The 128,023-nt window shown below is 47.5% G+C and overlaps 2 protein-coding genes and 1 long non-coding RNA gene across 4 annotated transcripts in view; all 3 read right to left on the bottom strand.

The window, feature by feature from the left end:
* Positions 1–15,352: 15,352 nt before the first annotated feature.
* On the bottom strand, positions 15,353–29,939 carry LOC140396172 (uncharacterized). The gene is made up of 3 exons (XR_011936472.1): positions 29,849–29,939; positions 27,989–28,037; positions 15,353–17,730 (listed from the first exon to the last, which is right to left on the bottom strand). It is a non-coding gene; the product is annotated as an uncharacterized lncRNA (long non-coding RNA).
* A 1,083-nt stretch (positions 29,940–31,022) lies between these two features.
* LOC140395959 (cadherin-related family member 3-like) lies at positions 31,023–111,339 on the bottom strand. The gene is made up of 15 exons (XM_072483986.1): positions 111,198–111,339; positions 99,630–99,829; positions 91,986–92,151; positions 73,755–73,849; positions 70,642–70,739; positions 70,443–70,547; positions 68,785–68,933; positions 61,750–61,939; positions 57,957–58,122; positions 56,738–56,840; positions 48,511–48,609; positions 38,252–38,490; positions 35,508–35,679; positions 32,680–32,927; positions 31,023–31,202 (listed from the first exon to the last, which is right to left on the bottom strand). The coding sequence occupies exons 1-15, from the start codon at positions 111,265–111,267 to the stop codon at positions 31,023–31,025; spliced, it is 2,280 nt and encodes a 759-aa protein (XP_072340087.1). The 5' UTR covers positions 111,268–111,339.
* A 12,805-nt stretch (positions 111,340–124,144) lies between these two features.
* LOC140396173 (uncharacterized) overlaps positions 124,145–128,023 on the bottom strand; it is an 11,150-nt gene continuing 7,271 nt past the window's right edge. For both annotated transcript variants that reach the window (XM_072484427.1, XM_072484426.1), the window contains exon 2: positions 124,145–127,263. In XM_072484427.1, coding sequence (XP_072340528.1) covers positions 125,193–126,926 — 1,734 coding nt within the window. In that variant the 5' untranslated portion in view covers positions 126,927–127,263 and the 3' untranslated portion in view covers positions 124,145–125,192. The remainder of the gene's footprint in view (positions 127,264–128,023) is intronic.

Genomic DNA, 128,023 nt, shown 5'->3' on the forward strand with positions numbered 1-128,023 from the left:
CAAACTTTGAAACATGGCAAGTGTGAGAAAACATATCCAGTATTGTTCCTAAGACTGTGCACTCAGACGCTAAGCTAGTTTTGATAGGCACCAGTCAATCTTAAGTAATGTCCAATGTTTGATTAACAAGTTATCCTCTCAGTAACAGACATTCATTTGAACAAACCAGGAGGTCTCAGCTGAAGCCAATGAAAGTAAATGAGGGGTTAAACCAGAGATAAGAATTCCCTTAAAAATAGAACCTCGTGGTCGAGGTTCTTTGTCCCTAAATTCTTGAATCATCTATCTGTTTGTTGTGTATAGTGATTTCTTTTGTGCTTATGATTTTTGCCACGTGCTTGACTTTTTTATATGTTGTTTACTATTTCATTTCTAAGTTTTATACACTTATTCAAGTGTATAACAGTGAGTAATTAATAATAAAGTCATATTTTTGACACCTCCCACCAACCGGACTAGTGATTCTTATTAGAAGAGGAATATAAGAGTCCCAACATGTGCCACTGTCCCCACACCCGCAGGGTCGCTACCACCACAGGGCTCGTGGAGTACTTGGCTGACGGGAATGGCAGAGACACCACCAACAATGCTCCTAAACTCGTTTCCCTGCAAGAGGCCGCCTCCATCTGCCCCCACACCAACCCCCATCCCCCCTCCCCCCCCCACTACCCACTTCCTCACCATAGCAATGTTCGCTGCCCAATAATAATTCATTACGTTTGGCAAGGCCAGCCCCCATCACCCCCTCCCCCCCCTCCTTCCAACTGCGCCTTCATAACCCGTGGTGTTTTCCCCGCCCACACAAACCCCGAGGTCAAACTATTGACTGTCTTGAAGAATGATTTTAGAACGAAGGGAGGTTGTGAAAGACAAATAAGAGCCTCGGCAGCACCGTCATTTTCACTGTCTGCACCCCGCCCCGGCAACAACAGTGGCAGCACATCCCACCTCTTAAAATCCCCCTTCATTTGTTCCACCAACCGCACCAGGTTCAACTTGTGTAGTTGTTCCCATCCCCAAATATCTGATGCTCGCCCCCACCATCTTGAATGGGAGCTCACCCAACCTCCTCGCCTGCCCGCTGGCCTCGATCGGGAAGAACTCACTGTCCCCCATGTTTAGCTTAATACTCATAATTCCCCCGATGCCTCCCAGTTGGTCCGCGATATAACGAAACAGGTTGCAGGTTGTCCGCATATAGCGAGACACTATGCTCGACCCCCCCCCCCCCCTCTGGACAATCCCTCGCCAATCCCCAACACTCTAAGTGCAATTCCCAATGGCTCTATTGTCAAGGCAAAAAGCAACAGGGATAGTGGGCACCCGTGCCTTGTCTCACAGTGCAGCCTGAATTACCCCGAGCTCACCCGATTCATTCACATGCTCACTACCGACGCCCTATACAACAATCGGACCCAGTCTACAAACCCCTGCCCAAACCTGAACCATCCCTAACACTTCCCATTCCACCCGATCAAAAGCCTTCTCTGCATTCATTGCCACTGCCACCTCTACGTCCCGTCTCTCCGGGGGCATCATTATCACGTTTAGTAATCTCCCAACATTCGTCAACAGTTGCCTCCCCTTTACAAACCCCATCTGATCTTCCCTTATCCTACAGTCCGACATTCACGAGGCCAGGATCTTTTCCAGCAGTTTGTTGTCCAAGTTTATTAACAATATCGGTCGATAGGACACAAACTGCTCTGGATCTTTATCCTTTTTTAGTATTAGGAATGTGGACGCTTGCGATAATGTAGGGGGGAGCTCCCCCTTTTCCCTTGCCTCATTATATGCCCTCACCAGCAGGGGACCCAGGTCACCCCCAAACATCTTATACAATTCTACAGGAAACCCACCCGGCCCAGGGCCTTCCCTGCCTGCATTGCCCCCCCTATATTCCCGTAACAGCCTCCCCGAACAGGCGCTGGAATGTGGCGACTAGGGGCTTTTCACAGTAACTTCATTGAAGCCTACTTGTGACAATAAGCGATTTTCATTTCATTTCATTTCATATCCTCCATGTCCACCAGTCCAATGGGGGCCCCTAGCCCCTCCACCAGGGCCTCCTCCACTTTGGGGAACTCAAACCCATCCAGGAACTGCCGCATTCCCTCCTCCCCTGGCTGGGGGCTCCACTTTGTAGAGTCTCCTGTAAACCTCCTCGAACACCCCATTCACCCCCACCAGGTCCAGTACCACTCTTCCCCTCCCGTCCTTCACCCTTCCAATCTCCCTCGCCGCCCCCTGCCTCCTGAATTGGTGGGCCAGCATCCTACTAGCCTTCTCCCCATACTCATACACTGCCCCTCTGGCCCTCCTCAACTGCCCTACTTGCCAGCCCAAACTCCACCTGGAGCTTCTGCCTCGCCTTCAACAATCCCGCCTCCGGGGCCTCAGAGTACCTCCTATCCACCCGCAGAATCTCATCTCTCAACCTTGTCAACTCTGCTCGTTCCACCTCTTTCCAATTACCCTGGATTGATATGAACTCCCCCCTAATCACAGCCTTGGGCACTTCCCATGGTATGGTGGCCGAGATCTCACCCGTGTCGTTCAGTTCCACATACCTCCGAATGGCGGCCCTCACTCGCTCACACACCTCCTCATCCACTAAAAACCCTACATCCAGTCTCCACTGTGGGCACTGCTCACGCCCTCCCTGTCCACTTGCAAGTCCACCCAGTGCGGCGCATGTTCTGAAACCACGATCGCCGAGTACTGTGATTCGACGACCCTCACCAGCAGCGCCTTGTCCTCCATGAAAAAATCAGTCCGCGAGTACACCCTGTGCACATGGAGAGAACTCCTTCGCCCTCGGCCTCCCAAACCCCCACGGATCCACCTCGCACCACACCCCACCCCATGCGCTCCATGAACCCCTTCAGCTCCTTCGCCACCCTCCCCAATCTCGGGTTCGACCGGTCCAAACCTGGTTCAATGGCCATGTTAAAGTCCCCCCCCATTAACAATCAGTGCGAATCCAGGTCTGGGATCTTCTCCAGCACCCGCCTCATGAACTCCACAACGTCCCTGTTTGGGGCATAGATATTGACCAAAACCACCGGCATCCCCCCCAACGTCCCACTCACCATCACGAACCTCCCTCCCGAATCTGCCACATTATTTCCCACCACAAAAGCCACCCGTTTGTTATCAGCACCACCACCCTCGTGTCTTCATATCTAGTCCTGAATGAAAGACTTGCCCTACCCACCCTTGAGATGTACTGTAGTTTCTTTCTAACTATAATCATGAGCTTATTTTATATTGTTACAACCAGGTTAACAGCAGTGAACTATTTGGCTTACTTCTAAGTTGGTTATAAGGAAGTTTGAATTTAAAAGGGAGATGATATTGACAATTTAATATTTATACAAAATATTTAACTGTGTACAGCTCAGTGAAAGGAATAAGTCTGCCAGGTTTCTTAAGTTAGCAAGTAAAGAATGAGTTTAATTGCTCAAACCCGCATGCAGAATGATGCAGAAATGATAACAAAAGTTTTAAAATGGACAAATATGCGTAACTACACACTAATGCAAAACAATCGCACACACACAAATCACCCTGAACCTGATATCTCGGAACGGCCGAAAACACACCCGCAGGAGAACAGAAATTGCAAGTCCTGCAGTCGAGGGTGAGCCTGGAAATTTACACCCTCATCGAGGACGGGGACGTCTTCGATGCAGCAATGGAGCTGCAAAAAGGACATTATATTCGCCCGGTAAACCAGGTCTACGCCTGACATCTGCTAGCAACGAGGCAACAAATCCCTGGGGAATCGCTGGAAGAATTCTACGGTGTGCTCCTGGTGTTGGGGAGAAACTGCAGCTGCCAACAAGTTTCGGCGAGCGACCACACAGAACTCTTGATCCGGGACGCTTTCGTGGCAGGTATGCTGTCCTCCCAAATACGCCAGCAATTGCTGGAAAAAGACACCCTCGGCCTCCACATGCTCCCAGGCTTCCCGTAACAGCCTCCCCGAACAGGCGCCGGAATGTGGCGACTAGAGGCTTTTCACAGTAACTTCATTTGAAGCCTACTTGTGACAATAAGCAATTTTCATTTCATTTCATTTCATGTGGCCTCCTGAAACGCCCTCGCTTATGTTCCCGACCGCGCGGCAGCCCCCTGGGCAGCGTGGATCCCCTCCACAGGCGACCCCGACACATCTCCCATCCCCCCACAAGCTTGTGCTGCAAGGCGGCCTGGCAACCCCGGGGGGCCCCGCTGCTACTTTTGCGGGCAGGCCAAGCACCCCCGGCAGCGCTGCCCGGCCCGCGCATCCACCTGCAAGGGATGCGGTAAAAATGGTCACTTCATGGTGGTATGCCAGGCCCGTGAGGTCACCGCAGTCTCCGGTGGTGAATGCGGATCGCCACCACAAACCTCTCCACGGTCCCCGTGCGGCCAAGTGGGCGCCGCCATCTTGTCCCGCGGACACCACGTTCGATGGATGGGCGCCACCATTTTGTGCACCCCCAGCCATGTGTGACCAATGGGAGCCACCAATCGGTGCGACCAATGGGACGCATACCCTCTCCCCCGCGTATCTGACCTGGTAAACAGGATTGCGCATTACAAGGTCTTCTCCCCGGTGGATCTTAGGTCTGCCTAACACCAGCTCCCCATCCGCACTAATGATCGCAAATACACTGCCTGCGAGGCAGATGGGCGGCTCTATTACTTCTTAAAGGTTCACTTCGGTGTCACCAACGGGGTCTCGGTCTTCCAGTGTGAGATGGACCGAATGGTTGACCGGTACGGTTTACGGGCCACATTCCCGTATCTCGATAATGTCACCATCTACAGCCACGACCAGCAGGACCACGACACCAACCTCCGAAAATTCCTCCAGACCGCAAAGATCCTCAACCTTACATATAACAAGGATAAATGCGTGATTAGCACCGACCGCCTAGCCATCCTCGGCTACGTAGTGCGAAATGGAGTTATAGGCCCCGACCCAGAACGCAATCGTCCCCTTATGGACTTCCCCCTCCCTCACTGCTCCAAGGCCCTGAAGCGCTGCCTCGGGTTTTTCTCTTACTATGCCCAATGGGTCCCCAACTATGCGGACAAGGCCAATCCACAGTTTTTCCCCTGTAGATAGAGGCCCGCCAGGTCTTCAGCTGCATCAAAGCAGACATTGCAAAGGCCACGATGCACGCCATCGACGAGTCCCTCCCCTCCCAGATCGAGAGCGACGCGTCTGACGTAGCTCTGGCGGCCACCCTCAACCAAACGGGCAGACCCGTGGCCTTGTTTTCACGTACCCCCCATGATTCCGAAATCCGCCACTCCTCAGTCGAAAAGGAGGCCCAGGCCATAGTAGAAGCTGAGCGACACTGGAGGCATTACCTGGCCGGCAGGAGATTCACTCTCCTCACTGACCAACGGTCGGTTGATTTCATGTTCGATAATGCACAGCGGGGCAAGATAAAAAACGATAAGATCTTGCGGTGGAGAATCGAACTCTCCACCTACAACTACGAGATTTTGTATCGTCCCGGGAAGCTAAACGAGCTTCCTGATGCCCTGTCCCGCAGCACAACTGCCAACGCACAAGTGGACTGCCTCCGAGCCTTCTATGAGGACCTCTGCCACCCGGGGGGCACTCGCTTTTTCCACTATATCAAGACCCGCAACCTGCCCTACTCCATCGAGGAGGTCAGGACAGCCACCAGGGACTGCCAAATCTGCGCGGAGTGCAAACCACACTTCTACCGGCCAGAGAAAGTGCACCTGATAAAGGCTTCCCTCCCTTTAAACGCCTCAGCATGGACTTCAAAGGCCCTCTCCCCTCCACCGACCGCAACACGTACTTCCTGAACGTGATTGACCAGTACTCCCGGTTCCCATTCGCCATCCCCTGCCCAGACATGACCACAACCACCGTCATGAAGGCCCTCCATAGCATCTTTACACTGTTCGCTTTCCCCGCTTACATACACAGTGATAGGGGGTCCTCCTTTATGAGCGACGAACTGCGTCAATTCCTGTTCAGCAAGGGCATCGCCTCGAGCAGGACGACCAGTTACAACCCGCGGGGAAACGGGTAGGTAGAGAGGGAGAACGGAACGGTCTGGAAGACCCTCCTACTGGCCCTATGGTACAGGAATCTCCCAGTCTCCCACTGGCAGGATGTCCTCCCGGATGCCCTCTACTCCATCCGGTTGCTGCTTTGTACCAGGACCAACCAAACACCTCATGAACGTCTCCTTGTCTTCCCCAGGAAGTCCTCCTCTGGGACCTCGCTCCCGACCTGGCTGGCAGCTCCCGGACCCATCCTGCTCCGAAAACACGTGCGGGCGCACAAGTCGGACCCGTTGGTCGAGAGGGTTCATCTTCTCCATGCTAACCCCTAGTACGCCTCGTACCCCGGCGGCCGACAAGATACAGTCTCCTTACGAGACCTGGCGCCCGCCAGATCCCCACGCACACCCCAGCCACCAGTCCCACCCTCCCTCCCACCAGTGCATCTTACAGGAGGATCGGTCCTTCCGCCGGCCCCGTCTCGGCCACCCCACCCACCGACGCACCCCGCAGACGCTCCCTTCCCAGGTCAACCGTTTTCCCTACCAGCGCTGTCTGGGGGTGTTGAAGCTGCCACAGAAATCGAGGCCACGCTCCCGGAGTCACAGACGCCCGAGACTCCACCGGAGTCACCACCGAAGCTTCGACGATCACAGAGGACGACCGATCGACTGATTGCTTCATTTTAAAGTGTATAGTTAATTGTGAATCTGCAAATAGTTACAAAACGCTGTACGGAGGTATTACGGTACCTCCATAACTATAATCTCTACATGTTACCATGTTGTAATATCAAGCCACCACCCCTGCCTGACTCTTTTTTTTAACAGGGGTGAATGTGGTAGTCTGTGTAGAGGTATTACAGTACCTGGTAATGTTGGAACACCATTGGTAGATATTGTATGTGTCCTATTGGTCAAGCTGTATGGTAGCTCCGCCCTCAAAGTGGGGTATAAGAGCCTGTGCCACCGCAGCAGCCTTCTTTCTGTACCTGAGCTGCTGGGGAAACATCTAGCTTATTAAAGCCTTCAGTTGGACTACAACCTCACTTTAGTGGTCATTGATCGTGCATCATCCAGTAAGGTTTAAACATGCCCCATTATTGAAGTCTTTTTGTCCCTCACTCTTCCACTCCCTTTCCTTTCTACATTCACTTGCGTCTGGGGGTATTCAGGTACGATTAATTCCACCTCACATGGGAGCCACCATGGCTGCCACCGGAAATCTCGAATGGGTTAATAGTTATGGTAATGAGATGGTGATGTGTATCATGATGTAACAGTGACATCAGCAGCCATGTGCAGGAGACAGAGAAGAGGGAATTGTACAAGAGACAGATGTACTTGCCTCAAAGCATACAATGTACTATGGTGTAAATAAAGGCGATTGTGAAGAAACGATAAAGACCCTGGAGGCCTTAGAAGGTGAGTTAGCGCGGAGTTTTACTTTGGTTCAAGGAAACAGCGGCTAGGGCAGCATATAACACAATAGGTCCCGTTCAGGACTAACGAGAGCGCCGGTCCCATTCTGGGCCGGCTTTTAAAGTGTAAGGTAATGAGCCCCAACTGGGAGGTCCTCCGCCTACTAGCGGGGAAGCTCATATTCCAGCAGTCGAACAGGAAGATCGATCAGTGCACCCCCATGGGCCTTGTAGGGTTTAATAGAGCAACCGATTAGTATTAGTCCGTAGTCACTCAGAACAAGGAGGGAGCAAACTTCCCAAACCAGAAAAGGCCACAAGTTACCTGAAGAGAGATCCAAATAGTGATGCTGTTGAAAATGGATTTTATTTTCTCAAGTAATAAGGGCAAGCATCCTGTGACATCCTTTGTTTAAAAATCCCCATGGGGTTGCAACTTATTCAAAAAAGCTGCTTCAAATACAACCTGCAATGAAGTGAAGAACTCAAAGCATTTATAGCTTCTATTGAAGATTATTTATCATACATAAAGCTGAGCTTACCTCCTCCTCCAGCAGTTATAAAATTGTGTATCATTTCAAAGGATGAACCTCTCTATGTGCGTTTGCACTCGAGAAAGCCAGCTGCCAGTTTGTGGGGTTCGTCTTTGTTTGAGGTGAAGCACCTCAGACTCATCAATGCAATTGCTTCAAAATCAAATCTGAGATTATTGCGTTTCTCATATCTTTAATTCGCACCTGTGAAAGATGCTAACTGGTTAGCTTTTTAAATCGGTGCAGGTTGTGATTTGTCGATGGTCTCTAATGTTTCAACAACTTGGTGTTCTTCACAAAAATGTCCAAGCAAGGATTGAACACCATGGCTGATCGCATGGACAGTTACTTCTGAGAGCACAGTAAATCTGGATATTTAAAAAGTACATAAATCGAGCTATAATGTAACTTGTTTAATTTTACAAACAAACAGTGCAGATATACACCAGATACAGAAATCTGTGTGAGGTTAAACATTAGGAAGCACCAAAAAGGAGATCAGGTTCTGTGCACAAACATGGGTGTACATGCATATTTAATAATAGCTTTCATAGATTATCATAGAATTTACAGTGCAGAAGGAGGCCATTCGGCCCATCGAGTCTGCACCGGCTCTTGGAAAGAGCACCCTACCCAAGGTCAACACCTCCACCCCATCCCCATAACCCAGTAACCCCATCCAACACTAAGGGCAATTTTGGACACTAAGGGCAATTTATCATGGACAATTCACCTAACCTGCACATCTTTGGACTGTGGGAGGAAACCGGAGCACCCGGAGGAAACCCACGCACACACGGGGAGGATGTGCAGACTCCGCACATACAGTGACCCAAGCCGGAATCGAACCTGGTGCCCTGGAGCTGTGAAGCAATTGTGCTTGGATTTGGTGGCCAGTAGAAAAGGGATGGCATTCATTTCTGACCTTAAAGAATGCAGCCCACAGAGATCTAATGATTTCTATGGTGTGGAATCACTTTTCTTGACGTTAATTTCATTCCAGTGTCAGCTGATGGGGATCTCTGGCGTCCATGCCCCGACATATCCCCCTGTGGGTGAAGCCGTACAATGGCCCATAACGTAACACGATACAGCAGTAACATGATATCACAGTGCACTGGTGAATTAACAGTAGTTCCATTCACCACAAATGGGACCGATTATCTTCTGATGTTTTGTTTACAGGGCAGGTCCAGACTTGCCCCGGCTGTCTGTCCAGTCTATTCGAGCTTGGCTAGTCAAATTCCCCTCAGGCCTGTCTGTGGTTTTAAATTAAAGTGTCCAATTCTTAAGTTAAAGTGTGCAATTGTATGTCGTGCCTAAAATTCAGGCCATTGGCCATTTTACCACAGCACCCTAAAGTTAATCAACCATTTGACAAATTTCAGCTGCAATCCAAAAGTGCTTTCCTAAGTTTGTCACAGTTAATTTAGCATTCTGGGTCACTTTGTGGGTCACTGAAACATAGTTAGGCATGGACTTTGCATATAATGCCATCAGGTTTCTTGGAAATGAAGACATTTTTTTATTCTTGCAAAATAAAATTTGCGAAACATAGCTGTGGTGTCATAATGCATTTTGACGTGCTATTCAGGAAAAACGTTTCCTTTCCCAGAAAGTCTGTGCCAAAACAGCTCCTCTCATAGGGAAGCAGCCAAGGAAATTTGAAGTCTGCTCTTGCTCCTGACTGACTCTATAGTGGCAGCAGCAAGGTCCTCAGATGATGTTATTTGCTTGTTCTCTTACACAAACAATAGACATGGCAAACCAATGAAGGGGGAACTAAATATCAATGATCAAACAGTAGCAAAGCACATTTTCATCATTATTGAAAAAAATAGGCCCAGATTGCAGTTGAAATAACAGTCTTCATTGTCATTACAACTTTATCTGCACGTGCACAGATAGACCCAGAACCTGCTGTCAGTGATATCCCAATCTCCAGGGTATATTGTTGGAGTCCCTGCAAATTGAATGGATGTAAACTGCCGCTTTTTATGTTAATAGTCACACTGTAAAAACCTTTGAGAAAACTCATTGAATTAGATATCTGGGGCTTTGTAATGAAATACTACGTTCATGATTATTGCTGAACAATCTCTTAGGCTCTGAAGAAAGTGTCAAATTTCGGCATTAAAATTATTCTTTCATTCTTAAAATGTTTTAAACTTTAAAAATTCATGATAGTTCAGCTACTATTTTAAACCCGGGTGTGTGTCCCAATCTTAATCTAACTCTGTGTATAAGTGACTGAAGAGTGAGGAATGATTTTTACTTCCAGCTTTGAGGTCTGTGAGAATTCTTCGATCTGATTGGGTGCTTAACCCGTATGTTGTCATCTCTGCTTCTGGACGCCAGAGATCCCCATCAGCTGACACTGGAATGAAATTAACGTCAAGAAAAGTGATTCCACACCATAGAAATCATTAGATCTCTGTGGGCTGCATTCTTTGAGGTCAGAAATGAATGCCATCCCTTTACTACTGGCCACCAAATCCAAGCACAATTGCTTCACAGCTCCAGGGCACCAGGTTCGATTCCGGCTTGGGTCACTGTATGTGCGGAGTCTGCACATCGTCCCCGTGTGTGCGTGGGTTTCCTCCGGGTGCTCCAGTTTCCTCCCACAGTCCAAAGATGTGCAGGTTAGGTGAATTGGCCATGATAAATTGCCCTTAGTGTCCAAAATTGCCCTTAGTGTTGGGTGGGGTTACTGGGTTATGGGGATGGGGTGGAGGTGTTGACCTTGGGTAGGGTGCTCTTTCCAAGAGCCGGTGCAGACTCGATGGGCCGAATGGCCTCCTTCTGCACTGTAAATTCTATGATAATCTATGAAAGCTATTATTAAATATGCATGTACACCCATATTTGTGCACAGAACCTGATCTCCTTTTTGGTGCTTCCTAATGTTTAACCTCACACAGATTTCTGTATCTGGTGTATATCTGCACTGTTTGTTTGTAAAATTAAACAAGTTACATTATAGCTCGATTTATGCACTTTTTAAATATCCAGATTTACTGTGCTCTCAGAAGTAACTGTCCATGCGATCAGCCATGGTGTTCAATCCTTGCTTGGACATTTTTGTGAAGAACACCAAGTTGTTGAAACATTAGAGACCATCGACAAATCACAACCTGCACCGATTTAAAAAGCTAACCAGTTAGCATCTTTCACAGGTGCGAATTAAAGATATGAGAAACGTAATAATCTCAGATTTGATTTTGAAGCAATTGCATTGATGAGTCTGAGGTGCTTCACCTCAAACAAAGACGTACCCCACAAACTGGCAGCTGGCTTTCTCGAGTGCAAACGCACATAGAGAGGTTCATCCTTTGAAATGATACACAATTTTATAACTGCTGGAGGAGGAGGTAAGCTCAGCTTTATGTATGATAAATAATCTTCAATAGAAGCTATAAATGCTTTGAGTTCTTCACTTCATTGCAGATTGTATTTGAAGCAGCTTTTTTGAATAAGTTGCAACCCCATGGGGATTTTTTAACAAAGGATGTCATAGGATACTTGCCCTTATTACTTGAGAAAATAAAATCCATTTTCAACAGCATCACTATTTGGATCTCTCTTCAGGTAACTTGTGGCCTTTTCTGGTTTGGGAAGTTTGCTCCCTCCTTGTTCTGAGTGACTACGGACTAATACTAATCGGTTGCTCTATTAAACCCTACAAGGCCCATGGGGGTGCACTGGCCAGGTCTAAAAACTCGAACGCACAGACCCGATCCACAGACCCGCAGGCCCGCAGACTCCTCAAAGTGGCAGTGTGTCTGCCGACTCTGCCTCCGCACAACACGTGCAACTCATGGGGGCCGCCACCTTGGCCATCTGCCCCACGCAGCTGGCCACGTGCGATCCATGGGGGCCGCCATCTTTGCCGCCATCTGCTACACCGCCCGAGATGTACGAACAACATGGACAGCAGCCATCGCGGGGCCGCCAGTTACCCCCAGCTCAGCGCGGTCACCCTGGACCAGTCGCGACCGAAGTACCTCCAGAGCTCCATGATGGCCGTCCGGGTAAACTGGTACGAAACACCTTGCCTTTTCGACTCCGGGAGCACAGAGAGCTTCATTCACCCGGACATGGTCAGACGTTGTTCGCTCCCAATATTCCCGACGGGACAAACTATCTCCCTCGCCTCTGGGTCGCACTCGGTGCAAATCCAAGGGTGCACTACTGCAACCCTAGCGATCCAGGGCACTGAGTACGCTAACTTTAAACAATATGTGCTCCCAGACCTCTGCGCTCCTCTTCTCTTAGGACTCGATTTTCAGTGCAACCTCAAGAGCCTAACTCTTAAGTTCGGGGGGCCCCTGCCCCCACTCACCATATGCAGCCTCGCAACCCTAAAAATCGACCCTCCCCCCCTCTTTGCGAACCTCACCGCCGATTGTAAGCCAATAGCCACCAGAAGCAGGCGGTATAGTATGCAGGACAGGACGTTCATTAGGTCCGAGGTCCAGCGTCTCTTGCGGGAAGGGGTCATAGAAGCCAGCAATAGCCCCTGGAGAGCTCAGGTTGTCAAGACCGGGGAAAAGTTCCGGATGGTGGTTGATTACAGCCAGACCATTAACCGCTTTACGCAACTCAATGCGTACCCACTTCCCCGGATTGCAGACATGGTAAATCAGATTGCGCACTACCGCGTGTTCTCTACGGTAGATCTGAAGTCTGCATACCACCAGCTCCCAATCCGCCCGGAGGACCGCCACTACACGGCGTTTGAGGCAGATGGCCGCCTTTTCCATTTCCTCCGGGTCCCCTTTGGCGTCACAAACGGGGTTTCGGTATTCCAACGAGCAATGGACCGAATGGTGGACCAGTACGGGCTGCGGGCCACGTTTCCGTACTTGGACAATGTAACCATCTGCGGCCATGATCAGCAGGACCACGATGCCAACCTCCACCGATTTCTTCAAACCGCCCAAAAACTCAACCTCACCTACAACAAGGAGAAATGCGTTTTCCACACAACCAGGCTAGCCATCCTCGGCTACGTCGTGGAAAACGGGGTCCTAGGGCCCGACCCTGACCGTATGCGCCCCCTCCTCCAATTCCCTCTCCCTCACTGCCCCAAGGTCCTGAAGAGGTGCCTTGGATTTTTCTCCTATTACGCCCAGTGGGTCCCCCAGTATGCGGACAAAGCTCGCCCACTATTTAAGGCCACCATTTATCCACAGGCAGCCGAGGCTCGCCAGGCCTTCAACTGCATCAAGGCGGACATCGCCAAAGCTGCAATGTGTGCGGTGGACGAGTCCGCTGCCTTCCAGGTAAAGAGCGACGCCTCAGAGGTCGCTCTCGCCGCCACCCTCAACCAAGCAGGCAGACCGGTAGCGTTCTTTTCCCGCACCATCACCACCTCTGAAATTCGACAATCCTCAGTCGAAAAAGAAGCCCAAGCCATCGTGGAAGCCGTACGGCACTAGAGGCACTACCTCGCTGGTAGGAGGTTTACCCTCATCACCGACCAACGATCGGTTGCTTTTATGTTTGACAATACGCAGCGGGGCAAGATCAAGAATGACAAGATCTTGAGGTGGAGGATCGAACTCTCCACCTATAACCCCAGGGGAAACGGGCAGGTGGAGAGGGAGAACGCGACGGTCTGGAAGACCGTCCTACTGACCCTGCGATCCAGGAATCTCCCGGTTTCTCACTGGCAGGAGGTCCTCCCCGATGTGCTCGACTCTATTAGGTCCCTCCTTTGCACGGCCACAAACCAGACCCCTTATGACCGCTTGTTTGTTTTCCCTAAGGGAGCTACCTCAGGGGCCTCGCTTCAGCCCTGGCTGATGACACCGGGTCCAGTCCTCCTCCAAAAACATGTTCGGAGCCATAAGACCGACCCCCTGGTAGAGAGAGTCCAGCTCCTGCACTCCAACCCACACTATGCGTATATCAGACACCCCGATGGCCGGCAGGATACTGTCTCCCTCTGGGACCTGGCACCCGCAGGCTCCGACACCACGACCACGACTGCATCCCCCACACTAGCATCCAACCTCCCATGTTCAGCGCCCCACCCCTATCCAACCTCCCATGTTCAGCGCCCCTACCCTGATATGGTTCTCGTGCTCCCTCCCACCCGCCGCACCGGTCCACAGGAATGAAGCTCCGGAAGAGCAGCTCCAGGAGTCCACGCCTGTGCCTGCTCCGGGCCCAGCTCCACAGCCACCCGAAACGGCTGCAACACCAGTGCTTCGGCGGTCGCAACGTACGATCCGGGCACCAGACCGACTGACTCTGTAAACCCGTCACCCCCGCCGGACTTCATTTTTTAAACAGGGGGTGAATGTGGTGAATGGAACTATTGTTAATTCACCAGTGCACTGTGGTATCATGTTACTGCTGTATCATGTTACGTTATGTGTTTAACCCTGTGGGCTCCACCTATGGGCCATTGTACGGCTTCACCCACAGAGGGATATGTCGGAGCATGTACGGGCTCGCCCATGGCTCCACCCCTTACAGGAAGTATAATGGCAGCTGACCTGCGGGGCCGCATTCATTGTTGTACCGGTCACAGGCAGGCTCAGTTGTAAGCTGATTAAAACCACGGTTTACTTCTCAACGTGTCTCTCAGTGAATTGATGGTCGCATCACTACTCAAAGGGATCAATTGCTGTGGATTGCCCAGGTGAAGCCCGACTTTCTGACACCTCGATTTCCCTCCTTTTCCATATATGAAATAAAGTTACATGCAGACAATACACCTGAAGATGGACCCCTGGGTGGGAGGGGAGTGGGGGGGTGGGGGGAGTTCCTAGTCTCCTGCAGAGTTGCAATTGCCAACTCCATTGGGTGCTGCGACCCCCGCCCCGAGACAATGGTCTGAGGGCCAGAGAAACTTTTAGAAGGGCGCAAAGAGGGAGATAAGAATCGGACACCCTCCCCAGCCAGGACTTGATGCAGAGGCAGCGGAGAAGTGTCAACAAAAAGACTCAGAGGATTGTACCCGCAGCTCGATCCAATTCATCGGCATGGGCAGTGTTAAGAAACTTAGGCATATTACAGTAATAATTTTGAGGGGAGGGTAACTGTTTTATGGTGTTTGAAAATAAACTTGGATTGAATTGTGAACTTGTGTCTGTCTTTTGTTCATCTCGTAAATACATTGCTCCTGGGTGAAACGTTTTAATAATAAACTGGTCGAAGTGTCAGAATTTTACAGACAACAGTGGTGCCTTGAAAAACAAATGAGGGACCTTTGGCACAGTACCCATGGTGAATGATAAAACAGCAGCTGTAAATAATGTCAGAAAATGAAACAATTAAACAGGGCGTTCCTGCAGAAAGCCACAATGTCTTAATATGTCTAGTGAATATGATTCATGCGTCATGAAACTTGAGAGTTTCTCAATTTTATTCATGCTAAATTGTTGCAGATAATATTCTGTTCAATTTCTGAAGAGCATATCCGGACACATCAAAGTATTTACAATAATCAGTAATGTTTTGTTGAAATGTTTTAAACTCTGACCATCAGCCTGGAGTTAATGTGAAATTCAGTTTCACTTTCAACCACTTGCACTTCCTAAGTGAAGCAGGTCTCCCTTATCACTGGTCTGTTGTTGATACAAAATGGATGCCACCATTGTTCACTTGCCAGCCAATAATTAGCCCTTGAGTTGTCTTTTATTGTCCCCGCTCCAGATGGATCTTTAGTCCTTTCGTTCATCATAAAATGCAGGCTCTGCCTCAAAATCTAAGCCAACATTTGAAAGGATAAATAGGAGTGTTCGGGCCATCCTATGGTGGATATATTACATGACAGTCCAGCAATGTTTAAATTTAAGTTACCAGAGGAAACAATACTGCAGTAATCGTTTGAAAGTTAAGTCTGAGATTAAAAATTGCTCAGGATCTTTAAAAAAAATGCAACTGCAACTTCAGGGGAGATTGTGAAGTTAAAATTTCTATTATCGCTTATCTGATTACTGATCACACTCACTGTGCCTACTTTCGATTGGGTGTGGAAGTTTCAATTCATCCACAGGTATATGACTAACCTTAACAAGCACAAAAGAAATGAGTAATATGTCAATTTATTGATACTGAGAATATAAGTAATATAATACAAAAATGAGAGTCGCCCTATTAGATTAGGTTGATGCAGATGGAGGATATTCAGTTACAGATGTGACATTGAGATTTTCATCTGATAACCATTGATATCTTAAACTGTGGCTGTTCATTGAATGCAGTTTCATGAAAGCTTCTCAGAAAGGCCAGACCACATTCACCCGCCACAGGAACGGGAGCAACACGGTAGCATTGTGGATAGCACAATTGCTTCACAGCTCCAGGGTCCCAGGTTCGATTCCAGCTTGGGTCACTGTCTGTGCGGAGTCTGCACATCCTCCCCGTGTGTGCGTGGGTTTCCTCCGGGTGCTCCGGTTTCCTCCCACAGTCCAAAGATGTGCAGGTTAGGTGGATTGGCCATGATAAATTGCCCTTAGTGTCCAAAATTGCCTTTAGTGTTGTGTGGGGTTACTTGGTTATGGGGATAGGGTGGAGGTGTTGACCTTGGGTAGGGTGCTCTTTCCAAGAGCCGGTGCAGACTCGATGGGCTGAATGGCCTCCTTCTGCACTTTAAATTCTATGAAACACAAAACCACCCAGATAGTATTTACGACACAGGTTCAGTTTGTCTTCAATAATTTACTGCTAAAAGATGTGGATAATCAGTGAGGGTACTTTTGTGATAATAAACAGAACGGATTGACATGCTGTCAAGGCACTGAAGTATTGCGAGTTGACGTGAACCCACCACGATTTTGGCATCAAGACCCATTCTCCGCCCAATCGTGTGTTTTGCACCTCCTGTGTCAGCCGATGGAGAATCCCACCCACTATATAAATGCGAGTTGTTGTTGTTTGCTATTATTGTTTTTGTAAAAATGTAGAGCGCCTAATTCTTTTTTTCCAAATTAAGGAGCAATTTAGTGTGGCCAATCCACCTACCCTGCACACCCTTGTGGGGTGAGACCCTCGCAGACACGGGAAGAATGTGAAAAGTCCACACGGACAGTGACTTGGGGCCGGGATCGAGCCTGGGTCCTCAGTGCCGTGAGGCAGCAGTGCTAACCACCGCGCCACCGTGCCGCCCATGTTTGCTAAAACCTGTTACTATATACTTCAACATAAGAGAAGGAACGGTGCTCCTTAGTTTGAACGTCCTTTCAATTTCTAACTTCTGACCTATTTCTAACTCTGTTTCTGCAAAATCAAAACCAAGCTTGCTAAAACCACTGGCAACGTCTGACGACAGACTGCGGAAGCTTTCAGTCCGTTTTATCACTTTACTCGATAACCTTTTCGAAGCTGCGAGCCATTCAAGTCTACAGGAAACGCTCTGCAACGCAACAATTCTAATTCATTATCTGCCGTTCACGTTACCCTCCCCTCATGCATTGGTGAAAGTATTTAGAGTTTGAGGTGCTTCTGGAAGTTGTGGTGCAATTTTATTCTGCTTTGCCAGCTTTGGAGGGAGTTTTGAAGAAGGTTGGTCATTGCTGGCCTTCTGCATTGCATTCTGGTCTGGATGAACATCCTGGGTGCTGCTGTTTTGTGTAAGATTTGTCTTGTTGGTTTTGTTGATATCTGATGCAAAGTTAGGAACTGTAGCTGGAGAATCTCGATAATCCTTCAAAGGTAACTTAATATCCTTCCAACGTCTAGCTCCAGAATTTGTGTTATATTGATACACATTGCCTGTGACTGAAACATTAAATAGTCATTCAACATTAGCATATTTCCTTACGTGCAAAAATGTTACTGAGAGAATACATTATTTCTTGTGGGCTGTGCATCAAAGCCAAATAATTCCTGAAACTTTCATCTGATTCTAATTTACCTGTTTTGAGAATAAATATTATGTCAATTTTATTTTATCTAATCTTGACATAGCCGTCGCTGGAATTTATTCCCCATCCCAGTTGCCAGGGAGGTGGTAGTGAGCTGCCTTCATGAAGCTTAATATGGCAAAGTGGTTTGCAAGACCCATTCAGAGGAATATAGGAGGGGTATAGGCCATTCAGCCCATCGGACCGGCTCTGCATACCATCATGGCTGATCATCCACTTTACTGCCTTTTCCTCACACTATCCCTGAGATCCCTTTAGGTTATTAGCATTGTTGAAGTCTGTCATTCTCTGATTTAAACACACTCAATGACTGAGCTTCCACTCTGGGATGGAGAATTCCAAAGATTCGCAACCCTCAGAAATCCCCTCATCTCGATCGAGTGGTTTCCCCCTTATTTTGAAATTGTTTCCTCTGGTTCTAGCCTCCCTAACCAGGGTAAACATCTTAACTGCATCTACCCGGTCTATCCCTTTAAATATTTTGTAGGTTTCAACGTGGTCACCTCTCATTCTTTGAAACGCAAGAGAAATAATAATAATCACTTATTGTCACAAGTAGGCTTCGATGAAAAGCCCCTAGTCGCCACATTCTGGCGCCGGTTTGGGGGAGGCCAGTACAGGAATTGAACCCACGCTGCTGGTATTGTTCTGCATTGCAAGCCAGCTGTTCAGCCCACTGTGCTAAATGCAAGGAACTATAGACCAGTGAGTCTAAAATCAGTACTGTTAAATACCTTTCTGAATGTCCTACACCCCCCCCCCCATTCCAACCCCCGCCCCATGGACTCCGTGGCCTGTCAATTCCAATCAGACCTTTAAACCTACCTGCTTTACAGCAGCTAGCGCTGTCAAAAAGAGGGAGTGGGGGGGGTTATCCTCCTTCACTCCAACTCTCTTCGACTTTGATTCTGGGCTTCAGAGACAGCTGTGTTGCTTGGCCCCCCCCCCCCAACCGGCTTGAGACAGAAGGTTGAGAAAGATGGGCACGGATGAAGGTTGAGAAAGACGGGCACGGATGAAATTTGGCTCAGGTAGGTGGACATGGAGTGGCAATCCGGCGGTGATAGCTGCTCCAAGCAAGTTACCCCTCATCCAATATAATAGATTCCCGCATTTTCACAATGTAAGGCTAACAGGTCTGTCGTTCCCCATTTTATCTCTCACTCCCTTCTTAAATAGTGGAGTGCAGTTAGCAGTCAACCAGGTTGATGTGGGACTTGTTCCAGAAACAAAAACAATTCTTCCCTGAACAGGTAATTCAGGCACACAAGTCGGGGTTAAATCCTTTTTAGGAAAGGTGGTAAAGTAGGTCTCCAGCTTTTACACAGTAATATCAAAACACAAACCGCCTGCTGAAATAAGCCTGGAATTTGTACTTTTCTGGGTATTGATTCTTCCTGGACAATAAGAGTATCCATTTAAAATGTTATATTTTCAAATTATAATGTAATTTCAATGTATTTAAACCTGGAATAAGGATCATGGCTCGCAGGAAGCTTAAATATAATGATCATAAGACCACAACAAGGAATAGGAGCAGAAGTAGGCCATTCAACCCTTCAGATCTGACATGATAATCCTCAACTCCACTTTCCCGCCTTGACCTCCATTACCCTCAATTCCCTTACTGATTAAAAATCTGTCTATCTCAGCCTTGAACATACTTAAGGACCCAACCTACAGCTCTCTGTGGTGAAGAATTCCACAGATTCACTACCCTCTGAGAGAAGAAATTCCACCTCATCTCTGTCTGAAATGGGTGACCCCTTACTCTGAGAGTATGCCCTCTGTTCCTAGACTCTCCCACAAGGACAAACAACTTCTCAGCATCTACCCTGTCAAGCCCCCTGAGAATCCTATATGTCTCAATAAGGTCACCTCTCATTCTTCTAAACTCTAATGAGTACAGGCCCAACCTACTCAACTTCTCTTCATAAGAAAATCTCTCCATACTGAGGATCAAGCTAGTGAACATTCTCTGGACTATTTCCACCTCCTGGATATCGTTCCTTGAATAAGGAGACCAAAACTGTTCACATTATTCCAGGTGTGTTCTAACTAATGTCTTGAATAGTTTTAGCAAGACTTCCCTATTTTTATATTCTTATCCCATTGAAATATAGGCTAACATTCCTATTACCTGCTGAACCATGCTCTCATTTTGTGATTCATGCATGAGGATCCCCAAGTCCCCCTGTGCTTGAGCTTACTTCAGCCTTTCTCCATTTACATAATAGTCAGCTCATTTATTCTTCCTTCCAAAGTGCATAACCGGACATTTTCCTACATTATTTACCACCTGCCAAGTTTTGCCCACTCACTTAACCTATCTATATCCCTCTGTAGATCTTTGTGTCATACTCACCACTTGCCTTCCCAACTATTTAAGATGTGGAAGCTGAATTTGGATGAAGTTAATTTTACAAAGTCTAAAATTCATCTTTCTGGCAAAATATGTCAAGTTACTTCATTCTGTGATAAATGATTGTTCAATGTTATTATTTTATTCACTGTGCATCTTTTCAAGTCAAATTTTTGGAATTCTTCCGCCCCGCCCGCCACAAGAACGCCACGGGGTAGAGACGGACAATGAAGAAGTCCATTGACCTTGTGCGGGATTCTGCTGTCATCAGGCGGACGCTGCTGGAGAATCCCGCTCATCATTTTTCATGTTTGTGTTATAATCCATAAGTACCTTATGGGGTGACCCATGTAGAATTTGAGCTCCCCATCTAAACAATGTCTAGTTTGTATGGCATATAAAGCCGGTCAGTTTGGCACTGGCAAGGCAGACCCAGTTGGGATCTACCATATGATGTATATAATAGTTATTGCAAATAAACTAAGTTTCTTTGAACTACTCAATGTGGACTCCTTCGTGGCCTTATAAAAGTTTCTTTAGTTGCCTGAAAAGTATGATTGTGGACAGAAGTTAATGTTACCTTCCAATGTCAAATAAAAAGTCCTGCAACTAAAATAGAAACAAAATACTGCAGATGTTGAAATAAACACAGCACTGGAAAACTCAGCAGGTTTGACAATGTCTGTGCAGAGAGAAAGAATGAACATTTTGAGTCCAATGTGACTTTTCTTCAGAACTTAAGAGAGATTGTAATGAGATGGGTTTTATGCTGCGGAAAAAGGGCAGTTAGAGCAGGAGGGAAGGTCAGCAATAGGTTAGAGGGCGGGAGAGACAAAGATATCATGGAGCAAAAGGCAAAGGGAGTGGTATTGGTTGCAGAAAGTAAGAAAGCATTAGTTCAGAGCAGGGTTTCCCAAACCTTTCAAACCATGGGACTCCTAGTTGATCCTCCAAGAACATCAGGGAACACCAAGCATTCTCATGATCCCCCCCTACCCCCACAATTTTTGCTGTGAAATCAAATGTAAACAAGTATTTTCTAACTGTACCTAGTACATATAAGGAATTAGGAAGAGGCTCACAGTCACAAGTACACTCACGAGCTATATGGCCCCCCTCACATTAACCCCTGGCCAAACCACCCTCCCCCGGCCCTTTAACGTTAACCCCGGAAGTGGTGTGTAATCTGGTGTGTAATCCGGTGGGCAGCACAGTAGCATTGTGGATAGCACAATTGCTTCACAGCTCCAGGGTCCCAGGTTCGATTCCGGCTTGGGTCACTGTCTGTGCGGAGTCTGTACATCCTCCCCGTGTGTGCATGAGTTTCCTCCGGGTAGGGTGCTCTTTCCAAGAGCCAGTGCAGACTTGACGGGCCGAATGGCCTCCTTCTGCACTGTAAATTCTATGATAATGGTATTAAGTTAAAGGTTCTCTAGGTCAAAAAATAATTGTGTTACATTTCATAATTTTTAATGTGAGGAATGATGCTGATAACTGATTCTTATTTTGGACAATCACCTCGCTCCCTCGCACACACACACACAGATTCACAGCTCTCATATTCACACACACACACAGATTCAGGGTGTTGTTTTTCTGTACTCTGGGATAACATAGGCTGCAACTCGATGCAGCTTTGACTAAAAGATACTCCAGACTTTGAAGTGCTAAATTCCTGCTAATCTTGCTGCAGTAACTCAGTCTAACTAACCAGTCTGCTCTGAGCCACGTGACTCTCTAAGTGTCGCCTGTGGAAAGAGACAGAGCATGTGTGCCCTGTCCTGAAATATGGGTTGTGTAATGCCCCCTTGTGGTCGTGTCACCTCTGGGTGTCTTGACTGCCCATTGGTCGTGTCCTATTCTATGTGCTCATTAGCTGTATGTCTGCATGTCATAATGTCTCTGGTGCTCCCTCTAGTGTTTACTCACCGTAGTGTATTTACATTAACCTCTTGTGTATTTACAGTGATGCATATCACCACACACGGCTCTCACATTCACACACACACACACACACACAGATTCATGGTTCTCACATTCACACACACATGCACACAGATTCATGGTTCTCACATTCACACACACAGATTCATGGCTCTCACATTCACACACACAGATTCATGGTTCTCACATTCACACACACATGCACACAGATTCATGGTTCTCACATTCACACACACAGATTCATGGCTCTCACATTCACACACACAGATTCATGGTTCTCACATTCACACACACATGCACACAGATTCATGGCTCTCACATTCACACACACAGATTCATGGCTCTCATATTCACACACACACACACACACACAGATTCATGGCTCTCACATTCACACACACACAGATTCATGGCTCCCACATTCACACACTGTGGTGAATGTATAATTACTGATAATTCACCAGTGCACTGTATTATGTTATGTTATGTTATTAACCTTGTGGGCTCCACCTATGGGCCATTGTGTGGCTTCATCCACAGGGGGATATGTTGGGGCATGTACAGGCTCCGCCCATGGCTCCACCCCTTTAGAGGATGTATAAGAGCAGCTGACCTGCGTGGCTGCCTTCAGTATTGTACCGGTCGCAGGCAGGCTCAGTTCTAAGCTGATTAAAACCACGGTTTACTTCTCCACGTGTCTTCGAGTGAATTGATGGTCGCATCACCGACCAGGTGCTGGAGTGTGGCGACTAGGGGATTTTCACAGTAACTTCATTGCAGTGTTAATGTAAGCCTACTTGTGACAATAATGATTATTATTATTATCCAAGCACACACACACACATCCCTTTCACACACACACACACATTCACCCCCTCTCACACACACACTCAGACCGCTGGTCTCACAAACACGCTTCTCTGAGGCCTGAACCCCTTCCTGTTTTCTCACACACGTCTCTCTCTCTCTCACATTTACACACATACATTCACCTCCCTCTCTCACACACAAACCTCTCTCTCTCACAGACACATCCCTCACCCCTCTCTCGCACAACCACACTCACCCCCTCTCTCACACACTCAACCGCTCACACACACACTCACCCCACTCTCTAACAAGCTCACCGCTGAACTACTTACACAAGCTCAACTGCTTACACACATTCACCCCACTCTCTCATGCACATTTGCCTCCTCTCTCACACAAACAAAATCACCCGCTCTCACATACACACACACACACCCTCCTCTCTGACACTCACTCTCATCTCACACACACTCACCCCATCACAGGCACTCACCCCCCATGTACACCCCCTGCTCACACACACTCACCCTCTCTCTCTCACACTCGCTCTTCTTTCATACACACACTCACAGCCTCTCTCATACAAACACACTGATCCTTCACACACATACTCACCCTTCACACACACACATACTCACCCTTCACATCCCACTCTCACACACTCATCCCTCTAACACACACACTCACCCTTCACACACACACACTCACCCTTCACACACACACACACGCACCCCTCTCACACACACACTCACCCTTCACATATACACTCACCCCCTCTAGCAAAGATACACTCACCCCTCTCTCCCACGTACACTCTCACAAACGCATCACTCCAAGACCTGAACGCACCTCCCCCACCCCTTCTCTCACACTCACCTCTCCGGGGCCTGTCACTGCTTCCCGCTCCCTCTTTTTGTCGCTGGCTCCATTCTCAGGATCAATCTTCACTGTTGGCCATTGTTTTTTCTGCCCAGCAACAGCCAGAATCAATTGGGCCAATCACAGAAAATCATCTAGGATCACTGTCTGCCGATAGGGTGATTATCGTAGAAACACATAAAATAGGAGCAGGCGGAGGCCATTCGGCCCTCCGAGCCTGCTCCGCCATTCATTATGATGTTGCTCATGGAAAATGAAAAATGAAAATCGCTTATTGACACAAGTAGGCTTCAAATGAAGTTACTGTGAAAAGCCCCTAGTCGCCACATTCCGGCGCCTGTTCTGGGAGGCTGGTACGGGAATTGAACCGTGCTGCTGGCCTGCCTTGGTCTGCTTTCAAAGCCAGCGATTTAGCCCTGTGCTAAACCAGCCCCTTGATCCCCCTCATCAGGTACAATACTCTGATCCTGCATTCCCCCCCCCCCGCATGTCCGTTGATTCACTTTACCCCAAGTGCTATATCTAACCACTTGAAAACAAATAGTGTTTTGGCCTCAGCTGCTTGCTGTGGTAGCGAATTCCACAGGCCGACCACTCTCTGGGTGAAAAGATTTCTCCTCACCTCAGTCCTAAATGGTCTATCCCGCATCCTCAGACTGTGACCCTTGGTTTGGACGTCCCCACCATCGGGAACATCCTTCTTGTATCTACCCTGTCTAGGTTTCTATGAGCTCCCCCATCATTCTTCTTAACTCCAGCGAATACAATCCTAACCGACTCAATCTCTCTTCATATTTCAGTCCTGTCATCCTGGGAATCAGTCTGATAAACCTTTTCTAAAGTCCCGATAGAGCAGGAACTTCCTTTCTCAGATCAGGGGCGAAATTCTCCTGAAACGGCGCGATGTCCGCCGACTGGCGCCCAAAACGGCGCCAATCAGACGGGCATCGCGCCGCCCCAAAGGTGCGGCTTTGGGGGCCGAACCCCAACATTGAGGGGCTAGGCCGACACCGGAGGAATTTTCGCCCCGCCAGCTGGCGGAAACGGCCTTTGTTGCCCCGCCAGCTGCCGCGGAAATGACGTCTCGGGGCGGCGCATGCGCGGGAGCGTCAGCGGCCGCTGACAGTTTCCCGCGCATGCGCAGTGGAGGGAGTCTCTTCCGCCTCCGCCATGGTGGAGACCGTGGCGGAGGCGGAAGGGAAAGAGTGCCCCCACGGCACAGGCCCGCCCGCGGATCGGTGGGCCCCGATCGCGGGCCAGGCCACCGTGGGGGCAACCCCCGGGGCCAGATCGCCCCACGCCACCCCCAGGACCCCGGAGCCCGCCCACGCCGCCTTGTCCCGCCGTTCAAAAGGTGGTTTAATCCACGCCGGCGGGACAGGCAATTTATCAGCGGGACCTCGGCCCATCCGGGCCGGAGAATCGAGCGGGAGGGCCCGCCAACCGGCGCGTCCCGATTCCCGCCCCCGCCGAATATCCGGTACCGGAGACTTCGGCAACCGACGGAGGCGGGATTCACGGCGGCCCCCGGCGATTCTCCAACCCGGCGGGGGGTCGGAGAATGACGCCCCAGGAGACCAAAACTGCAAACAATATTCCAGATGTGCCCTCACCAAAACCTGTACAGTTGCAGCATCACATCCCTGTTCCTGCGCCTCTCGCTATGAAGGCCAATGTACTATTTGCCTTATTTACCGCCTGCTGCACCTGCATACTTAGTGTCAGCGACTGGTGTACAAGGACACCCAGGTCTCATTGCAAATTCCTCTTTCAGATAATAATCTGTCTTTCCATCTTTGCTAACAAAGTGGCTAATCTCACATTTATCTAAATTGTACTGCATCAGCACGCAGTGTTCAAGGAGGCCTTGCTCTGATTGACTTATTTCATAGTCATTTGCAATATTGGTCAGTTGCTCCTTTTCAACCAGCGATTGCCAGTCACGTGGCAGTCAAGGACCACCTGGAGACCCTTCACAGACTGAGAACCCTCTGGTCCAGTGTAAGAACAAAGGACAGTTCTGTCTGTAAGCAACATATGAAAACAAGATACAGACTGGTTAGAAATAAAGAATGAAAATGGAGGGCAGAGTTCATGGCACTGCTCCCTTGTGACACCCTGGTCTAACTCCTTTATCACCCCTACACATCATCCCTTTCTCACAGCATACTTCCCATGCAATCACAGGTGATTTAATACCAGCCCTTTCACCTCCTCTGTCCTTACTATCTAAGGCTCCAAACACTCCTTCCAGGTGAAGCAATAGTTTACTTGTACTTCTTTCAATTGAGTATTTTGTATTGCTACTCAAAATGTGACCTCCTGTACATTGGGAAGACCAAACATGGGCCGGTTGACCACTTTGCAAAACGCTTCCATTCAGTTCACAAGCACGGCCCCAATTTTCCGGTTGCTTACCATTTTAATATTTCTCTCATACTCGCATTTCTGTCCTCAACCTCACTACAATGCTGGCCAGCTCCATTACGAATATAGGTATCTCCTGGCCCTTGAAATGTTCATGAAATTTCATGAACGTTGTGGTTTCCTGCCTCACAAAGGTGTCGTAAACCACAGGCTGCGCGAGGGAACCTTTTGAAAGTTAAAAAGGTCTTACCCATGCTCTCCATGCCAACCTGTGTCTCGCTACCCACCCCCAAAGCTCAGTCATACTCACCATGTCCAGCTATGTCACTTAAATGTCAATTTAACAGTATAGAATCAATGACAGGTGTGGTAAAGCTTTAAAACAACCAACCATTCATTCCGAAACTTTCTTACAAAAAAACCCTCCTTTTTCTACAACCCTATCGGAGTGTCAATCAACCAGCCCTTTAAAGTATCAGCAGCAGAACCTGCCCACCGGATACCTCTTTATCTTGTGCAATAAACATTGAGCAATTGATAGAATGTGCTGGAGAGCCAGAATTATCAATCAAGATATTTGGGGCTTGCAGCCAAAAATGCACACTGAGGCTTGGCTGAGAGCCAGACATCCATTAGTCTGTTGAAACAGCTGTGCCCAAGGGAACACATTGCCTGATTGACAGATTTTTCGCAGATCTATTTCCTAATTGCCAAATGTTTATTTGCACAAGAAAAAGAGGTGTTAAGTGCTTGCAGTTTCTGCCACAGAGACTTTATACGGCTGGTTGGTTGATTAATATGGGGCTGTTGTAAAAGGCAGCTTGCGTAAGAAATTTAAGGATTGTTTTAGAGCTTTTTCACAATTGACATTGTTATTATAAGATGTATTGATTCAATGCAGAGTATATACTGGGTAAAGGAGCATTGAAGCGGCATAGGTTGGTGTGGAGGATATGAGTGGCCATTCGGGTAATGAGTTGCTATGAGGAGTGTGTGTGGGAGGGGGAGGTGTGGACTAGATTGTTTTCCATTTTATTGTTTGTATTGCAATCCCAAAGGACTGAGGCAGATCTATTAAACAGCCCGCCTCCAGGCTCGGCGGCCCCTGTGACTGCATCTGAACTGTCTCCAGGGGCAGCGGACATGACTCCAGTTAGCAGCCCCCACCAGCACCCAATCACCAGAACAAAGGTCCTGCCCTCGCAGGCACTTTCACCCAAGGTGGGCGTGCCGAGCCTGGAGGTTTCCCAACTTCCGCTGCTTGCCTCAAAGATAGTAACCATGTTTCTCTTCCTGTTTTTAGTCCTGCAACTAAACTGAGGGAACAAGGTTTTGACTATACCATTGAAAGCCATGGATTAGGTCAAGGTGGTATGACTCAGCCATTTCATTGAAAAAGAAATGCTCTGTGGGAGGAAGGAGTGCAGTTTGAAGGAAATCGAACGTTGATTCACTTTCATGTTCAGCTTTGATTTCATGTTTGCAGAGAAATAGGCTTACGGAGAATAGAGGAGAGAGAAGACCTGATTAGAGGGACAGCTTCTCTGAGGGCACGAATGTTTAATTGAAATGAAGGCAGAACAGTCATAACTGTAGTATTTTGCAATGTGAGACTAGAGGGACAGTGGAAGAAATAGACCTGCCCCCCTCCCCTCAGGGTGATAAGGGAAGGAAGAGTGTGGAAGAAACCAGCTGATGGCTGGTTTGTTTCATGTGAAAACTGCCATACATACTAAAAATGTGAATTTACCTGGATCCACAGCTTCTCCATTAAAGATTGTATTGCGTGTGACCATTTCCTGAAATGCATAGAACATTCAGCAGGATAACATTTCATGTGTTATTCTCTTAGCATCATAGAATCCCGACAGTGGAGAAGGCCGCAATTCAGCCAATTCACTCCTCCCCCCCCATCCCCATAACCCCCCCCTAACCTGGGCATCTCCCGCAGTGGGTCCAGCCACATCAGGGGGCGGAAAGGTCCAGCCATAGATGCGACAAATCATAGTGTTCTCTTTCATTTGCCAACAACAGCACTTAAAATTCCCCAAAATGTGCAAAGGACGTAGAGTGCAATAACAGATATGCACATGAATGGGAGTGAATCTTGCTTGGACTTCCACAGCTCCACTGCCAGGATTCAGGGATTACAGATCATTGTGTAACCGCAGGTGGAAGCATTCTTGTCTCAGACTGCACTCCCTTAGAACAACAAAAAAAAGACATTTCACAATAACATCTCACAGTGTTGTATTTTGTTTAAGGGATGCTGAGCTGTGACTCGGTGTGGTGGCAACCCGGAGTCCGAAGCTGTGGGTTCATGTTCCATTCCATAGAACCAGAGATAAGACACAGCACAGAAGGAGGCCATTCAGCCCATCTTGTCCATGCCGGCCGGTCATTCCTGTGACTTGAGTACCAAATCGAGGCTTGAGGGAGTGCTGCACAGTCAGCAATGCTATCTTGAGAATGTGACGTTAAACCAAATTCCTAATTGCTCTCTCCGGTGGATGTTTTTAAAGAAGAGCAGTGCGGGAAGGGGGAGGGTGGAGAAACAGGTTTATCTCATGGGGAAAGGTTGGACAGTCGGGCCTGTATCCATTGGAGTTGAGAAGGCTGAGAGGTGATCTTTTGAAACGGATAAGATCCTGAGGGGACATGACAGGGTGGATGCTGAAAGGATGTTTCCCCTTGTGGGAAAGACTAGAATGAATGGGGCACAGGTTAAAATTAAGGGGTTTCCCATTTAAGAGGGAGATGAGAAGAGGGTCATGGACCTTTGGAACTCTTCTCTCCAAAGCGCGGTGGAGGCAGTGTGAATGAATATTTTTAAGACAGAGGTAGACAGATTTATTGATGAACAAGGGAGTCAAAGGTTATTGAGGTAGGCGGAATGTGGAGCTGAGGCCACACTCAGATCTGCCATTGAGTGCCAGGGCAGGCTCGAGGGGCTGAATGGCCTATTCCGCTGTTCCTAATTCATGGGCAATATTTCCCATTCAACCAACGACTTTAAAGGAGATGATCTGGTCGTTACCCTTTGTGGGAAATTCCTGTGTACAAATTGGCTCCTATCTTTCCTATATTATAACGATGGCTCAAAACCAGCTTTGTGAGGAAATTGAGAGTTGGCAATAAATACTGCTCTTGACAGCGATGACTACATCCCATGAATGAATTTTTAAAAACTATAAAAGCAAGTCCTTTATTCTTTTTGTCTACTATGTACGTACTGCGTACGTACATTACCTCGGCTGCAGAAAAATACTTTTCACTGTACTTCGGTACATGTGACAATAAATCAAATCAAATCAATCAATTTTAGCAGCAGGAAAGTGTTCTGCATGAAGACTATTCCATACATTGACAGCCATCATGGTGTTTCCTTTTCTAAAGGACTTTGCAAACGAAATGCAGGGAATACCAGTCTTCTAGAGTGGACTGGCTCCCACTATCAAATCAAATGATCATTTGGAGACCCAGATTCCTGGAGAAGATTGTTACACCAAGCTTTCTAAAACAGCCGTCTAAAAAAACACTTTTGAGACCCGCGCGCATAAAGTTTTTTTTTTAAACGAGGTCGGCCCTCTGCTGGTGGCTGGAAACTTACCAAAATCACATTGTGTCGCTCCTTTGGCTTGGATTCTGTAGTTAACAAAAGACAAGTTCACTTACTCCATTGCATTGAAAGAAAATATAGCTGAATTCACATTGAAAGGCACCAGGAAAGTTGAAGCACCCACCTTGTTCGTTCATCCTGAAACATAAAAGGAAAGTCGTTTGAATTAACCACTGTCACTTTAAAAGATTTTATCAATAGAACTTCACAGCTCAGGGTGCCTGTGCCATTAATATTTAATTTGGGTGTGAGATCGAGTCCAATCCCCTCTGGATACACTTATGGCGCATTCTCTAAAAAGATTTTGAAGTGTGGTCTCTGTCAGGGAACGTGGTGCAATCCAGATTACAATCCACCCGCACAGGATTTTTTTTTGGCGGGGGTGGGGTTCACAGAGAACGTGGTGCCATTGTTAAAGGGCACCCCAATCTCAAAGTGACAGTAGGCATCTCCAACATTGTCGACATCAGGGCTGCAGTGCCCCCACCGCACCCCCCCCCCCCCCCTCACCACTATCCTCGCTCACATCGAGGGCAGCATGGTAGCACAACAGTGGTTAGCACTGTTGCTTCACAGCTCCAGGGTCCCAGGTTCGATTCCAGCTTGGGTCACTGTCTGTGTGGAGTCTGCACGTTCTTCCCGTGTGCGCGTGGGTTTCCTCCGGGTGCTCCGGTTTCCTCCCACAATCCAAAGACGTGCAAGTTAGGTGGATTGGCCATGATAAATTGCCCTTAGAGTCCAAAAAGGTTGGGTGGTGTTACTGGGTTACGAGGATAGGGTGGAAGTGTGGGCTTGGGTAAGATGCTCTTTCCAAGGGCTGGTGCAGGCTCGATGGGCTGAATGCCCTCCTTTTGTACTGTAAATTCTATGAAATTCAGTGCCCCACCCCATCCCATCCTCGCCCACATCGGGGCTTCAGTGACCTCCCCCTCACCATTCTGCCGCCCCCTCCTCCGCCCCCACACCTGGCATTATGACATCAAGGCCCTCCCAGTGGGTCTCCCTTCAGGCCCCTCTCCCTTTCAGGCCCCACCCCTTGATAGTGCCAACCTGGCACTGCCCATGGCACCCCTTGATAGGGCCAACCTGGCACTGCCCCATGGGTAATGGATACGGTCTGACAGGAATGAAGTGGTTTCATGAACAGAGTGATGACAGTTGTAACTCACATTGGCTTTGTCTCAACTTTTGACTTCGGTATGGAGCGGATGTATTCAGCCAAGAGGGATGACAGGTATCCCAGCATTCCGAGCAACAATAAGCAACCTAAGGTGATGATGAATGGTATGTACCAGGCATCTGTTTGATAGGTGTTTTGTGATAGCCTGATATAGGTTATATTGGGCTGTTGGAAGGGGGGGAGAAATAACAAAGAAACTGTCAGCAGGAAACCACCAATGACTTGAAATGAATGACTTGTTTATTCCCTCCATTGTTTTTGCGCCCTTCACAGACAGCATAAGATTATAACCATGGTGATTAGAATGGTCACGCAAATCAATTTTGTTTGAACTCCTGGTTTGTGAATTGTGAATATACATTCTAAAATTCTTTGTGAAAACACAACAGCCCATCCCACCCAGCAAGATATTGCGCTCCTGCCAAAGTTAACGGCAATTTAATTGGCCCCATTACATCCGCTGGGGGGGGGTGGGGTTAGCTGTGGCGTGGCCATCAGATCTTGGCCAACATTTCTCAGCTTTTTACAAGTTCAGCTCAGTTTGTAGTATATACGCCCGTAGAAAAATGTTATTAAGTCTCCCTCCCCCCCAACTTCAAACTAAGTTAACATACAGTGCAATATTCAAAGTCAGAGCAAACCTGGAATTATATCGTCATTCTGCACTGTCACTGGGTCAAAATACTGCAACTCCCTCCCTAACAGCACTGTGGGTGTGCAGCTCCCTATCACCTTCTCAAGGGCAATTAAGGATGGAAAATAAATGTTGGTCTAGCCATGATGCCCACATCCCTTGTGTGATAATCTCCTCGAGGACCATGGGGGATCATTAATTGATCTCGCCGTGTGGGTCGTGGAGTACGAGTTTCCCTGTGAGCAGGCAGAGGCCCACCCAACTGGGACTCGTTAACTTTAAAAATTAAAGGGAATGTGCCAAAAAATAGAGCAATCCGGGGCAGTTGAGGGGGTGGGGAGGAGGGGGGGGGGGGGCGTTGGCAGGGCTACCCATCTCACATGGTCAATTAAAGAAGGCAGACTGGGATTTTGCAGTCAGCCTCCAGGTTACTGTAGGTGAATGTTCAGCTTTCTGACCGACAGGCTGTTGTACATGATTGTGGGGAGGGCTCACGATGTGCCAGGCAGGCCTGGAGGCCCTCCCTCCCCTGCCTGGTAGCTCCAGCAGCAGCCACAGGCCTACCTTTGAGGAGTTAAATCCCCAACTCCCAATCACTCCACAACAGTGGTGGCCTGCAGGCTGAAAAATAGATTTAAAAAAAAATCAAACTCAAAATAAGTTGGAGAGAATGTGGCCTCCATTTTGCCATCATGGCTCCTGTTTCTTTCAAGCTGGGGGACTAACCGGAGGCTTTCCGACTTTGAGAGGATCAATGGGAAGCTCGCATTCCGGCTGTGAGTTAACCGCTTTGTAGAAGATCACGATGAGTGTTTCCCACAAATTTTGGCTTTCTGACCCAATTTGACCCTGAGGGAACATTCTGCCCCATTTCTGCAATTTCACTACATTGTGAAGCCATTTCTTAGTCAGTTGCAAGGAATTGTGATTTTTGAGTCAGACTATTCATCTTGGGAAGCTTTCATTCTGACTTCCCGATAGCTCAGCTCTCCACTCTGATATACTTACAGTTGTGGTTGTTTCTTGAGTACTGGACGTAGGGGTAATAATTCTGATGTTGATCTTTACTGTCCCTGTTTGTACGACTTTCATCTGGTTGCTTCCAGCCAGTAGGTTATCATCAGTTATTTGAACAAGGAGGTTATAATTTGTGACTTTGTCAACACCATGCGTATAGTCAAAAGGAAGTGCGAGTATCAACTTCGTAATGTTAGATCCAGCACTAGGAGAGAATCTAAAGTGGTTGTTGATATTACCTGGTACAGAAAGTAACCTGGTTAAAGTTATTTAAATGGTAAATAACTTACAACATTTCCTCCGGCTTTAAAGGTAACTTATCCTCTGCTTTTTAAGTTGCACAAATGTGATAGGGTAATCATAGGTACTCCGCAATCAAAATGATTGAAAAAAAACCACTGAAAATAATCCGTATTGCTGACACCAGCTGAGGATTAAAAGAGAAAAACCCAAGAGGGAGCTTCTCCCACTGCTGAATAAATTCAAAACCCAAAGCTTTTGAGAACCAAAATTCTGAAAATGTCAATTAATGCTACTGTGGTTGAGAATAGATTTCAGTGGCTCTGGGTGAAGAAATTTCTCCTCATCTCAGTCCTAAAAGGTTTACACTTTATCCTCAAACTATAGCCCTAGTTCTGGACTCCCCCACCATTGGGAACATTGGAGTAGGGACACATGCGTGCTTGATTTCAACAGAGCTAAAATGTAGAGACTGTGCTACTGGAAAACAATCCTACTTGTGCTTAATCTGCTGTCACATATACATAGAAGCATACATAGAAAATAGAAGCAGGGGGAGGCCATTCGGCCCTTCAAGCCTGCTCCACCATTCATTATGAACATGGCTGATCATCACGTTCAATACTCTGATCCCACCTTCCCCTATGTCCCATGATCCCTTTAGCCCCAAGAGCTGTATCTAATTCCTTCTTGAAATTACACAACGTTTTGGCCTCAACTACTTTCTGTGGTAGTAAATTCCACAGATTCACCACTCTCTGGGTGAAGAAATTTCTCCTCACCTCAGTCCTAAAAGGTTTACCCCTTATCCTCAAACTATGACCCCTAGTTCTGGACTCCCCCACCATTGGGAGCATTCTTTCTGAATCTATCTTGTCTAATCCTGTTAGAATTTTATAAGTTTCTATGAGATCCCCACTCACTCTTCTAAACTCCAATGACTATTATCCTAACCGAATTATTCTCTCCTCATATGACAGTCCCGCCATCCCAGGAATCAGCCTGGTAAACCTTCACTGCACTCCCTCCACAGCAAGAATGTCCTTCCTCAGATAAGGACACCATAACTGCACACAATACTCCAGATGTAGCCTCACCAATGCCCTTTACAATTGTAGTAAAACATCCCTATTCCGATACTCAAATCCTCTCACTATGAAAGCCGACATAATTTGTCTTCTTTACTGCCTGCTGTACCTGCACCCTTACTTTCAGTGACTGAGGAACGAAAACACCAAGACTTCGCCGAGTATCCACCTCTCTCAATTTGCACCCATAAATAATAATCTGCCTTCCTATTTTCTAGATTCCTTTGTCATTCAGTAACCCCCTTAAAGTAAGAGTACCAGCAATGTATGGGGCAATTCTTCTGTGCCAGGTTTGCGAAAGCAGTCTAACTTCTTTTTTTAATGCTCCTTCTTGACTATATTAATCTCAGTAAAACTGGAACCAGAATCTGCGTGTTAGATCACCAAAGATAATTGGTTGATTACTGTTGGGTTCCAGCCTGTAGCTTGATTGGTCCTGCAATGTTGCAGATTATCGAAAGCATGACATCCATCCCGATACCATGGAACCAAGTTTCTCTCTCCTCAATAGATCATGAATGATCAGCTACAGACTTAACGATTCATAGAATCATAGAATCATAGAATTTATAGTGCAGAAGGAGGTCATTCGGCCCATCGACCTCGCTACTCACACAATCCCAGCACTAGTGGGACTGGCATTGGCCGCCTCAATGCCAGTCTCTTAACCCTGCTACACCGTGAGATGGCATTACACAAAATTCAACCATTTCTGTGTATTTCCCCAAACATTTTGGGTGGGATTACAACGGCATGAACGGGCCGCGCCAAGGACTAATTCTGGGCCCTACAGGGTGCGAATTGGGTGCCGCGGGATCCGCGCATGCGCAATGGCGCCGGCGCAAACGCACAGTGGTGCCGGCGCCAATGCGTGCATGCGCAGTGACTCCCTTCAACGCGCCGGCCCCGACGCAACATGCCGCAGGACTACAGGGGCATAGGAAATGAGTCCCCCAGCCAGAGAGGCTGGCGCGCCAATTGGTGGACCCCGATCGTGAGCTGGGCCGCATCGGAGGCCCCTTCGGGGTCGGAGCCCCCCCTCATAGGCCGCCGCCCGACCCTTCCACGCTGAGTTCCCGCCAGCTGACAGCAGGTGTGGACGGCGCCGGCGGGACTCAGCGTTTCCACGACGGCTGCTGGCCCATCTGGCCCGAGAATCGGCAGGCCGGCTGCATAGAGCGGCCCGCGACTGGCGCCGTGCCAACCACGCCGGCGCCAATGGCGCTGAATCTGCGGAGAATTGCGAGCCTGCATAGGGGTGGTGTGGCCCAGTCGCGGGGATTCTCCGGCCTGGCCCGGCCCAGGGCTGAGAGAATCCCGCCCTTTCTTTCAGTCTTTCTGCAATATAATAAATGGAGAGGCGAGAGAACAATAAAATCAGAGAGACACAGACAGGTAAAAAACAAAAAACTGCCAGGCACACCCTGAGGGGATGTATCCGAATCAATCTATAAAAACCAGAATGGTTCGCTCAGGGAATTCATAACGTACCTGAAGTTATGAAGTAACGAAAAGACTGAGGGGAGGAATCCGCATCTGTACAGGACAACCGAAACCCCTGAATGTTAGTACCTACAGCTGTGTCATCGAGAATTATCAGTGAATAAAACCTTGGCTGACAGTCAGGTGGTTCATCATTGGTTGGAAGAACATGAACTGTGACCTGGAACACAACAGCGTCTATTAACAGAAAAGTACACAGTTTCCTGAATTACCTCAGACCGGTAGCATTGTGGATAGCACAATTGCTTCACAGCTCCAGGGTCCCAGGTTCGATTCTGGCTTGGGTCACCGTCTGTGCGGAGTCTGCACATCCTCCCCGTGTGTGCGTGGGTTTCCTCCGGGTGCTCCGGTTTCCTCCCACAGTCCAAAGATGTGCAGGTTAGGTGGATTGGCCATGATAAATTGCCCTTAATGTCCAAAATTGCCCTTAGTGTTGGGTGGGGTTACTGGGTTATGGGGATAGGGTGGAGGTGTTGACCTTGGGTAGGGTGCTCTTTCCAAGAGCTGGTGCAGACTCGATGGGCCGAATGGCCTCTTTCTGCACTGTAAATTCTATGATAACCTCAGTCCATCAGTGCCAATCCAAAACCTATCAGCAGCCTCCTGCCGTTCAATTCAGCCACCCACCAACATGGCTGTTTAACTTTGAATTTAAACCGTTAAAATCTCTTTGAGAGGTAGTTAAAGCAAATCCTGATCTTTGTCCTCTCCCATTGTCTATTGCGTAAAGAATCGCTGACTTGCAATCAGAAACGGAAACCCTCAATGAAGGTTTTTTAAAGCCCTTTGCTGCCCCAGGACGTTTGATCAATACATGCCCTACTGCCCTGGTCAAGAGCAATCAACTTAACAAAGGTCAGGGATCAAACCTGGACCATTCCTGAATTACCCAGTGAGCCACTACAGAAGCTATTACTTCTTCCATTAATGAAATTATCAGATGGAGCCTAAAAAAATTGTTCATAGTATTTGGGCATTGCTGGCTAGGCCAGCATTTATTGACCATTCCTAATTGCCCTTGAGAAGGTGGTGGTGCATTCTTGAACCCCTGGAGTCCCTGTGGTGTAGGTACTCCCACAATGCTGTTTGGAGTTCCAGACCTTTAGCCCAGAGACACTGAAGGGACGGCGCTATAGTTTCAAGTCAGGTGGAGGGAGAGAACGTTGAAGGTGGTGGAAGGGGTGCCACCTCTACAAAAGAGTATAGTCAAAAGCTTAGTTCAAAAACTTGGGTTCCTGGGCTTGATTCCTGGCTTGGGTTACTGTCTGTGCAGAGTCTGCACATTCTCCCCCTGCTTGCGTGGGTTTCCTCCGGGTGCTCCGGTTTCCTCCCACAGTCCAAAGATGTGCAGGTTAGGTGAATTGACCGTGCTAAATTGCCCCTTCGTGTCCAAAATGGTTAGGTGGGGTTACTGGGTTACGGGGATAGGGTGGAGGTGTAGGCTCTAGTAGGGTGCTCTTTCCACGGGTCGGTGCAGACTCGATGGGCCGAATGGCCTCCTTCTGCACTGTAAATTCTATGATTCTAAAAAGTTCAGCAAAAGTGGGTGTGCAGTTGTAGGATTTCTTTTATTTACACTGTTTTTCTAAAGTTTCTGCATAGTTACCATAGTTACCACAACAAGAGGATCCAATTCAATTGGATGTTCAATTGTTTTAGGACAGTACGGTGGCGCAACGGTTAGCACTGCTGCCCCAGGGCGCTGAAGACCCAGGTTCGATCCCGGCTCTGGGTCACTGCCCGTGTGGACATTCTCCCTGTGCCTGCGTGGGTTTCGCCCCCACAACCCAAAAGATGTGCAGGGTAGGTGGATTGGCCACGCTAAATTGCCCCTTAATTGGAAGAAATGAATTGGGCACTCTAAATTTTTAATAAAAGGACTGCAAGGGAGATTTCATCATGCAACGGTTGAGACTTACAACAGGTCTTAAGCCTGTTGCTTAAACAAAACATTGACTGTCTGGTATTTACGCATTTCTTATGTCCTGGTTGCAGGGCTGTAAGAAGTTCGAGATACTCAGTTGAATATTAAGCGTAAGTTTATTCAGACAAGTTCCGAAAGAAAACTTGCATTTATGTAGCCTGGCCACAACCTCAGGATGCTCCAAAGCGCTTTATAGCCAATGCAGTCACCGTTGTAAATGCAGCAGTCAATTTGTGTACAGAAAGCTCTCATTAACAGCAATGACTGGCCCATTTTGAGTGAAAGAGTAGAAAACCTTGCAAAGAATGCAAAGCGCAGGGTGAGGGAGTTGCGGGAAATCACTCATCGGTGTCATTCTTTTACAGTTATGTTTATGGGGAGTGATTTAGTTAACGATCCTCCTCTAGTCGGATAGCATTCTGACTCCATTAACTTACAATCTGGCCAAAATTCAAGAGTGTGCATCGCAAATGTGCCAAGCAAACTCCTGAGTTGTATCAAACGTAACTTCCTTAATGAATACCTCGACAATGTCAGCCAATGTCAACAAGCGATTGCTGAGCCAATTCATTTTCAAACTCTCGGGTGCCAGTTCGTGGTCCTGATACTGAGAGAAAATTGAAAACCTGACAGCGAGGCGGAGTTAAAAAAAGACGACGCACATGTTTTGCTGAATATTTGAGGATTGGATTAGTTTTCTTGTTAAATCAAAACAATGATCCACTACCCACCCGGCTCGATATCTGTTTGATGTTTATGGCAATGAGTTGGGCAAGTGGACTAACCTGTAGCATTAGAAACCACTTACAGTAGTTGTAGCAGGCTTTGCGTCACTGGAATCTTTACCAACAGCCTGTACTGTCAGGGAATATTGGACAGTTGCCTCGTAATCGGGTTGGGCCACAAGGTGTATTTCCCCCGAGGTTGGGTTTATCCAAAATAACTGACTGTATCCCAGTGTGCTTCCCCCTCCGACAAGTGAGTAAATGAGTTCCAGATCTGGGAAATCTTTGACTTCTGCAATCACCCGTCCAACCTTTGTTCCTACTGGGAATCAAAAGACAGAAAAAACTGTTACCAGGCGACATTGTTAGTATCATTGAGGTGTTGGCACTGTTACTAATTTCACTTCATTCAATCTGCGTACCTCGAACTTCTTACAGCCCTGCAACCAGGACACAAGAAACAGGAGGAGGAGTAGATCTTATGGCCTGTCAAACCTGCTCCTTTGTTGTGCCTTTCTAGTGTCGAGGCACCAATCTCAGGAAGTATCTCCTTCAAACTCTTGTCTCTCCACCCCTTTTTCCTTAATACTCCCTTCAAAACCTATTTCCATGACCAAGCTTTTGATCACCTGTTGTAACTGGAATATCTACCTAACTGGTGAACAGGCTGTGCCCTTATTGGTGTGCAGATTCAATGGGCTGAATGGACTCCTTCTGCACTGTGGGTATTCGTGGGTTCTGTCTGCCGAGAGGGTCACGTGACCCGGATAATCAATCAGGGGCCAAGTGGGGGAATCATCCTACAAAGGGGACAAACACCCAGTAATGTCTCATTATTTGACTTGCTGTCAATGTTTGTAGAGGTGCTATATAAATGCAAGCAGTAGTTGGCCGCTTTGAAATGCCCATCCGCAGGGCTTGTCAGAATGGTTAATGATGTCCCTGGAAAAAGTGGAATGTTTCAATGGAAAAGGCTTGCAATTTCCACCTTTTCCACTTATGTAGGAGATTTTCCCAACTCTCTGTGCTACATTCTTGAAGAGTGGTCATTATTAATCATACTGCTGTGATTCATTGAGTGTACCCTACCCCCTCATTTCATTCTCTGTTGGAATGATTCTCTGCTCCCAATTTTTCCATTATCACAAAATATGACTCCTCAGTGCAACATCACAAAAGCAAAATACAGCATTTGGTGGAGGACTGAAACAAATGCTGGGTCTAATCAGGTCTGGCAGCATCTGTGGTCAGAGAAACAGAGGGCAGAATTCTTTCACTTTCACCGAAGGAGGGAAAAGCAGGCCTTTTCCACCATATTTTAAACACTTAGATGTTAAAAAAAAAGCTGAAGGGGCGGGTCCCACAATATCACGCTGACCTAGCGATGCACAATCAATGACCACTAAAGCGCGGTTGTAGTCCAACTGAAGGCTTTAATAAGCTAGATGTTTCCCCCAGCAGCTCAGGTACAGAATGAAGGCTGCTGGGGCGGCACGGGCTCTTATACCCCGCCTTGCAGGGCGGAGCTACCATAGAGCTTGACCAATAGGAAACATACAATATCTACCAATGGTGTTCCAGCATTACCAGGTACCGTAATACCTCTACACAGACTACCACATTCACCCCTGTTAAAAAAGAGTCCGGCAGGGGTGGTGGCCTGATATTACAACATGGTAACGTGTAGAGATTATAGTTATGGAAATACCGTAATACCTCCGTACAGCGTTTTGTAACTATTTACAATTCTATTAACTATTTACAATTTATGATTCATAATTAACTATACACTTTAAAATGAAGCAATCAGTCGATCGGAGGCCCTGGTCGTCCTCTGTGATCGTCAAAGCTTTGGTGGTGACTCCGGTGGAGGCTCGGGCGTCTGTAACTCCGGGAGCGTGGCTTTGATCTCTGTGGCAGCATCGACACCCCTAGACGGCGCTGGTGGGGAAAACACCTGCGGGGTGCGTCGGTGGGTGAGGAGGGGGGTCTAGATGGGGCCGGCAGAAGGACCGATCCTCCTGTAAGGTGCACTGGTGGGAGGGAGGGTGGGACTGGTGGCTGGGGTGTGCGTGAGGCTCCGGCGGGCGTCAGGTCTCGTAGGGAGACCGTATCTTGTCGGCCGTCGGGGTCCGACTTGTGCGCCCGCACGTGTTTTCGGAGCTGCCAGGCAGGTTGGGAGTGAGGTCCCAGAGGAGGACTTCCTGAGGAAGACAAGGAGACGTTCGTGAGGTGTTTGGTTGGTTGTGGTACAAAACAGTGACCGGATGGAGTGGTAGGCATCCGGGAGGACTTCCTGCCAGCGGAAAACTGGGAGATTCCTGGACCGTGGGGCCAGTAGGACGGTCTTCCAGACCGTTCCATTCTCCCTCTCTACCTGTCCGTTTCCCCAGGGGTTGTAACTGATCGTCCTGCTCGAGGCGATGCCCTTGCTGAGCAAGAATTGACGCAGTTCGTCGCTCATAAAGGAGGACCCTCTATCACTATGTATGTAAGCGGGGAACTCGAACAGTGTAAAGATGCTATGGAGGGCCTTGATGACGGTGGTTGCGGTCATGTCGGGGCAGGGGATGGCGAATGGGAACCAGGAGTACTCGTCAATCACGTTCAGTAAATACGTGTTGCGGTCGGTGGAGGGGAGGGGGCCTTTGAAGTCCACGCTGAGGCATTCAAAGGGACAGGAAGCCTTTATCAGGTGCGCTTTCTCTGGCCGGTAGAAGTTTGGTTTGCACTCCGTGCAGATTTGGCAGTCCCTGGTGGCTGTCCTGACCTCCTCGATGGAGTAGGGCAGGTTGCGGGTCTTGATAAAGTGGAAAAAGCGAGTGAACCCCGGGTGGCAGAGGTCCTCGTGGAGGGCTCGGAGGTGGTCCACTTGTGCGTTGGCACATGTGCCGCGGGACAGGGCATCAGGAGGCTCGTTTAGCTCGTAGTTGTCGGTGGAGTGTTCGATCCTCCACCGCAAGATCTTATCGTTTTCTATCTTGCCACGCTGTGCATTATCGAACATGAAAGCAACCGACCGTTGGTCAGTGAGGAGAGTGAATCTCCTGCCGGCCAGGTAATGCCTCCAATGTCGCACAGCTTCTACTATGGCCAGGGCCTCCTTTTCGACTGAGGATGGCGGATTTCGGAAGCATGGAGGGTACGAGAGAAGAAGGCTACGGGTCTGCCTGCTTGGTTGAGGGTGGCCGCCAGAGCTACGTCAGCCGCGTCGCTCCTGACCTGGAAGGGGAGGGACTCGTTGGTGGCGTGCATCGTGGCCTTTGCAATGTCTGCTTTTATGCAGCTGATGGACTGGTGGGCCTCTATCGACAGGGGAAAAGCTGTGGATTGGATCAGGGGGCGGGTCTTGTCCGCAAAGTTGGGGACCCACTGGGCATAGTAAGAGTAAAACCCTAGGCAGCGCTTCAGGGCCTTGGAGCAGTGAGGGAGGGGGAACTCCATAAGGGAACGCATGCGTTCAGGGTCGGGACCTATAACTCCATTTCGCACTACGTATCCGAGGATGGCTAGGCGGTCGGTGCTAATCACGCATTTATCCTTGTTATATGTAAGGTTAAGGATCCTTGCGGTCTGGAGGAATTTTCGGAGGTTGGTGTCATGGTCGTGGCCGCAGATGGTGACATTATCGAGATATGGGAATGTTGCCTGTAAACCGTACCGGTCAACCATTCGGTCCATCTCGCGCTGGAAGACCGAGACCCCATTGGTGACACCGAAGGGAACCCTTAAGAAGTGATAGAGCCGCCCATCTGCCTCGAAGGCAGTGTATTTGCAGTCACTAGTGCGGATGGGGAGCTGGTGGTAGGCGGACCTAAGATCCACCGTGGAGAAGACCTTGTAATGCGCGACCCTGTTTACCAGGTCGGATATGCGGGGGAGAGGGTACACGTCCAACTGCGTAAACCTGTTGATGGTCTGACTGTAGTCGGTGACCATCCTATGCTTCTCCCCGGTCTTTACCACCACTACTTGAGCTCTCCAGGGACTGTTGCTAGCTTCAATGACTCCTTCCCTCAGTAGCCTTTGGACCTCTGACCTAATAAAGATCCGATCCTGGGCACTGTACCGTCTGCTCCTGGTGGCGATGAGTTTGCAATCCGGGGTGAGGTTCGCAAACTGGGAAGGTGGATCGACCTTGAGGGTCACGAGGCCGCAGACAGTGAGGGGGGTATAGGGCCGCCAAATTTGAAAGTTAGACATTGGAGATTACACTGGAAGTCTAAACCTAGGAGTGTGGCCGCACAGAGGTGGGGAAAGATGTAGAGCCGGTAATTTTTAAACTCCCTTCCCTGGACTGTGAGGTTTGCTACACAAAACCCCTTTATCTCTACTGAGTGAGATCCGGAGGCCAGGGAGATTTTTTGATTAACGGGGTGGACGAGGAGAGAACAGCGCCTTACCACGTCGGGGTGTATGAAGCTCTCCGTGCTCCCAGAGTCGATTAAGCAGGATGTCTCGTGCCGCTGATTAGTACTATTGTTGTAGCAGTTGAGAGTGTTCGAGGCTGGGACTGATCCAGGGTCGCCGAGGCTAATCTCAGCAGTTGAGTGTTCTCTTCGGGCGTTGTGCGGTCAGCCGAGCTGGGGTCCTGGGAGTCCATTCAAGATGGCGGCTCCCATTGGTCGCACATGGCTGGGGTGCACAAAATGGCGGCGCCCATCATTCGAAAGTGGCGTCCGCGGTGTCATAATATTCAGATAAACATATCATGGTGCAAACACACATACACACTGATGGACAGATCAACGGACCAATCAACACACACGCAACATCACAGCCAATCACCAGTGAGAGCACACGCACTATAAAACGGGGAACACCACAGTTCCCGCTCATTCCAGCAGGAGACAGCTCAGGGCACAGAGCTCACAGCATGCCACTCAGTCATACACCATGTGCTGAGTGCCTCTCTAAGATAGTGTTAGGGCTAGGTCCACAGGTTAACAGGTAAATTACGAACCACAGTCATATGTTTACAGATGTTGTTCTCAAGAGTAATAAAACAGAGTTGTACCATCTACAACTTTGTTGGTTCGTCTGTATAGCGGAACACCCAACACGACACGTGGGACAAGATGACGGTGCCCGGGGGCCATGCGTGACCCTGGAGTAGGAAGATGGCGGCGCCCGCTGGCTGCACAGGGACCGTGGAGAGGTTTGTGGTGGCAGTCCGCATTCGCCGCCGGAGACCACGGCGACCGCACGGGCCTGGCATACCACCACGAAGTGGCCCTTTTTACCGCATCCCTTGCAGGTGGATGCACGGGCCGGGCAGCGCTGCCGGGGGTGCTTGGCCTGCCCGCAAAAGTAGCAGCAGCGCCCCCGCGGGTTGCCAGGCCGCCTTGCAGCACAAGCTTGTGCGGGGATGGGGGGTGTTTTGGGGTCGGCTGCGGAGGGGTTCCATGCTGCCCAGGGGGCTGTCACGTAGTCGGGGACGTAAGCGTGGGTGTTTCTGGAGGCCACATCCAGGGAGCCTGCAAGGGCCCGTGCCTCCTTGAGGCCTAGGGTGTCTTTTTCCAGCAATCGCTGGTGGATTTGGGAGGACAGCATACCTGCCACGAAAGCGTCCCGGATCAAGAGTTCTGTGTGGTCGCTCGCCGAAACTTGCGGGCAGCTGCAGTTTCTCCCCAACACCAGGAGCGCACGGTAGAACTCTTCCAGCGAATCCCCAGGGATTTGTCGTCTCGTCGCTAACAGATGTCGGGCGTAGACATGGTTTACCAGGCAAATATAATATCCTTTTAGCAGCTCTATTGCTGCATCGAAGTCTTCCGCGTCCTCGATGAGGGTGTAAATTTCCGGGCTCACCCTCAAGTGCAGGACTTGCATTTTCTGTTCTCCCGTGGGTGTGTTTTCGGCCGTTCCGAGATACCCTTTAAAGCACACCAGCCAGTGCTTGAAGATTGCCGCTGAGTTCGCCGCGAGGGGGCTGAGTTGCAGATACTCCGGCTTCATTTGGAGGTCCATCCTTTTAAATCTAGCTTATTAAATTGATGCACGATCAATGACCACTAAAGCGAGGTTGTAGTCCAACTGAAAGCTTTAATAAGCTAGATGTTTCCTGCAGCAACTCAGGTGCAGAATGAAGGCTGCTGGGGCGGCACGGGCTCTTATACCCCGCCTTGCAGGGCAGAGCTACCATACAGCTTGACCAATAGGAAACATACAATATCTACCAATGGTGTTCCAGCATTACCAGGTACCGTAATACCTCTACACAGACTACCACACCTCGTAACTGCGATTCCTGCCAGACCAGGTACCCTCATGTAAAGAAGATAAAAATAGGAAAGAGGAATCCTCCCCACCACAGGACCCCCCCCTCCCCCCCCCCCCCCCCATGGAATCCCCTTCCAATGGAATTCCATCCCAACCCCACCCCTCGAGGAACATGGACCCCGCCTCCCCCCCACCTCCCCCTCCCCCCCCCACCCCTCCCCACACCCCACTCCACCCCAACAGGGCAAAGAATCCCCAACACCTTTCCCACAGAACCCTCCAGCAGTGCCCCTTGGCAGTGCCGGGGCTGTGCCAGAGCACTGCCCGGAGATGATCCTTACCCCCCTGGGGGCTGCATTTGGCATCGACCTGATTAAACTCCCAGTTTGGGCAGAAATCTCACCCTGAGGACTGCCAGCCATCCAGAGGCTGACTGCTTTCCTGTACCAGCAGCTCCAACTAGGAGGTACTACCGGCAGTTGTGTGCAGTTCTGGTCACCTCACTATAGGAAGGATGTGGAAGCATTGGAAAGGGTGCAAAGGAGATTTACCAGGATGCTGCCTGGTTTGGAGGATAGGTCTTATGAGGAAAGGTTTAGGGAACTAGGGCTTTTCTCTTTGGAGCGGAGGAGGATGAGAGGCAACTTAATAGAGGTTTATAAGATGATGACGGGGGATAGATAGAGTGGACGTTCAGAGACTATTTCGTTGGGTGGATGTAACTGTTATAAGGGGGCATAACTATAAGGCTCATGGTGGGAGATATAGGAGGGATGTCCGAGGTAGGTTCTTTACTCAGAGAGTGGTTAGGGTGTGGAATGGACTGCCTTCTGTGATAGTGGATTCGGACACTTTAGGAACTTTCAAGTGGTTATTGGATAGGCACATGGAGCACACCCGAATGACAGGGAGTGGGATAGCTTGATCTTGGTTTCGGACAAGGCTCAGCACAACATCGAGGGCCGAAGGGCCTGTTCTGTGCTGTACTGTTCTATGTTCTATACCCAGAGGATCAGCAATGGATCCCCAGACAGAGGTGATCTGGGAAGGATGAATGTCACGTGGAGGGAGTTGCTGGCGAGGGAAGCCAGTGAATGAGTGATTTTCGCCTGGTAGGTCGCAGGTGGCTGGCCTACCCGGTTGTCAAGTCCCCTGTCGGGTGCTAGTTGAATACCTGCGGCAGTGGGATGAAGCCCTTAAGCGACCTTTGAGGACTACCTGAGGTGATCAATTAGCATCTGAGCGGGATGAACACCTGCAAGCCTCCCACCGCCCCACTCCCCCCATCAAATTTGGTCTCTGTGAGGTGGGAGGGTGATGGGATTTCCATCTTCATCCTTACACCCAATCATTTGCTCCCACTCCTCCATCCTCCAACCTCCAACCTCTCACCTTGTCCGGGGAGGCAGTAAATTCCAATCATAGAACATTGAATCATAGTATCCTTACTGTGCAGAAGGAGGCCGCTCGGCCTATAAAGTTTACATTGACCCTTTGAAAGAGCACTCCTACCTAGGCCCACTTACCCACTACCCCACCTAACCTTTGGACACTAAGGGACAATTTAGCATGGCCAATTCACCTGACCTGCACAGCTTTAACCCTGTTAACTCATTAACTCAGTTTCCTCCTCCACTGTTGCTGCCAGACCTGCTGAATATTTCCAGCACTTCCTGCCTTTATTTGTGTAACATTACAGGATCATACGAATAACATGCAGTCACGGTGAGATCAAATCTATGCCATCTTATCAGTTTTAGAAAACCCAGTTCTTCAATGTTAAATGTATTGAAAAATATCAGCAATTGAAGGAGATCTACAGATTAAGATCAGATTAAATACAACAGGCAAATTTCAGAAGAATAATAAATTGCAGATGATCTGATGTGGCGATATTATGATGACAGCAAAGTTTTTGTTCAAAAGTAACAACACTTGATGATCAGATGCCTTGCAATAACATTGCAGCTTTCGTTGGCATGATACTCAACTGTTGAACTTTATTTTTTAACACTTTCATGTAAGACTTTGGGGGATTTTACTGTGCTCATCGCGTGATATAAATCTTGTTGGTAATCAATTTGGTGGTTTTGGATTTGCAACCAATTAATTAGAATCAAGTCATCTAACTCTTTGGGATGTTGTGCATCTAAAGGAAATATTTTCCATTTCGAAGGTAAATTGTTATAATGTGGAGAGAAACTTGCATTTGATTATTGTGCCCAGCTCAGTGATTTTACACTTGCAAGTTGATGGAGCAATTTTTGGTTCAGTGTAATACATCCTGTTCACCAGTTAGGTAAATAACTGCAACTTTTATTTACATATATCTACAACCTTCCAGGATCAAACTGATGCAGAAACCCACCCACAGGTTTCCCATTGACAAGCAGCGGGTGCAGCAAAGCCTGCCATCGGCGAACAGCGTGCCACTGAGAAACATGTGACTGGGAGACTGGAGAATCCTGCCCTGGATGTTTTTAGCTGCAATGGAACATTAAATGAAATGGAATTGCTTGTAAGTCACGGTTGACTACACCAAATAAGGTCTCACTGTTGTCTGAACGTTAATGGTAAGAGAGTAATGTTTCACTGGATGTATGTCTACTTGATTTCTGCTTGTTTTAAGCAAACCACATTGTATTATGTACTGGCAAAAATGATGTTGACTCACTAACATAGCCCCACTCCATGCAAAAGGCCAGGGAAAGCAAATGTCCTGCATTAATGCCTGTGGTGGCTCTAGAGAATACACTGGAGACTTCCAGTAACCAACAAGGGGGTTTATTAACAAAAGGCAAATGTATTTATGTATAGCCACAGAGCAACAATAATTAGGACTTAACTCTCTGGCTCCAGGGTTCACACTGCCCAGACCACTCCTCCTAGGCCCCGCACCTTTTCCCCATTGGTTGGAGTTTGCGGGCTCTTGCGCGATAAAGCCCGGAGCCAGACAAGTGGACCGCGAGGGCTCGTCCCTTAAAGGGGCCACGCTACCACAATGCCAGTTCTTTTTTTTAGATTAAACAGTCACTATTTTCGATGTTCTGTAGCCTTCTATAAATTTCTCCTTGCTGAGACCTGCACAGTATTTTCTATATACTTGGGACGCTTTTATGACATCAGAATGTTATCTGAAGATCAGAACTTCCACAGCTTAAGTCTGAAACATGTTGGGCGGGATTCTCCGCCGTTGGGATGCTCCGTTTTAATGGCAGCCCGGGGGTTTCCTGACGGCTGCCCGAAAATGGGAAACCCCATTGACCGGCCGACGTAACGGAGCATCCCGTCAGCGGAGTGAAGCAGAAATGTGGCGTGGCGGGACGGAGCATCCCGCCCCTTGTGTTTAATGAATACGAATGAACATGTGAATTAGGAGCAGGAATGGCCCATTCGGCCTCTTGAGCCTGCTCCGCCATTCAATAAGGTCATAGCTGATCTGAGTGTGGCGTCAGCTCCACATTCCTTCAACCCATGATAACCTCTGACTCCTTTATTAGTCGAGAATCTATCTACCTCTGCTTAAAAATATTATTGACCCTGCCTCCACCGCTCTCTCGGGAAGAGAGTTCCTGTGGGAAACCATTTCTTCTTATCTCCATCTTAAATGGGAGACCCCCTAGTCCGGAATTCTCCATCCATTCCCACCTGTGGGAGTCTCCAATCCCACTGCAGTGAATGGAGTTCTGGCTGGGTGCCAAATTCTCCCTTCTCAAGTGGCGGAGTGAACTAGGGCTACAAAATCCGGCCCTTATTTTAAAACTGCGTCCCCAAGTTCTAGTCTCTCCCACAAGGGAAAACACCCTTTCAGCATCCACCCTGTGTCCCGTAAGGATCTTAGATGTTTCAATAAGATCACCTCAACCTTCTAAACTCCAATTAATCTGGATGGTCTGATAGTGCCAAACTTTAATTTTCTTTCCACCAATAAGATAAATAGGGATCTAAAGCAGGAAAGTGGCTTACACCCTGCTCCTTCCTCAGGCCCTGATTAGTTTACACCTATTTTCCACTTGTTGTGTATCAAATTTTACCATCGAGCTGTTAGAAACATTTCTCATGCACCTTAACCAGAAATAAAGAGATGTTGTGTACTCAGTGTCATTGGCTGTTTACTTACTTTTGCTGAATTCAGATATGTTGAAAGTATACGACATCTGGGTGAAAGATGGACGAAATTCATTTACTGGCGTGACTGTGACATATACGTTTACTGTATCTAGGTGAGATAAATCAGATATTTGTGAAATAACTATTCGATTAGTCGTTTCCGATGCAATATTTCTTATAAAGCATGCAAATGTTTCAGTGTGAAATTAGAAACTGCTGGTTTTCAATTTTATTACTGTAATGTTTGCTTTTAAGAGGAATAAACCTAGAAAATTAAAATCTAGGTGGCTAACTCTGATAGCCGGACCTAAAAGGGCATCTTAATGTGTTAATAATCCTGCCTCATTGGCTGCCTATTTAGTGCTGTCTCCCTGTTCTAATGATTTTAATATCTAATCATTGCTAGCTGCACTATTGATTAGTGGATACCAATTGCATGATTGTTAACTCATATCAAAGCTCCAAAACCTAGGACTTGGCTCCCCACTCTGCAACTGGATCCTCGATTTTCTGATCAACAGACCACAATCAGTAAGAATGAACAACACCACCTCCTCCACAATAGTCCTCAACACCGGTGCCCCGCAAGGCTGCGTACTTAGCCCCCTACTCTACTATCTGTACACACACGACTGCATGGCAAAATTGGTTCCAACTCCATCTACAAGTTTGCTGACGATACGACCATAGTGGGCCGGATCTTGAATAACGATGAGTCCGAATACAGGAGGGAGATAGAGAACCTAGTGGAATGGTGCAGCGACAACAATCTCTCCCTCAATGCCAGCAAAACTAAAGAGCTGGTCATTGACTTCAGGAAGCAAAGTATTGTACACACCCCTGTCAGCATCAACTGGGCCGAGGTGGAGATGGTTAGCAATTTCAAATTCCTTGGGGTGCACATATCCAAAAATCTGTCCTGGTCCACCTACGTCGACGCTACCACCAAGAAAGCACAACAGCGCCTATACTTCCTCAGGAAACTAAGGACATTCGGCATGTCCACATTAACCCTTACCAACTTTTACAGATGCACCATAGAAAGCATCCTATCGGGCTGCATCACAGCCTGGTATGGCAACTGCTCAGCCCAGGACCGCAAGAAACTTCAGAGAGTCGTGAACACCGCCCAGTCCATCACATGAACCTGCCTCCCATCCATTGAATCCATCTACACCTCCCGCTGCCTGGGGAAAGCGGGCAGCATAATCAAAGATCCCTCCCACCCGGCTTACTCACTTTTCCAACTTCTTCCATCGGGCAGGAGATACAGAAGTCTGAGAACACGCACGAACAGACTCAAAAACAGCTTCTTCCCCACTGTCACCAGACTCCTAAATGACCCTCTTATGGACTGATTTCATTAACACTACACCCTGTATGCTTCATCCGATGCCAGTGCTTATATAGTTACATTGTATATGTTGTGTTACCCTATTATGTATTTTCTTTTATTCCCTTTTCTTCTCATGTACTTAATGATCTGTTGAGCTGCTCGCAGAAAAATACTTTTCACTGTACCTCGGTACACATGACAATAAACAATCCAATCCAATCCAATTAAAGCAAGACACCAGTTAAAGCAAGCCCGCACTGCTTAAAGCTAGTTTGCATTTCTTATAGGAGAGGTGCATTGTGGCTGAAGCAGGCGATGGGAGTTCTGTGGGGAGCTGGGTGTGACCTGCGAAATACAGAAAAATGGTACAACATGAGACTCCAAGGTTTCTGGTTGGTGCACTCGAGACCTTGGAGGAGGAGCTGGACAGGAGAATGGAGTTCCTATTTCCTTCCACTGTCCATCCAATTTCCTTTTAAGATCATTGGTTTCCATGCAGAACAAATCAGCCCGCTAGATTGGCACCTCATCCATCACCTTAAATATTCACTCCCCCCCACCACCGACGCACAATGACATCAATGCGTACCATCCACAACAACTCACCAAGGCTCCTTAAACAGCACCTTCCAAACCCACAATCTCTACCAACTGGAAGGACAAGGACAGCAACTACATGGGAATACAACCATTTGGAGGTTCTCCTCCAAGTCAATCACCATCCTGACTAGGAAATATATCGCTGTTCCTCCAGTGTTGCTGGGTCAAATCCTGGAACTCTCTCCTTAACAGCACTGTGGTTGTACCTGCACCACATGGATCACGAAAGTGGCTCATCACCTTCTAAAGGACAATTACTGATGTCCACATCCAACATTCGAATAAAAGGAAATCTTGCTCCATCTGCTTCTCTCTGGCAAGAGGTTTGTATTCTGACCTGTTGGATTAGCTCTCACTCAATTCCTTCATGCAACAGTTGATGGCAAAATGGGAAATATTTCAAATATCACCTGCTGCAGCCTGGACAAATTCAATGCATAACAGGTTGTCGGTTTTAGGCCGGTATGAATTTCCCAAAGGATTGTCCGCTGGTGTCCGTGCGGCAAACCAGGAAACCTGCTGGCTGCCAGGATGAAACTTATTTGTATCCCACGAATGGGATGCCGATGTGGGTCTTACTGGAATCTTTTCCCCATGCCTGATTCTCCATGTGTCCAAAACACACCTGGAACAATTTGGAGTTCAGAACTTGGTACTTACCTAAACAATGCTTGAGGCTGCCTCCGGAGTTCGGGATGGAGGCCGGCAGTAATCAGGAACTCCAGAACACCACAGCAGTGGGTAGGGGGAGCATCTACAGGGAAGAGGGGGGGGGGGGATCTTCCAGATTTAGTGTCACCAAGGAGGTCCATTTCCCAGCATCAAGAGTGTTCCTGGAGAGCCATCTTCTTTCTTCAGGATCAGCTTTTTTCTTCACAAGGATCATCTGTTTTCTTCAAGAGTGGGTCAGTGATGTCGGGCGCATTTTCAATATGGCCCCAGATATGACAGTGCGACATAAACAATCAAACCCACCCCATCACAGAATACAGCTCTAAACTCCCAGAAGCTTAGTTAATGAGGTCGGGGCCGGAAGATTTGGTGTGGTTTCCTACTGGTGTCCACAGTAGAAAACACCCCCTGTACCCATCCCATCCACAGGACTTAGTCCCAGGTGGGGGAATTCCGCCCGTCCTTACTGAATGGGAAATGTTTGATACACTGTTCCTCACTGAGGTTCAGGGTTGGGCATTGCTCTCTCTGGGAGAATATGGCCTCCTGCTGAGGCCCCTTTTCCCCCTCATCCTTCTCATCTTTCGAGCATCTTGTCTTGCTCTAGGTTGCCATAGTGCCCTGCCTAAGTGTAGGTAGTCTGCTCATTTTCCACACCTCACAGTTCTACGCTTCCATTTCCAACTGCATGAGCAATATGACTGGGGAAAATAGTACATAAGGAGATTTTCTGTTCCATTCCTCACCTCTGTTTAAGGAACCATATGTCCTGCTCTTGAAAGATCCCCTGTCTGTAAACAGCTGTTGACCTTCAAGGTTCTAGTTCTTACGCCATATCTGAATATTTGGTGGTTTTGCCACTGGCCATGTCTCAGAACCTTGAGCATGGGACATTATACCTGGATCTGGGGTGACTTGCAAAAGGCCAGGGCCAACCATCCCCTGAGGTCTCAAATGATCCCACTACCTTGTTCTCTGTTCATTCTCCCTGTCATGCATTATTGCAAAGATATGTCTATCACTGCACCCTGGGAGCAAGTGATTTGTGCAGAATTCTTGACATCAGGACCAAGTCCTTTTGCACCTGCCACACCGCTCCCTGTGAACTTTAGCAAATTTTTTTTTAAAACTCTGGAAGCCACAAAACACTTCTACAATGACAGCAGCAGCCAGTAAAAATCAATTGGTGACTAACCTGCAAGTGGTTGCTGATTCCTTTTTATAGCCCTGGTAAGGGGCGGGAGGGCTTGTGGGGAGGGTGGGATTGTGGGGAGAGGGTGGGCACCTTCCTGCTGTTTAATGAATGTTCCCTTCTGCGTGGTTATGAGATAATATGGCAGCACCGTAGCCCTGTGGATAGCACTGTGGCTTCACAGCGTCAGGGTCCCAGGTTCGATTCCCCGCTGGGTCACTGTCTGTGCGGAGTTTGCACGTTCTCCCCGTGTCTGCGTGGGTTTCCTCCGGGTGCTCCGGTTTCCTCCCACAGTCCAAAGACGTGCAGGTTAGATGGATTGGCCATGATAAATTGCCCTTAGTGACCAAAACGTTTAGGAGGGGTTATTGGGTTATGGGGCTAGGGTGGAAGCGAGGGCTTAAGTGGGTCGGTGCAGACTCGATGGGCCGAATGGCCTCCTTCTGCACTGTATGTTCTATGTTTAATACCAGCTGGAGCATTAAGCTCCAAAATGGCAGCTCACATTAAACTCTGAGACCATGACCTGCCTGCTCTGCACATCCAGCAGATGTTCACTGTGTGTGCTGACACTTTTACCAAATTAACATTCGGTGTCTCTCACACTAGATATGTACTTGGCTGCTGTGGACGCCATTTTGGAGTCAGTCAGACATTCATAGCACCAGAAAACTGAGCCAGAGTTTCCATCCGCAAAAGTGGATCTTTTCTTTTCTTTGCCAATAATGTTGAATGATAAACTTAATTGCCCTATCTGATTAGTTCCAAGCCAAAGGATAGTTGTCAGATAAATTCCTTATTTAGAAATAAATATGCCATCCAGAGTATTTTTTTTTAATAAACATTTTATTGAGGTATTTTTTGGTATAAAAACAACAACACAATAAACAATGTACATGATAAACATAGTGCAAAAGCCGTCTCCCTCCCTTACAGGTCCCACCTTTATTAACCCCCTACTCTAAGCTAAACAAACCCTTCTGCTGACGATTAATTTTCCGCGAAGAAGTCGACGAACGGTTGCCACCTCCGGGCGAACCCTAACAGTGACCCTCTCAAGGCGAACTTGATTTTCTCCAAACAGAGAAAGCTAGCCATGTCCGATAGCCAGGTCTCTGGCGTCGGGGGCTTTGAGTCCCTCCAAGCTAATAGTATCCGTCTCCGGGCTACCAGGGAAGCAAAGGCCAGAACGTCTGCCTCTTTCTCCTCCTGGATTCCCGGGTCCTCCGACACCCCGAAAATTGCCACTTCTGGACTCACCCTTGTTTTTAACACCGTGGACATGACATCTGCAAACCCCTGCCAAAATCCCCTAAGCTTCGGACATGCCCAGAATATGTGGACATGGTTCGCTGGCCCTCCCACACATTTTGCGCACCTATCTTCCACCCCAAAGAATCTGCTCATCCGGGCCACAGTCATGTGAACCCGGTGAACAACCGGAATCCTCCACACCTTCAGGGGCTAGGCCGGCCCTGGAGTGGTTTGCACCCCGCCGGCCGGCAGGAAAGGGGCTTGGCGCCATGCCAACCGGAGCCGAAGGGCCTCCACCAGCCGAGTCCACTCCACCATTCAATTATGGCTGATTTCAACTCCATTTATCCGCTCTCTCTCCATAGCCCTTAATTCCTCGAGAAATCAAGAATTTATCAACTTCTGTCTTAAAGACACTCAACGTCCCGGCTTCCACCGCCCTCTGTGGCAATGAATTCCACAGACCCACCACTCTCTGGCTGAAGAAATGTCTCCTCATCTCTGTTATAAAGTGACTCCCTTTTATTCTAAGGCTGTGCCCCGGGTCCTAGTCTCCCCTGCTAATGGAAACAACTTCCCTACGTTCCCCCATGTCATTGACCTGCAGGTAGCTCTGAATACATTTCCTCAGCCGCTCGCACACTCCTTCGTCAGCCAAAAGTCCCACATCTAACCTCCAGTGCGGGCGCTGGCTACTGTCTTTACTAACCTGCAGGTCAACCCAGTGTGGAGCATGGTCTGAGATTGTGATCGCCGAGTACCCCGTGTCCAGCACCCCAGCCAGCAAGGCCCTGCTCAAAATGAAGAAATCGATCCGGGAGTACACTTTATGCACGTGTGAGTAGAAGGAGAAGTCCTTCACCCTCGGCTGCCCAAATCTCCATAGGTCCACCCCCCCCCCCCACTCCCCCCCCCCCTCCCCCCCCCCCCCCCCTCCCCCACCCCCCCACCCCCGATTTGCTCCATGAACCCTTTTAGTTCCTTTGCCATTTCTGGCACCCTGCCCGTTTTCGAGCTTGACCGGTCCAAGCGAGGGTCAATAACTGTGCTGAGGTCCCCTTCCATGACCAACCTGCGCGAGTCCAAGTCCGGTATCTTCCACAGCATCCTCTTTATAAACTCCACATCATCCCAATTTGGCGCATACACATTTACTAATACCACCTGCACCCCGATCAGTTTCCCACTGACCATAATGTACCGACCTCCCACATCCGAAACTATTCTACACACCTCAAACGCCGCCCGCTTATTGATCAGGATCGCGGCCCCTCTAGTCTTTGAATCCAGTCCTGAGTGAAAGACCTGACTAACCCAGCCTTTCCTTAATCTAATCTGGTTAGTTAATCTAAGGTGCGTCTCCTGCAACATTACCACGTCTGCCTTCAGTCCCCTAAGATCGCGAACACACGTGCCCTCTTGACCGGCCCATTTAACCCTTGAATATTCCAGGTGATCAGCCTAGTTAGGGGGCTCAATGCCCCCCCCCCCCTCTTTGCCTGTCAGCCATCCCCTTTTTTGGGCCCGCCTCCAGCCCATGCTCCGCGCCTCCTCCGGCCCGCCCTCAGGCAGCCTCCGCCCCCAACCTCCTCTCTGTCTCTTGGGCCAAGTCCCTCCCTCATCAGCAGAACATTTCCCCCCTCCCCCCCGGTAACAACCCTCTGTACCCCAACCCCTTTAATAAACATATACACACCACCCACTGCGCTTCTGTGAGCTAGCCCACCTAGCTAGCTTTTTGTCCCCATCCCTGGCGCCGGATAGTCTCCCATCTATTGTTCCCTCCCCACCCTCCCCCCCGCTCATACAAACATACTCCAACATCAAACAATCCCCACACAATTGCCCGACAGAAAAAACAAACAAAATCTAAACAAGCACACCTCCATCCCCCAACAGCGCAATTGAAAACCTTTACTCACTCAGCTCTGCCACTGGTCCCAAATCAATACAGAAGGCATTACAAACAGCTTCCACAAAACGAAATATGAGAAACTTTTTTTTTAAAGAACAGAGAAAAAAACATGAAAGCTGCTGCCAAGTTCAAAAGTTCTAAGTCCACCGCCAGTCCTTTCCTTTTCACGAAGTCCAGCGCGTCCTCAGGCGACTCAAAATAAAAGTGCTGTTCCCCGTACGTGACCCAGAGACGGGCCAGGTACAACAGTCCGAACGTCACCTTTTTCTTAAAAAGGATCGACCTAATCTGGTTGAAGCCTGCTCTTGTCCTGGCCACCTCCACACTCAGGTCTTGGTAGACCCGCAGGATAGTATTGTCCCACTTACAGCTCCGTGTCTACTTGGCCCACTGTAGAATGCGCTCCTTATCCAAGTACCTGTGGAGTCTCACCACCATTTCCCTCGGGGGGTCTCCCATTCATGGCTTCCTCACGAGTGCTCTGTGAGCCCTGTCCACCTCCAAGGGTGGTGAGAATGCCCCATCCCCCAGCAGCTTCTCAAACATATCTGCGATGTATGCCCCAACGTCTGCTCCTTCGGACCGCTCCGGGAGCCCAACGATTCTCAAGTTGTGCCGGCGGGACCTATTCTCTAGGTCCTCCACCTTCTCCAGGAGCTTCTTCTGCTGGTCTCTCTCAGCGTCGCAACCTCCAACTCCACCGCAGTTTGATGTTCCTCCTGCTCAGCCAGCGCCTTCTCCACCTTCTGGATCGCCCGATCTTGGCCGTCTAATCTAAGCTCCAGCCGCTCAATCGACTCTTTTATCGGGTCCAAGCAGTCCTGTTTCTGCTTAGCAAAGCCTTCCTGAATAACTTGCATCAGCTGCTCCATTGACCGCTGGGTCGACAAACCAGAGGTCCGGTCCTCCGCCATGATGTCTCCTGCTGCAGCTTCAGCCCAAGCCTTCTCTGTCTTTCTGTTTCTGCCTTTATGAGCACTTCTAGTCCTTCTCTCCATGCACCGATGTGGGAATTCAGTGCACAATTTCCTGTCTTCACTTTTATGGTTAAAGTCCAGTAGAAAATCGGGGGAAAAGGTCCAAAAGTCCGACTCGAGCGGAAGCCACCAAATATGCGACTTACTCCTTCATAGCTGCCACCGGAAGTGATGGCCATCCAGAGTATTTGATTGTAATTATGTTCTAAAGTTTCATTACAAGGCAATTTGTTTTAACCACCCTTTCAGAAAGTTCATTTCAAATCATCATAACTTATAAGGTTGACTTACCCTGGTAATATGGGGGGGCAATATCTGTGACAACTACCGTCAACACATAGACATTACTATCTTCAAGATTAGTAGCAGCTTCAAAGTTCAAGTTTCCAATAACCTATCAGAACAGAATGGAGGGTATTAATTGTAATGGAGACTTCAGCACACTGAAATATCATAGAGTAGAATCACAGAATCACAGAATACCTAGAGTGCATCAGGAGGCTATGCGGCCCATTGAGTCTGCACCAACCCTCTGAAAGAGCACCCTACCCACGCTCACTCGATCCTCGTAACCCTATCTAACCTGTACATTCCTGGACACTAAGCAGCACTTTTATCACGACCAATTCACCTAACCTGCAAATCTTTGGACTGTGGGAGGAAACCGGAGCCCCCGGAGGAAACCCACGCAGACACGGAGGTAAAGTGCAAACTCCACACAGACAGTCACCCAAACCGGGAATCGAACCTGGGTCGCTGCTGCTGTGAGACAATAGTGCTGACCACTGTGTAACTATGCCTTAGCTGAGCAAGTAAAAGAAAGTGTCTCGGCATTTATGTATGAAGTTTGAATAGTAGTCAACATTGCAACAAGATGATAATGAACCTCAAAAAGTCCCCTTACCTTCCCTATGTATCTCTCCTATTAACTTTATTAATGGAGACCAAAAGTTGTGGTTAAAGCTTTTTCACTCCTATTGGGTTTTTTTCTCTCTCTCTTTGTCAAGGTATAGTTGCACAGATGCCCAGAGCCCCAGGGGTGCCTTGCTGAGATAGCCCATGATATGTGAGGAACACTACAAAGGGAGGTGGGGTTATAATTGACAAGTTCAATCAGATCTTCACCTTATGTTCTGGCTGATTTTCACACTACTTTGTCCCACAACGCCCTACCGCAACTCCCCCCCACCCCCCCCCCCCCCACCCCGCCCCCACCCTGCAATCCCTACACCATATGCCTTCCCAAGTCAGCGAACACTGATGCCAAATATAGCATCCCTCCTTCATACCATAGAAAATCCCAAGGCGTGCTGGGGACCATGATGCAGTTCCATACACGGCAAGTGATTTTGTTAGTGTACCACCGGGCAAGCTTTGCCTGGTTGTCATAGGAGATTTTTTTAAAAATGGAGGTTCAGTTTTTTCTATAAATTCCTTATTTACAAGTAGATAGACTGGCAGATTTGGCATGATTTATTCATATGTAGGCTGAATAGTGAGACTCTCATACCACAATAGTACTATTATTCTCCCCATTCAGAGCAAATCTTCCATTAGTCCTGAGGCCAGGCTGGAGTGAAGTGGTGAACTGGCTGTTTGCAAGATCCACATCATTATCTCGACAGGATATGGTCACAATCGTTGTACCCGTTTCAGTCTTTTCTGGTACCTGAATGCTGTGCAAAGGACAAAATGAACGGTTGTGCATTTACAGAACTCGCAATTAGGAGTTCCTTCTGAATTCTCTTCTCTTATAGCTATGTTATTAATTTTGAAGAATAGTTTTTGAACATTACGGGTTACATTAACGACAAGGTGTGGCCAGACACATGGAGGCCAGGCAGGTATCTCACAAAATGGAGCATGTTAATCAGTGGGACTTGCAGGAATGGCACCGGCGTACAAGGGCCATCAGCTTTCTCACAGCATATTACATACTCTAGTTCACAGGTGTGGGTTAACTCCGTACACAGTGGAATGGAAATCCTGGGAAAGTACTGATTGAAGCAAGGTTTCACCGCCAGAAGTGAAGTTTGAAATTTCACTACTGCACATTTTTGCTTCCACGTTTGGATTAACAGAGCTTTCATTTATAGCATATATAGGAGTGTGCCTACTGTGACTACAGCAACCTTTATGGTGCCGCAGCAGTGATCTTGATGGTCAACCATCTCTCTGCCTGCACCTTGGATGTGACCACATCTATATAACTGCTATCTATGACGCTTTCCGTCACCTGCATGCTCCTAAGTGCATCCAACTGCTGCTCCAACCGAACCATACAGTCTGTGAGGAGTCCCAGTTGGTGCACTTTCTGCAGATGTAGCCGTCTGGGACGCTGGAAGTCTCCAGGGTCTGCAAGTTAAAATAAATTAGCAATGCTCCTGGTAACTATCCAATCATGAGTGGGGAATAAAGGGATGGAAAGTCCAGACTCATAAGCTGTAAAAGGGCCTCGATCATATCCTAACTTACATGTCTATTTCACCCTTCATCTCTGGGCTTGCTGACCTATGTTGGCTCCTCGACTACTCAGGATTCAGTTTTAACATTCTCATAATTGTTGTAATGTGCCTTTAAGGAATATCAGAATGACATCACTAGAAGGGAAATGTGTCATGTGATCCAGTCTTAGTTTCGTTTTTGCTTTGAGCAGAGCACAGACACAGCTCCTAATGCCTCCGGGCTATACAACAATATAAGATTGCTCTCATTTGCCTCATCTTATTAAATGAATCTGCAATGTGTTTACCCATTCCCTTCTGAGTGATTGGTGCCTTGGGTCTTGTACAGTAAATGAGTCCAAGGATTATATCGTCATAGTAACATGACAATCCTTATTTTCAAATACTTCCGTGATCTCGACCACTTCTGATTTCCATAGCTTATATGCTCTCTTTTTGGTTTGACCAACCAGTGTGCAGTTAATGCCTCGTTGAAGTTTCACCTGATCTCTAATGGCTAACTGCTTGTCAATGACACCCCTATTATCTAGAGCCTCAATAGCTTTCATTGGTAGCCAACCTGGCATAACATTCTTCTGGTTTTAAGGAAGTGGAGTTGTGGAGACAGCAGATGCATTAACTTCGTAAGAAATTAAAAAATAGTGGGCGCGATTCAACAGGGGAAAAAAACAGTCCGCTTTTGGACACGTTTAGCGGGCTATTTCTCGATGGCTGCAGCTCCGAGAAACATTCTGATATTCAATGCCACTTTGCAGGGTTTTTTAAGCCTTTTTTTTAGCCCTTTCCACTCCCTCCAACCCTACAACCATCTGACAACTCCCATTTCCTTCAGTTCTGCCCTCTGCTGGCTGTGAGAATTGATTTAACATAATCTTTTGTTGCCTAGAAAGAGCTTGTGACAGAAAATGCAACCCAACTGCCACAGGGCAGCCATTGAAAGAGCTATGGCTGTCATTTAATATAGATTTGAGGCCTGACTCTGGGTGACGGCAAAATCCTGTAACTGCTTCCCTCCAGAATTGTACACCATTCCCTTGAAAATGGTGGATTATGTTGGGCAGTATTTATGGTGGCAATGTAAAGATACTGGGTAGAAACAAACAGCCTCCAAGCGAGGCCTCAACAGGGTGCCATTTAGGACTGATCCAGACAAACGGGGGCCAATTGTAATGGCACCTGGAAAGGTCTCCCAGGCCATTGGAGACCCCCAGGTGGTTAGATTCTGGGCAGGGCGGTACCCTGGCAGTCCCACGGCACCCGCAACCTTGGCACTGCCAGCCTGGCAACCTGGGTGCCACTTCCAAGCTGGCAGGGACACTGCTGGGGTGCCAGGCTGGCAGTGCCAAATTGTCTGGGTGCCAGGGTGGCTGTGCCAGGGGTCGGGCCTGGGGTACTGTGCCCTTAAGAGGTGGGGGGATCGAGGACCCCAGAATTGGTAAGTCGGGTGATTAGAAAATTGGGGGTTTCAGAGGACTTGGTGGGATCACTGACGGGGGCGGGGGGGTCGGAAGATCATCTTTAAAAATGGCATCCCGATCCGTGAGTAGTCCTCCTGCACAGGAAATGACTAAAGTGTAGCCTGGAAGGGGCTAAAAAAAGGGTTGGAGGGAGTGGAAAGGGCTAAAAAAAAGGCTTAAAAAAGCCAGCAAAGTGGCATTGAATATCAGAATGTTTCTCGGAGCTGCAGCCATCGAGAAATAGCCCGCTAAACGTGTCCAAAAGCGGACTGTTTTTTCCCCTGTTGAATCCCGCCCACTATTTTCTAATTTCTTACGAAGTTAATGCATCTGCTGTCTCCACAGACAACTCCACTTCCTTAGAACCAGAAGAATGTTATGCCAGGTTGGCTACCAATGGAAGCTATTGAGGCTCTAGATAATAGGGGTGTCATTGACAAGCAGTTAGCCATTAGAGATCAGGTGAAACTTCAACGAGGCATTAACTGCACACTGGTCAAACCAAAAAGAGAGCATATAAGCTGGAGTATTATCCATTTTCAAAACCCAACATGACCAAACAAGCTGTCAGCAAATGCATATTTTCTAAGGATACAGAGAGATTTGAAGCATCATTCAGGTATTATGTGGTTTTAGTCTGAATAATTTCAATTGCCTTCACAAACACAGCAGGTGTTCAGATCCTCAGCACCACAAGCTGCCATGCAAAGAGGAACAGAACAAGCCTGAGTATGTAATAATCTGCTCAATTTGGACTTTTAACTGACTGCAATACTTTTTAAATGTGTGGAGTGTGTGTGTTGTTTCACTTTTCCAGTGTTCCTACAAGGACGGCACAGTAGCACAGTGGTTAGCACTGTTGCTTCACAGCGCCAGGGTCCCAGATTCGATTTCCGGTTTGGGTCACGTCCTCCCTGTGTCTGCGTGGGTTTCCTCCGGGTGCTCCAGTTTCCTCCCACAAGTCCCGAAAGACCTGCTTGTTAGGGGAATTGGACATTTTGAATTTTCCCTCGGTGTACCCGAACAGGCGCCGGAATGTGGCGACGAGGGGATTTTCACAGTAACATCATTGCAGTGTTAATGTAGCCTACTTGTGACAATAAGATTATTATTATTGTGCCACACAGATAGGGAGGTGATTCAAATCCAGGCTGACACCAGTGCTCCTCTGTTTCTCGCCCTTCAATAAAAGCCTACTCCATTCGGTATCTTAGGTCAAAGTCATCAATTTAGCTGGAATTCCATTCCAGTCTTGCCACACACCACACACAACAAATCTCCCCCGATAAATGGCCAGTCCTCCATTGTACAATGGAATGTAACGTCACCTAGTTGAATCGTTTTGGTTTTACAGAAACAAAATAGTTGATTAACAAGGCACCTGTGTGTATGCGGGAAACAGAAGGGCTGGTTATCATTGATGTCTTTTATGATGACGATTACTGTCAGCGAAGCCGTATGCCCACCAGAAAGGCTGTCTTTAGCAACAACTTCCAACTCTTGGGTTGGAACATTCCTGAAGGGTCCATTGTCTCTGTCAATTATAGCCGATACGATCAGCTCACCTGTAACTACAGTAGAAAACCAGCAGACCGCACTTAGGTTAGGATTTTGCTTTTATAGACTTCTAAATATTTTTGCGAATAAGGCATTGTAAAAATTAGTAATAGTGACCCCTGCTGGAAATCTTTGGAGCACCAGGTCAAGGCAGGATCAAACACAACTGGGACTCCATTCACCACCCTAATTCCAGTGCCAGTTGTCACTCAAGCGTGAGCGTGTTGGTTACGGGAGGGCTGCTGTTATCTTTGAAAATGCATTCCAGCAAGTAGTCAATCCGCTCAGGAAAACTGGGATGAAAATTAACAAGGAAAGAGAAGAGATAACGGAAAACACTTTGCCTTTCGGCTGGTGAGTAAAAAGGAGCAAGAAGAATTGGCAAAAGTGCAAAACCGATTCACAAGGATGGTACTAGACCTGAGTGATTACAGCTATCCAAGATTGAACAGGTTGAAACTTCTCTTTAGAAGAAGCCCTGATAGAGGTTGTCATGATATTCAAACACACACATCATGATAGACACACCAACAGGCAAATCAGAACACACAACACCACAACCAATGACAGAAAGATATAAAAGCACAGACACGACCCCCGGTGGTCAGTATTAGCTGGAGAGGAAGACCAGGACAGACCTGCTACCAGACACACTCAGGGAGACAGCACGTGCAGAGTATCCAGAACGAACTGTATTATAAGAGTTAAAATAAAATAGAGTTGTACCACATACAACTGTGTTGGCTCATCTGTGCACCAGAGCACCCAACACCACATGGTACAGGAGTGGATCGACCACCTGCCGGCATACCTCAGTGTACACAGACAACCAGCAGTGCCCAGGCAAAATGATAGAGCTCCCGGTTCCGCAGCCGCTCCAGTGCTACGGCGATCTCCGCGAAAACTGGCGGCGATTCCGGCAAGTGTTCGAATTGTTCCTGGTGGCAGCTGAACTCCAAGACCTGGATGATAGCGAAAAAATTGAATTTCTCCTCACCATCGCCGGTGCAAGGGCAAGAGAAATATTCCCAAGGTTCAGGTTCTTCAGGAGGCAGCAAAGGTACGATTACCAGGCAGTCCTGGACAAATTCTCCAAGTACTGTGAAGAAAACGCAATCCAATCGGCAAGTAAAGGTAAGAAAAGCGGCAGTACTCACCTCGTGGCTGGGATCCCGGAGCCCGAATTCCCAGAGGCCGAAATCCCGGGCCTGAGAGAGGGCTGGGTCGAGGTCGGCGGCCATCTTGCTAAAGGTATCACGCTAGCACAGTTGCGCGAGCAGTGCGCAGAACCGGAAGTTTCGTTTGCGCATGCGCGAGATGCTGCGCATGCGCAGTCAAGAAAACGGCCATCGTTAAAGGAACAGCGATCTGAGCATGCGCAGTCGCTTCCTACGTGCTACATACCGAGCGTCAGGATGTCAGAGGCCCCAGACTGCACCAATTTAAAGGGGAAACGTCCCAAATCCAATTTAAAAGGGAAACGTCCCAAATCAAAAAAACAAAAATCTGTTAAAGCTGTAAAACAACCTTCCCTCACCTGGAATGACAGCACATTGCCGCAAATTGACCCAGGAGATGAATTTGACCTCCGAAGAACCCTCCGACAAGCAGTTACCTACGCACAAGCCGATGATTCCGACCTCGAATACTTCGATGACGATCTTTACAGTGTTTCCGGACCTCGCGAGCCCAATGATAGCTCCGTGGTCCTATACGACTATGACTCGGACGAACCTTTCGTGTTGCACATTGGCGGCCCCCACATTGAATCCGACGCAGATGCGGATTCATTTTTTGGATTTGAGGATCTTCAATCCAGCAGATATGACGTCCCAACTTATCAGTACCGGATGATGCTGCAGCCTGACATTAACAGACAGGGAGCACTACAAGCACACGGAGAGCGCCCTGCTGCCACACAGAGCGTGGTCCACGTCCCGCTCAACGTTCCCGACTCTATGAAAGAAGACATGCAAGACTCCAGAGCGCAGTCCTCGCATGAACCAGAAGTGACTCCAGTGTCACAAGCCTCCACAGCAAGCTCGTGGACAGACTCCACAATTGCAGAAACGCAAGACTCCAGAGCGCAGTCCTTGCACGAACAAGAAGTGACTCCAGTGTCACAAGCCTCCACAGAGATCTCGTGGACAGCCTCCACGATAGAAGCAACGCAAGACTCCAATGTGCAGTCCTTGCAGGAACAAGACCATGAGGGTCTAGCAACCTCTCCTGACCAACCAGCGGCAGACGATGCAAGTCTGCCATGCTCACGTGAACAGCAAGAAGGCTATAACAGCCTACCATGCTCCACTACACAGCAGCATGACCATGACGGTCTCTCATGCTACAATGAAGGGCACAGCGCTGAAGACTGTTCAAGCCCAACTGAAGACAAGCCAAAGGAATCGCCTCGTCCAAGCCCAAAGAAAAAAGGTTTATGCGCTGACCTTCAGGATCATTATAGCCGAACAGAGATTAATAATGCTGCACGGCCACAGAAGGATGCTGAGGATTTGCTAAAGAAATTAATTGAATGTTTAACTTGCAAGGAGCAGACTGAGAATTGCCAGTGTTTTAGTACGGATCGAAAAAATGGACAAGACATTGATCCTCAGGTAATGGAAATAACACAACCTGAATCATATCTACAGCAGGGACAAATGTCTCCCTTCAACACAACGCCGCAAAGTCCCAACTTCGGAGCCCAGCAGTTAGTCAGTAATGACTCTTCAAACCTTGAGGGGAACATTAATTGCATTGAACCTATACACACTCCACTGATAAATGAGCAGTACATTGGAGCAAGAATCCTGAGGACACCGACATCGAGTAGCCAGATAACGAATTTAAAACCCACAGCAGTTTCAAGTGAACCAAGTGTGCTTTCCACTAATGGTGAAGATGCAGATAAGGTTGACCCGATTATCCATTGTACCACACTAACCCCAGTGATTAAGCAGTTATGTATGGGGAGTATAATGTGGGCAATTGAGAACAGTAAAAGAGAGACTGTGACCATGCCAGTCCCAGCAAAATCAGACCCAGAGACCATGAAGGCATGTACATTAGACAAAGGCACATATGAGGTACCTGAGAAGAAAAGTGAAACGGAATGTTCTTTGGAAAATAGTACAATGTCGATAGAAACATTGGATCCTATACTCGAGACCATACATATTGGAGAATTTGGGGGTAATACAAGGTTCTGCAATGTCTGGGGGAAGATTTAAAATTCCAAAGAAGAAAAGCCCAAATGAAGGACAACGGCAAGACAATGACAGTCCACCGACATGGTGTGCACCACCAGATGAAAACTCTGACAATTTACCCAACCCTAGTGAACAGCAAGCTGCTAATGAGGATCTATCCACGGGATGTGAGACGAGTGACGACAGCATCCCACTTCCCATGCAAAAGGTGCAAGGTGACAGACCTCGCCTAGTGCGTACCAAGGCACTCGACGATCACGGTGGGACCACTGACGACTGCGGTGGCGGCGCACCGCTTCCACCCTCGATGGCTCGAGCCTCTCCACTGGTTGGTGCATTCCTGCATGTTCCGACTCCAGAAGTGCAGCTTCAGGGAATCTCGGCTGCCTCCAGTGAACCTGTTGGGACTCCGGACGGGGGGCATCGACGGAAGGCAGACCGGACTCCAGATGGGGAGCAGCCAAGCGCCGACTCTGATTCACGCACGCCAGACCTTGCTCCGGACGGGTGGTGTCGCGGCCTCGGTGATGGCACGCTCAGGGTGACGGCGGATGCCACGGCGACAGGGAATGGATCGCGTGGCAGTCCCACTGGGTCAGCAGTGGCAACCAGCACCGGCGGTCCAAGATGGACACACCAATTCGCGCCATCGCCAGACGTTGATGCGAGCAACAATTCTCTCTCCAAGGCGACATGCTTCGACGTTTCTCTGCGGAGTCGCCCTTCCGGCACAGCAGGTGGCCGGAACCAGCGTGCACGGTCTCGGCCAACTTCCACATCTGGCACAGTCATCGCCTTGCATGATATTAGTGATGGAGCTACTTCGATGGCAACGACCCATCGGCTACAAGATGCCGTCCACCACAAACATAAAAAGAAAAAAGACTCCACCTTGTTCCTGGCATGCAGGGCGGATGGATTGGTGCGTAGGCGCAATCAGCGAGCTTTGCGCCGCCTTCCACGCTCGCAACTGAACCGTACGCACATGCCGGATCCTCCACTGGTTCCCAAGGATGACTTCGTGGAGATGCCACGGATCATGCCCCTTCCATCGCCACCAGAACCAAACCGCAGCCAAGGCAACACTAACAAAGATGTTGAATGTTATATTTGCACGAATGAAAAACCAAGCACTGCACGAAGTACAACAAATGGTAAAGTAGAGACTTCGGCAACAGCATCACCTCCAACAGTCCAAGGTGAACCAGTGTGACCCCAAATCTCCACAGCTGAACCGGCTTGAGGACCAGCCCATTCTTGAGGCGGTCACCCATTAGACTGGACTTATAACGCTGTTCATACGTTCAAAAAGTCAAACACTTCTGTATTATAACCTGTTATTGTTTATTGTTCCAGATATCGTCTGACCGGACCACTGTTCAAGTTTTTTTTTTCTCTCGCATCCATGTTTTGTTATGGTACAACCTTGTTAGTGTGACGCACCCGACATCGCCCCATGTAAATAGTTACGTCATATACACACGCTGTACACAACACACGCACACACTCTTAGATGCACTCACGACACGATTATATTTATAACCACGTAGGCACATATCTTTGTAAAAAGGGGGGATGTCATGATATTCAAACACACACATCATGATAGACACACCAACAGACAAATCAGAACACACAACACCACAACCAATGACAGAAAGATATAAAAGCACAGACACGACCCCCGGTGGTCAGTATTAGCTGGAGAGGAAGACCAGGACAGACCTGCTACCAGACACACTCAGGGAGACAGCACGTGCAGAGTATCCAGAACGAACTGTATTATAAGAGTTAAAATAAAATAGAGTTGTACCACATACAACTGTGTTGGCTCATCTGTGCACCAGAGCACCCAACACCACAGAGGTCTTCACCCTGTCCAATTCCTTCTTCATTTTAAACGTGAAGAGAATACTTCCACTTGTTGGACCATAAATATTAGATAGTTACTAAAGAATCCAATAACAAAATGAGGAAAGGTTTGTTTATTCAGAGTGGTCACAATATTGAACTTGCTATTACAGGAAGTGGTTAAAACAGAGAGTTTAGATACTTTCAAAAGGAAACTAAATGAGTACATGAGGAAAGAAAGGATTAGAAAGATACAATAAATTCTTGCTTAACAATGTTCTGCATAACGTCGTATTTTCCAGGAATCAATTGACAGTGGGCGGAGTTCTCCTATGGATCCGCCAGTGGGTTCAATGGAGGGTGTAGGAGGGAATTCGATAGGTGTCCAGAAATTGGTTTTACGCCCGCGTGAATTTCCCATGGGATCTTCCATCTGTGCATGTTATGGCAGATAGGGAAACCAACTAGAGGCTGGCATGAAACTGATGGACTGACCGGAATCTTCCCCTCCCCCATGCCCGATTCTCTGCGCTGTTAGTGGGAAAACAGGCTGGTCCAGAACACACCTGGAACAATGTGGCATGCTGAACCCAGGACTCACCTGAACAATGCCCCGGTGTGTCTCTGGAGCTCTGGAGGCTGCCAGAACCCTGGAATGCAGAACACCACAGCAGTGGGTAGGGGGAACATCTTCAGGTGGATTTCCCTGGTTCAGTGTCACAAGGAGGTCCATCTTCCAGCCACAGAGTGTTCCTGGAGATGAATTTTATTTTTCAGGAGGTTCATCTTCGTTCTTCAACATTGGGTCAGTGATATTGGGCGCCTTTTAAATTTGGCCCTCAGGTAGGATGGTGGCACTCACGTCATCATGACTGGCCTGCCACGGAATATGGTACAAAACCCCTGGGTGCATAGTTATGGAGGTCGGGTCTGAAGGACATGGCTTGGTTTCCCACCGGGTTCCCCAGCATGAAACTCTCCATTCCTGCCCTTGCTACGGGATTTAGACCTGGGTGGGAAAATTCCACCCAGTTTGTCAGAGGCTCCTGAACCCCTCCCAAGATTGCCTGCCCCACCTTGCCCAGTTCTCACAGGCTCACCACAGGGCTTAACGTGGAATTGTCCAGGCATATGGCAACATTAACGTGAAACAGCAGCAACACAATGTGAAACCAGGGTCCTAGTTCGACAGGAACGCTAGCGGGAAATGGTATTGTTCGGGACAACATTAAGGAGGACTTTCTGTGTGCTGAAAGGCTAAGATGAGGCAGATGGAATGGAAATTTAGTATAAACACCAGCTCAGGAAGAAAGGAAACATTCGTTCAAATAGCCGATTTCTGTGTTGCATATTGTAAGTGATTCTTTCGACAGGCGATTTGTTTTTCCTTTTGCCAATCTGTTGTGTCGCATTTGGAATTATGTGAACATCTTAATTGAATGTGTCATTTAGTAACCTACAGTAGAAATAATAGTGAGCCTTCTAATATTCTACTGATACTCGCGTGAAGCATCGTAAATTTTGCAAAAACCTTTTCTGAATCATAAAGCCCCATTTATCACACAGGTCTTACATTGTAAAATGCACTTAAATCTCTGTACCAGTGTTATCCATACAGATTCTTTGATGGAATTTAGAAAAGATAAACTGATTTAGGCATGAATATGATTTACCTTTCTGTCGCCTATGATTAAGGAAGCCATGCACACAAATTATGTATTTAAATACTTGTATTCATTACACACAAAAAATATACCAGGCTAAAGTAATCGCTAAAGGTTGACTTTTATTTCACATACCCGAGTTAATGGTGATGTATCGGTTTACAGAGCTCATAGCATAAATCAAGCTGCTTGATGCGCCATCGTCATCAGAATCATAGGCTGTAACCTTTCCAATGACTGAACTTGGGGGCTTTTCTTCTGCTATTTCAAATGTTGTTTTATTTCTGGAACAGAGAACAAGGGATATAACGGCAGCTGGCACGCAGAGTGCCAATTTAGCATCACAGAATTGTTAAGGTGTAGAAGGAGGCCATTCAGCCCAGCGTGTCAGCACTGGCTCCTGATTTAGTGCCATTCACCTGCCTTTTCCCTGAACCCCTGCACATTGTTTCAATTCAAATAATCCTCAATTGAATCTGCCTCCAACACACTTTTTCAAGCAGTGCATTCCGGACCCAAACCACTCGCTGTGTGAAAAAGGTTTTCTCACATCACATTTGCTTGTTTTCCAAATCACTTTAAACCTGTGCCCTCTTATTCTTGATTCTTTTACAAACTGGAACGGTTTTCCCCTATCTACTTTGTCCAAAATAGTAATAGTAGCAGCAAAACCAGTGAATCTAATTGCCTGAAGTTGTAACCAAAGGTAAACATGAAACCATACATTTTCTGAAGTAATTTTTCATAATCAAAGAAGAAGTTGTAAATGAGGTATGATGGAGTGGTGATGGTACTGCAGGATGAATAATTAAGAGCACATGAACCTAAATCCCATTATGGAGGCTGAAGAATTTTATTTCAGTATCTTTTCAGAAATCTGGAAATCAAAAGCTGACATTAATAAAAGTGGACTGGTTTAGCACACTGGGCTAAATCGCTGGCTTTTAAAGCAGACCAAGGCAGGCCAGCAGCACGGTTCAATTCCCGTACCAGCCTCCCCGAACAGGCGCCGGAATGTGGCGACTAGGGGCTTTTCACAGTAATTAATGTTCTAAAGTTTCTCCCTTCATCAGAACTTATCGGTTAGGACTAGTTAGCATCCCCTTTTCATCATCACTAATTGACCTGTGACCATAAGACCTAGGAATAGAAGTAGGCCGTTCAGCCCATTGAGTCTGCTCTACCATTCAATGATATGATAATTCTCAACTCTTCTTTCCCGCTTTATCCCCACGACCCTTGATTCCCTTACTGACGAAAGATCTATCTCAGCCTTGAACATATTTGATGACCCAACCTCTACAGCTCTCTACGGTAAAGAATTCCACACATTCACTACCCTCTGAGAGAGGAAATTCCACCTCATCTCTGTCTTAAATAGGCGACCCCATTACTCTGAGATTATGCCCTCTGGCCCTAGACTCTCCCACAGGGGGAAGCAACCTCTCGGCATCTACCCTGCCATGCCCCCCCCACCCCTCCCGTAAATCCTATATGTCTCAATAAGGTCACCTCTCATTCTTCTAAACTCCAATGAGTACAGGCCCAACCTACAACCTCTCCTCAGGAGAAAAATCCCTCCATACCCGGGATCAGCCTAGTGAACCTTCTCTGGACTGCCTTCTGTGCATATCCACCATCTTCTTGTTTTATTATCGGACTAGGGTCGTAGCTTTTAACCTTTTTATTTTCATTGACCTCTTTCTACAGCTGCATCTGCCTTGACAATAGGTCTTCAGTGAATCTTGGCATTCACCTGAGATCGAAGGAAAAAATAATATTTCTATACTTACTGCTTAAAGACAGGTCGGTTGTCATTCGCGTTAATTAAGTTAACCACCACAATCCCAGAGACGCTATTGCCTTTTGCATCCTTCACTGTCACTAACACATTGAAGCTGTGACAGAATATATAAATCAGTATTGCATGCATTCAATGGCGAATGAATTAACAATGAAATCATTTTGAAAGAGAAAGGAAAATAAGTATACCTGTGAAAATCTTTCTCATAATCAAATGTTTTTGCTGCAAGAATTGCTCCAGTTTTCCCATTGGAATTCATAGTAACCATGGAAGAGTTCACTGAAAACTGAAATAAAGCCAAGGCACTTAGTGACCTTCTGCAATGAGCCAGTGTGTCCTACATTTCTTTTCGAACAATGTAAAGAGGCGATGTTTGAAATCTCTCTTACACTTATTTTCACTCCTTCTTGCACACATTCACACTTAGTATTATGTAGGGGGCTCTGGCCTAGCAATACCACTGAAGCAGCCCTCGTGGGACCAAGCAGGAGCCACTGACTGGGTTCCAGAAGCTGAAGTATCCCAAATGTTTAGTGAAACTGGGCATTGAAAAAGCATGAAGAATGTGACGAGCTGTACAAAACGCTTCAGAAAATAATCCTAGAGACTAATCAAGGACCTGCCAAGCCACAAGTCTCTGAAGGTGCACAATACCACTTCCAATGTGTAGCAGCATCATTTAGAATCATAGAATTCCTACAGTGCAGAAGGACGCCATTCGGCCCATCAAATCTGCACTGACCCTCCGAAGAAACAACCCACTGCATCCCCATAATCCCATCTAACCTTCCATTTTTAGACACTAAGGGGCAATTTAGCATGGCCAATCCATCTAACCTGCACACCTTTGGGCTGCAAACCTGCAAACACGGGGAAAACTCACAAACGCAACACAGTCACCCAAGGTCAAAATTGAACCCGGGACCCTGGCGCTGTGAGGCGGCAGTGCTAGCCACTGTGCTACCGTGCTGCTGACCTTTTCTGAACTGCGTTGTATTTATTGTATGACAATTATCACTTTCATATAGCCATTGCTATATGTCAATGTTGCTGACTGTTCCAATACTTCAGTTACTGGATTTACACATGACAAGTTAGCATTTTAAATTTGAAAATAGACAAGAAAAAAATGAATTTGCAACAGATACCCATCTTTTATTCCAGAAAAATAGAAGGCTAATACTTTAATAATGTTCACTTGTGAGTATATTTTGCATTTCATCCTTCTTTTAAGTCACAAAAACCTAATGGTAATATTACCTCAAATAATCCTTTAAAATAAAAATAGGAAGTTGCTTTGTTGACAATTGGTTCCTACAGAAAATTTTCACAAAGTATCCAGTCAAGCCTATTTTGATGTGAACCTCTGCCTTTGAGATTGGCTTGATGTTTAGTGACTTGTTTTGATAAACATTTAATTATGTAACTCCCCTACCCCAGCAGGGGCAAAAGCACTTGCAGTGCGGTCCCGGGTCTCAGAGACCAGGGAGAGAATACAGGCTTTGTGCTAAATTGGCTGATCTCAACTGGATTGACAGTGATACAATTAGGGCAGTGTTCTAGTCTGCAGAGCGGGTTCCTTCCCTTCATTATCCAGCAATCCCTACTAGGAAAAAGAGCATGCAAGGAAAGCTTGATAAGGGCAAGGTCAGCTCTGAATGTGATGCCCCTTTCTCCACGCTCCACCTACAGTTGCAGTGTAATCTTGCAAGTAAAAAGATTGTCACACAGGTGGGGTAATCTGGGGTGCAGGCACTGCTACATCAATACCCCAACATGTAACCCCACCTTTCAAAAAAAAGGAGAAAAATGCAAATTGCTACTTTTAGTTAGGTTTTCATCTCTATTTGTTTGCCTCTTTGCCTGAATACAATGTATCACAAAACTGCTGGATGGATTTCAATAAGATTTTGTGTGCAGATAGGATAAGGCCCAGGGCAAAGATAGGAATCTGGATTTTTTTTAAAGGTTCTATTATTGGGAGGTAGGGAAAATTTACTTCTTTTTTAGAATGTTGTTGATTGTTTTGGAATTTTGCGGATTAGCTCAGCTGCTGTGGTGTAATTTGTATTAGCTGTCAAAATGTGTGCAGAGTTCTGAGAGCAGGTTGTTAGATGTAGATTGGCCTGAAGCCTCCTCAGTGAAATGGAAGCTCTAAGTAAAATTGTTTTTTTCATTTTTTCTTTGTGGTCTCCGTATTTAAGAAAGAATATAAATTTGTTAGAAGCAGTTCAGAGGAGGTTCATTTGACTGACACGTGGGATTGGGGGGGGGGGGGTTATTTTACAAGGAAAGTTTGGGCAACCTGGCCCTGTATCCATTGGAGTTTAGAAGAATGAGAGGTGATCTGAGTGAAACATATGAAATCCTGAGGGGGCTGGTTGCTGAAAGGATGTTTTCCCTTGTGGGAGAGATGAGAACTAGGGGACAGAATAAGGGGTCGTCCATTTAAGATGGACTTGAGGAGGAGGTTTTTCTGAGGGTTGTGAATTTTTGGAACTCTCTTCCCCAGAGATCGGTGGAGGCAGGATCAATAGATATTTTTATGGCAGAGGTAGATAGGTCCTTGGCTAACGGCACGGTGGCACAGTGGTTAGCACTGCTGCCTCACAGCTCCAGGGACCGGGATTCAATTCCGGCCTTGGGTAATTGTCTGTGTGGAGTCAGCGCGTTCTCCTCGTATCTGCGTGGGTGTCATCCGGGTGCTCCGGTTTCCTCCCACAGTCCAAAGATGTGCAGGTTAGGTGGATTCGCAATGCTAAATGGCCCTTAGGGTCCAGAAATGCGAGGCAGAGTTACTGGGTTACGGGGATAGGGTGGAGGTGTGGGCTTAAGTAGGGTGCTCTTTCCAAGAGCCAGTACAGACTCTATAGGCTGATGGCTTCCTTCTGCACTGTAAATTCTATGATTCTATAACAAGGGGGTCAAAGGTTACCGGAGGTAAGGGATGTGGATTTAAAACCACAATTGGATCAGCCATGATCCTATTGAATGGTGAAGTAGGCTTGAGGAGCTGAATGACCTACTCCTTCTAACTCGTACTTTTGCATGACCATTAGACCATAACAAATAGGAACTGGAGTAGGCCATATGGTCCCTCGAGCCTGCTCCACTGTTCAATACGATCATGGCTGTTCAGCTTTGTGATTAGAGAGCATTAGCTAGAGCAGAAGGTGCTCCAAAGAAGGGCTGTGTAATTATGATAACATTGAGTTAGCACAGTATGGCGGAGGTATACACATTACTGAGTGCCCTCTTCACTTGTTTCAACTTGTGTTCATCTATTTAGGAAGTCACTTACAGAGAGAATGCTGTCATCCCTATCAGGGTCAGTTGCTTGAACTTCGTATATCATTGCACCAACTGCTAAATTCTCCAAAAAGTCAACATATATAGCTGTGAAGTAACACAAAATAAATGAGCATATTGATGTGATATTATGCATACAATTATTGATGGATCTGTTAGAATAATGGTTCTTATAGATGAAAAGACCACATTCAACAAAGTGATGCCCAAGTTGAAATCGTAGTATCATAGAATCCCTTCATTGCAGAAGGAGGCCATTTGGCCCATCGTTTCTGCACCAACCCCCTGAAAGAGCACTCCACCCAAGCCCACTCCCCCACCGCACCCCACTAAACCCCTAACACTAAAGGGCAATTTAGTGTGGCCAATCCACCCAACCTGCACATCTTTGGACTGTGGGAGGAAACCGGAGCACCCGGAGGAAACCCACGCAGACACGGGGAAAAATTGCAAGCTCCACAAAGTCACCTGAGTGCGGAACTGAACCCGGGTCCCTGGCGCTGTGAGGCGGCAGTACTAACCACTGTGCCACCATTCTTCTTGATTTAGCTGTTGTGATTCTTTCAATTCCATTTGGAGTGGGCTCTTTATTTTGTTGGTGGCAGGTTTCAATGGTAGAGATGGAGAGAATCTGAAGTGACAATGCACCATTCACCTTTCCTATGAACTGGATTGATGCATTTTAAAAACCTGGAACATACCCTGATTACATATACTCGCAGCATACTGTGGTAATATACAGTGACTTTGCAAATATGGGGAACCTGCTAGGAGTCTTCAAAACACAGAAGTGCCTGAAAGTCAAACTCAAAAGAAGACTTCCACTGGTGAATTAGTAACAAGGGCTTGTAAATTTAGAATTGATATCAGAGGTAGATATCTTTTGATATCTACAACTTTATTAGAATATAGAATACATTACCATAAGTGACTATTAAGTACATCAAGACATTTAAGAGGGAATTATTTAAAGGTTTGAACAAGAAAAGAATTCAGAAGTGCACTTGAAGAGCAGGGAAATGCCATTATAGTAAATCACTCTGATGTATAAACAGACCTGTTAGCCGCGGGCATAAATTCCATGATGGCCACTAAATCTTGTGAGAAACCAAAAACGGGATTTGTGCCAGCGAGATTTCAGAACCTGATCTTCCTGGGACATCCCCGATGACTCAATCAGGTTCATGCCCAGGAAGGACCCAGTAACAGTGAGGGGACAGTGATATATTTCCACTCACAAACCTGACTGGGAACTGAAATTGTTGGTCCTGGGCTAAAGGACGGTGTTCTCTGGCCCACCATCCACGTGTTTCTCGGCGGCGCGCCATTTGCTGGCGGCAAAATTCCAATTGAAGCCACCCCATGCCGTTAGGAAACCCCCGTGAGGGGGTGCACGGCCAGCAGGACAAGAGAATCCCGCTGGAGTGAACGGTCGGAGAATTCCAGCCAGATTCCTGGAACTCCCTCCCTAACGTCACTGCGGGTGTACCTACACCACATAGACTGCAGCAGTTCAAGAAGGCAGTTCACCACCATCTTCTGAAGGGCAACCAGGGATGGGCAATAAATGCCGGCCTAGCCTGGCCAGGCCAGCGACTTCAATGATTTCACCAATTTCACCAAATATCCCATTAGCGAGCACATTTAGCTGCATGTTTTTCCCAGCGCTCGCAGTGCCGGGAATCACAACGCTATCTAACGTGACTCCGGTTAGATATGGGGCCTCAGTGTTGAACGCACGTCTAAGGCTGCTCTTAGTCCCGTTTCCTGCACTGAGGTGCCCCACTCACCGAAACTCCTCAGTGCAGGGAGAGATCGAGATGCAACTTTTAAATGGTGCCCCGATCTCTAGAGTCCCCGACACGACCCCCGAAGCCCACCCCAAAGCCCCAACTCACTGTAAGGGGGTCCCTGGACCTTTTCCCCACTTCTCCCCCTCACTCCACCAACCCCTCTCACATACACACAGGGCACCCCCCTGCCCGATCACTGCCACGCAAAAGATGCCACCTGGTCAGCTTGGCAGTGCCAGGGTGCCCAGGTTGCACCAGCAGTGCCAGGGTATCCCCCTGCCCAGAGGGCATGTACCAGGGAGCCTCCAATCCCCTGGGAGATCCCAAGCGTGCCATTCCTTTTGGAGATGAGTACCGAATGGCGCTCGTCCGAGAAGAGGATAGATCCCAACGTCTTTGTTACCTCAGGGAACTGTATATTAAAGTGTCGTGCTCTAATATGCAGATTTGCCAAAAAGTGGCCCCGCCACGCTCACAGTAGGTGACTACGAACACAGGATTATCTCAGTGGGAGATGACTGGTTTGATGCACAAACCATTACCATGGACAAAACAATTAGGGAAGTCTTGAAGAAACACAAAGCATCGTTTGCCCAGCACAAGCACGATTGCGGTAAAATTCCAGGAATGGTCACCATTACAGGTCCCGATCCTAAGCCCCAGAAACAATACGGTTTTCCACAGCAAGCCGAGGGAGATATAGCTAAGGTAATTCAAAGTTTATTGGATCAAGGTGTAATTCAGCCCGCAGCCTCAACAGACAATGCCCCGATTTGGCCGTAAGAAAACCAGATGGTTCACGGAGACTGACCATCGACTATAGAGAACTCAATAAAGTAACTCCATTAGCAGCCCCCACCGTTGTCACGAGTCCCGAGACAATGTCAAAACAGGGACTTCAGTCAAAATATTTTACGGTTCTGGACATTAGCAATGCCTTTTGGTCCATTCCATTGGATACAAATTGCCAGTATAAATTTGCGTTCACCTTCCAAGGACAGCAATACACGTGGACATGCCTTCCACAAGACTTCCACAACACCCCCTCCATTTTTCACAGACAATTGGCGAATGGATTATCAAAATTTTCCCGACCCGAATGCCTCATTCAGTATGTGGACGACTTGCTCCTACAGACTGACACCAAGAAAGAGCACATTTCGCCTCTTTCCGAACTATTAGGTCTCTTAAAAGAAATTGGATGTTAAGTCAACACCAAAAAAGCCCAAATTCTCCAAGAAAAGGTCATTTATTTAGGAACAGTTATAACACATGGTAAACGTGAGATAGAGCAAAAACGTATTGATTCAATTGTTAAATTGCCCTTGCCCCATAATGTTACAGCACTCCGGTCATTTTTAGGACTGGTTGGTTATTGCAGGAACGATATAGACGGTTTCGCCACAAAGGCAGCCCCACTTTCCGAGCTCCTTAAGAAACAGGCCCCATGGAAATGGCACACGGATGCCATCGATGCACTAAAACGTGCCCTAGGTACAGCTCCCGCTTTGCAGGCACCAGACCCACACCTTTGGCCGTACTTCTCCAGGAAAGGCATGATCGTTTAGGACCCATAGCCTTGGCCTCACGGGTTTTAGATCCGGTAGAGCAAGAATGTTCAGCCTGCGAAAGGCATTTGCTCGCAGGCTTTTGGGCTGTTCAGTACTTCGTGTACATAACAGGACTCCATCCCGTAATCATTTTGACCGAGCACACCCCAACACAATTACTGTTAGGTGGTAGGCTGAAGGACGGTACAGTAAGCCAAATTAGAGCAGCGCGCTGGACCCTACTCCTACAAGGACGTGACATCACAGTGAAAAGGACAAAGACATACACGTTTTTGGCAGATAATTTACAGTATGCAGGAACCCCACATGAGTGCGAAATCATTGCAGCCAGGCACAACATAGGACCTTTTATTCCTAAATCGTTACCGACAAAAGCAGGCATCAGACCACAGAGAACCCAGCCCACAGATAAATCTCTTAAAATATATGTAGATGGCTCCTCCACATTGATAATGGGAAAAGGATTACAGGGTGTGGCATATATGTAGAAGACGCGCAGGGACGCGCATTAGAGGGGATATCATTAAAGTTACCAGGGCATTTAGGTTCACAGGCAGCCGAGTCAGCAGCCATCGCATACATTGTGCAGCATCCAAATTCGTTCCCGACCCCCGCGGATATATATTCGGACAGTTTATATGTTTGCAACAGTTTGACAGAATTCCTGCCCCTGTGGGACTCTAGAGGATTTATATCCGCCGACGGTAAACCCCTACCCTCAGCGCCATTACTAAAGCACATTTTCGAAGAAGCTTAAGACTGCAAATATGGCATCAGGTTAGAAGCCATCATCGTTCCTCCCCACCCGCTAATGTAAATGCAGACGCCCTAGCAAAAGCTGGATCACGACATGGTCACTTTTGGCAACCCCCCGCGAGTGATCCAGTACACGCAGTCCAGGTCACACAGACCAATATTCAAGATTTAGCACAGGCGCAAAACGCAGACGACATGCTTAAGGAAATTTTAAGAGGTGATTCCCCAGCACCCTACGACAAATTCAAAGGCACTTTAACAATTCAGGACGGAATTATATTAAAGAATGGTATTTATGTGGTCCCCACCCAGGACAGGAACCAGATTATTTGTCAATTTCATGACGGACACGGACATGCCCACCTAAGACCTCTCTGCTGGTGGCCCGATTTAAAAACAGATGTCACCCATTACATTGAAAACTGTTTAATTTGCGCTCAGAACAACCCAGACAGGTACGCAAAGAAAGGTCAGCTAAGACACACCCGCCCTGTTAATGGCCCATGGGCGAACTTACAACTAAATTACATTGGTCCCCTTCCCCCCTGCAGAAATGGTTTTAAATATATGTTGGTAGTGATCGATACCTTCACAAAATGGGTTGAAGCATTTCATTCCAGGACAAACGCGTCTAAAGCGAAAGCAAAAATTCTAACTCAACAAATATTTACAAGATGGGGACTCCCCCATAGTATTGAATCGGCCCAAGGTTCGTATTTTACAGGAACAGTGATGAAAAATGTTCGAACAATTTTCGGCATGAAACAAAAGTTTCATATTACCTATCACCCACAATCCAGCGGCATTGTGGAACGCATGAATCGAAACCTAAAAAAACGATTAGGAAAATGGTGCAACAGCACAACACGACATGGGACACAGTTCTCCCATTTGCACTGATGTTTATTAGAAACACGGTGTCGAGTTCAACAGGCTACACCCCTCACACCCTCATGACCGGACGACCCATGAACGGTACCAAGTATTTGTTTGGACTTGATTTGGCCAGCCCCACAGTCACCGCCCTCACCCACGAAAAAGCAGTCCAACAAGTAATGGAAAATATTAAAGCAGCCCAGCTCGCTGCAGCTGTTCGACTAGGCACGAGGAAAAAGCAGAGTAAGGCCTGCTTTGATAAAACAGTACACCCGGTAGAATATACAGTCGGACAGCAGGTGATGGTCTCCCTATACAATCCGAGTTAATTCCTCTCCCCCAAATTTGCAGGACCTTACTCGATTTCTGATAAAGTAAGCCCCTCAGTATATAAAATTACATATCCAAACGGAAAATCAGGATAGTTTCATATAAACCAACTTAAGGTTTATGGAACTCAGTGCAGCCACTCACACTACATTTCACTGGCAATAGCAGACAACTACGACCCGCCCACTGGCAACCTAATCCAACCTCCCCCAGCCAGGACAGCACGACTTTGACTCTGCCCCAGCGACGATTTTCCAGCTCGGACTTGATTCGGCCGATAGCGATAGCGACAGTAAAAGCACAACGGACTTACTTGAGATCCCTGACCATAAGACCATAAGACCATAAGACATAGGAGCGGAAGTAAGGCCATTCAGCCCATCGAGTCCACTCCACCATTCAATCATGGATGATTTCAACTCCATTTACCCGCTCTCTCTCCATAGCCCTTAATTCCTCGAGAAATCAAGAATTTATCAACTTCTGTCTTAAAGACACTCAAAGTCCCGGCCTCCACCGCCCTCTGTGGCAATGAATTCCACAGACCCACCACTCTCTGGCTGAAGAAATTTCTCCTCATCTCTGTTCTAAAGTGACTCCCTTTTATTCTAAGGCTGTGCCCCCGGGTCCTAGTCTCCCCTGCTAATGGAAACAACTTCCCTACGTCCACCCTATCTAAGCCATTCATTATCTTGTAAGTTTCTATTAGATCGCCCCTCAACCTCCTAAACTCCAATGAATATAATCCCAGGATCCTCAGACGTTCATCGTATATTAGGCCTACCATTCCTGGGATCATCCGTGTGAATCTCCGCGGGACCCGCTCCAGTGCCAGTATGTCCTTCCTGAGGTGTGGGGCCCAAAATTGCTCACAGTATTCTAAATGGGGCCTAACTAATGCTTTATAAAACTTCAGAAGTACATCCCTGCTTTTATATTCCAAGCGTCTTGAGATAAATGACAACATTGCATTTGCTTTCTTAATTACGGACTCAACCTGCAAGTTTACCTTTAGAGAATCCTGGACTAGGACTCCCAAGTCCCTTTGCACTTCAGCATTATGAATTTTGTCACCGTTTAGAAAATAGTCCATGCCTTTATTCTTTTTTCCAAAGTGCAAGACCTCGCACTTGCCCACGTTGAATTTCATCAGCCATTTCTTGGACCACTCTCCTAAACTGTCTAAATCTTTCTGCAGCCTCCCCACCTCCTCCATACTACCTGCCCCTCCACCTATCTTTGTATCATCGGCAAACTTAGCCAGAATGCCCCCAGTCCCGTCATCTAGATCGTTAATATATAAAGAGAACAGCTGTGGCCCCAACACTGAACCCTGCGGGACACCACTCACCACCGGTTGCCATTCCGAAAAATAACCTTTTATCCCAACTCTCTGCCTTCTGCCTGACAGCCAATCATCAATCCATGTTAGTACCTTGCCTCGAATACCATGGGCCCTTATTTTACTCAGCAGTCTCCCGCGAGGCACCTTATCAAAGGCCTTTTGGAAGTCAAGATAGATAACATCTATTGGCTCTCCTTGGTCTAACCTATTTGTTATCTCTTCAAAGAACTCTAACAGGTTTGTCAGGCATGACCTCCTCTTACTAAATCCATGCTGACTTGTCCTAATCCGACCCTGCACTTCCAAGAATTTAGAAATCTCATCCTTAACAATGGATTCTAGAATCTTGCCAACAACCGAGGTTAGGCTAATTGGCCTATAATTTTCCATCTTTTTCCTTGTTCCCTTCTTGAACAGGGGGGTTACAACAGCGATTTTCCAATCCTCTGGGACTTTCCCTGACTCCAGTGACTTTTGAAAGATCATAACTAACGCCTCCATTATTTCTTCAGCTATCTCCTTTAGAACTCTAGGATGTAGCCCATCTGGGCCCGGAGATTTGTCAATTTTTAGACCTCTTAGTTTCTCTAGCACTTTCTCCTTTGTGATGGCTACCATATTCAACTCTGCCCCTGACTCTCCTGAATTGTTGGGATATTACTCATGTCTTCTACTGTGAAGACTGACGCAAAGTACTTATTTAGTTCCTCAGCTATTTCCTTGTCTCCCATCACTAGATTACCAGCGTCATTTTGGAGCGGCCCAATGTCTACTTTTGCCTCCCGTTTGTTTTTAATGTATTTAAAAAAACTTTTACTATCATTCCTAATGTTACTGACTAGCCTACCTTCATAATTGATCCTCTCTTTCCTTATTTCTCTCTTTGTTATCCTCTGTTTGTTTTTGTAGCCTTCCCAATCTTCTGACTTCCCACTACTCTTTGCCACATTATAGGCTTTCTCTTTTGGTTTGATGCATTCCCTAACTTCCTTTGTCAGCCATGGCTGCCTAATCCCCCCTCTGATAATCTTTCTTTTCTTTGGGATGAACCTCTGTACTGTGTCCTCAATTACTCCCAGAAACTCCTGCCATTGCTGTTCTACTGTCTTTCCCACTAGGCTCTGCTCCCAGTCGATTTTCGTCAGCTCCTCCCTCATGCCCCTGTAGTTACCTTTATTTAACTGTAACACCTTTACATCTGATTCTACCTTCTTTCTTTCAAATTGGAGATTGAATTCTACCATATTATGATCACTGCCTCCTAAGTGTTCCCTTACTTTAAGATCTTTAATCAAGTCTGGCTCATTACATAACACTAAGTCCAGAATAGCCTGTTCCCTCGTGGGCTCCATCACAAGCTGTTCCAAAAAGACCTCCTGTAAACATTCAATGAATTCCCTTTCCTTGGGTCCACTGGCAGCATTATTTACCCAGTCCACCTGCATATTGAAGTCCCCCATGATCACTGTGACCTTGCCTTTCTGACATGCACTTTCTATTTCGTGGTGCATTTTGTGCCCCTGGTCCTGACCACTGTTCGGAGGCCTGTACATAACTCCCATTATGGGTTTTTTGCCGGTGTGGTTCCTCAACTCTACCCACACAGACTCCACATCATCTGACCCTATGCCGTTTAGTGCTATTGATTTAATTTCATTCCTAATTAACAAGGCAACCCCGCCCCCTCTGCCCACCTCTCTGTCTTTTCGATAGGTTGCGAATCCCTGGACGTTTAAATGCCAGTCCTGAACCCCCTGCAACCACGTCTCTGTGATGCCTACCACATCATACCTGCCAGTCACAATCTGGGCCACAAGCTCATCTACCTTGCTCCGTACACTGCGCGCATTTAAATATAGCACCTTTAATTCTCTATTGACCGTCCCTTTTTGTTTTCTTAGTGTGGTGGACCTTGGTTTACTGAGCCTTTCCATACACTGTGTCATATTTTGTGGGATGGGGACTACCGTAACCTCTCCTGAGTTCTGTCTTTTCGTGCTTTTTTGTATTCCTAAGCAGCTACGCTTCCCACTGATTACTTCACCTCTTGGTTCCCTGACTTTCCCTTCCCCCCCAATCTCTAGTTTAAAGTCCTATTGACCACCCTATTTACTCTTTTCGCCAGAACACTGGTCCCAGCTCGGTTCAGGTGGAGACCATCCCAACGGTATAGGTCCCTCCTGTCCCAAAACTGATGCCAGTGTCCCATGAAAAGGAACCCCTCTTTCCCACACCACTCTTTCAGCCACGTGTAAACTTCCCTTATCCTTGCCTCCCTATGCCAATTTGCACGTGGCTCAGGCAGTAATCCAGAGATTATGACCCTTGAGGACCTGTTTTTTAATTTGAATCCTAGGTCTTTATAATCTCTAAACAGGTCCTCTTTTCTAGACTTGCCTATGTTGTTGGTACCGACATGGCCCACAACAGCTGGATCCTCCCCCTCCCTCTCCAGTATCCTTTCAAGCCGGTCAGAGATGTCCCGCACCCGAGCACCGGGCAGGCAACATACCAATGGCAAGACAGACCAGGCCCCAGTTACTACAGCCCCAGTAACACCAACCAAGATATGTTTGGCCCCTCAGATACCATTTATTTGCCTCAACCAGAACCAGACCCACCGCCCGACGATACAACTTCCCCTTTGCCAAGAAACAATGGCACCGTGATAACTCTTGTCGGTTGACAAGAAATTATGAAATGGATCCCACGACGGCCCATGCGGCCATGACACAGAACCGCCAGACCCGAGTTTGGCAACCGAGAGATGGTGATGACTCAGAGTCTGACTCTCATCATGCTAACCCCTTTATGACCCTATTCGGAATGGAACCCTGAGGTGTCCAGATGATGAGAGAAAGGAACCGATTGAGATTTACGGTGTCCAATTTTCTGATGGAGCCTGCCCGCCTTTCTTTCTTTAATTTGTTATTTTTAAATGTTGAATGCTTGTCTTTTGTATCACTATTTGTGTCGACCTCTCACTAAATTTTTTGAGACAGTCTCTTCTTTCGGACTCATGCTGAATTTCTTGCTGCAGTCATAACTACTCTTTTGATGCCAAAATGGTAGTTAAAGGAACAAGTTTGTCGGAAGTCCATAGATATTCAAATTCTTTCCGTTCTTGTAAGGACACCCAGGCAGTGGAGTAACAGCACTAATCCCCGCCCTGCCTGAGGACCCCCTATGTATTTGGTCAGTCAAGCTCGGGTAGTGGAGCAACGGCACTGATCACCGGCCTACCCGGGGATTCCACCCATTCTTGCCCTGCCGCGGCTCATACGCACCCCATGTCCCACTGATTTGGAAAGTTCTTTTCAAAACTCTTTTAGCATTCTTTTAGGTGTGGTTTAAAGAATGCACTTTGCCACAGTTTTTTTTTGCTTTCGGACGACCCTTCGGTCGCTACCCCCAACTGCTATTTACATATTCAACACACTTGGTTGAAACAAAATCTGCTGCAATGGAAAACTACCTCCACTCTGGACGGAGAAATTGTCCGCCCACTCAACGCATCGACCACAGGCTGCGAGATTGCTCGCACTGTGGCAGAATTTTTTTTTTTTCTCGGATGTCTTGTCTCCAAAACGGTTGGTTTAAAAAAAAAAATGAGGGAGTCTCACATGGTGAAAATGCTAATGGGAAATTGATATTATGGAGAAATGGACAGACAAACGAGATATTAAACAAAGGTAATAATAGATATTATGCTTGCACCCCCAGGAATATACGAGGATACAAAGACCAAAAGACAAGATGAAGACAGAACTGATGGCCTCCATCATGATCATCGTTGAATCACTACAGTTGCGCGCGTCGACGGCCCCTGTAACTCACACCACATTGGCCCCAAACACAACCATACCACATGATACCCCTAGCCCGGACACCACACCTCACATGGAAATAAACATTGATACCCCCACATGGTGCGAAAACATCGTAAAATGGTATTCCCTCTCATACAGGGTAGAAGCCCTATTAGTTATTGCAATACTATGCAGTGTCGTTCAGACACTTAGACTTCTGAAATGGTGAAGGAGAGCCTCCCACTCCCCAATATATACACTCAGATCCCCTTTTCTTGGACTTCAAAAGACACCACATTATTTTTGAACCCCTTTTCTGACTAATAAATTCAGCGGTTTTCAATAAAAGATTCATTGTCTGTAAATGTGATACGTTTAAGTAGAAATGTGATGCTGCTATTGTTTAAATTTTTGTACTGTAATATAAGTTCTTTTGGTTATTAGCTAGCAGCATAAGTGTGGTTTAGGTAAGGACAGTTAGAAGTTCCCCTTTGTGTAAAGAAGTTAAATGAAAGATTGAATGTTATAGTGCCCCCTTAGAATTTTTATAGATTCAGGCAGGCGCAGAGCCTGAATGTATATTTGTAAGCAGTGAACCAGACAATATTGAAACCCCCAGCAGATTTGCATTCTAATTACCCATTTCCTTAAGACAAAGGACTGGTACTCAGGTATCAGATACAATTCCAGACACATCGGCACCACTCCCTTTACTCAGGAAGCATAAACAGCAAGGTCAATGACCGCTTAGGACATGCCCAGCCATCAAGGCATCCGCCCCTTTATTGGCTCAGATCGAAGGCAGTGATCGAAGTCTGCCGAATTATTGGATCCAAACCTAAGGACCGCCCAAAAGAGCGCAAAACTCCCCAAGGATAAAGAGAGACGCTGCCATGTGTTCAATCTCTTTTGGACCTGGCGCTCCAGCGACGTCCACCTCCAATCGTAGCACCACCAGAAGCAAGTCCAAGTTCAACACCCGCTACCAGAAGGATGAGCCCAGCTGAACCGCAGTTACTTCTCCAGACCCAGCAGATCCAGATTCGAACAAAGGCCACTGTTCCTCTGACATAAGCCGGGTGCCTGAAGTTAAGTACAGGTTGTCATAGTGTTAGGTGTAATTTAGCTCGTAGTGTTTATGTTGCATGTATAAGTTAATCTTGTGTGGAAATAAAGTATTATTGAACTTGAACTAACTAACTGGTTGTTGGGTCTTTGATCGATATCTGGTTGAACCTTGTGGTGGTATCATTTGATACCTGGCGACTCTGAAAACAATATAATGTCAATATCTAGACAAAAGAAGGGCAACCTTATTGACTGCCATATTTATAGCGAGTAAATATAGCAACATTATTGGCGACCTCTGACGGGACTCGACCCAGAAGTAAGAGTATCATAAGAACAATGGTTAGCACGGTGGTTTCACAGTGGCAGGGTCCCAGGCTCGATTCACAGCTTGGGTCACTGTCTGTGCAGAGACTGCACGTTCTCCCTGTGTCTGCGTGGCTTTTCACCCAGTGCTCCAGTTTCCTCCCACAAGTCCCGAAAGATGAACTATTAGGTAATTTGAGATTTTAAATTCTCCCTCCGTATACCCGAACAGGCGCCGGAATGTGGCAACTAGGGGCTTTTCACAGTAACTTCATTGCAGTGTTGATGTAAGCCTCCTTGTGAGAATAAAAATTATTATAAACGGGGTCGACCATACAGCCCCTCAAGCTGGTTCTACCATTCAATCCAATCATGTCTGATCTTTTGCCTTGGCTCTACTTTCCTGCCTGTTCCCCATATCGCCCAATTTCCGGAGTCTGTCTATCTCAGCCCTTAATAGACTCAATGAAATCCAAATTTCGCACATCTACTAGTTCCCCTTCAACTACCTTTCCAGCTACATCCTCAGAAAACCCTGAATTGTTTAACCACGATCTCCCTTTCAAAAAAGGCAGCATTTGCAGCTAATGCCAGGCAAGCATAGTTGATTCTGTTACTCCCTTACATCATAATGAGCACAGTAAGAAGTCTCACAACACCCGGTTAAAGTCCCAAAGTTCACCTGATGTAGGAGCAGTGCTCCGAAAGCTTGTGATTTCAAATAAACCTGTTGGACTTTAACCTAGTGTTGTGAGATTTCTTATTGTGTCCACCCCAGTCCAGCGCCGGCATCTCCACATCACAATAATAATGAGCGACAGAGTCCGCAGTGGCCAGGACCAAAAATGGCGGCGGTCAAAAAATCACACCCGTGTTTTATAATAAAAATACATTTTCATAATTCAAAATTTGTTTCTGCCTGATAGTTTGTGAAATAATTGGGGGTTACTTACATTAACATGGCAGTTGACCAATGTTAAAGAATAAACGTCAAATTAATTGATGGAAATATTTACTTAAATTACTTTACATTGTAACAATTCAAAATGGACAATACTTGCGACTGTCTGTTTTAAACCCACGAGCATGTAAAGGCTGCATGTTCCAGAAGGCACCAATATATCACATGCTCTGTCTATTCTCAGTAAGTATTTCATGCAATAAATATATGATGGAATATTTTAAGTAGTTCCAAATTTGTCTGGGGTCACACCACACGATCTGTCAATGGGCTGTTACATTAGCTGGTTGCCAAAGCAGGATTCTCAAATTTATATATTGCTGGAAATTGTAATAGTATATTTAATTACAGGAGTAACTATAAAAGATTGTCTGAGTTATTAAATAAAGGCAGCTCTCTTACTGAGCACAAACTGCTGGGGTTTATATTCAAATATATATACAGAGGCAGTTTGCGATCAATAATGATTTAATAACTCAGATAATCTTTCATATTTGCTCCTACAATTCACACAAACCCTGCAAATTGCCTGTTAAATATATTGTTTATTGAAAGAAGAGCCTAAATGATCAGTGTAAAACTTGAAAACAGAGCATTTTCAACACTGGATTATAACAAGCGAATGCAGTCAAGGTGTTGTAGTTAGTATTTATTGAGCATAAAGCTCAGATATATTTTGCTCTTCACCAATAATTTTATCCTATGCACAATGCAGTTATGGTAGACACAATATTGTTATAAATCTTTTGTAATTAAATTCATCTGTTTGTATTTCAAGCTTTTACTTGTCAATCGCCAGCCATATGTAGTCAGCAGCTTCCTACAATTCTTTGATCGCCAGTGAAGTCAACCTCTCTGAAAACAATTTAAGATTTGATTTGTGACAATTATCTCAATATCCAATTGTAAATGACATTGAAGCAATACTATGGTTACGGTTGCACAAATATAATAACTGGATACATATATTATATGGGCCAGTTTAGCTCAGTGGGCTAGACAGTTGGTTTGTAATGCAGAACGAGGCCAGCAGCGGGATTCAATTCCCATACCGGCTTACCTGAACAGGCGCCGGAATGTGGCGACTAGGGGCTTTTCACAGTAACTTCGTACTTCTGACGATAAAAGATTATTATATTGCAAAATAGGAACTCAGAATTACTTAGATTTGCATACTGATGTCATTTACATGAGCGCAGAGGTGTACTGTCAGCGCGGTTCAGCAAAGTATTGTCATTCACGTTCTGTGCATGCGTGGGACAGTGCGCTGTGATGAATGTAGAAATTTCCGATATATTGTATTATATGTATTTGGTGCAGTAAGGGTTAAAAGCCTGGGGTAGTATGTGACTGCTGCAATCCTGGTTTAAAAGACAGCTAGGCTTTTTGGAGACAGAGGTGCAATTAAAGCATCATAAAAGTTTGGGCTAATTGACTTATTTATATTAAGAGGGTTCCCTGGGGAATAGATAATTAGAAACATTATGTTCAGCTCAGTAAGATGATGTAGTTAATGTGAGGGGACAGGAGCTTAAGCAGTCAGCTGTTGAGGTTCTCAGAGTTAGTTTTTTGGCTGGAAGGGGAGCTGAGAATGTTGCTGAAGAATACAGCCAGAGATTCTGCATTATTCTGACAGGGGGCGTCATTCTCCGACCCCCCGCCGGGTCAGAGAATGGCCGTTGGCCGCCGTGAATCCCGCCCCCACCCCCGCCGAAGTCTCCGGTACCGGAGATTGGGCGGGGGCGGGAATCGGGCCGCGCCGGTTGGCGGGACCCCCCGTTCAATTCTCCGGCCCGGATGGGCCGAAGTCCCGCCCAGAAATTGCCTGTCCCGCCGGCGTAAATCAAACCTGGTATTTACCGGCGGGACCAGGCGGCGTGGGCGGGCTCCGGGGTCCTGGGGGGGGGCGCGGGGCGATCTGACCCCGGGGGTGCCCCCACGGTGGCCTGGCCCACGATCGAGGCCCACCGATCCGCGGGCGGGCCTGTGCTGTGGGGGCACTCTTTCCCTTCCGCCTCCGCTACGGCCTCCACCATGGCGGAGGCGGAAGAGACTCTCCCCACTGCGCATGCGCGGGAAACTTTCAGCGGCTGCTGACGCTCCCGCGCATGCGCCGCATTTCCGCACCAGCTGGCGGGGAAACAAACGCCATTTCCGCCAGCTGGCGGGGCGGAAATCCCTCCGGCGTCGGCCTAGCCCCTCAATGTTGGGGCTAGGCCGCCAAAGATGCGGAGCTTCCGCACCTTTGGGCCGGCGCGATGCCCGTCTGATTGGCGCCGTCTTTGGCGCCAGTCGGCGGACATCGCGCCGTTGGGGGAGAATTTCGCCCAGGATGTCAGCTCTCTTTCTTTCACGCAGTCTCAAAAGATCTCTCTTTCTCAGAGTATTATCTAAGATATCTCTTTACAGCAAGTATTTCTGCTAATTGCATTTGAAATGGATTGTGACCTGAGATGGTTTTGTTGTTTGAGTGTGAGTAAAGATAGCAGTTAATGGTTATTGTGTCACTGTATTGATTAGCATTATTTAAGGAGTAATTGTGAGCTATTTTCTTGTGTGATGTTAAAGATATTTTAATACTGTGTCAGTAATAAAGTTTGTTTTAATTTACCATATCCCTCTTTTGTGTGAAATTTCTCCTGGAGCAAGACATCCTTTCATCACAGTCTTACAAAGTTTAAATAAAATATTGGGGTTTCTGGCCAGTATCCGAGTAACTGTTGGGTTCTGGTGCAGGATCATAATAGCGCACATACAGACTAGATTCAGCAGCCATTTTGTGTTGGCAGGAGGTACCGGGTGGAATTTGAGCAAGTGTCCGGCTTCGACTGAAAAGTGGCATGTAGATCTCCAGCTACAAAGACCATTTTTTTCTTCTACCTTTGAGACTCTCTGAGTAAAATAAATGAATGGACATGGTTTACATCATAACTCTGGTGGGGTGGAGGTGGGGAGAGCCTAATAGAGCCCAAGGCCTTCTCCACATACTCAGTTTTCACACCCCACAGAGATCAGGGCGCAATCTTTAAAGGGCGCCTTGATCAGCATTGAAGAGGAACACCCACTTCCCCCCACCACGGACATATCGAGGGCTCCCTCCACTCCCCGGACAATCATCGGGGCCCTCGCCCACCACCACAGAAGTATTGCTGGTGTTTCCCCCTCCTCACTACATGCTCCTCACCATGTCTGCAATTACCCCCCCCATCACTGCCCACTTTCCCCACACATGGCAGTTCCAACCTGTGGAAGGAGGAAGTGCCAGCGGCAGCATTTCCCTCTCGCCTGGGAGCTATATTTATCTTGGCACCCTCAGAGGGATCCGCTGGACTGAATCTCATCTTTCAAAACCTGTTCTAAACCTCACCGACACAATGTCACGTTGGCGAGGTTTGAGGAAGGATCAAAATCCATTAAAATTGGGTTCTCGCCCTTTGTGAGGGTTCACGCCGTGATGTAACGTGGAAAATAGGGAAATGCAATTCTCTCTGGATTTTCTGTCCGCTTCTCTGTTCTTTCTGATGGTGAATGCATGCTGAAAATTGGCCCCGTAATGTTCAGAAACCCATATTGGCTTTGTCTGACCATACTGGGAGTGCAGTTAAGACTCCCTTAATAATAGATTCCAGTGTTTTCCTGATGACTGATGTCAGGTTAAATGGTCTGCAGTTCCCAATTTTCTCTTTTCATTCTTTCTTGAATCGCAATGTCACAATTGCTAACTTCCAACGTGCTGGAACTATTCTAGAATTCACTATTCCGCAGCTACTTCTTTTAGAACCTTACGCTGTAACCCATTAGATCCTGGGGCTTTGTCAGCTTTTGGCCCCTGAAGCTTCTCCAATATCCTTTCTGTTCTGATACGAATTACCGCAAGCTCCTCATTCTTATTAGACCCCTTTGTAACATCTCGCACGGAACCTATGGGAATGATTGCCTTCCTCGTTATCCTTACGGAGTACGAGCTTCCCTGCTCGGGGCGGGATCTCTATTAACCTCTGTATAAAAGGTGGACCAGAGAGGAACCCGGGAGGGGGCTATGGGGTAGTATACATTTTGTTTGTGTAAATCAAACTTTGTTTCTTATTTTACTCGGTGTGGACTCCCCATATCCTTATTAAACCTTTATTACCATCTATTTCTAGCATGTAATTTGTCTTTAATTGTGAAGTAAGACACAAAATATTTGTTAAATATCTCTGCCATTTCCTCATTACCCATGATAATCTCTCTCCTCTATGCCTCTGAAGGACTAACTATTTCCTCTAGCTACCCTCTTTCTTTTTATATTCTTGTAAAAAGTCTTACAATCTTTTTTAATATTCCTGGCTAACTTATTCTCATTCTCTTTCCCTCCCCCTTTTTTGTCAACCTTCTGATTTCTAAAACTTTCTCTGTCCTCAAGCTTCCTAATAATAATCTTTTTATTGTCACAAGTAGGCTAACACTGCAATAAAATTACTTTGCAAATTAGAGTTATCCTTAACTTAACAAGTAAGTAAGTAACCTAACTTAACACTATCCTTAACTTAACAAGTAAGCCCCGAATGGATCTTTCTTGCTGAGTTTTTGTTTTTAATGGAATGTATTTTGTTGAACATCATGAATTGTTTCTTTTTGTTTATTTACTGCCATCCTTTTAGATAATTCACCCAACCAGCCTTTCTCAGATCTTCCCACATGCCTGTGCTATTGGCTTTGTTTAAGTCTAAGATTTTTGTTTGGGGCTGGAGTGTGTCACCCTCAACATGGATTCAATCATACCATGGTCACTTCTCCCCAGCAGATCTTTTACAATGAGATTTCTAATAAAACCTGCCTCGTTACATAATATTAGATCTAAACTAGCTTTATCCCTGTTTGGTTCCTTAAATATTCTGTTGCAAGAAACCGTTGTGAAAGCATTCTACATGCTTACCTTCGCTAGTTTGATTCACCCAGTCTATAAGAAGATTGAAGTACACCACGATTATAACACTGCCTTTGTTACAAGCTCCAATTATTCTTGCTGAATGCTCTGTCCATGGTATATCTGCTGTTGAGCATATCTATGAACTACTCCCACCAGCACTTTCTGATCTTTGCCTTTCCAAATCTCCTATGATGCAGGTCCTATTTGCTAATCTTTTGAGCCAAGATTCTTCTTTACTACTGCTCTTATGTCATCCTTTACTATCAGGGTTGCTACTCCTCAGTATCCATTTTGTCTGTTTTTTCAAAATGTTTGCATCTTCGAATATTTATTTCTGAATCTATATTGCTTTGTAGCCATGTTTCCATAATAGCGAATAGATCTAAACCAAGGGTGTACTTTTAAACTATACTTGCAAAGAGGTTGAAAATAGTTGTATAATGCCATCCATAAAACCTGCCCATTCTCATTTACAAGTGTGTATAGCTCTGCCCACCTCCATTTGCTAGATTATCCAGGAACCTTGGGGGTTCATCAACGTCACTTAATAAAACTGTAAGCATTTGGAAGTCCGCATTGCCCTTCTCATCCTCAACATAGATTAAGAGGCCGTAATTGGATTGAGTTTCGTAGTCCAGCCCAGCATTTTCTGAAATAGTCACCTGGAAAACAAAATGAGAGTTTATTCCACACGTCGTTCAGCTTCTTCAGTTCCAGAAGAATGTATTGCAATCATTTAAACTAAGAAGAAGAAAAGCACTTTCCCCGTGTGGCTGAGTTGACACTATTTGCACATACGTTCTTGGAAGGTAGTTGTGGTGTGCTGGTTGTAACATTACCCCATTCAATTTACAACCACATTTATAAGGGCCATGTTTAGTGGATGAAAGGGATAAAAAAACTGATACTTCAGTTCTTCCACTTATAATGACGAAGCTGTTCGGCCTACAACATCCAAACTATTTACGAATATCATGGCTAAATGGGACGGAGCCTCAGAAACTGTTTTAAGTTGAAACCTTGGGAATTTATAATCTCATGTGGATATAGGCAAAACAAATAACATCGAGAAAACACTGTAAATTATCGCAGGCACAATCCCCATCAATGGCCAAGATTTTCACTCAAGTTCTGATAAGATGTTTGTTCCCATTTTCTGGTGAAATCCACATCTTTCTGGTGAAAACCTTGTTAATTATTTAGCAATTTGGTATTAATTATATTCAGGTCTTCAGCAATAATTGGGGAGTCACCTGTACTCATGAGCAGGTAGAAACTATGGATGTTTATTTAAGGTGTATGATATGCTATGTGTGTGTGTCTCTCTGAATAAAAGCTTATGAATGTATAGACTCAGCAGCAGTGTTCTCATCTTCAACACTTGGCTACCTACCCAAGTTATAAAATAACCCTTAGGCCCAAATGTCTGCTCACCTGGAGGGAGAAATAAGTGAAAAGGCAGCTGTAGAAGCAAGTTTGTATTCCCCTCAAATAGAAATGGGACATGCCAGAAACACACATCAGACCAGGCAGCACCCAGAGTGAAAGCAAAATAGTTATTGGACTGATTTCTGCAGATTCAGTGAGACTCCATGGACCTTTTAAAATGGAGGCCGGGATCCGATTCCAGGATTCATGTCCCCATCTGGGCATGCCAAATTTTTACCAGTGTGCGATAAGGGCTTGGACTGGTGTGGGTGACGGACCCACACCCTGCACTCCCAACCTGACCAGTTCCATTGTGGGGATAGGCATTTCGTAGCCCTCTGAAATTTTCATGGAGTTGGGCCAGCTTTTTATGGACTCATGGTTCACAGCCCCTCAGAAGTGTCATGAACTATAGTGCTGATGAGGGATCCTTTTGAAATTTAAGTTCAAAAGGTCTTACCCATGACCCTTTGCCAACTTATGCCCCTCCACCCTTGGTCGATGGTCCCTCATACCCTCCATGAAAATCGATGACACTTACATGCTGATGCACAATCAATTACTCTCGAGACAAGGTGAATCATAACTAATAGGCTTTAATCAGCTAGAACTGTACCCAGCAGCTTCGATACAGAAAGTGAAGGCTGCTGGGACGACATTGGTTCTTATACTCCGCCTCTCAGGGCGGAGCTATGTACGTTAGCCAATGGTAGACTCCTAAGTCTAGCCAATGGTCATCCACCTCTCAGGTACTGCAATACCTGGTATTACCATATTCACTCCCTGTTAAAAAGAACCCAGCGGGGTGATGGCCAGCGTTACTGTCGCCTTTTGCATGGTAGGACCAGGTATGGAGGTACCGTGATGTCGAGGGTAACAGAAATTTTATTTTTTATGGTGCAGCAATCAGACGATCGGGTGGCCTGGTTGTCCTTCTGGAGCGTCTGGGCTTCGGCGGTGATGTCGAGGGTAACAGAAATTTTATTTTTTATGGTGCAGCAATCAGACGATTGGGTGGCCTGGTTGTCCTTCTGGAGCGTCTGGGCTTCGGCGGTGATCCTGGTGGGGGCCCCGGTGGTTGTGGCTCCGGGAACGTGGTGTCTTCCTCCCAGGTAGCTTCGTCACCCGTAGGCGGCGCTGTTGGGGCAAAAAGTGGCAGGGGAAGGGGCGCCTGTAGGGGGCGTCGGTGCCTGTTCGGCGCTGGGTAGGGGCGGCGGCAGTACTGACCCTCCGGTCAGGTGCTGTGGGGAGGGTGGGGGTGGGGGCAATGGTGCGGGTACGCGTGGGGCTCCGGCGGGCGCCAGGTCCCGAAGGGAGACTGTGTCTTGACTGCCATCGGGGAACGCCACGTAGGCGTACTGGGGGTTGGCATGCAGCAGGTGGACCCTCTCAACCAACGGGTCCGACTTGTGCGCCCATGTTTCCGCAGCAGGTCGGGTCCGGGTGTCGCTAGCCAGGTTGGGAGCGAGGTCCCAGAGGAGGACTTCCTGGGGAAAACAAGGAGACGTTCGTGAGGTGCCTGGTTTGTGGTAGCACAGAGCAGCGACAGGATGGAGTGAAGGGCCACTGGGAGGACATCGTGCCAGCGGGAGACTGGGAGATTCCTGGACCGAAGGGCCAGCAGGACGGTCTTCCAGAACGTTCCGTTCTCCCTTTCTACCTGCCCGTTTCCCCGGGGGTTGTAACTGGTCGTCCTGCTGGAGGCGATGCCTTTGCTGAGCAGAAATTGACGCAGTTCGTCGCTCATAAAGGAGGACCCCCTATCACTGTGAATGTATGCGGGGAAACCGAACAGTGTAAAAACACCCTGGAGGGCCATGATGACGGTGGTCGTGGTCATGTCCGGGCAGGGGATGGCGAATGGGAGCCGGGAGTATTCGTCAATCACGTTCAGGAAGGACATGTTGCGGTCGGTGGAGGGGAGGGGGCCCTTGAAATCCATGCTGAGGCGTTCAAAGGGACGGGAAGCCTTTATCAGATGTGCTCTCTCTGGCCGGTAGAAGTGCGGTTTGCACTCCGCGCAGATTTGGTAGTCCGTGGTGGCTGTCCTGACCTCCTCGATGGAGTAGGGCAGGTTGCGGGTCTTAATGAAATGAAAGAAACGAGTGACCCCCGGGTGGCAGAGGTCCTCGTGGAGGGCTCGGAGGTGGTCCACTTGCGCGGTGGCACAAGTGCCGCGGGACTGGGCATCTGGAGGCTCGTTCAGCTTCCCGGGACGGTACAAGATCTCATAATTGTAGGTGGAGAGTTCTATCCTCCACTGCAAGATCTTGACGTTCTTAATCTTGCCCCGCTGCGCATTATCGAACATGAAGGCCACCGGCAGTTGGTCCGTGAGGAGAGTGAATCTCCTGCCGGCCAGGTAATGCCTCCAGTGTCGCACAGCTTCTACTATGGCCTGGGCCTCCTTTTCGACGGAAGAGTGGCGAATTTCGGAAGCATGGAGAGTGCGGGAGAAGAAAGCCACAGGCCTTCCCGCTTGGTTGAGGGTGGCGGCCAGAGCTACGGCGGACGCGTCGCTCTCGACCTGGAAGGGGAGGGACTCGTCAATGGCGCGCATCGTGGCTTTTACGATGTCCACTTTGATGCGGCAGAAGGCCTGGCGGGCCTCCGTCGACAGGGGGAAGGTTGTGGACTGGATCAGGGGTCGAGCCTTGTCTGCGTAATTAGGGACCCATTGTGCACAATAGCTAAAGAAGCTGAGGCAGCGCTTTAGGGCCTTGGGGCAGTGAGGGAGGGGGAACTCCATGAGGGGGCGCATGCCTTCAGCGTCGGGGCCTATGACTCCATTTCGCACTATGTAGCCTAGGATGGCTAGACGGTCGGTGCTAAACATGCATTTCTCCTTATTGTAGGTCAGATTAAGGATATTCGCGGTCTGGAGAAATTTTCGGAGGTTGGTGTCATGGTCCTGCTGGTCATGGTCGCAGATGGTGACGTTATCAAGATACGGGAACGTTGCGCGTATGCCGTACCAGTCAACCATTCGGTCCATCTCACGTTGGAAGACCGAGACCCCGTTCGTGACACCGAATGGCACCCTTAAAAAGTGATAGAGCTTCGAAGGCAGTGTACTGGCGGTCACCATGACGAAGGGACAGCTGGTGGTAGGCAGACTTGAGATCCACCGTGGAGAAAACCTTGTACTGCGCAATCCTGTTTACCAGGTCGGCGTCCAGTTGCGTAAACCTGTTGATGGTCTGGCTATAGTCGATGACCATCCTATGTTTCTCCCTGGTCTTTATCACCACTACTTGAGCCCTCCAGAGGCTGTTGCTTGCTTCGATGACCCCTTCCTTCAGCAGCCTTTGGACCTCGGACCTGATGAAAGTCCGGTCCTGGACACTGTACCGTCTGCTCCTGGTGGCGACGAGTTTGCAATCCGGGGTGAGGTTCGCAAACAGGGAAGGCGGGTCGACTTTAAGGGTCGTGAGGCCGAAGACAGTAAGGGGGGGATATAGGGCTGCCAAATTTAAAGGTCAGGCTTTGTAGGTGGCACTGGAAATCTAGCCCAAGAAGGGTGGCTGCGCAGAGGTGCGGCAGAATGTACAGGCGGAAATTGCGGAATTCTTTGCTTGGACAGCGAGGTTCGCTAGACAGAATCCCTTTATCTCAACTGCGTGCCTGCCTATCCAGCATACACTCTACAGAACCACTGAACCCTATATTAACAATAGCATGTGGGAAAAATCTCTACAAAAAGGCATTCATTCATAAAAGTTGCTTTTATCATGGCCATATGCCCTCCAGTCTCAGAAGAAACTGTAGGCAGTTGAAGCATCTTTATCCAGGGTAAATAAGCATTGTGCCATTGACAGTATAGGTCAGAGAACAAAATATGTCAATCAAGCAATATATTCCCTTTTGGCACAGCTGTTTCAACCGAATAGTGGATAATAGATGTCTGGACTCTCAGCCAAGCTTCATTATACATTTTAGCTGACATTCTTTAGGCTGCTGAAACAGCTGCACCCAAGGCAAAACACTGCTTGATTGACTACTCTGGCTCTCTGATCTATTCTGTTAATTGCACAATGTTTATTTACATAAGATAAAGTAGTGCCAAGTGCTTACAGTTTGCTATTGATGCTTTAAATTGTCTGGGTGATTGATATTTCTATAGGGGCACAAGCAAAACAGTTTTTTATCAGAAAGTTATGAACAACATTAAAACTTTTTCACACATCCTAACATTATTAGAGGTTTCATTGCTTCTGTAGGAGTGTATCATGGGTGAATGGTCATGTAGTGGCATAGATTGACATGGAAGTTACAATGGGCGAAGGGGGATGGATGGGGACCATATCTTGGCATAAAAGGAATGATGGGCAACGGGAGAAGTGGGGGCCATAGCATGGCAAGAAGGGTATGAGGGGTCATGGCGAGGTGGTTGGAGAGACATGGGTTGGCACGGATGGCACTTAGGCATATGCAGAGTGAGGAGGAGTGAGGACTAGAGGGTCATTCTTTTTTTTCTGTCTTTATTACAACTGGAACAATGTCCCAGAGTGTGGAGGCAAGCCATTCCACCAGCCCACCTCAGCATCCAGCAGCTCCTCTGTGGCTGTCTTTGAGGAGGGTGGACAGGCCAGGCTGAACTGAGCCCAGAAATTCCCTGACTCCCACTACCCACCTCTTAGATGAAAATCCAGCCCAATGTTTCAGGCAGATGACCTGTTGTTAGGAATGTCAATGCTGTTTCTCTCTACAGATGCTGTCTGAATCACTGAGTGTTTCCCGAATATTCTATTTTAGAATCAAGTTTCAAGCATCAGCAGTTTATGATCTGCTCCACTTGCTTTCCATTGGTGCAAAGTGTAAACCATATGGAGGTGACACTTAAATTTGGTCATCCCTGAACACCGACACTAGAGGATACAGATTGCCTCTGTGTATGAACCAATCCTGGCACTATCCACCCACACCCTCTACTTGGCTTGCTCACAAGCTTCCTCTCACTGAGCCATGAGAATGGGAGCAATTTGAATTATATTGGCCGGTATTCCACCCCCCCCCCCCCGCCCACCATTTTAGAACATAGCCATCTTGCAAAGTCAGAACAATAGAGACAGAGCCGTGGTACTGATGAGTAGATAAAATAATAACACAAACATTTGAAAATGCCAAGTTGGACAAGAGTCTGATCTATCAAGTCTGTCCGGGACAGTTGTGGTCCAAGCAACGTCATGATTGGACACTCCCCACCCACCAGCAGACATGCAATTTCCAATAGACGGTTAGAGATAATTTCCAGAAAATAACTCTCTGGCACTTGTCTATAAACTAGCCCAGACGGTTGCATTGACCATCCTCACATTACATGCTGTATCACCTCCCTTTAACAAGACAAGGCCACCCGCCCCAGCCAGGAACTAGTCGCGTTCTCCTTTGAAGGTTTGCAGAGCGTAGCTGGTCACTTGTTCCAACAGTCTGCTGGGAAGAGAAGAACTACCCAAAACCTAAACTGGCCCTTGCCTTGCGTACCTTATAGACGTGACTCCCAGGTCTTCCCAACCAATTAAATTGAAATAGTCACTCAATGGGGACCCAATTGAGTGCTTTTAAGTATTTTGTATACTGCTGGAAAATCAACCAAATTTACACATCCCTAAAGTGAATAGATACAACTTTTTCAGCCTATTTGAGTAACTCATTTTTTCTAAGATGGAAATCATTCTTTTAGTTCCACTCTAAATCTATTGTGAACAAGCTACTCAAAAGCTTCTGAGCGTGATTCAGCGACTTAAAACTAAGTTTGTTTTTGGGCGCGTTTTGGCGGCTACAGCGCTGTGATTCACACTGCTATTCGCCGGCACGTAGCTGTTTTTTTGGGCCTCTGGGGAGTTTCTCCTCATTGAGACCATGCTTTCGTCTATTTCCTGCTGGCGTGCTGAGCTAAACGGCGCCCTATTGCAGTCTTGCAGGCGCGGGAGTTGACACTTGGGCGCAGGGTGAAATAGGAGTCCAGGGGCGGGATTCTCCGGCCGCACTGCTCGCTGACCGGAAATTCCCGCCCAAGGTCAATGAACCTTTCCATGGTCCGCTTCCTGCCCATGGCAATCTTGCAGTTGGCGGGCGGAAAATATGCAGATCTGGATCACGCCCAGCTAGGGCAAGATCAGGATCAGTGCTGAATCGCACGCTCTATTTCACCTGAAATATGAAGGAACCGAAACTGGGCACAATATTCTAAAGATGACCCAGTCAAGGCCTTGGACAAGGACACATTAGTGCCCTTTGCTTTATATTGAATAGTCCTCTTAATACAAACTAATGCACAATTATCTTGGTTCTGGCTGCTCAATATTGGTCACGGATTTCTAACGATTGTAACACTAAGATCACTTTACTTTTTCAAGTGATGTTTGTCCTATTCCATGTAAAGTGTCAGTGTCATTTGTTTGTCCTCACCAAATACATAACATTGCACTTACCTCAGTAAATGCCACTTGCCAGATTTTGGCTTTGTGTCTAAATCTGGCGCAATCGCTGCCTTCCACAGTCCTAACATTGAACAAATTGTGGATAGTTTCCCAGCACCACAAGGAGAAATAGCAGGATGAATGGAGCAACCTTTCTATTGTGGAGAAATGCAGTATCAGGGGGTTTAAAATGAGTGGAATAGCTCTTCACCAGATTTCCCCTTATTCCCAACATTAATTGAATTTCCTTTATAATCGTAACACTCCCTATTTTAAAAAAAGGTCCCTACCTCCAAATCTCCACTGCGTCTGACAGAGACAGTGAAAAAGCTGTTGACTGGATTGGTAGCTGCTATTTTAGGAGTTAATGTTATCTCATTAACGGTTGTTGACTCAACTGTAAAGTTAAAGATAGCAACTCCTGCAGGAGTGTCTTCTTGTATTGTGACAGTAGCTGGTAGATCTCGTATCTTGATAAATCCACTGACACCTTGTGGAAAAAGAGAAAAGTGCTTCATGTTATCTCGAAAATTGTGCCAAATACCATTTTTTTAAAAAGTAACAAAAATAGAAAATGCTGGAAATACCACAGGTCCGGCAGCATCTGTGGAAAGTGAAACAGGGTTAATGTTTCAAGTGTGTGACCTTGCAGATTTCCACCATTTGCGGTTTTTTACTTTTGACCTTTAAGAAGTATTATTTGTATATTTTCAGACCTTGTTTGTTCTATCCACTTTCCTGTGTGCTTGAGAAGCCTAGTCAATAAATATAGGTCTGCGGAAGAAAAGGGAAGGCCTTTGAAATGTGGATGCTAAGGCATACTCTTTAAACTTCATATACTGACCATAAGGCAAATGGTGAGATGCTTGAAATTGCAAGAGCAAAAAGAAATAGCCAGTATTCTGGTCATTTGATCAGAGCTAAAAAAAAACCCTAGATCTCCTTCTAGAGGGCAAAGTGGAGGGCAGGAGAAAAAGGAGTTGACTTAGGCTTAGCTGGGTGATAGATGTCATGGAACGGTTGCAGATGAGTTACAGTGCATGTACAAGGATGATGCAAGATAGAAAGTGTGACTATTGTAGGGTTTTGGACACCGTTCGGTGGCTCTTGATAAAGTCTTTGTAGTCTTAGGTAGGTTAATTAAATGCATTTATTAAGTACAAGAACTATATATATATATATATATATCTCCAAGCTTGGTCCAATGTTAATGTGCCAGACCCTTAAACTGCCAGTGACATGCCACGGCAGCAGATCTCTACCCTGTTATGTTCTGTGTTACGGCCATAGTAAAGATCAATACAAAACATCTAGTTCTTTGACTAGTAAGATGATTTAATTAACATGATGAACACGTGGAAAGATAACTAACAAACTATAATACAGTCAATAAATGAATTCAGTGAATTCTCCCAAAACTACGCCGAGTGCGACTGTCCTCGAGTACTACTCACTACCAACTGCCGATTCCCTCAAGTCACTGGCAGGAAAATAGAAATATAAAATGCAGTTAAAATAGTGATTGTAAGGCTTTTCATTTCTGCTAGTAGGCAGCTGACAACGACGGACTGAAATTGACTGTTAATAGATACGTTTGGGGAATGTATAGTGGGAGATTAAAAAATTGATGTTGCGTTGGAAAGTTGTGTGTCCAGCTGCCATCAGGGAGGGCAACAGTCTGTGTTCCCTGGCTGTTCCTTATATTTTAGGTTCTGCTGCAGGTTCCATGGAGCAGGATTTTACCATGGACTCCGGGACCCTATTCCCAGAACACCACCTGATCTCACATCTTTAGATATTAAGGAGCAATTTAGCATGACCAATCCACCTAGCCTACGCATCTTTGGACTGTGGGAGGAAATCGAAGCACCCGGAGGAAACCCACGCAGACACGGGGAGAACGTGCAGACTCCGCACAGCCAATGAACCAAGGCCAGAAATCGACACTGGCTGTTGAGGCACAAGATTTGATAAGGTAAGTGTAAAAATAAAAATCCCAAAGCAAACCAGGCAGGCCCCTCGTCCCCCCTGCAGCTACTGCAGACAGACTTCCCCCATTAAGCTGGCAGTCTCATAATGTGGCATGTCGGGAGGGACCACTCCACTGCTGACAAAAGCCAGAAGCTCAGGACACTCATCTTTGATAGAATTTTTAATTGTTTAAATAGTTACCTCCCTCAGTTCAGTCAGCAACTTATCTGCAGTTTGTCTTGCTGCTGGGAAAGTAACCAGCATGTGTTGGGAAACCATCCCAAACCCTGCTAGGTCCCCAGCCCCTCCCCCAGCTTCTACAGTCACCACCGAGGGGCCAGAAAAATCTTACCCCATAAATCTGCCACACGCGGCAACATAGAGCTGTCGCAGTCAAACCCACCCCTACTTCACATCGCACACTCTCGGAAGCGTCCGACATGAATTCCTGACATTCTGTGCTGGATTCCTCTCCTCATGAGGCCGGAAACGCGAATCACAATCGAGCGGAGAATTGGGCGTGATGCGCAAATCGAGATTTGCACCCGGCACCGATTCCGGAGCCACGCTCCGTTCTCTACCTGGCAACAAAAACGAGGTTTGCGGCGGCGCCGGCAGCGGCATGCAAATCCGGCGTTTGCTTGAATTTAAATGTGATTAGGGGGTTGGACACTTCATTCTCCGCCCTTCCACGATGCTCCTCTCCTCCCAGGTAAAAGTCTCGCTGACGCAAATTGCTACAAGTTTTTACAAACGGGGATTGGCGCCCTGTCTGCAAATCAGGAACGGGAGGCTGAAAAAACACTGAAAATCCATTGAAAACTGTCGGGCTTGCTGTGGGGTGGCTGCCCGGGCTGGGGGCAGTAGCAGGAAGTGACTTGGTGCCATGTCTGTGGACTCTGGTTGTCCTCCTCAGGATCGGAGTGGCCTGGCTCAGACCACCATTCCTGCCGTCTGTGTTTTAAACGCACCCCTTTAGTGCCACTGACACTGTGGGGCTGCTCACTCTGCTGAGTGCGGCCTGTATCGTTTGACTGTTCAGAAGGCCTCTGGTCATCTGGGAGCCCACACAGGCCACCCCTCTGGATACCCTCGTACCCCAGCTGTGTCATCAAGGGAATGGGCGTGGCGAAGCTCAATTAGGGGCCAAAGTGGTGTTGGCACTTCTTAGAAGCGCTGTTCCATGGCAGAGGAAGCAGATGATCAGCAGAGCTTGATGTGTTAGGCAGGTAGGTTCGATGTGGACTGCACTCGATGCAGGGAAGCTAGAAACAGACGTCTAACACTGGAGAAGATCCAACACTGTTTTATTCAACGATAGAACTGATATACATATTCAGCTGTGGGTCGACACTATACTGAACTGACTGGAGACCTTGTAGTAGCCTGACCAGACTTACTAGCTACCGCATGGTGTTTGTGCTTGCTAGCTCGTGGACTCTGACTGTCTCAGTGGCTGGGTCCAGAGAGAGCAGGAAACCTGGTGCCCTCTGGCTTTATAGTGGTAGTGTCCTGTCTGGTGATTGGCTGCACTGTGTTGTGTGCTTACTGGTCATTCTGTGTGTCAATCACTGCCTGTCTGCATCTCATTATATACATGAGTGGATATTATGACATCTCCCCCTTTTCTTTAGATAAATAAATACTAAAGTGTGCGTACGTGTGTATATATATATATATATATATGCCTGACTATACACAAAAGGTGTCTAAATGTCGATATATAAATAGCAAGGTGTCGATAGTGCAGAGACATGGCAAACAAAACAATATTTACAGAGGTTAAATCGATGAAGTCACAAAATGTACAAAAGTTGTCTACAGATTCAGTCTTTGTGGTGGGCGACGAATTCTTGTCGATCGCCACAGAGGTGGATCAGGTGCAGCCTGCACGTGGATAGGCGGGATCGCTGCCATCGCGGTGGTCGCATGGGCCGGCAGGATTGCTGGTAGATCGGTGGCCTCGTGGCAGGGTATGTCCGGAGGAAGCATCGTAGGCGGCGGGGCACTTCGGTCAGGGAGCGGGTGTGGAACCACTCACAGTGCCCGTCTGTTGCGCCGTAGCAGGGAGCCATCAGCCATGCGGACAAGGAACGATCTTGGGGCCACTTGTTTGATCACGACAGCTGTGGCTGACCAGCTGCTCTCAGGCAACTGGACACAAACATGATCAGTTGGAGCCAGCTCGGGTAGATCCCTGGCATGGGCATCGTAAATGGCCTTCTGTTGGGCCGTGACTGCTGCATTTTCTGTAAGACCATGAGGTGGTCAAGGTATGGAACATGGATGTCTGGAACTGTGGTCCTCAGAATGCGATTCATGAGCATCTGCGCTGGAGACAACCCAGTGGACAGTGGGGTTGCCCTGAATGCCAGCATCGCAGGTTGAAGTCGGAGCCTGAGTCTGCAGCTTTGCACAGCAACCGCTTTACAATATGGACCCCTTCCTCGACCTTCCTGTTTGACTGCAGGTAGTGGGAACTGGAGGTTACGTGACAGAAGTTGTAGGACTGTGCAAAATCAGACCATTCCTGGCTGTAAAAGCAAGGACCGTTGTCGCTCATTACCGGGAGCAGAATCCCATGCCTGGCGAATGTTTCTTTGCGGGCTTTGATTATCGCCTTCGACGTGAGGTCAGACAGTTTCACCACTTCTGGGTAACTGGAGAAGTAGTCGACCAGGATTACGTAGTCATGCCCCTTGGCGTGGAAAAGGGCTGCACCTATTTTGGACCACGGAGAGGTCACGATCTCGTGCTGTTGCAGCGTTTCCTTGGGTTGAGCTGGTTGAAACTTCTGACAGGTAGGGCAGTTGAGGACTGTGTTGGCAATTTCCTGGCTGATGCCTGGCCAATAGACCGCCTCCCGAGCTCTGCGTTGGCATTTCTCAACCCCAAGGTGACCCTCATGGAGTTGGCCCAGCACCATAAACCGCATGCTCTGAGGAATTACGATCCTGTCGAGTTTCAGAAGGATTCCCGCCACCACCGTCAGGTCATCTTTTACGTTATAGAACTGGAGACATTGTCCCTTCTGCCAGCCATTGGTAAGGTGCTGCATCACACGCTGCAGCAGAGGATCCTTGGCCGTCTCCTCACGAATTTGGACCACCCGTTCGTCAGAGGCCGGAAGGTTGGTGGCACACAACTGCACTTGCGCTTCTACGTGCCAGATGAAGTCACTTTGTTCACACGGTGTGGTAATGGACCTGGATAGGGCATCTGCAACGATCAGCTCTTTGCCTGACGTGTAGACAAGTTCAAAGTCGTAGCGGCGTAGCTTAAGAAGAATTCACTGTAACCGAGGTGTCATGTCATTTAAATCCTTCTGGATTATATGGACGAGAGGCCTGTGGTCCGTTTCTACTGTGAATTTTGGCAGGCCGTAAACGTAGTCGTGAAACTTGACTATCCCTGTCAGGAGGCCCAGACACTCCTTCTCAATCTGAGCGTACCGTTGCTCAGTGGGCGTCATGGCCCTGGAGGCATACGCCACTGGAGACCATGTCGAGGAGTCATCTCGCTGAAGGAGCACCGCCCCTATGCCGTTCTGGCTTGTATCAGTCGATATCTTGGTTTCTTTGGTTGGGTCGAAGAACGCTAGAACCGGGGCTGTGGTGAGCTTTGCTTTCAGCTCACGCCATTCCGCTTCATGCGTGGGCAGCCACTGGAATTCCGTCGACTTCTTGACGAGATGGCAGAGGGCCATGGTGTGGGATGCCATATTGGGAATGAATTTCCCGAGGAAGTTGACCATCCCGAGGAAGCGGAGGACCGCCTTCTTGTCCTCCGGGGTCTTCATGGCATTGATCGCCGAGACCTTGTCGGCATCTGGCCGCACACCCTGCTGCGAGATGTGGTCACCCAGTAACTTAATATCCGATTGACCAAATGAGCACTTGGCCCTGTTGAGCTGGAGACCATGTTCATGAATTCTCTGGAATACCTTCTTGAGGTGAGCGATTTTTCCTGGGGCATTGTGGACCAGATAATTACGTTGTCAACGTACACTCGCACCCCCTCGATGCCCTCCATCATCTGCTCCATGATGCGGTGAAATACTTCGGAGGCAGATATGATCCCAAAAGGCATCCGGTTGTAGCAGTAGCGACCGAACGGGGTGTTGAACGTGCACAGCTTGCGACTGGATGCGTCCAGCTGTATTTGCCAAAAACCCTTGGAGGCGTCCAGCTTAGTAAAGAATTTAGCATGAGCCATCTCACTGGTCAACTCTTCACGTTTTGGTATCGGGTAATGCTCCCGCATGATGTTGCGGTTTAGATCCTTAGGGTCAATGCAAATGAAATGAAATGAAATGAAAATCCGAAGCTCCCCTGATGGCTTCTTTATGCAGACCATGGAGCTGACCCAGTCTGTTGGCTCTGTGACCTTCGATATGATGCCATGGTCTTGGAGGTCCTGTAATTGCTTCTTCAGACGATCTTTGAGGGGTGCCGTCACCGGGCGTGGTGCATGAATTACAGGGGTGGCGTTCGGTTTGAGCAGGATTTTATATTGGTATGGGAGCATGCCCATTCCATTGAATACGCTGTGGTACTGCGTGATAATGTCATCTATGTCGGCTTGCAAGTTTCCATCAGACGAGGCCTTCGCCGGTGATGATGACATGGTGTGGACTCGCTGAGCAAGGTTCAGGAGCTTGCAGGCTCGAGCACTGAGCAGGGACGCTCTGTCAGGCCTGATGATTTCAAACCGCAGTGTTGCGTTGATCGCCTTGTTGGATACCCCTAGTTGACAGGAGCCACTGGCAGCTATGGCATTGCCATTGTAGTTAAGGAGCTGGCAGGCCGGTGGAAGAATGCTTGGTCTGGTGCGGATGGTGTCGAGGTTGGAGTTTGAGATGAGGTTCACTGATGCGCCAGTGTCCAGTTTAAATCGGATGCGAGCCTTGTTAACTGTGAGGACAGCACACCACTCGTCGTCGGGATCCACACTGAGGATCGAGAGGCGTTTCGCCGTTGTGGTTGAAGGCAGCGCATGTGTAGTTATGATACCCACCCGGTGCGGGGACTTGAGGCACTCAGCATCAGGGTCTGTTGGGCTGTCGTGATCGGAATCTGGCATGCCTTGTTATATTGAGCGGACACTTCTGCGCCATAGCTGGGATTGCTGCCTGCTGAGCGGTGGAGCAGATCTGCAAAGGACTGCGTAGTGGCCAAGCTTGCCACACTGTAGACACCGGGGTCCTTTTGCCGGACATTGCCGCTTTAAATGGGCGGAGCCACAAATTGGACATGTCATGACGCCGACGTCAGCGCGTTCCGTGCGCCATCGCGCATGCGCAGTGCGGTTGGTCGACGTACGCACCTGCTCAGTTGGGTTGTCGGGCTCGTCGTCCACTCGGTCATGGTGCGCTTGCGCAGGGACCCGGGAAAAGCGCGTGAAACAGCCACTCTCCTCGATGCTCAGGCCCTGCATTTGTGCAATGGCCTGCACCCGTACCGCCTCATGGGAGGCCAGCTTTGCAGTTTCTGCCGCCCTGATGTGGCAGTAATGATTCTTAGCATGCTCATGGACAACGCACGTCTCGATAACGACAGAGAGGGTCAACTGTTTGACTTTCAGGAGCTGCTGCCGAAGGGAGTCGGAGTGGACCCCGAAAACGATCTGATCCCGGATCATGGAATCAGCCGTCGAGTCATAGTTACATGACTGCGCTAGGATGCGGAGATGGGTCACGAAGGACTGAAAAACTTCATCCTTACCCTGAAGCCTCTGCTGGAAAACGTACCGTTCAAAGCTCTCATTCACCTCAATGTCGCAGTGGCTGTCAAACTTCAGCAGGACTGTTTTGAATTTTGTTTTGGCTTCGCCGTCAGCGAACGTGAGGGAGTTGTAGATGTGGATGGCGCGGTTCCCCGCGGTGGAGAGAGATAGCGCGATCTTCCTGGCATCCGATGCTGCTTCGAGGTCGGAGGCCTCGATGTACAAGAGGAACTTTTGCTTGAAGATTTTCCAATTGGCGCCGAGGTTGCCAGAGATGCGGAGCTGCAGAGGAGGCTGGATGTTTTCCATTTCACCAGATGGCTGATTGCTGGTCAATGCTGATTCACTCAAGGTAGGTCTGTCAAGATCAGTATCACTCTGGTACCATGATGTGTTAGGCAGGTAGGTTCGATGTGGACTGCACTTGATGCAGGGTAGCTAAAAACAGACATCTAACACTGGAGAAGATCCAACACTGTTTTATTCAACGATAGAACTGATATACATATTCAGCTGTGGGTCGACACTATACTGAACTGACTGGAGACCTTGTAGTAGCCTGACCAGACTTACTAGCTACCGCATGGTGTTTGTGCTTGCTAGCTCGTGGACTCTGACTGTCTCAGTGGCTGGGTCCAGAGAGAGCAGGAAACCTGGTGCCCTCTGGCTTTATAGTGGTAGTGTCCTGTCTGGTGATTGGCTGCACTGTGTTGTGTGCTTACTGGTCATCCTGTGTGTCAATCACTGCCTGTCTGCATCTCATTATATACATGAGTGGATATTATGACAGAGCTCACCCTGCACCATGGCCTTTGGAGCCCTCCCTGGTTCTCTGTTCCTCCAGAGGCCTCACCAGTGCCCCCTACCCCTCCTGATCACCAGCTGTGTCCTCCTGGTGAGGCTGGCAACACTGACTACCTCTGCCACCATCTCCCAGGTTGAATGTGTGGCCCACACTGGGGAAGAGGGTATCCCTTCACTCCTCATTGGCATGTAGCTGTAGGTCCACGTTGGACTACCGCCCTTGAGCCATCCATCCTAGTGGCAGCAGTGAGTGTGCGGTATGTGGAGCGCTGAAAAACAGCTCCAGCTGCCAGACCCTTTAGCGCTATATACGGCCCCAAAGTTTAGAACACCCCTGGACCAGGATTTGCTCTGAATTCATGGCAGCAGAGTGTAGCCCATTTGCATGTCCTGCCTCGCCTACCGAATAGCACCACTAACACGAATCGCACTCTATTCAGTCCTGGCGGTAACACTTCGGACATGCTTCAGCAGCTTTGTCATTCCTGACTTGTTGCGGGACGAGGCCATTGAAACTCGTGAGAGACCTTTCGTGAGATTTGCAACGCTCGACATAGCTTGCGAGGTTCAATGGAATCTCATGCGGTATCGTGATCTGGATCTTGCTCTCACTGACCCGCATAATTAAATGAGCCTTTCAGCTAATTTAAATATGCATTTGTCAGATTCACCTCGACTCACCGGCCACGCCTGGAGATCCCACCAGGGTGCCATTTTGTACTAGTCCACACAAAGGTGGGCCAGGCCTAATGGGAACTGTGGGTGGTTGTCCCCCCATTGCAGATTCCCGGATGGTTGGATACAGGGCAGGGTGGCACACTGGCACTCCCCAGGCATCCAGGCACCTTGCCACTGCCAGCCTGGAACACAGGCAGTGTCACCCAGACACCCTGGCAGTGCCACTCTGGTGCCAGGGGCACTGCCAGATGCTCAGGTGCCAGGTTGGCACTGCCAGGGGTTGGGGTGCCTTGCTAAGTAGAGGGGGTGGGGAAGGGGTGATTCCCGGGTTCCTCCGCAAGGTTGGGGTGTTGAGGGGGGGTTACAAAAATGGGGCTGAAAGATGGTGGGGTTCCTAGTTGCCTTTTGAGAAAATGTTGGTGAGCTGCCTTGTTGAACTGCTGAAGTCTGTGTGGTGAAGTTACTCCCACACTGTTGGTATGTTGGAGATTCAAGATCTTGACCCTTAAGATCTGCCAATGAAGGAACGTCCATCTCTGGATGCAGTGTAACTTGGAGCGAAACTTAAGAGGTAATGGCATTCCCGTCCACCTACGACCTTTATCTTTGTTCGTGGCTTTCTAGGAAACAGTATTGAAAGTATAGAATTCCAAATACTTAAGGTGGCATGTTCATGTGGAATACCTAGCCCCGATGCACAGAATTCCAATTTGCAATGACCAGGGATTCTATTTGCAGATTTGGCAACGCTACATTCCTATTTAAGAAAGGAACATGGGCAGTTGCTGTGACAGGAGGACAAATCAATAAGTTGGGGAAGTGACCGTCGGTGAGTTTGCTTAACGATACCATGGTTACACGTGACATGGTCCTGGAGTTTCATTGCTTAATTATTTTGTAAGAAATTTCCCAGAGATTTTCAGGAAATGCTGTTTTTTAGTGTTTATTTGCTCCCTTCACCAGGAGTTAGCACGGCGACTGATAGGTAAGGCTTAGAGATTGCACTGTCGAGTGGGTAGAATGAGCACTAATATGCCTGATGGTCTTTGTAAGAGGGTCGCCTAGTGTTGAGACTGATTTACTGTTATCTCACCTTCATTGTGTAACCGTACATTTTGCCGGATTAGAACAAATTGTTCTTTACTTTTCTTCGGTGCAGCATTAGGCAGAGGACTAAATAGTTGGTTCAGTAAAATTGTCCTGGAATCTATGAATAAGATATTTATTGCCTTCGGCAATAGCTGCAATTTGGAGGTCAGACTGGACCTGGAATTGGATGCAATGTGAACTTTGAAGCAAGCTTTATGTGCGACAATTTATGTGTTCTGAATCCGTGCCAGTATGAATATTTTGCTCCAGAGGTTTGTTTATGTACCAATTGACATAGTTAGTACATATTACTGTAAACTACAGTAAAGATAACAAGACTTCCCCCCCTCCCTCTCCCTCAAACCAATCACATCGGTTGTACTCAGCCGAGAGCTTGTCCTGGCCACTGTTGGTAATTGTTACTCCTTTTAAAGTTTCTCAAGTTACCAGCTGTTTTCTGTATGAAGTATCTAGTGTATGTCCACATTGGAAGGAGGAAAGTTCTATCTACTTTGAATTTTCCTGATGAATTCCAAACACTGAGTTCAGCATGACAACATATTACACCTTTGACATCGTGAAAATGCCTCAAAGTCCTCAACAAGAATATGATCACACAAAATCTGGTCCTGAGGTACATAAAGAGATACCTGTAATACAAATCTTATTCAAAGTGGTAGGTTTTAAGGAGTGACATAAAGGAAGAGCGAGAGTTACAGGCAGAGAATTTTAGGGAGGTAATCCCAGAGTTCAGATCCTCGGCAGCTGAAGGAATGGTGACCAAAGGACGAACAATGGAAATCAAGGATGTGCAAGGAGCCAGAATTAAAGGAATGCAAAGATCTTAGTGGGGCAGGGGGTGCGGGTAGAGGGGGAGAAAATTGTAAGAGGTTCTCTGAGATAGAGAGGGGTGATGCCATGGAGGGATTTGAATACTAAATGAGAATACTAATGAGAATTTTTAAATCCAGGGCTTTGCTGTATCAGGGAGCCAACATAGGTCAGTGAGCACAGGCGTAATGCGTGAACTGGACTTGGTGTTAATGAGGATATAAGTAACAGAACTTGGATGAGCTCAGGTTTAAAGAGGATGGAAGGTGGAAGGTCGACCAAGAGGTTCAATTCCAGACATAACAAAGTATAAACAGCACATAACAAAATCACATGAAAATAAACAGACTCTGACCTGGAGAAATTAACACCTTGAAACTCAACTATATGGATCACACTTTAATTCTTTTTATAAATGAGACAATTATAAGCACACCTTTATATCATTTTATATTATTAACACTTTTTAACTAGGCAATCATTTCCTAACTTTGTTTTCCAAAATTTAGTTTAAAAAAAAATATTTAATATAGTTTGCAAAATTACATCCCTGGAAAGCAAGACACCATAATGATCCAAAGATGTAATATAACAAAGCATTATGTTACACTATTAAATATATTATTATTTAAAAAGTGACAGTGCATTACCAAATAAACGGAATTTGTTTTTGGTTAAGTGGAAGCCTTAAACATTTAAGAGAAAAGAAAATGACAGCTTTAGTTAAAAGAAGCAGCCACAGCGCTTGTAAAAGAACTTACCAGGTACTCCTCCCCCTCCGAAGAAACAGACGATAAGGAGTAACTTAAAGATATTACCAATTGTGCCCATGGTTATTATCCTTCCAGTCCCTGTTGTTCTACCTTGTGCCTGTGTTGGAGCTGGTTGCTCTGAAGCTCTGAACATGAGCAAACCAAATCATTTGTGGCTTGTGCAGATTACCGGCCAGTTTATTTGATCTGAAATGTGTAATGGGCAAAACCAATGAACCACATCACAGCATCATTGGAGAGTCGGCTCATCAAGGCCCTAGCAACTTTTCAATTTCTTTGTTTCCTTTTCATTGTCAATCACATCTTGTTTCATTCAACCATTGTTAATGCACCTGTTGTGAAAAATAAATGTGTGTTCCCTGAGAGATTATTTCACTTTTGATCCACAATGTACACAACTGTAAGGTGTGGATTGTTGCTACGAAGCCACTCTTTCTCTCCATGCCTTTTCTCACTTTATTTTAGAAATGCCCCATTCTCTTTTCCATTGTGGATTTAATTGCTGACGTGTTTCATGGTTGAAACTCAGCGCATTGAATCATTGAGGGTGTGCGCTCGCTTGGCTCCTCACACTGAATTTCCCTCTCTCGGATGTGCCATGATAAATATGTGCTGATAAACGAAGGATGTTGTGGTGGGGGACACAGCCTTACAATGGGGGATGGGGGGGGGGGGCAGTGGGGAGGCCTGGGTTGGTGAGCAGTGTTCAAAAAGCTGAGCATTTTGTCAATAGTGGAAAAATACCCCCTCCCCCATCCCTGACCCCATGAAGGCCACTGTTCAGCAATGTTCAGTTGTTCTAACGCGTGCCATTATTTGTGTGTAGCGTTGCCATGGCAATTATGGGGGTGGGGGGGGGTTAGCATGTGGTCTAATAGGTCTCTCAGCATTAAGGTCTAATACCAGTACACCCATTCATATTTGGGCAAATATTTTTGGCTGCTGCAAAACTGATGCTGGAAGATTGATGCAAGCACACTTTGGAGCATTTTCTTTCTAATTTCAGATACTTTATGGTAGATAAGGCACGTAACGTCTTGAAGATTGTTAATAATTTAGTGAGTCCTCCATGCATGTACTCATTTTCTTCACTGTCTGACCTCTTGCATTCAACCAATAATTGGGCCTTTTAACCCTCTATTCATTATTCTGAAATGCCAGGTGACATAAATCTGTTTGTCAAATTGGGTAGAAGAGAGCTATCCTCTGAAGGACATTTTACAAGCTTCTTTGATGTCTTGGGATTCTTCATACGCAGTGGACAAGGATTGAGCAATCATGAGCAATATGCCCACTATTATAGGATTCCTTGACTACTGCAAGCGAGAATCCAACACTAGTGCACGGTGTAATACGACGGCCTTAAAGAGGTTGGCTCAACGAACCACGTGACTGGCTCACAGCCAATTGCTTGGGAGCAGGCGAACCCCGGCCAATAGAGAGTTAGCGGGCCCCTGGAGCAGAACCCTGGGCAATGTGGACCCCCGAGCTGAAGTGATCCAGGGGCAGCACGGTGGCACAGTGGTTAGCACTGCTGCCCCACAGTGCCAGGGACCAGGGTTCAATTCCGGCCTTGGGAAACTGTGTTGAGTTTGCATTTTCTGTCCGTGTCTGCGTGGGTTTCCTCCTGGTGCTCCGGCTTCCTCCCACAGTCTAAATATATGCAGGGTAGGTGGACTGACCGTGCTGAATTGTCCCCTAGTGTCTAAATATGTGCAGGTTAGATGTGGTTACCGGACTAGGGCGGGGAGTAGGCCTAGGTGGAGTGTTGGTGCAGACTCGGGGGCTGAATGGCCTCCTTCTGCATTGTAGGAATTCTATTCTATGGTTATATTGTGTTCTGTGCCTGTTGCTTATGAGTTAATTGTTCATCAATAAACTACTGTTAACTACCGTATTAACTACTGGAAATCTCCAGTGTATGCATCAAGCCATCACATATGGTATTATAAAATGCAGCCTGGCGCCTCATGGAAAATATCCCTGCCTCCATGCGAAGGATTTTCTGCTCACACATACGGGGAGAGTGGGTGGAGAATTGAGCGAGAATCCCAAAAAGGCTTTTACGCTGGTGGGATTTCCACAAACGATTGTCCACCCTCCCTCCTGCCAATGATGTAACGGGAATCCCGACTCTAAAAACGTCAGGATTCCAATTTGCATCAATTTTAAAATCATTATCAGGATCTTATGCCTGATAGCTCCCCCACGTTAAATTGTCCTGTCACGTCAACTTGAGGGTGTGCCAATATGAATCACGACAGGTCCCCCACGACGTGAACCTGGTAAGCATAACCCACCAGAGGCACACAGGTGCGGACAGCCCGCAGGGGAGAGGGTCACTCCCAGACACTGTCCGGGCTCTCCCAGGGGGCACTGCCCTGGTAGTACCAGTGGACATTGCTGGGGGCAGTGCCAAGGGGGGGATGTTGAGTGGGGGGGGGAGGGGTTCCTTGGTGGGGCCAAGAGTTCTGTGAGGGAAGTGCCTGGGGAGTTGCATGCAGGTGTGGTGGTTGCATGCGGGAGTGGTGGTGGGGAGGGCTGGGGGGGGGGGGGGTTAAATTTTTATTCATCAGGATGTTATTTTACTGGTGGGGTGGGCTCAATGAGAGCCCACCCCGCCAGCATGGCCTCATGAGATCTGCCACTTTAATTTTTTTGGCAAAGTGTTCAAAAACATGGGAAAACCTGACAGCTTAGCCGGTGGGCTACCCTCTCCACTTTCCCGCACGAGATTATACTTTGCTAAAAATTATTTTTGCTTTGTACTGCCAAGAGCACTAAACTGCAAGGTATGAGCTTGAACAATTGAAAGTCAAGATTCCACAATTTAATTCATGCGACCTCACAAATTGGGTGAGTGTTTGCATTTATAACCAAACTTCAGCTTCTTTGGGGATTTAAAAAACATAAAACAATGGATAGAATTATTCAAATGGGATTCAGTCCCATGCTGTGCAATGTTCTCTTGATACGCCGGCAATGGATCACGATTCAGTCGTCTTAACAAAGAGCATCAGACTTGGACTTAAACAAAAACTATTTATTGCTAACTACTACTACTAAAGGGCTATTACAATATCTAAGATAGAAATAGTGGGAACTAATGGTCTAACACTCACTAACACTAAGAAACTACAGAGCTACCCTCAACGTGACTGCTATACTCTCCACACGAACACCTACTGCCTGACCACATAGTGCATCCGGGTCATGTGCCTGCATACTCGTGCCACCTTCTGTTCGGATGCTAATACTACAACAGTAAAACATATAACTTATAATACGCATACAGGTGATGAAGATCTATTCCTATTATATACAGATGATAGTCTACCTATCATCACAGGCTGGACAGCATTTCGCGAACTATTTCCTAAAATAGCCTTGATTCAGAATTTGACCCTTTCGTCAGGAAAGTTGCACAGTCACCCCATTATTTCAGAAAGATAAGAATGAGAAACTAAGAAATTAAAAGCTAATTAGTACAAAATCAATTCCAGGGAAGTTACTAAAACCGACTATTAGCGACTGTGCCCGTGAACGGAGAACCAGCGTGAATTTTAAAGGTAAGTAACGAACCCAGTTGAATACATTGATGTTGGCAGCACGGTGACCTAGTGGTTAGCACTGCTGCCTCACGGCACCAAGGTCCCAGATTCGATCCCGGCTCTGGGTCACTGTCCATGTGGAATTTGCACATTCTCCCAGCGTTTGCATAGGTTTTGCCCCCACAACCCAAAGATGTGCAGGGTAGGTGGATTGGCCACGCTAAATTGCCCCTTAATTGGAAACATATATTTAAAAAAAGAATACATTGATGTGATAGTTAACATGGTAGATAAGGAAGTGTCCATGGATTTTACTGGACTTTTGATAAGGTTCCACATGAAAGAATACTTACAAAAATGTGATAATAATGGAATTGGAGGCATTCAAGTGATTTGCAGAGGGAGTACAGTTTGGATGTAGGAGACAGAGAGTAGGAATAATGGGCTGGTACTCAAATGTTATTGATGGTGTCCCTCAGTAATTTGTACAGAGGTCACAGCTTTTCACTATGTTTATAAATAACATAAATGAAGGAATAGAGGGCTATATATCTAATTTTGTCATAACATGAGTTCTCTGCCAAAGTAAATAGTGTAGGTGGATGCAAAAAGTTGCAAAAGGATATTGACAGATTAAATGAGTAGGCAAAACTGTGGCAAACAGAGCTCTGCATGAGGAACTGAAGATTGACAAGTGATTCTGGGGCTAAAGGGTTACACTGAGAACAGATTGCATGGATTAAACATGTATCTTCTTTAATGTAGATGATTAAAGAGTAATCCAATTGAAGTCTTTAAGATAATTATGTGATTTGGTAGGCTGCAAGGAAGCTATTTCCTTTCGCAAGAGTGTCCAGAACAATGGGGCATAACCTTAAAATTGGTGTTAGGTCATTCAGGAATGATAGGCAGAGTTTTCCATTTTTTTCACTGAGTGCGATGGCAGACGGGTTCCATGATGCTTTTCCTGAAATGGCAGGAAATCGCGCTTGATTTCACGCTTCGATGATCATTAATTATGCACAGGCGAGTATCTCTGAATCACTTGGCAGGTCAGGTCTGATTCGTCCAGACCATTGTTACCTCACAGGGTCGAAGGTCGAAGCACCATATTTAAACACTACCCGAGCGCACACTTTTCACTCTCTCCAACCTAGCTGCCTCCAGGAGATGTTTAGAGATCACCGGCAACCAGAGAAAGAAGACTTCTGCCCTAACACCCTCAAAGCCTTGATCAGAGGAGCATGGCAGGTTAGGGGTGTGCTTTATCCCAGGGATAGCTCCAGTCTCATCTCTCTGGCTTGGGAGGCCGTAGCAGAAGAGATCAGTGCAGCTCATCACCCCACCCACAACGCCATCCGGTACAGGATGAGTACGAATGATCCCGCTCCCTGCCAATGTAAGTCATCCTTCAACTCCCTCTGAAACTCTCACCGTGACATCATATACTCAGAGGGTTACTCTCTTCAGGGGTCTCACACAGCCATTAGTGGGGAGACATATCACCACAGATGGTCTGACGGATAGTTTTACATTACCACCATTTCATCTCTCATCCTGTTCACATTCCATCTTCTGCCTCTTCTGGGAGGGGCTCAGTACACACACACACTGGGGTTCCATCCCTTCTCATCACTTTTCTTTGTCTTCATCCAGCCAAGCTGGCCCACAACAGATGAGGAGGATCCCAGACCGGGCAGGGACAGCCGACATCTTCCCCTCATCCAGTTCGCAGAGAATGCTGGGGAGGACAGGGAACTCTACTGTCAGGAAGGGGAGATGATGAACCTAGTGCAGATGACATCTCCATGAGTTCACCACCTCCATACATTCACAGTGAGTTGCATGCAATCTGCTCAACCAAAATTCCCTTCCCTGTCTTATAGGTATCAGCAGATCTAGGCAGATGAGGAGGGCCAAGATAAGCCTTGTAATGTTCTTGTCAGATGGCCTGTTTCACACTACAAGAACACTTGTAGCTAAAGCTATATACGATCTATTAACATTAACTATGGGTCAAATATGTACAACATATGAATAATAGTATGAACATGCACAAGCAATCTCTCTCCCAGTCCCCTAGTCAGTCTGAGGTCAACTGACTCTAACATTGACTTATAAACTAATGAGACTCCTAGTGGTCAGTCGGTGAATTACAACACAACCATGATATCACTGCAAGCCTCAGCTCGCAGACCACTAGAAGGAGGAGTCTGAGGAAGCCACCGAGGAAAAACCTTCACTGCATTCACCCACTCCCTCCACCAAAGCAGAGACACACATCTCAGGGGTCATAGTTTAGATTAGGCTTGGGATTACCTTCTGGAGAACACCTCACTGACACGTCCCCGCAGCAGTCGGAGGCAGGCACAGCCCAGGTCTTCAGCAGTCAAAAGGCTGCTGGGGACCAGTCACCCGCTGAGTCTGAGTCAGATGGTGAATCTTTGCAAACGGTCGTAAACATAGTCCTGGAGATTCAACAACTGGTGGCAGTACATCAGACATAGATCCAGCAGTCACTCAGCAGACTAGAGCGATAGATGGAGCAGTCCATCTGTCTCCTGTCTGAGGCTGTGACACCAACATGCCAGGGCCTCGAGGTTACAATGGGTAAGTTGATGACCACCGTTGAGATTGGTCCAGCAGGTTCATCTGGATTTGCACTCAGCACTGGAATTAAGGACCACACACACTGGTGGGCACGATCAGGGTCTAGGTTACATGGGGTCAAAGCACCTTGACCAAGGCATCAAGGTGTTTCTTCTCAAGGAATCAGGAAGGGGCCCTCGGGCACCCACAGGAGGATGAACATTACCCAGCGGCCTCCACTCAGGACACTTCAAGGGGGTCCAGTTGCTCCGATTCCCCTCTGCTTGTCAACCCATCCACTCCAACGTCTCAGGCATCTGCCCTTGAGCAGGAGAACCTGGCCTCAGGCCATCAGAGGGTATCCACCAAGGTCATCACAGAGAGCAGGACATAGCAGTCAGCAGGCTACCTTCACCTCTGCTGAGCATGTTGAAGCTGCACCCAGGCATACTGGTAAGGTTAGGAAATTAAGAAACATTGAAATCACTTTTGATTGAAATCACAGGTGTGGAACCACTGTAAATAGAATCATAGAATGCCTACATTGCAGAAGGAGGCCATCTGGCCCATCGGGTCTGCACAGACCCTTCGGAAAACTATCCTACCCAGGCGCAATCCCCTGCCCTATCCCTGCAACCCCACCCTAAGGGGCAATTTATCATGGCCAATCCACCTAACCTGCATGTCTTTGGACTGTGGGAGGAAGAATGTGGCAGATGTGATAAGCAGAGCTTGGACCAAGTGCAGGCATGGCATTATCTCACTCATCTGCAAATAGGAGAGTCATCTTCGAAGACCTTTTATCTAGCGATCGCCCCCATGGTCTGGGTCTATCCTGCTGATCCTCATGTTCTTTCTGGAAATCTTCTGCACCCTGGACCTCTTCCTGAAGTTGCACGCAGTGTTGCTTGTCCCTTCGTCCCCATCTCTATTGTATTAGAACTCTCAAAAAGGCAGCATTGAGCTCGGGATCTGTAACTGCTTCATCCTCTCTGAAATAATGTATTGAATAGATTAATGTATAATAGTTGAAAATCATGAAGGTCACAATCATGAACCAATAGTAAATGTAATGTTCGGGCAGCATGGTGGCGCAGTGGGTTAGCTCTGCTGCCTCACAGCGTTGAGGTCCCAGGTTCGATCCCGGCTCTGGGTTACTGTCCGTGTGGAGTTTGCACATTCTCCCCGTGTTTGCGTGGGTTTCACCCCCACAGTCCAAAGATGTGCACATCAGGTGGATTGGCCACACTAAATTGCCCCTTAATTGGAAAAAATGAATTGGGTACTCTGAATTTATTTTTTTTAAAGTAAATGTAATGTTCTATAGTATCTTCTGCCCGACGAGCCTGGTTGCCGATGCAGTCTTATATCTGAGGTGCTAACAGGTACATCGAGGTGACCGAGATGCCATTGCCGAGGTTTAATATCTGAATCCACAGAGGTTGAAGAAGGTTTGAATGACATGCATGACCTGACCTAGCTCAGAGCTCCAATCTCTGATCTGACGTACTTATTAACAATGAGTTGCTCATGATGAATGACTGGATTTCCTCTGGTCCATTATGAACGTCAATTCCAGAAAGCTCATTGAAATCTTTTATTGATGGGATGCCAGCTAAGCAGCACCTGTGCCTGCTCAATGTATTGCCAGAATTCCCAAATTTCACATTCCTCTGATGTTAAGCCAGTGACATTTCCCAGTTACAGTGTGGCAAAAGACATGGTCCAATGTTTTGTGAGGGTCACGAAGAATCCAGCACGAGTTTCAAGGATACAAATAAATAACATTTATTTACAATAACATATATACACACAACAGCAGCAACCTCACTTGCTGCTTACTCCTTCCTGCTGGTTCCAAACTGGCCAGCTTTATTTATACAGGGAGTCTGCTAATGATTTCTCCGCCCCCCTCATTGGGGAAGCTCATACTCCCACAGGATTGTGGGATTATCATTAGTCCCCAGCCAATGGTAAGCAGGCAGGTTATAACATCCCTCCCCCCCTCCCCCAAGTCCAAGGAATCCACCGAGGACCCTGGCGAAGGAGGACGTCGGACTAGTTTTGCCTCAGGCCGGACACCATTTGCACGAGGCGCTGGATCAGGGGCGTGTAACGAGACGGAGACTGGCGTAACGGTTGTACATCCACGACCCGTGGGCCCGAGGATTCCCCCTCTGATGCGTCCGGTGTCTCCATCTCGGAGTCAGAGTCTGCTGCCTCCGTCGTCTCGGCGTCTCTATCTCGACGCGGTTCTGTAACGGTCCTACGCAGGCTTTGAGTGAGGCACCAGTGGAAGATTGTGAGGACTACTTTCCATTGTCTCTTGTTTCTGCGGCTGTAGAAATGAGCTCCGGGGGCGGGGAATCTTTGGAAGGGATAGTCTTCTGGACCAAATGTGGTCTACACGTTTGCGCTGGAGACGACCCTGGGCTTGCACCTGGTAAGATATAGGGCCCGTTTGGTGAAAGATTATGCCAGGGACCCACTGGGCACCACCAGCAAAATTGCGAACGAACACTGGGTCACCGGACGCAAACTGCCGAATCGGCCGATGCCAAGAAAATCCCTGTCCCTGCTGTTCTTGTGTGCGGCGTACTTTTGCGCCAATGTCCGGGAAAACCATGCTAAGGTGGGTGCGAAGTCTCTGGCCCATTAGGAGTTCTGCGGGAGCTACTCCAGTCACCGCATGGGGGGGGTGGTCCTGTACGTAAACAAAAAGCGAGCCAGTCTCGTGTCCATTGATCCAGAAGACTGCTTCTTTGCACTGCACTGTGCGCTCCGCCAACCCAATTGAAGTCGGGTGGTAAGGGGCAGTGCGGATATGGTGTATGCCGTTCATCTTCATGGACCTCGGAAACTCCTCACTCGTGAATGGAGTGCCGTTATCCGTGACCAGCACCTCGGGGAGGCCATGCGTACTAAAAGACAAACGCATCTTCTCAATTGTTGCGCAGGACGTTGTGCCTAGCATCTTATGCACCTCTAGCCATTTAGACTGGGCGTCGATTAATAAAAGGAACATGGATCCTTGAAAAGGGCCGGTGAAATCCGCACGCAAGCGCACCCAAGGCTGCCCTGGCCATTCCCAGTGATGTAGGGGTGCGGCCGGCGGAAGCTTCTGATGCTCCTGACAAATGGAGCAGTTTTGGGCCACCTTCTCAATGTCGGCGTCGAGGCCTGGCCACCAATCATAACTCCGGGCCAACATTTTCATTTTGGTCGCACCTGGATGCCCATTGTGCAAGTCTTAGTGTCAGCTCCTGTCCTTTTTCCGGGACAATCACATGTGTCCCCCACAAGAGGATGCCGCCTTCCACCCTGAATTCTGACAGCTTGGAGGAAAATGCCCGCAACTCGCCTGGGAGCTGTCTATGCTGCCCACCATACAGGACTATGTGCGAACCTTGGACAGGACTGGCTCCGTCTGCGTCCACTCACGGATCTGTGATGCCGTGACAGGCAAGGTGTCCATAAAATTTAGGGTTGCAACCACCTCACCGGTCGTGGGGGTCGATATGGGGCCGGTCGATAAAGGCAATCGGCTTAGTGCATCGGCATTCGCTATCTGCGTACCTGGTTTGTGCTCCAGAGAATACTCGTATGCAGCGAGCAACAAAACCCAGTGCTGGATCCGTGCGGAAGCAATGGGCGGTATTGGCTTATCCTCTCTGAAAAGTCCCAGCAGAGGCTTATGATCAGTCACGATAGTGAAGTGGCGACCATACACGTACTGGTGGAAGCGTTTCACCGCAAAGACCACTGCCAGGTCCTCCTTCTCGATCTGCGCATACTTTTTTTCCGCTGCAGTCAATGTACGGGAGGCGAAAGCTATCGGCTGCTCGGCCCCGTTCTCCATCTTGTGGGACAGGACGGACCCAATACCATACGGGGATGCATCACATGTGACGAGCAAAGGCTTTCCAGGATCATAGTGGGTTAGTAACCCAGACGACGACAATTGTTGTTTTACCCGCCGGAAAGCGGTTTCTTGCGGCTGACCCCAAACCCAGGTATAGTTTTTCTTTAGCAGAAGATGCAACGGGGCCAGCGTAGTTGCCAGATTGGAGAGGAACTTCCCATTATAATTTACGAGGCCGAGAAAGGAACGAAGATGCGAAGTGTCAGTCGGGACGGGGGCCAGTTGAATCGCGCGCGCCTTCTCTGCGATGGGGTGCAAACCTTCGTGGTCGACCCGATAACCCAGGTAGACTACTTCCTTCGCCTGAAAGATGTACTTTGTGCGAAATAAATGGACTCCAGCCTCCGAAAAGGGTCTAAGGACAGCCTCCAGATTTTCCAAATGTTCCTGCTCCGACGTCCCTGTGATCAAAACGTCATCTAAGTAGACAGCGACACGCGGTAAACCTCTCAAAATGCCGTCCATAACGCATTGAAAAATAGCGCAGGCAGTGGATACTACAAAGGGCAATCGTGCATATTCATACAGGCCCCGGTGTGTATTAATCGTTACATATGGTCGGGAGGCAGGGTCCAGCTCCAACTGTAGGTAGGCGTGACTCATATCTAATTTTGTGAACGAGAGTCCACCTGCAAGCTTCGCGTAGAGATCCTCTATGCGAGGCATTGGATATCGGTCGAGTCAGGAAGCCGTATTCACTGTAAGTTTATAGTCGCCGCACAAGCGAACTGGGGCATCTGGCTTCATTACAGGTACAATTGGTGCTGCCCAGTCAGCGAAACGGACAGGCCTGATAATACCCAAAGTTTCCAAATGAATGAGTTCCCCTTCTACCTTCTCGAGCAAGGCGTAAGGAACCGGGCGCGCCCGGAAATAGTGCAGCGTGACTCCTGGTTCGACTTGGATATGGACTACGGCCCCTTTTATTTTCCACAAACCGGGCTGGAATACATCTGGGTATCGTTCAAGCACCTCAGTCAACCCTCCAGAACCTGTTTGGAGGATGTGCTGCCACTGCAACCGCAAATGGCGCAACCAGTCCCGACCCAACAGGCTGGAATAAGTGGGAAACGCCCCTCCTGGCGTCCATAAATAACAGGTGTCATCGTAGTTCCTGCAATGTCCAATGGCTCCCCCGTGTAGGTTGCCAACCTGGCCTGTGTGTCGGTTAATGTAAGGGTCTGTATACCCTGCTTGATGCGGGCGCATGTCCTCTGGGTGATCACGGAGACCGCTGCGCCAGTGTCCAACTCCATCTCAAGCGGGTGACCATTGACCAATACTGTCACCTTAATGGGGGCCACACGGGGAGCTGCCACACAATGTCCTCTGTCTCTACATCCTCAGGAGTAGTTGCAGGTTCATCCACATGGAAGGTACGGCGCCTGGGCTGGTCCCAGTTTCGGTCAGAATGACGGCGCCTCTGCCGCCCCCAGGACCGGCGTCCGCGACGGGTTCAGCGCCTACAAGTCTGACACGGACATGGCTCCTCATCCATTGGTTCTGGAGAAGGCTCCCTTCGGGGAGGAATATCCGACAGCCACTGGCGTCAATCCGGACGTCCCCTCGCCCAAGGTACCGCAGGAGTGCAGGGGGACGTTTTCGGACAGAAGTGGTTGCACCCCAAGGCAGGCACTTCCATTCCCTGTAGCTCCTGCACTCTTCGTTCTGCGCTCTCTTGGGACAATACTATTTGAATGGCCTGTTGAAAAGTCAATGTTGGCTCAGCTAACAACTTTCTCTGGGTGGCCACATTGTTAATATCGCAAACCAAACGGTCGCGTAACATTTCTGACAAGGTCTTACCAGAGTCACAGTACTCCGCAATCCTGCGTAACCTGGATAGAAAGTCGGCAAGGGATTCTCCTGGGGTCCTCTCAGCGGTATTAAACCGGTAACGTTGGACTATCGTGGACGGGGTTGGGGGTTAAAATGCTGCCCCACTAAATTCACAAGTTCATCAAACGTTTTGGTGTCCGGCGCAGCTGGGTACGTAAGGCTCCTAATCACCCCAAACGTATGCGGGCCGCAGGCGGTGAGCAATATGACCACCTGGCACTCATTTTCGGTGATATTGTTTGCCCAGAAATAGTAACGCATCCGTTGTGCGTACTGGTTCCAGCTTTCCAGCGCAGCATCAAAAACATCCAAACGTCCGTACAGAGGCATGGTGTAATAGAAAACAACTTCCAACCTGTATCCAACAAAAATCCAGGGAGGTGGCTTCAGCAGTGTAGACAGCTATTCACTTTAACCCTCGTCGACAGTTTTGTGAGGGCCACGAAGAATCCAGCACGAGTTTCAAGGATACAAAGAAATAACATTTATTCACAATAACATATGTATACACAACAGCAGCAACCTCGCTTGCTGCTTACTCCTTCCTGCTGGTTCCAAACTGGCCAGCTTTATTTATACAGGGAGTCTGCTAATGATTTCTCCTCCCCCCTCATTGGGGAGTTCATACTCCCACAGGATTGTGGGATTGTCATTAGTCCCCAGCCAATGGTAAGCAGGCAGGTTATAACACAATGGTTATTTTCTCAAGGCGATCATCCTCCTTTCTCTCAGCTCTGACTCCATTTTAATTTTGTGGCACCAACAAGTTAAAGGGTGTCCCCAGAATGGACCTCTTATTCTAGCAGCGTGTTCCTCCCAGACTGCCTCAGACCCCTTCCTAGCAGATTCCCTTCTACTTTCAATTTACAACTGGGCCATTAATTCTAATGTGCAAGGTACTGGTTCTTCAATATTAATTTGAGGCAAGGGTTGATGCTTCCTCTCTCTCACTTTCCACACCATAGATATTTATCTGTAACCTCAGGACGACAATTCGTTTACACCGATTAAAACAGAGAGTCTGAGCAGCAATCTTCCAAGCAGTAGACTTTATTCACCTAGCACAAGAGAATAAAATCGGGATGTCCGGAACAATCCGATGAGCCCTCAGGCTTACAGTCTTTTTATGTACATTTCAGCTCCGTATCTCAAGATTCTTATCTTTCTTATCTTACTTTACAGCCGGACCTTGCTTTGGCCACCATTGTTTTTAGTTGACTTTTATCTGTCTTATTCAAGATTGGTCGCTTCCTTTTTCCTCTCTTTGTCTCTTAAACCATGGTGGTTATAACTCTTGCCCTTATCTACACTTCTCTACTTGTGCAACAATCGTGGTTTAGCTGACTTAGGCCGAATGTGTGGAAACACCTGCTCGCTTTATTCTCTCTTTTTTATTATGGTCAACTACTAAAGTGAGCCACTGAGCAGTATTCATTGTTCCCCCAAGTGACTATTGTTTGCCTTCGTTAATTAGTGACTGCTATACTACTTTTCTGGGTCTTCTGCTTTGATCATATCAACTATACTTGATTACATTAGGTCATCTATTCTATGTTTGATTACGTTAGGTCACACGAGGTTACTCTAAATTACATTAGGTTACATAGGTTACATACCCATTTCACTACTCACCTAAATCTGCTTTATCATTTCACTAAAACCTATGATTCTGAATTCCATACCTAGCTCATACAATATCCAGTACAAATTCCCAACATGTCCCCCCTTTGAGGCTATTTCCTAGCCTCATCTCAATTACCAAGCTCAAATAACCCCCTCGCTTGATCCCATTCGCATTTTTATTTTAATCACTCTTTGCAGGCAATGTGGAGGAGCCGAATACTTTGGTCAGGGATCAATGCCCCTGTTCTAACTTTATCATAATGTGTTTATCCAGGTTCTGATTCTTGGGTTGCTCCCCCAGATTGCCTGCTCCTGACAGTCATCAGCCAAAAACCTTCCCACCCTTGTCGAGGGAAGGGAAAAAGACTGATTCCTGTGTACAGACTAAGTTCTCTTGGTCCCCCGCGGATTTCAGCAAGGTGCTTATCGTTGTCACCAGACGATCTTCCACTATCGTAGTTAGTTTACAGAGTGACGAGTTTCAACTTCGACCAAGGTCATGGTAAATTCACTCAGCGGGGGCGGCTCAAAGTTTCCCCATTCCTCTGTTTTTCCTCTTGAGCGTGAGTTGCGTATCACCCGAGTCACCATCTGCCGTGCTGCCACCCTGGTAAGGAAGGATCTCAGGACGGGTAGAAAGCAACAAAATATTAATCCCAGAATGATTATTGTTGTGATTGCTACAGCTCCAGCCTTGGCAAACCATGCCCCCCATCTTCCGAGCATTCTATCCAGCCAACTCCATACCCCATGTCCAAACCCAGCATTTTCTTTCATTTCTTTCGCAAGATTCTTTAACTTATTCATGGCTTGTGTAAATGACCCCTCTGGACTAGTGTTATTAGGGATAAATGTGCAACACTGATCCCCAAACATAACACACACACCTCCTTTTTCTGCCAGGAGCCAATCTAATGCCTGTCGATTTTGCCACGCCATTTTGCTGGTCGCATCCAACTGCTCTCCCAAGGCCTCCAGGGCAGCATTTGAATAATTAATAAACCTCTGCTGATTATAATAGATGTAATTGATCCACTCAGTATTCTTGTTGGGTGTGATCCAAAAAAGGATGGATTCAAACCCCGCGGCTATTTCACTCCTAGCTTTGAACTCATTCGGGATGCCTCGGGGCTGTCCAATTGCGTCCATTTGTACGTTAGGGTCAAGGGTATATGCCCTCTTAATTCTTTGTGATTTAATGCCGTTTTCCACCGGCAGTATCACAGTGCTCTGGGCCAGCATAACTCGGGCACATAGTCCCTTCCAATCCAGTGGTAATCGAGCCAGCAGCCCTTTTTCCGGGCCACAAAGCCACCAGAGATCGGCCAGTTGATTTACTTGATTTTCTAATAGATAAGGAGCGGGTGGCATTCCCCCTGTCCGGGCGGGAACAGCAGGGTTGAGCAGACTACGGATGTCGGATATATCCCAAATCCTTTCACACTGTCCTGTGTAGTTTCCCAAACTACTTCCCGTGCTGCCTTCCCTCCAATAGCAATCTTGGATTTGTAAGTTGGGCTCCACCCTCCATTCCTCTGGGGCCGCGTCCATTGCCGTCTTTGGCCATATTGGACAATCGTGGGCCACATGGTAGGTGCGCTTTTTTGCCCCAGCACGCAGGATACATAGGAATTGACACCTCGGCATTTTCCCCTTACAAAGGTTATCACATGCGGATCCTGAACAGTTTATCGTCTCATACGTGTAAGTCTGATTCTTATGCGTATATGTCTGTGTGTATGTGTTATATGTACGGCAATTTTCCTTTTTCCATTTTAGCAGCATGGTCCAACAGTCTCCTGATCCCCACGGTATATCAGTTACTTGGGTGCGTGGTCTTTCTGCCGCACATATCACACAGTCTTTCCCATCACTGTTTTTCTTACCAGTATACTCAGCCCATTTCCACCAGATGTTTTTCTGTGCTTTCTCCCACATAGTATCTGTGCTCACTGACCGTTTACGTCTTGCTTGTCTTAATACTCCACCTTCCTGATTCTGCACCCTTATGTCCTCTGCATCCCACTTTCCTTTGTTACGGGTCAATGAAGTCCTCAAAGGAAATAGTTTCCAAGTCCCAGGTGGGGAACGAGGCCCCCTCCCTGTTCTCACCTCCCCCGGCACCTTGACTAACAGGCCCAGGCTGGGCATTTGTATCATCAGCCAGCTCATGCACAGAACTACTTTCATCATCCTCTACTCTTTCTGTTCTACTTTGGCTCTGTTCCTCCTCCCCACGATTCTCCCCGTGTAGTTCTATCTCTTCCTCGCTGCTACTTCTATCCGCACTGCCACTGTCTTCAATCTCCCTTCTCTCCCCTACCCCTGTTATCGTTCTGGTACAATGGTTCACGTGATACCACAGTGTACTGCCTTCTACTTGCAACGCCGTGGGAGACACTTTGGTGACTTCAAACGGTCCTTCTCGTCTCGGTTCGTTCCAACGTCTCCGGAACTTCCTGATGTATACTTGATCTCCAAGTTTGATCTGGTGTTCCGTTGCAGGGCTTTCCTCCTCCTTGGCCTTTTCCTGTTCAAATATAGTTCTATGTATAATAGTTAATTGTCGTACATACTCCCTTGCGTCCTGATCTAAACATTCCAGCGCGGGGCCCCCTGCTCCCCTGATCTTTGGCACCGGCATTACTCTTCCTGTCATCATTTCATGTGGGCTCAAATGTGTGATTCTGTTTTCCTGACTCCTGTACTGCATTAGAGCCAATGGCAGAGCATCCATCCAGTTTTTCCCTGTCTCGCTGCAAATATTGCTTATTTTAGCCTTAAGGGTCCCGTTTGCTCTCTCCACCATTCCTTGGGATTGAGGATGATACACACATCCAAACTTCTGCTTTATTCGGAGCGCTGAGAGCGTCTCTCTCAGTGCCCTTCCTATAAAAGCAGATCCATTATCTGAACTTAGTTGCATGGGTATGCCAAATCTTGGGATAATTTCTTTTGACAGGAAGTTAATCACCGTTCCAGATCCTTGATCTTTGGATGGTGTTGCTTCTATCCATCTGCTGAATCTATCGATAATCACTAGCATGTATCTTTTCCCCCTCACCACCTTTCCCATATCCACATAGTCCATGCATAGATGTTTAAATGGTCCTTCGGGAATGGGTATATGCCCTATTGGGGCAGTAATGCCCTTCCTGATATTATTCTGAGCACACACCTCACACTGACTTAGTATGTAGTCAATTGAGTTTTGCAGGTATGGTGACCAGAATCCTTCCTTCTTGATCTTTCTAGCCACCTCTCCTCTTGCACAGTGGTCCACTCCATGT

This window comes from Scyliorhinus torazame, chromosome 19 (assembly GCF_047496885.1).
Source record: "Scyliorhinus torazame isolate Kashiwa2021f chromosome 19, sScyTor2.1, whole genome shotgun sequence".
NCBI lineage: Eukaryota > Metazoa > Chordata > Chondrichthyes > Carcharhiniformes > Scyliorhinidae > Scyliorhinus > Scyliorhinus torazame.

Coding starts and splice junctions, on each gene's coding strand:
- LOC140395959 (XM_072483986.1), bottom strand. CDS start 111,267: ATGGGCACAATTGGTAATATCTTTAAGTTACTCCTTATCGTCTGTTTC. Junction 92,152..99,629: donor GACGCAGTGGAGATTTGGAG/GTAGGGACCTTT, acceptor TTTGTTTTCCAG/GTGACTATTTCAGAAAATGC. Junction 70,548..70,641: donor TATGAGAAAGATTTTCACAG/GTATACTTATTT, acceptor ATTCTGTCACAG/CTTCAATGTGTTAGTGACAG.